Below are 116528 nucleotides of genomic sequence, written 5' to 3' on the forward strand. Positions count from 1 at the left end.
TTTAAAAATATATTTTTTAAATTCCGATTTATGCATGGCGTGGATTTCCAAGGCGTGGATTTATAAAAAAAAATTTCAAGGCGTGGATTTATAAAAAAATATTTTTTTTCCAAGGCGTGGATTTATTAAAAAATATTTTTTCCAAGGCGTGGATTTATAAAAAATATTTTTTTTTTCCAAGGCGTGGATTTATAAAAAATATTTTTTTTCCAAGGCGTGGATTTATAAAAAATATTTTTTTTCCAAGGCGTGGATTTATAAAAAAATATTTTTTTCAAGGCGTGGATTTATAAAAAACATTTTTTCCAATTTTTTCAAGGCGTGGATGTATAAAAAATATTTTTTCCAATTTTTTCAAGGCGTGGATGTATAAAAAATATTTTTTCCAATTTTTTCAAGACATGGATTTATAAAAAATATTTTTTCCAATTTTTTTCAAGGCGTGGATTTATAAAAAATATTTTTTTCTAATTTTTTTCAAGGCGTGGATTTATAAAAAATATTTTTTTCCAATTTTTTTCAAGGCGTGGATTTATAAAAAATATTTTTTCCAATTTGTTCAAGGCGAGGATTTATAAAAAATATTTTTTTCCAATTTTTCAAGGCGTGGATTTATAAAAATTATTTTTTTCCAATTTTTTTCAAGTCGTGGATTTATAAAAAAAATATTTTTCCAAGGCGTGGATTTATAAAAAAAATATTTTTTCCAAGGCGTGGATTTACAAAAAAATATTTTTTTCCAAGGCGTGGATTTATAAAAAATATTTTTTTCCAAGCCGTCGATTTATAAAAAAAAAATTTTCCAAGGCGTGGATTTATAAAAAAAATATTTTTTCCAAGGCGTGGATTTATAAAAAAATATTTTTTCCAATTTTTTTCAAGGCGTGGATTTATAAAAAAAATATGTTTTTATAAAAAAGATTTATAAAAACATATGTTTTCAAGGACCTGCCAAGGCGTGGATTTATAAAAGAATATTTTTTCAATGTCCTGCCCAGGCGTGCATTTATAAAAGAATATTTTTTCCAAGGCGTGGATTTATAAAAAAAAATTTTTTCCAAGGCTTGGATTTATAAAAAAATATTTTTTCCATGGCATGGATTTATAAAAAAATATTTTCTCCAAGGAGTGGATTTATAAAAAAATAGTTCTTTTTCAAGGCGTTGATTTATAAAAAAATATTTTTTCCAAGGCGTGGATTTAAAAAAAAAATATTTTTTCCGAGGCGTGGATTTATAAAAACTATTTTTTCTAAGGCGTAAATTTATAAAAAATATTTTTTCCAAGGCCTGGATTTATAAAAAAATATTTTTTCTAAGGCGTAAATTTATAAAAAATATTTTTTCCAAGGCGTGGATTGATAAAAAAAATATTTTTCCCAAAAAAAAAAAAATATTTTTTCCAAGGCGTGGATTTATAAAAAAAATATTTTTTCCCAAAAAAAAAAAAAAAAAAATATTTTTTCCAAGGCGTGGATTTATAAAAAAAATATTTTTTCCAAAAAAAAAAAAAAAAAATATTTTTTCCAAGGCGTGGATTTATAAAAAAAATATTTTTTCCCAAAAAAAAAAAAAAAAAATATTTTTTCCAAGGCGTGGATTTATAAGAAAATATTTTTTTCCAAAAAAAAAAATATTTTTTCCAAGGCGTGGATTTATAAAAAAAATATTTTTTCCCAAAAAAAAAAATATTTTTTCCAAGGCGTGGATAGAAAATATTTTTTTCCAAAAAAAAAAAAATATTTTTTCCAAGGCGTGGATAGAAAATATTTTTTTCCAAAAAAAAAAAAATATTTTTTCCAAGGCGTGGATTTATAAGAAAATATTTTTTTCAAAAAAAAAATATTTTTTCCAAGGCCTTTGATAGGGTCCCGAAAAAATGTTAATCAAAAATCCACACCACGGATAGGTTTGAGAAATTTTTTCAAATTTTTTTAACATTTTCAAAATGATATCTTAACACCAACATTTATTTTCCTCTATTTAATGCTCAAGACCATCTTCAAATCTAATCGGAATAGAAAGATCATTTTCTGAATCCCCTAATTAGGTCAGACAACTAAAACCTAGCCTATAATTTTCTTTGATGATCTGTTCAACTGATTGCGTCCCATTGATCGTTAAATTTAAATAAATTCGCTGTTGAGTTTTTTTTTGGGACAGTGCTGCAGAGGTGAAACAATAGCCAGAACTAATTAAAAATTGATTTCCCCACAGAAGGGCAATAAACATTTTTTGAAATTGATCTCTAGTTTAGGAATTTTTCGAAATATTTTCAATACCAACACGAATCCATCCTTAAAATCATATTAAATATTTGTTTCGAAACTCAACTGTACAACAACACCAACAAAGAAGAAGAAGAAGATCAGAATGAGATGGAGGAGGTGGAGGTGAAGGCTTTTTAGAAGTTCCAACCATAACTGAAATTCTTGACAATGATGATGATAGCATTAATGGCCATGGAAGCTAGGCTCAGGATGGTTGGATGGCTGGGTTCTTTGGACATTTTGTTGTTGTTGTTGTCAGGTTCTGACAACTGATATACGCGTCTAGATTTTATTCTTAGCAAATTGGTAAATATTGTAGCGAGTCGTGGCATTAAAAAGGTTTCTTCGGTTTTATTTTTTTTTGTTTTTTTTTAATTTTAACAGCAGGATAGCTGCCTATTGTCCACAGAAAGAAGAATAACTCCCTCATTCGCCAAAGAATAAAAGGCTATGGCGATCATGACTAACATGACCACCAATTTTGATTAGTCTTTGGTGATTTTTTTATTATTCGGTTGTATTTTTTCTCCATCTTCTGTTCTGGTTTGTGACCGTTGAACAGTCAATGATTGTGGCGGCGAGGTGGTTTTTGTTATTATTGTCTAGTTAGAGTTATTCTACAAAACAACAACAGCAGTTACATACACACACATATGTGTCCAAACGACTTCTTTCCTGCGCACAGCGACTTAGCCATCCAGCCATTGGCAACCATCGAATGATAAATCACTGAATACCACCACCACCACCACAATTAAATAATAGCCCCTAGATGATGGTGGCGATGGCCCGTTGATGATGCGACTGCCATTGCCCGTCCGGTTATAGCTGTCGATGATGCTGATGGCAGTTGATGCCTACAATAAACCGTAATTACTTCTTTTAAGCTTCAATTCCAATTTGAAGAAAATAAAAATAGAAACGAAAGAAGAGAAAGATTTTAAAGTCCAGATTATTATTTGGTTAACGAAAAAACAACAACAACAACGAAAATAAATAAATTTCAGTACATCATGTCAATATACCCAATTTTTGTGTATAGCTCACGGCTCCACTCAGCACTCATAAAGAACACGTTAGAAGCTCTTGAACTAATTACACCATCAAGATACACGCTTCCAATTATTTGGGGAGGATGTAATTCTTTTAATGCGTACCAATGACCTAGCTAATTATCAGCTAATCAGTGAGAGAGAAACTCAGTCACAAAACACAAAAAAAAACAAAAAATATTTTCGGAAATTACTTTTCCTAAAAACATATTATTTTGGGAATTTTGAAGTTTTTAAAAACCCAAGTTTCAAGGCCTTCTCCAAGGCGTGGAATAGTTTTTTTCAGGTTAATATCGAAGGCGTATTATTTTTTTCAAGAGCTCTAATATGCGTGGATTTGTATACCCTACACAACTATGTTGTCAGGGTATTATAGCTTTGTGCAGCCCCAAGAGTTTGTAAAGCCGCGAAATATTGATCCTAGACCCACCTTTAAGTATACCGATCGTCATATCTTGACTAGCTGTGTCGATCTAGACATGTGCGTCCGTCCGTCTGTCCATTATAATTTGTAAACACGATACAGGCCACAATTATGGACCAATCTTCCCGAAAGATTGGTCCATATGGGGCCCTGGCCAATGAAGATCCCTATTGTTTTTGGTAAAGATCGGTTAATATTTAGGGGATGAAATGGACCAAAAACTTTATATGTGATTTTCTGGTCGCTCCAGAGGCCGCAGTTATGGTCCGAACATCGTGAAATTTTACACGGAGAAGGGAATCGGGCCAAGGAATAAGCATGCCTGTTTTGATAAAGATCGGTCAATATTTAGAGGGTCAAAGATACCCTAACTTTTGTGTGAAAAATTACAAAATTTGTATTCTATAGCATATATATTTACTCCTGAAGGATATAGACCCGAGGAGTTGATAGCATATCCAAGAGGAGTGGTTGGCCTTTAAATTGATACCAAGTACAGTTATATATCTACTCGGATCTGGGAGTAACACTCAAATATTTACAGGTGCTTACGTATTCAGATATTATTTAGTAAACTGGAGGGCGGAAATATAGAGCTGATTGCTTTGATAAGTTCAATGAGGTTCCACTTATGGTCAAGGACAACGCCTATAATTTTCGGTGATGATCAGATAATTATTTAGGGATGAAGTGGACCGAAAACTTATTTTCTTGTGTTTTTTCGAGTCGATCTGTAGGCCACAATTGAAAGCCGAACATCACAACACAACCAATGGTGAAGGGAATATGGACAAGTAATTAGAAGGGCTGTACTGAATATTAGTAATATTTGTTGACCTCTAGTTGGTAAAGAGGGTCAAAAAATATTGCGAAATATCGCGAAATATTGCCCAAGCTCAGAATATAGAACCACACAAAGTAAGATTTTAGTGGAAGTTGTGTAGGGTATCATATGGTCGGCCTCGTCCGACTATACTGCTCCGCTCACTGGACGTGGATTTTTAAATAATTTTTTAATGGCTCTAATAGGCGTGGATTTTTAAATAATATTTTTTCAAGACCTTATACAAGACGTGGATTTTTATACCCTTCACCTCAGTGTGGTACAAGGTATTATGTCTTTGTGCATATGTTTGTAACATGCGTAAGGAATCGTTATAGACCCATGGTTCCTTTTGAGAATATGCGCAGAATCACATTCTAAGTCGATTTATACATGTCCGTCCGTCCGTCTGTCTGTCTTTCCATGTAAAATTGTAAACAAAGTACAGGTCGCATTTATGATCCGATTTGGATGAAATTTGGCACAAGTCACTTATTTGACCCAAAGACGAACCCTATTGAAATTGGGAAAAATCGGTTCAGATTTAGATATAGCTCCCATATATATTTTTGTTCGATTTAATGTAAACGTTCCCTATATATCCTTCGATTTGCACAAAATTTGGTACAGCCTAATGATTTAGGTCTCGAATGATGTGTCTTAAGTTTCCTGAAAATCGTTTCAGATTTAGATATAGCTCCCATATATATTTTCGTCCGATTTTAGGTAAATAGTCCACTAAAGTCCCTATATATCTTTCGATTTGCACGAAATTTGGCACAGCGTAATGAATTAGGTCTAGAATGATGTGTGCTAAGTTTCGTGAAAATCGGTTCAGATTTAGATATAGCTCCCATATATATATATCCGTCCGATTTCAGGTAAATAGTCCACTAAAGTCCCTATATATCTTCCGATTAACACAAAATTTAGCACAGCATAATGAATTAGGTCTGAAATGATGTGTCTTAAGTTTCCTGAAAATCGTTTCAGATTTAGATATAGCTCCCATATATATATTTTTGTTCAATTTTATATAAATAGCTCCCATATATATTTTCCTCCGTTTTAATGTAAACTGAGCTTCTGTTAGGATTCATCTGTTGAATATACCCAAAGTGGTGAAGGTTATCATATAGTCGGCCCGTCCGACTTTAATACTTTCCTTACTGGTTTTTTTACTATTTTTAAGGGCCTGTAAAGAAGTTATAAAATATTTTTTAGGAGTTTTATAAATTAAAATTTTCAACGCTCTGCTGTTTGGGAATTTTTATACCCTACACAACTATGTTGTCAGGGTATTATAGCTTTGTGCAGCCCCAAATGTTTGTAACGCCGCGAAATATTGGTCCTAGACCCACCTTTAAGTATACCGATCGTCATACCTCGACTAGCTGAGTCGATCTAGACATGTGTGTCCGTCCGTCCGTCCGTCTGTCCATTATAATTTGTAAACACGATACAGGCCACAGTTATGGACCAATCTTCACGAAATTTTGCATGTAGGATGGGTTCTGGCCAATGAAGACCCCTATTGTTTTTGGAAAAGATCGGTTAATATTTAGGGGATGAAATGGACCAAATACTAAATTTTTGTCGGTTTTTCTGGTCGCTCCAGAGGCCGCAATTATGGCCCAAACATGGAGAAGGGGATCGGGCCAGAGAATAAGCATGCATGTTTTGATAAAGATCGGTCAATATTTAGCGGGTCAAATGAACCCTGACTTTTGTGTGAAAAATGACAAAATTTGTATTCTATGGCATATCGGGTTTTCTGGTCGCTCCAGAGGCCGCAATTATTATGTTTTGATACAGATCGGTCAATATTTAGCGGGTCAAATGGACCCTGACTTTTGTGTGAAAAATGACAAAATTTGTATTCTATGGCATATATATTTACTCCTGGAGGATGTAGACCCTAGGAGTTAATAGCATATCCAAGAGGAGTGGTTGGCCTTTAAATTGATACCAAATATAGTGATGTATCTACTCAGATGTGGGAGTTACAGTCAAATATTTACAGGTGCTTACGTATTCAGATATTATTTAGGAACCCATTACCACATTAGAGGGAGAAATATCGCGCTGATGGCTTTGAAATTGTTCATGAAGTTCCAGTTATGGTCAAGAACAACGCCTATAATTTTCGGTGATGATCAGATTAAAATTTTGGGATGAAATGGACGGAGAACATAATTTTTTGTGTGTTTTCGAGTAGAGTATAATCCGAAAATCATAACACAACCCACCGTGAAGGTAGTCTGGACAAGTAATTAGAAGGACTGTACTGAATATTCGAAAAAAGTAAGGAAGAGGTGTTGTTAACCTCTAATCGGACAAGAGGGGGCAAATATCACGAAATATTACTCAGACTCGGAATAAACATCCTCAGCAAGTTAGAGTTCGTGGTAGTTGTGTAGGGTATCGTATGGTCGGCCCCGTCCGATTATACTGCTCCGCTCACTGGTTTTAATAATATTTTTCTAAGATCTCTGATAGGTGTTGATTTTTTTTTTAAATTTTAAATTTTTTTTAATTTTTTTTAAATTTAATTTTTCATCGTGCTTTGAAAGTTGTGGTTAGAAAATAATTTTTTTTTTCTAAGCCTTCTGATGATTGCTGATTTTCGAATAATATTTTTCACAAGGCTTTACCTTAGTCCCAAATTTGTTATAAATATTTTTTCAAGATGCTACCATATTCCTAAATTTGCAACTCAGATATTATAGTAAAAAACATATGTTTTCTTTTCTGAAAATCTCTCTCTCTATCATCCCCTCACCATTTCCTTACAATAACAATTTGCTTACTTTACAAAACTATTATCACTAATCATGTCAGGCTTCTTCCTTCGGATCATTAATTTTTCCAGCCAAATGAAGGCCGATAATAATAATAATATGTTAAGGTGTTGGCACTTTTCCCATGGATTTTCCACACCTTCCTCAGACGGATGAATGGAATGCAATGTGGGGATATGTAACAAATTAATTTCAATCACCCTGGAAAGGAAATGGATAACCTGTTGAGTCTTGGCAAGTCATTACGATATCGAGAGACAATAAAATGCATGAAATCCTCCAGAGACTCTTCGGTGTGCGGTATTGAATGAAAAAAAATCATTATCATCTTGAATGACAACAACAACGACAGCGAAAAAAATACGGAGATTATAACTAGAAGAACATGTGAAAAATCTACAAAAATCATAAATTAAGAATTATTAATAACAATAACAACAACAGCAATAACAAAGCAGTAGAAATAATAACAACATCATGTCCGGGGAGTTTTGTTGTCTCACTGCGTGAAAAAGTTCAATGGACTCATACGAACCAATCGATCGATCGCTACAACATCCCGTAGAAATCCCATCAAATGAACTGAACTGAAATTGTATATCAATCATTATAATTAGTATGCTGACGAAGAAGAGGGGGCGGAGGAGGGTATCAGCGAGGGTATCGGTGACGAGGTAAACAATTACTAGACACAAAAATCCATGAATAGATGGATGGATGGATCGATGGACATGATTTTGATTTGAAGATCAAAATGCTTGTACGCTTCAAGCCTACCTGCTGGGCAGGGAGAGAGAGAAAGAAAAACAAAAAACACAATTCATTCACCATCATCAACACCACCACCAGACCAGCAGAAGCAGCAATCAGCCAGCCCGTCATCATTTGACCCCTCTTCTTTGACTTCAAATCGCTTGGAGTTTTGTGGCATTCCAGCCAATAATAATAAATAATAATTCGTTAAGTTAATCAACACCTTAAGGTTTGAAAATCCATTAGGGCCAATAATTGACAGGCAACTAGACAGCCAGCCAGCCCGCCAGCTCAATGCATATGAGGGGGAAATATTATAATTATGGTCAAGCGTAGAATGTTGTTGTGTTCGATGGGTGGGCAGAAGAGGGGGTGGTCGAGGTGAATGCTTTCTTCCAACATCATTACAAAAAAAATAACAAACAGCTGTGTCCATCATAGACAAAACAAGGGGGAGTTCGAAATGTTAAAGACTCAACAATACGGGACACGGGAGGCATTAACCAGGCGTTGATGGTCGCTCTAAACGGCTAACGGAATATTAATAATGGTTAAGATTGATTAAAACAAGATGACCAATTTGTTAGACATGGGAGTTGCATTCATAATGCGCCGGAGGAGCTGGTCGAAAATTAACCATAAAATTGTGATAACCATCATTATTCAAATTAGTTGGGGGTGAGGGACATTTACCTACAATCAATACAATTTGATTTGAAATATTCAAATCACATTTAATGGTTAATGAACCGGAACACGATTTATTTGTTAAAGAAAAATGTCTGAGGGAGCGAGATTATGCTGGTCGAAATTTGTAACAGCACGTTTTTAATTTTTCTTCGACTATTGGAAGGGAAATGATGGGGGTGGAGGAAAATGAAGGTTAATAATGAAAGGTCAATACGTCTAACAATGTCGATGTCCGAGAATAGCTGGTACAACTCATGGTTCATTCGACGGCAATATTCACCGTCAACGCAGATCGACCCATAGATCTTTCGGAGAAATTTTCTCTCAAACACTCCAAGAGCTGCCTCATCTGTTTGCGTAAGTACCCATCACGGGTAGTATCAGCGTCTTGTAGAGTGTGAGTTTGGTCAGGCGGGAGGTGGCCTTGCTTTTAAGTTGTTTGCTCAGACCATAATAGCATCGGTTGGCCATCACTATACTTCTCCGAATTTCAAAACTAATGTCATTCGTTTTATTTATGGCGGCGGTACCAAGGTATATAAAATCTTTGACTACCTCGAAGCTGTAGTTCTCAAGTTCCACAGTTGGTCCGAGCCTACTGGACGTCTTGCGCGTTGATACCATCAGCTTGGTCCTCTCATCGTTCACTGCCAGACCCACTTTGGCAGACTACTTCTCAATTTCAGTTCAAAGGTGGCTGTTACCGCTCTCAATGTTCGACCCATTATGTCGATGTCATCGGCATAGGCGAGTAACATGTGTTGCTTGGTGTACAGAGTGTCATTTCTGTTCACTTTTGCCTCTCGTATGACCTTTTCCAGCAGGATGTTAAAAAGGTCATACGACAAACTATCACCTTGCCTGAATCCTCGTTCTGTATTAAATGACTCTGAGAGATCCTTTCCCACTTTAACTGCTGATCTTGTGCCTGTTAAAGTTATCCTGCATTGCCGAATTAATTTTGTAGGAATGCCAAACGCTGACATGGCTTTATACACCTCAGAACGGATGCGACTTTATTGTCGACGAATAGGTGGAATGTGTCGATATGTTTTTCGTGGGGTTTTTTCCAGGATTTGGCGCAGATTGAAAATCTGGTCAATGGTGGATTTGCCAGGTCTGAAGCCACATTGGTATGGTCCAATAATGTCATTGACCATTGGCTTTAGTCGTTTACACAGTACGCTGGATAGCACTTTATATGCGATGGGAAGGAGACTTATTCCTCTATAGTTGGCACATATCGTCTTGTCTCCTTTTTTGTGCACGGGACACAGGATGCTGAGGTTTCAATCATTGGACATGCATTCTTCTAGCCAAATTGTACTAATCATCTGGTGAATGCTCCTTACCAGCATCTGACCACCAGTCTTGAATAGTTCGGCTGGTAACCCATCGGCACCTTCTGCTTTATTATTCTTCAGCCAATTGATTGATATTCTGACTTCATCTTGGCTAGGTGGTATACATTCTATACCGTCATCTATTATTGGTTCTGGTGTATCCACTTAACTGCTACTTTTTGATACCAGAAGTTTTTCAAAATGCTCCTTCCATATCCTAAGCACGCTGAATGTATCTGTCACCAGGTTTCCTTCCTTATCTCTACAGGAGGATGTGACTGCACCAAAGCCTTCGGTTTGGTTTTTTACCCGTTGGTAGAATTTTCGGACTTCATTCTGACTTCTGTACATCTCGATTTGCTCGCGCTGACGTTTTTCTTGCTCTTTCTTCTTTTTTCTGAAAATACGTTTCTCCTCTCTTCTTTTCTCCCGATAGTTCTCCATCGCATTACGATAGTTTTTCATCGCATTACTGTCCGCAGAGTTGCCCTATACCCTGCGATTTTCATATCAGTAGCATTACGACACTCGTGTAAGGCAATAATATCGGCTTTGTACTTCTTAAGTACATCCGCTAACGCGAACACTGAGCCTGTTCTGTACAACGTGCGTACATTCCAAGTGCAGATTCGCAGATCGTGGTTCTTTATACGTTTGCGGGGGTCGTCAATATTAGGGGGGTTTGGTTTTCTTTTTCTTTGCTTTTTCATAGTAGATTGGGTTTTCCGAGAGTGGGCAAATAACCCGACGCCTCAACCCATTTTTTTATAGTTCTTATGGGTGAATTTGCGGCACATATAAGCTCACTATTTCATCGGGTGATAGAAATAGCTTCCCAGGTGGCACCGCGGTGAGGTCAGTGTCCACAATTGACATGAAAGAGGGACCAAGATAAGCCTGGACTTCGCCATGATAAAGCCAGTTAGAGCCCTTGCTTGGTATCTATCATCCCCTACGCCACCCATGTATATTTTAATATTAATTCAAAATTCCCGCGTATGATAGGATCTGGAAAAATTTACATTAATTGTCATTAAGAGTTCTCAGTTGATAGCAGATTCAACCATAATGTTGTTCGGCAACATTTAGTGTTTACCCTGTGTAGAATGTTGCTGTAAGTTTAGGTTGAGGGACATTCCATAGCAACAATGTTTACCATATAGCGACATCTATTGCCTTAGAGCTACATTCCCCTACATGTAAGTCTTTGCTAGAAACCTACTGTAATATTACTGCTCATTGACAGATGGCGCCCTGCAAAATTTCAATTTATATTTTCTATAAAACGGCACCCGAACAACTATATGACGACATTGTGGTCATTTATAAAGTAATTCCTCGGGCTTCTATAAGAAGTCCTTCAGTTCTGTTTAGGGGCAAGAGGATCTACATAGAAAAGCTAATGGCTTGCGAGGCTTATAAAGACGTGTTATGGGGGCTGTAGAGTTTATTTAGATGAACTGTTTGCAACGATGTCTTTATGGACTAGCTGAGTGCCAAAGATTCTTTGTAGACAAACCCATAGTAAGGATGTATTTAGAGATGTTTACAAATTTAGATTTTTTGTTCTCTCAAAGAAAAATCTTCTGGTCTTCTATTAGGGAATCCTTTGGTTTTCTAATAAAAAATGTAATAAGTAGACCTCGAATTATTGCCAGAAAAATGGTCTGCTAAAAATTCTACAGAAATATTTTTTGGTCGTATATAACAAGTTTTTCTGGTCCTCTATATGAGGAGCTTCTAGTCTTTTTTATGAAGATCTTCTGGTCTTCTATAGAAAGATTCCATTGTGTTCTGAAGGAAGAACTTCAACTTTTCTATAGGACTTCAATTTCATCTGGACTTCAATAGGGACACCATCTGGACATCAATAGGAACAACTTTAGGCTTTCAAAAAACAAAAGAGTTTTTGGTGTCCTATAAGAAGACCTTCTGGTCTTCTACAAGAGTACTTTCTGGTCTTCAAGAGGAATACCTTCTTGTCTAATATTGTAGACCTCCATGACATCAATAAGAAGACCTCCTGGTCTTTTATAACCAGTAAAGAAAGTAGTAAAGTCGGACGGTGCCGATTATATGATACCCTTCACCACTATGGGTATATTAAACAGATGCATTCTAACAGACTTCGCATTTTTGAATGACTATTAACCTATATAGGACTTACATCGACATTTGAACCGATTTAAACAAAACTTAGCACACGTTAGACTACTCCATTTTCGGTTCGTTGTGCAACATTTTTTAAAATCACAATTTTCTTAAAATCGGACGAAACTATATGTGGGAGTTATATCTAAATCTGAACCGATTCCAACAAAACTTGACACTCGGTAGGTTATAATACCTTCAGTACGTTGTACTTTGGACGAAAATATATATGGGAGCTATATCTAGATTTTCACAAAACTTATCACACATAATTCTAGGCCCTATTCAGTACGCTGTGCCAAATTTCGTGCAATTGAAAGATATATAGGGACTTTGGTGCACCATTTACCTTAAATCGGGCGAAAATATATATATGGGAGCTATATCCAAATTTGAACCGATTTTCAACAAATTATACACACATCATTCTAGACTCAATTCAGTATGCTATGCCAAATTTCGGGCAAATCGGAAGATATATAGGGACTTTGGTGCACCATTTACCGAAAATCGGAAGAAAATATATATGGGAGCTATATCTAAATCTGAACCGATTTTCACGAAATTTAACACATATCTTTCTAGGCTTAATTCAGTACGCTGTGCCAAATTTCGTGCAAATCGAAAGATATATAGGGACTTTGGTACACGATTTACTAAAAATCGGACGAAAATATATATGGGAGCTTTATCTAAATCTGAACCGATTTTTACGAAATTTAACACACATCTTTCTGGACTTAATTTAATACGCTATGCCAAAATTTGTGGAAATCAAAACATAAATAGGGACTTTGGTGCACCATTTACCTAAAATCGGACGAAAAATATATGGGAGCTATATCAAAATCTGAACCGATTTTTACGAAATTTAACACACATCTTTCTAGACTTAATTCAGTATGTTATGCTAAATTTCGGGCAAATCGGAAGATATATAGGGTCTTTGGTGCACCTTTTACCGAAAATCGGAAGAAAATATATATGGGAGCTATATCTAAATCTGAACCGATTTTCACGAAATTTAACACACATTGTTCTAGACTTAATTCAGTACGCTGTGCCAAATTTCTTGCAAATCGAAGGATATATAGGGATTTTTGTGCACCATTTACATAAAATCGGACGAAAATATATATGAGAGCTATATCAAAATCTGAACCGATTTTCACGAAATTTAACACACATATTTCTAGATTTAATTCAGTACGCTGTGCCAAATTTCATGCAAATCGAAGGATATATAGGGACTTTGGTGTACCATTTACCTAAAATCGGCCGAAAATATATACGGGAGCTATATCTAAATCTGAACCGATTTTTACGAAATTTAACACACATCTTTCTAGACCTAATTAAGTATGTTATGCTAAATTTCGTGCAAATCGAAGGATTTATAGGGACTTTGGTGCACCATTTACATGAAATCGGACGAAAATATATATTGGAGCTATATCTAAATCTAAATCAATTTTTCCTAATTTCAATAGGGTTCGTCCTTGGGCCAAATAAATGAGCTGTGCCAAATTTCATCCAATTCGAATCAAAAATGCGACCTGTACTTTGTTTACAATTTAACATGGACAGACAGACGGATGGGCGGACGGACATACATAAATCGACTTAAAAAGTGATTCTATGCATATTCTCAAAAGGAACCCTGTGTCTATCTCGTTTCCTTTTGCCTGTTACAAACATATGCACAAAGACATAATACACTGTAGCACAGTGTGGTGAAGGGTATAAAAAAGACATTCTGGTCTTCTATTGGAAGGTCTTCTAATCCCCTATGTGAAGATCTATAAGAAGACATTCTGGTCTTCTATTGGAAGGTCTTCTAATCCCCTATGTGAAGATCTATAAGAAGACATTCTGGTCTTCTATAAGAAGACATTTTGGTCTTCTATATGAAGATCTTCTGGTCTTCTAATTGAAGACTTGATATGAAGACCTCCTAGTCTTCTAAATGAAGACTTCCTCGTTTCTTATAGGAAGACCTTCTAGTCTTATATAAGAAGATCTCCTGGACTTTTTTATGGTGTTCTATGTGAAGCCGGATTCAGATTCTATAAAAAATGTTAATAACATATTGTGAATCATTCACAATAATTATTTGTAAAAGCAAAAAAAGCTGTGCGGGATTTCTATTTTTAGATTAATGTGTATGTGTATGTAGGTTTCTAATCTAAATTCCAATAATCCACTGACAATGTCAAAATGAATAATCTCTTGCGAAACGTAATAACTGTCATTTTGTTATTCAATATATGTAATATAGTTTACATATGCCAGTCGTTAACAATTGAAGAGATAAACCTGATATTTACGCAGCAACTTCGAAATATGAAAGTGGGAGTGACATCCATTCATTCCCTTTTTATTTCTAGGGGGAGTGAATTTTTGCAACTCCTCCTGACTCATATGGCTTTCACTCTCACTTTGACGTTGAAAAACAATAAACATTCCAATATAAAATTTCCGGCTCTTTATAATCTCTCAATGCGTTCACCTAAACAATCCGCACCTGTTGGAAGGGAATGTTATTTTTAAAAGACAGCAGAACACTTAAATAAATAACGAATTCGTGTGTAAGGAGTTTTTATTATTATGGAATATATATGTCACCATGTCGTATGCAAAATTAAAGCGTGGAAAAAACGTAACGTAATCGATTTATTTGTCATCTTAACATTCATTCACCAGGAGATTGGTAGGGTTATTTTTTTAATATAAAAATTCTTAACGCCACGCATTGTTCGCACACTTCACTTTTTTGCTTGAAAAACTAAAGATTTACAAAGAGAGAGATTTTTTGAACATGTCTCCCATGAGTCTCTTACACTCGGTTATCCTTATTTTCATTGGCATCCTTTGGATTCAATCACAAGTTTATGGTAGACCGCAACTTGAACATGGTTCTCCCTTGGCACCTGGTGGTGTAAGTAGACAAATTTCCTATTTATTTAAATAAATATTTTTTTCATTTATTTTATTTTTTAATATATTTTATTTTTTAATTTATTATATTTTTTTAATATTATTTTTTATTTAATTTCAGAGGTTCCCCTTTACCGTAAACATGGCCATACCACCACGAGATCCCAGATTGCCACGTATTGTTAGACCCAAAATCATACCAATTCATGAGGATAATGGCGAGATGCCCAGGGGCAAATAACTTGGAATTAATTTGAAAAAAAAAATAAGAAAGAAATAAATTATTTATTAAATTTATATATAAAATACAATTTATTTATTTATTATTTATTTATTTATTTTTTTTTTTTTGAATAAAAAAAATATAATATTAACAATTTTTTACAAGAAAACTAGTAAGGAAAGTAGCAAAGTCGGACGGGGCCGACTATATGATACCCTTCACCACTTTGGGTATATTCGACAGATGAATCCTAACAGACGTCGCATTTTTAAAGGACCAGTAAAATGAAATTGGATCCATAAACATGTCATTCTGCAACCGGCACTAAATTTTTCATTTGGTCAGATATAGAAGCTATATCTAAATCTGAACACATCATTCTAGACCTAATTCATTACGCTGTTCCAAATTTCTTGCAAACCGAAAGATATTAAGAGACATTGGTACACCATTTACCTTAAATCGGACGAAAATATATATGGGAGCTATATCTAAATCTGAACCGATTTTCACGAAATTTTACACACATTATTCTAGACTGAATTCAGAACGCTATACCAAATTTCGAAAGATATATAGGGACTTTGGTGCGAGCTATATATAAATCTGAACCGATTTTTACAAAACTTAGCACACGTATTTCTAGACTTAATTCAATAAACTATGCCAAAATTCCTGCAAATCGAATGATTCTTAGGGACTTTGGTGCACCATTTAACTAAGACCGGGCGAAACTATATATGGGAGCTATATCTAAATCTGATCCGATTTTCACGAAACTTAGCAGACATCATTCTAGACTTAATTCATTACGCTGTGCCAAATTTCGTGCAAATATCTAAATCTGTGCTATATCTAAATCTGAACCGATTTTTCCCAATTTCAATAGGGTTCGTTCTTGGGCCAAATAAGTGACCTATGCCAAATTTCATCCAAATCGGATCATAAATGCTACCTGTACTTTGTTCACAAAAATACATGGACGGACAGACGGACGGACAGACATGTATAAATCGACTTCAAAAGTGATTCTATGCATATTCTCAAAAGGAACCATGTGTCTATCTCGTTTCCTGTACCACAGTGTGGTGAACGGTATAAAACTAGATCAATTTATAGAAGACTATTTTATATCAGACCAGAATATATCAGAGTGACTTAATGACTTCTTATAGTATTATAAAATACCTTGGGTTTTTTTGTAGAAGATCGGAAAGTCTCCCATAAAAGGTGACATTTATTCAGTAGACCAGAGTATCTTCTCTATAAAGCCAGAATAACCATTCTTATAGAAAACCAGACGGTATTCTCACAGAAGACCAGAAAGTAACCTCATAGAAGAGCAGAGAACGAATTTTCATATAGAATATAGAAGAAGACCAGAAGATCTTCTTAATAAACACCTGCAGCTTTTCCTATAGGAGAACATAATGCCTTCTTAAAGAAGAACCGAAGGTCTTTCTATTAAATACCTGTAGGTTTTCTTACAGACGACTAGAGTGTCTTCTTATGGGAACCCGAACATTTTCATACAAAGGACATATGGTCTTCCAACAGAAAACCATAATATATTCTCATAGAATATTAGGCCAGTAGGTCTTCTTTTATAGAAAACTAGAATGTCTTCTTATGGATGACCAGAGCGTCTTCCTATATATATGACCAATTAGTCTTCTTATTGGTCATATATATATGAAGACCCTCTGGTATTATTATGGAAGACGCGGAAGCCTTCTCAGAAGATTTTTCGGAAATCTTCCGACCCGACCAGAAAATCTTCATTTAGAAGATCTGAAGTTTTTTATGGCATGCCAGAAGACCTTCTTATAGAAAGCAGAAGGAGTCTTCTTACAGAAGACCTGAAGGTTATCCTTTTGAACACCACATGACATTCTTCTAGAAGTCCACAAAGTTTTCCTATAGGAGAACATATAGAAGAAGACCAGAAGATCTTTTAAAAAACATCTGCAGGGTTTTCTATAGGAGAACGTAATGCATTCTTAAAGAAAGACAGAAGACCTTCCTATTAAATATCAGTAGGTTTTCAGACGACTAGAATGTCTTCTTATGGAAACCCGAACATTTTCATACAAAAGATATGAGGCCTTCCTACAGAAGACCAGAATATATTCTCACAGAATATTAGGCCAGTAGGTCTTCTTTTATAAAAGACTAGAATGTCTTCTTATGGATGACCAGAGCGTCTTCCTATATATATATGACCAATTAGTCTTCTTATAATCTGGTCTTCTATAGTTAGTCTAATATAATTCCAAAAGGTATTATTATGGAAGACGCGAAAGCCTTCTCAGAGGATTTTTCGGAAATCTTCTGACCAGACCAGAAAATCTTCATTTAGAAGACCAGAAGTGTTTTTATGGTATGCCAGAAGATCCTCTTATAGAAAACCAGAAAGAGTCTTCTTACAGATCACCTGAAGGTTATCCTATTGAATACCAGATGGTATTCTTCTAAAAGTCCACAAAGTCTGATTACAGATACCAGGAACTTTATATACCCTCTTTCAAAGACCAGAGGTTATTTCATATATGACCATTAGGAGTAAAATACCTTCTTCTGGAGAAGGTCTTTATACAAAGTGACAGAAGGACTTCTTATAGTATTATAAAAACTCTAGCAGGTTTACCTATAGGAGAACATAATGCCTTCTTAAAGAATAACAGAAAAATTACTAGAATGTCTTCTTATGGGAACCCGAAATTTTCATACAAAAGACATAAGGTCTGCCTACAGCAAACCAGAATATATTCTCACAGTATATTAGGCAAGTAGCTCTTTTTTATAGTAGACTAAAAGCTCTTCTTATGTATGACCAGAGGGTCTTCATATATATATGACTAATTAGTCTTCTTATAGGAGACCAGAAGTTAGTCGAATATAATTTCAAAAGGTATTATTATGCAAGACGCGGAAAGCCTTCTCAGAGGTTTTTTCGGAAATCTTCTGATCCGATCAAAAAATCTTCATTTAGAAGACCAGAAAAAAATTTTTGAGAGGCCAGAAGAAGCTCTTATAGAAAACCAGAAGGAGCCTTCTTACAGAAGACCTGAAGGTCATTCTGTTGAATACAAGATGGCATTCCAGTCCACAAAGTCTTCTTACGGATACCAGGAACTCTATATGCCCTATTTTGAAGACCAGAGGGTAAGACAAGTCGATCTTCATATAGAGGAGGTCTTCTTATAGAAAAGCATAATGTCTTCCTATCGAATTCCATAAAAACATTTTATCGAATACAAGAAAGTCTACATTCCTCTAGACTTTAAAAATTTTTCAAGAAATACTCAAAATTAGTGATTTTTTTTAATAAGAAGGTGTCGATTTTTCTAAATATCGATTTTTTTATACCCTCCACCATAGTATGGAGGGTATATTCATTTTGTCATTCCGTTTGTAACTCATCGAAATATTCGTTTCCGACCCTATAAAGTATACATATTCTTGATCAGGGTAAAATTGTAAGACGATCTAGCCATGTCCGTCCGTCTATTGTAATCACGCTATCTTCTGAAGGTATTGAGATAGGGTGCTAAAATTTTGCATAGGTTTGTCTTATGACTGCAGGCAGATCAAGTTCGAAGATGGGATATATCGGCATAGCTCCCATATAACTGTACCCCCCAATTTTCGGTATTTTGGGGTTCTTGAGCACGTTTTTCAACAGAATACGATGAAAATTGGTACATTGAGTTCTTATTGGGTATAAATATAGGTCCATTTTTTCGGATAGCCCCCATATAAGGGTACCCCCTATTTTCGATATTTTGAGGTTTTTGATCGCGTTTTTGAACCGAATTCGCTGCAATTTGGTAAATTGGATTCTTATTGGGTACCAAATATCTCCACTAAAAATTATAAATATAACTCCATTTTTTCTGGTAGCTCCCATATAAGGGTACCCCCAAATTTCGGTATTTTGAGGTTCTAGATCGCGTTTTTGAACCGAATTCACTGAATTCACTGGTATTTTGTAGTCGTACATGGTAACAAATCACCCTACCAAAAATTATTATTATTCATCCCCTTTTAGGGGTAGTCCCCATATAACCCCCTTTTTTATACCCTCCACCATATTATGGAGGGTATATTAATTTTTGTTTCCGTTTGTAACTCATCGAAATAATCATTTCCGACCCTATAAACTATATATATTCTTGATCGGCGTAAAATTCTATGACGATATAGCCATGTCCGCCTTTCCGTCTGATTGTTTTAATCACTCTAGCCCTAAAACGAATTGAGATAGATTATTGGGTACCAAATATCTCCACTAAAAATTATAAATATAAGTCCACTTTTTCTGGTAGCCCCATATATAAGGATACCCCCATATTTCGGTATTTTTAGGTTCTTGAGCGCGTCTCCCTACCAAAAATCAATAATATTCACCCTCTTTTAGGGGTAGTCCTCATATAACCCCCTTTTTTATATTAAAATAGTTATCTGATTTGTTCCGCGTTTTGGGCTGGGTTCTTAGACTCTGTTGTAATTATTTCACCTGCGGAAATATAGTCCACATTTAGGCCTAGCCCCCATATAATGATACCTACCGATTTTCGGTATTTTTAATATTTAGCGTTAAAAAAATGTATTCTGATGCAACAATTTTAATTTCGAAATAGAGATATATCTGTTCTCAATTAGGCCGAAATAAAACCTGTGTATATTGGTGATGGCCTTATATAACTGTGACCTTTTAATTGTAGTATTTTGTAGATGTTCCACCCCTACCATGCGTCGTCAATATCGGACCACTTTCAGGGGTTTTTAGGAAAAATATCCATTAAAAATTACTGAAATTTGTATGTGGTGTACATTGAATTTTCGGTATAGGTCCACTTTTGGGTATGTACCCTATATTTTCGATGATAGTATCTGTTAGTATACCTATGGTGGAGGGTATCCAAAGTTCGGCTCGGCCGAACATAACGCTTTTTTCACTTTTTCAATAAAATGAAGTAATCAATCTTTCCATAAAATATTAAATTATTTTTCGTATATCGAAAACATGAAAGTTGTCAGCTATCCCATTTCCAAAATTTAGCGGAAATTTATGTTTCCTTTAGGGAAACAAAATCAATAATTTATTTTTATTAAATATTGACGTCAACATAATGTTAGGCAGCTTGCTACCGAATTTAATACCTCACGGATTTTTTTTTCTGCAACAAAAATACTTGAGGTTGAGATTTTATTTGGAATCTTTTGTGGTTGGGGATACTATTTCAATATTTTTTTTTTTTTTTTTTTTTGGGGGGGTTTGCCTCAAAATATAGTCTGCAAATTTTTTGCCAACAAAATTATGAATCACCCACAAAAATCGTATGAACTTGAAATCTATTTTGGGGAGTGCAATATGGTAACCACAATTAAACAAATATATAAATTTAAAATTGTATTTTTATGAAATGTTTCAATATTTAAAAATGAGGTAAAATAAAAAAAAACATCATAGCCACAATCTAGATGGTTAATTTATTTCAAAATATTTATATTTAATTGTTTATGTTTTATTTGTTATGCAGTGTTTTTTCAAGGTCATTGGAATTGAGATAGGTTCTTCATACTTTTTATAAAAAGGTTAAAAAGGGGTAGATCCATGACTTATGGAGGCCTGGAAAAATATTCTTTAAAAAATCGACGCCTTATGGAGGCGTGGAAAAAATATTCTTTAAAAAATCCACGCCTTATGGAGGCCTGGAAAAAATATTCTTTAAAAAATCCACGCCTTATGGAGGCCTGGAAAAAATATTCTTTAAAAAATCCACGCCTTATGGAGGCCTGGAAAAAATATTCTTTAAAAAATCCTCGGCCTTAGGGTAGCTTGGAAAAAATATTCTTTAAAAAATCCACGCCTTTGGGTGGAAAAATATTCTTTAAAAAATCCTCGGCCTTAGGGTAGCTTGGAAAAAATATTCTTTAAAAAATCCTCGGCCTTAGGGTAGCTTGGAAAAAATATTCTTTAAAAAATCCACGCCTTAAGGAGGCCTGGAAAAATATTCTTTAAAAAATCCACGCCTTAAGAAGGCGTGGGGAAGCCTGGAAAAAATATTCTTTAAAAAATCCACGCCTTATGGAGGCCTGGAAAAAATATTCTTTAAAAAATCGAAGTATTCTAAATAAAATCTTAACTCAAATCGAAACACTGTGCAGCGCCTTTAGATCTAAGACCGATTGTCTATCGAATGTCTAGGTTTTCGAATCCAGAATTGATAGAAATCTTGTCAGTTGTATTCCAGACTTCAGACGAAGCGATTCATTTGTAGTGAAGCTGGAAAAAATAGAGGATATATAAAATATAAAAAAACTGCTGATACGAAACAAATATTCAACGAAATTTGGATTATCGCAATTAATTCCCACACTAGTTTTTTGTTCAAATATTTATTTCAAAACAAACTATTATCAATTTCAATTTTTTTTTCAGTAAATAAATATTTCGGTAAATTATTTTCAAATCTGTTTTTCTAATCGCCAAACAAAAAAACTTTTAATTTGATTTTTCTTATCATAGGTCAGAGCTGTGATGATGACAGCCCCCGCTGCTGCTACTGCACGCCTCTGCAGCATTTTGACACTTTGTCTTTTTTTGATATTGTTCGGAGTGACAGCTGCTAATCCCATTACAGGAGGAAGTCATGAAAATCCCGCTGTTGTAGAATTTATTATTTTACACAACAATGATATGCATGCCCGCTTCGAACAGACCAGTGCCAATAGTGAAAAATGTACCGAGGAATTGGCCAAGGCCATGAGGTGTTATGGCGGATTTGCTCGGGTGGCAAATGTGTGAGTATTTCTGAGCAGCCCTAAGTCGTGGATTTTTTAAAGAATATTTTTTCCGAGTAGACCAAGGCTTGGATTTTTTTAAAGAATATTTTTTTCGAGTAGACCAAGGCGTGGATTTTTTAAAGAATATTTTTTTCCGAGTAGACCAAGGCGTGGATTTTTTAAAGAATATTTTTTTCCGAGTAGACCAAGGCGTGGATTTTTTAAAGAATATTTTTTTCCGAGTAGACCAAGGCGTGGATTTTTTAAAGAATATTTTTTTCCGAGTAGACCAAGGCGTGGATTTTTTAAAGAATATTTTTTGCCGAGTAGACCAAGGCGTGGATTTTTTAAAGAATATTTTTTTCCGAGTAGACCAAGGCGTGGATTTTTTAAAGAATATTTTTTTCCGAGTAGACCAAGGCGTGGATTTTTTAAAGAATATTTTTTTCTAGTAGACCAAGGCGTGGATTTTTTAAAGAATATTTTTTTCCGAGTAGACCAAGGCGTGGATTTTTTAAAGAATATTTTTTTCCGAGTAGACCAAGGCGTGGATTTTTTCCATAAGAAGTTGCCTTTTCGTCTGTGAGGAGTTCCGTTAGGTTCTAAGAGAATATTTCTAACCTCTATTGCGAATATTTCTATGAGGAGATGCGTTAGGTCCTAGGAGAATATTTCTGACTCTCAATTCAATTCAACTCTTCCTCTTTTCTTTCAGTGTACGCAAACACCGTGACGAGGCCAAACAAACCGGAGTCCCTGTACTCTTCATGAATGCCGGAGATACTTCGACGGGTACACCCTGGTTTTATTTATTCAGAGATGATATTGCCACGGCTTTCCTTAATATTTTGCAACCAGATGTCGCTGTAAGTCACCTCCAAAATCCGATTCTCTCAAACTACTTACCCCATCGCTTCTTTACAGTCCCTAGGTAATCATGAATTTGATTCCGGTATTGCTGGAGCCATACCCTTTCTCAACAAGGTAGAATTTCCAATTGTCACCGCCAATTTGGACCTCTCCGCAGTACCCGAATTGCGTGAGACAAAAAATCTCCACAACTCTACAATTTTGGAGGTAAATGGTACGAAAATAGGTGTCATTGGTTATCTGACTCCCGACACCATAAAATTGACAAATTGTAAGCAGAAATTGTTAACCGATGAAATTGAGGCGATAAAGTAAGTTCGGAAAATTAGAGAAGAAAAGAGAAGTTTCATAAGCTTTGGAATTTTTTTGCAGCCGAGAATCTGAGAATTTAAGGAAACAAGGTGTCAACATAATTGTGGCCTTGGGCCATTCCGGCTATGACAAGGATTTGGAAATTGCCGCCCGGTGCCCTGATGTAGATCTGGTGATTGGTGGCCATACCAACACCTTTTTGTATAATGGCGAACAGCCGGATTTGGAAAGCATTGATGGACCCTATCCGACTGTGGTGAAACAGGAAAGTGGTAAAGCTGTGCCAGTGGTGCAGGCCTATGCCTATACCAAATATATGGGGAAGTTATATGTGAAGGTAAGGGATCTTCTCATAATTATCTCTTCACTTCTTTAAATTGACAAAAAATCCGGATCCATTTCCAGTTTGACCACGATGGCAACCTTTTGGATTTCCATGGCTCTCCAATTTTGTTGAATTCCCAAATACCTCAGGAGGAAGATGTCCTGCAATTATTGGAGGTTTACCGTCCCAAAGTCAAGGAGTTGGAAGATGATACCGTCGGCCATACCAAAGTCTATTTGGAGGGCAGTCGGAAAGTTTGCCGCTATCAGGAATGTAATTTGGGCAATTTGATTACCGATGCCATGGTTTATGCCCGAATACTGGAAGATTTGGGAGGAGCGTATTGGACCGATGCGGCCATTGCATTTATGCAGGGTGGAAGTGAGTATCAAAATAATAGGAAGGAAAAGGGGTAGATCACTAATTTTTCTAAAAAAAATATCAGATCCCTGGGAAGAAAATTCCTGATGTCTGATTTTCTAAGAAAAGATCTTGGGGGAAATCTTTGATCTTATTGGAGAATATTTTTAGTATTCTTGGAGTAGATTTATAATATTTTAGGATAAGATCTCTGATTTTCTAGAAGAAGATCTCTGATTTTCTAGAAGAAGATCTCTGATTTTCTAGGAGAAGATATCTGATCTTCAGGGCAAAGATTTCAGATCTTCTTGGAGAAAATCCCTTATCTTCTAGGAGAAGATCTCTGATCTTCTAGGAGAAGATCTCTGATCTTCATAGAGAAGATCTCTTATCTTCTTGGAGAAGACCTCCGATCTTCTTGGAGAACATCTCTGATCTTCTTGGAGAAAATCTCGGATCTTCTTGGAGAAGATCTCTGATCTTCTTGGAGAAGATCTCGGATCTTCTTGGAGAAAATCTCGGATCTTCTTGCAGAAGATCGCTGATCTTCTTGGAGAAAATCTCTGATCTTCTTGGAGAAGATCTCTGATCTTCTGGGAGAAGATCACTGATTTTCTAGGAGAAGATCTCTGATCTTCTATGAGAAGATCTCTGATCTTCTAGTAATAGATATATGATCTTCAGGGCAAAGATCTCAGATCTTCTAGGAGAAGATCTCTGATCTTCTAGGAGAAGATATCTGATCTTCCAGGCGAAGATCTCTGATTTTCTTGGAGAAAATCCCTGATCTTCTTGGAGAAAATCACTGATCTTCTATGAGAAGATCTCTGATCTTCTTGGAGAAGATCTCGGATCATCGTGAGAAGATCTCGGATCTTCGTGGAGAAAATCTCGGATCTTCTTGTAGAAGATCGCTGATCTTCTTGGAGAAGATCTTGGAGAAAATACATGATCTTCTAGGAGAAGATCTCTGATCTTCTTGTAGATAATCTCTGGTCTTCTTCTTGGAGAAAATACTTGATCTTCTAGGAGAAGATCTCTGATCTTCCATGAGAATATCTCTGATCTTTCAGGAGAAGATATCTGATCTTCTAGGAGAAGATCTCTGATCTTCTTGGAGAAGATCTCTGATCTTCTTGCAGAAGATCTCTGATTTTCTAGGAGAAGATATCTGATCTTCTAAGAGAAAATCTCTGATCTTCTAGGAGAAAATCTCTGATCTTCTAGGAGAAGATCTCTGATCTTCTAGGAGAAGATATCTGATCTTCAGGGCAAAGATTTCAGATCTTCAGGGCAAAGATTTCAGATCTTCTTGGATAAAATCCATTATCTTCTAGGAGAAGATCTCTGATCTTCTTGGAGAAGATCTCGGATCTTCTAGGAGAAAATCTCTGATCTTCTTGGAGAAGATCTCTGATCTTCTTGTAGAAGATCTCTGATCTTCTTGGAGAAGTTTTCTGATATTCTACTAGAAGATCTCTGATCTTTTAGGAGACAATCTCTGACCTTCTAGGAGAAAATCTCTGATCTTCTAGAAGAAAATCTCTGATTTTCTTGGAAAAGATCTTTGATATTCTACTAGAAAATTGTGATCCTTTAGGATATGACCTCTGACCTTCATGAAGAAGATCTGTGATCTTCTAGGAGATGATCTCTGATTTTTCAGAAGAGATCTTTGATCCGCTAGGTGACGATATCTGATCTTCTTGGCGAAAATCATTAATTTTCTTGGAGAAGATCTCTGATCTTTTTGGAGAAAATCGTTATCTTCTTGGAAATGATATCTGATATTTGTAGGAGAAGATCTGTGATCCTCTAGAAGAAGGTTTTTGATCTTCCTGGTGAATATCCATCTTGAGGAGGCCTTTGATAGTAAATAAGGATGTCTTTTCAAAGTCTGGTCTATTCTAGGAGATGATCCTATATATTCTGATCTTCTAGAATATATTCCTATGATCCCTGATCGAAAAATTCTTGACATGCGAGCAGAAGATTCTTGGGCTTCTAGATAATATTCTAGGAGAAAAATCGTTAATCCTCTAGGCAAAGATTTCTAATCTTAAATATGCCTTATCATCGGGAAAACATCCTGAAGCTTCTCTGAGACAATATCTGATAATTTTTAGAATAGTTTCTGAAATTATTTTCTTTGATAATCTTAAAAATTCTGTTGTTTTTTTCCAGGCATTCGTAGTTCAATCGAAAAGCGATCTGATGGCTCAATATTAGCCATCGATGTGGCCAGTGTGCTGCCATTTAAAAACGACTTGTATGTCAGCCAAATAACTGGTCGTAGCCTCTTAGCTGTACTCGAACACTCCGCCTCTATGATTGAAACGGAATCCAAGGGAGGTTTTCTACAAATGTCCGGTATACACACCACCTATGATTATAATAACCCCGTAGGAAGTCGTGTCGTTACAGCGGAGATCCTTTGTGCCAATTGTAATGTACCCACCTTTGAACCACTGGAGGAGGGCAGACTTTATAATGTAATTGTACCATCGTATTTGGCAAATGGTGGTGATGGTTATACATTTGTTGAGGAAAATGGTCCAAAGCCACAGCGAATGCAGGTCAAAGATGCCGCTGCTCTCAGTCAATATTTAAAGAAACATGAATTTGTCTTTCCCATGGTGGAGGATCGTATTACTATTATTCAGAAATCGATGGAGAATGGTAATGGCTATGCGAAAAAGAAGAGATTTATTTAATTATATCATTTAGAAGAAATTCTTATTAATAAAATAGTCTACTCGGAAAAATAATTTTTAATAAATCCACGCCTTGGTCTACTTAAAAAAAAATCCTTTAAAAATTCACTCCTTGGTCTACTCAGAAAAAATATTCTTTAAAAAATCCACACCTCTCAGCTAAAGAGCACAGAGGTGTGTTGAGGTCCTAAGAGTCAGTATGGTAGTTTTAAAGTCCATGAGTTTTCTGTAGAAGTGTTGAACACCAGGTCATCTTCTTAGATGAGCTGAAACAAGGCATTTCAATATAAAAATGTTGGGCGCCAGGGAGTCGATACAAACTGACTCTGCACGGCCATCGATGAATACCATACCAATACCATCAATTTCTAATTTTGCCACTTCGGTATGATATACCTCCAATAACTCCAATACATCGGGTTCTCTGGGTATTTCCGAATTGAAAAGAATGGGTGTGCCATCGAATTTAATTAAATTACCATTCTTGTTGAACTGCAAAGGGAAGAAAATCATTAAATCGCCATTTCTTCCTCTTTGCAAGATCTTACCTTTACATGTAATTTGCTCAAGTATTTGGTATAGGCATAGGCCTACACCACTGGTACCTGTTTGCCACTCATCTGATTCACCAATGTGGGATAGGGTCCATCAATATTTTCAATATCTGGCTGTTCGGAATTATATAAAAATGTATTGGTATGACCACCAATGACAAGATCCACCTCAGGACATTTGGCAGCAATTTCCTGATCTTTTTCATAGCCTGAATGACCAACAGCGATGATTATGTTGATACCCTGAGCCTGTAGGTTCTCAACTTCGCGGCTGAAAATAAATATAATGCGTAAATAATTTAAGGCATAATAAAGTCGTCTTCAAATTCTGCTTACAAATAGCCCCTACTTCGAACTATCAAGTCTTTATAGAGAACCTAGAATTGTCTCCCCATAAAGATCAACTCAATTAGCAGTGCATTGATCAACCGCTCGTGTAAAAGCCTCCCTAATGTCTAGGGAGTCAATATAATATATTAATGTATCTAGAATTAATTCTCCCTGGAGTCTAACTGGTCTATATTAAGATACTGGAAAAAAATCTTTGAAAACTCCATAGACCCTGAATGAACTATGTAAATGGCGCCCAACTGATTGTCTGGCCTTCAAAAATTGTAAATATGAAGTATTATATTTTCAAGATTTATAATTGTGTCTTCTTTGAAATGAACTCTCAGCTGATCGTCTAACTGGCGCCCAAATTATTCTCCAAAGAATTTTTGGCGCGCAACTCGTCGTTACGCACTACCGGACTTTCAACTTAAACAGATTGCCAGGATTTGGACACACATTTAGAGGCTCTTCATTATTTAATTTGTCTAAATATAATCTCCCCGAATCTGAGCTGTAGGACATCAGTTCAAATCGTCCCCGAACTGCAAATCATCCATAAAAAAAAACTTCCTGGACTCTATTCCATCTCTATAGACTTCCAGGCCTTTCATAGAGGAACTGAGGTTTAGAGAGTCTTTTATAAAAGTCCACAAAATCATTGTAGACCAAATAAAGACCGAAGAGATTTTCACAAGCGAGCTAAAATCAGAGAGAGTCTCAGGAACTATTTCACAGATTTTAGCATTATCTGAGGCTGAAGAGTGATCGGAAGGATTCTCAAAGGTGATGTATGATTCATTAAGCAGTTCGAATAGAAAGTCTTTCATAGTCGAGACAACTATGAGAATGGAAGAGGCCTTCACAATGTATTTAGAAAGAGAACAGAAGTCAGGGTCTTGATGGTCTAAATGGCGCCCAAATTATTCTCTAAGGAATTTCTGGCGTCCAACTCGTCCGCCCGCCCAACTAGGCTTTCAAATTATCTAAACAGATTGCCATGATTTCAACACACATTTATGGGCTCTACATTATTTAATGTGTCTAAATATATTCTCTGACTCTGAGCTGTAGGACATCAGTTCAAATCGTCCCTGGACTGCAAATTATCCATAAAAAAAACGTAAAAGTCCGCAAAACCGTTGTAGACCAAATAAAAAACCGGAGAGATTTGCACAAGGGAGGTAAAGTCAGAGAGACCCTCAGGAACTATTTCATAGATTATAGCATTATCTGGGGCTGAAGAGTGATCGGAAGGACTCTCAAAGTTGAGCTATGATTTCTTGAGCAGTTCGGTCAGAAAGTCTTTCATAGTCTAGTCAATTATGAGAATGGAAGAGACCTTCACAATGTTTTTAGCAAGAGAACAGAAGTCAGGGTGTTGATGGTCTAAATGGCGCCCAAATTATTCTCTAATGAATTTCTGGAGCCCAACTCGTCGGCACGCCCAACTAGGCTTTCAAATTATCTAAACAGATTGCCAGAATTTCAACGCACATTTATGGGCTCTACATTATTTAATTTGTTTAAATATAATCTCTGACTATGAACTGTAGGACATCAGTTCTGTTCATGTGCGTGCTCTGCAAATCATACATGAATGCTTTCTGGACTCTATTCCATCCCTATAGACTTCCAGGGCTTTCATAGAGGAACTGAGGTGTAGAGAGTCTTTTATAAAAGTCAGCAAAACCTTTGTAGACCAAATAAAGACCGGAGAGATTTTCACAAAGAAGCTAAAGTCAGAGAAAGCCTCAGGAACTATTTCATAGATTTTAGCATTATCAGAGGCTGAAGAGTGATCGGAAGGATTCGCAAAGGTGAGGTATGATTGCTTGAGAAGTTCGGTCAGAAAGTCTTTCATAGTCGAGGCAACTATGAGGATGGAAGAGGCCTTCACAATGTTTTTAGTAAGAGAACAGATGTCAGGGTGTTGATCATGGATTCTATCAAAAAAGAGCTGAAGTTCAGGTATTCGTTTATAGATTTCTCAAATCGAGTTGGTCTATCATAGACGAGTTAAATTTTCTCACAATTTCTTCGAACTCTTCGTATAAACATGCTCCTATTTCTTCTTAAACCAGTTCTCTAGAAGAAGAAATAGAAGCATGTTTATACGAAGAGTTTGAGAAAATTGTGCGAAAATTTAACCATTTAAATTTAACCATTTAACCATGATCCACACTTTGACTTCTGTTCTCTTGCTAAATACATTGTGAAGGCCTCTTCCATTCTCATAGTTGTCTAGACTTTCTGTCCGAACTGCTCATAAACCACAACTACTTACTTGATTGCTTCGATTTCATCGGTGAATATGTTCTCCTTTGTCATTGTCAGATCAAAAAAATCGGGTGTAATAAAACCAATCACGCCAACCTTCACACTGTTCACATCCAATACAGTGGAATTTTGTAAGGTTTTAGTTTTTCTTAGTTCCGGAGTGGCGGAGAGATCCAAATTGGCTGCAACAATGGGGAAGTCTACTTTTTCCAAGAAAGGCACCATAGTCCAGGTATACCAGTGTTAAATTCATGATTATCCAAGGACTAAAAACAGGGTGAAAATATATTTTGTTCAGAGTTCAGATAAACTTGGTGAAAAATAGAGGGAGGAAAGTGGAGCAGGAACTTACCGCAGCATCGGTTAATAATTTATTGAGAAAAGCCGTTGCAATGTCATCTTTAAAGCGGAAATATCAAATTGTACCCGCCGAAGTATAACCGGCATTCAAATAGACGACAGGCATACCACCTTCCTGGGCCTCCTTGCGGTATTTGCGAACTCTGGAATGAAAAGGTTTGAGGAAAAAATATGGGACTCATTATTAAAAGGTAATTAGATGGGGAAGAGGCATGAGATGCCCTAGGGGTAACAAAGGATAAGGGCAGAGTATCTATGTTCTGTCCTCTAAAAATTAATGCTGACAAATATTTTCTTTCTTTTGAAATTATAGTTTAGCGTTCGCTGGGAAGGCATTGTGGATGTCGGAACATAATTGATATTTCTGGTTTTTAGGTACTCCTATGGGCAGGCTTTAGAGGCTTTCAGTTAGTCTCTTCTTGCTAATTTTTTCTTCTTGTTGTTTTCATTGAGATTCGCACAGTTCAGTCTCAACTGGATATTATTCAGAGCCACCTTCTAGATGACTTTGCAATACCTCTTGTTAGTGCCGGAAACCATAGAGGAAGGATTGAATTTGATTATTTTCTACTTACAAATGTGCCACCCTGACAAAGCCACCATAACATTTATCCTCCTTTGCCAATTGCTCCGTACATTTGCCACTCTTGGCATTTGTCTGCTCAAATCACGAATACCTATCATTACTGTGTAAAATAATAAATTCGGTAGTCACTTCGGCAGGTGTGTTGGTGGGAAAAGCATCCAGTCTGCCGAACAGTAGGCAAACTAGAATTAAACCGAATCCTGTTAATGTTTTCAATTTTTTTTCTTTTCGAAAGTGTTGTGCTGTATTGTCACTTCCACTTCCAGATTCACTATGATGACAGCTATGTATGGTTCAGTTCTTAAATATGTCTGAGGTGTGTGTAGGAATTAGAAAAGTTTCCAAATGCCGTCAAACAAAATATTGAAAGAAAAACAACAGTTGTTTCAAAATTTTATTCGATTTTTTGTTAGCCTTTTCGACAGGTGCGTTGGTGGGAAAAGCATCCAGCCAGCCGAACAGTAGGCAAATTCGAATTAAACTCAGTCCTGGTTAAATTTTTTTATTTCTTTTAATTTCGAAAATTTTGTGATGTATCTTCACTTCCACTTCCAGATTGACTTTGAGGTTTGCTATGCTGCCGTCGGGTTCTTAAACATGACTGGGATGTGTGTAGGAATTAGAAATTTTTTCAAATGCTGCCAAACAAAATATTGAAAAAAAAAAAACAACAGTTGTTTCAAATTTTATTCGATTGTTTGTCGCCCTCATTAGATTTTTGATAAGACAGATTTTTTTTTGGTTTTGGCTAGTAAATATTTGTTGAGATTATTTTAGGCTTAGAAAATAGGGTAGTGATTATAATAAATAATAAAAAAAAATACAATTACTGAAATTCACACCTTGGGACCATGGAAGTGGCTATAGAAATGTTTTAAAAGTCCACGCCTTAGGATCATCGATTCATGCCTTAGGATAAAAAGAGCCACGATCATGAATTTCAAAGAAAAAGCCTTTGAACCGTCAACTATTTTAACAGATAATAAAAAAATATTGCAAAATATTAGGACCATGGAAGTGGCTATAAAAATTATTTAAAAATTCACAACTTAGGATCATCGATTCAACCTTTAGGACTAAAATAGCCTTTGAGCCATGTAAAATAATAACAGATAATCAAAATATTGAAATTCACACCTTAGGACCATGGAAGTGGCTATAAAAATCGGTTAAAAATCCCCGGCTTAGGATCATCGACTCACACCTTAGTATATAAATAGCCACGATTATGAATTTCAAACTAATAGCCTTTGAGCCATCAAAGATGCCTGCATTTTAACTCTGTTGTTTTGGGAGACCAAAGTCTTGGAATATGCGTTTTGTCCTCTTAGGAAATCTATTTCTTTGCTTGTAACTGAAGGCTTTGTCTCCTACTCACTAGCTGATGATGTTTGAATTGTTCCCATGGGGAGACAATTTCAGCCAACAGCTTATTGAGGATTTCTCCCTTACTCCTTAGCTTTATTTTGAATTGTTTCCATGGCATAGCAATTTCAGTAACCAGCTTCTTAGGGACTTCGTTGGTGAATTAATAGGATCTAGAGTTTGGCTTTTTTGCATCAGCGGATCCAGGGTATTATTATTATTAATTCCATCTTTGAAGTTCTTCACTTAACTTGCCGAATTCAATGTTACCTTTAATAACCTCATAACAGAGCTCGTCTGTGTAGTGCTTCCTGGCCACTTTTGAACAAGATTGCGGTTCCTAACAAAGAATTTGCTGGAATCTTCCTCTTCCTTATTATTTGATTATTCCTATTATGATTCCCGGTCACCGACAATTTCATGACTAACCTCGTCATCTTTGTTGCTCTCTTTTAATGGATTCTCGAATTGGGAATGCAGCTGCGTACGTAGTTATGTACTGTACAAACTGTCCGGCAATATTATTCTTTTACTTACGGTTCCCTACAATTAATTGCTGGCATCTTCCTCCTCCTTATTATCGGTTTATTCCTATTATGATTCCCAGTTACGGACAATTTCATGACTAACCCCGTCATCTTTGTTGCCATCTTTCAATGAATTCTCGAATCCGGATCTATTGACTTTGGGAAATTTTCCGAAAAAAATATTCTTTTACTTGCGGTTCCTTACAATTGCTGATTGCTGGCACCTTCCTCTTCCTTATTATCGGATTATTCCTATTATAATTCCCAGTTACAGACAATTTCATGACTGAGCTCGTCATCTTTGTTGCTATTTTTCAATGGATTCTCGAAACCGGCTCTATTCGTGTTTATGTACTGTACAAACTTTCTGAAAATATTACAATTGAATGCTGTAATCTTCCTCTTCCTTATTATCTGATTATTCCTATTAGGATTCCCAGCTAGGGAAAATTCCATGACTGAGCTCGCCATTTATGTTGCTCTCTTTCAATGGATTCTCGAAATCGACTCTATTGACTTTGGAGTGCAGTGGCTTTCGTATTTATGTACTGTACACACTTTCCGAAAAAATTATTCTTTTACTTGCAGTTCCTTACAATTGAATGCTGTCATCTTCCTCTTCCCTATTATCTGATTATTCCTATTAGGATTCAAAGCTATGGAAAATTCCATGACTGAGCTCGCCATCTATGTTGCTCTCTTTCAATGAATTTTCCGAACAGCCTGTATTGACTTGGGAATGTAGCGGTTTTCGTATTTATGTACTGTATAAACTTTCTGAAAAAATATTTCTTTACTTGTCGTTCCTTAAAATTGATTTGCTGACATCTCCCTCTTCCTTATTATCGGATTATTCCTATTATGATTCCCAGTTACAGACAATTTCATGACTAACCTCGTCATCTTTGTTGCTCTCTTTCAATGTATTCTCGAAACCGGATCCATTGACTTGGGAATGCATCGGCTTTCGTATTTATGTACTGTACAAACTTCATGTTCATCTTCCTTATTATCTGATTATTTCTTTTAGGATTCCCAGTTACGGACAATTTCATAAGTAACCTCCTCGTCTTTGTTGCTCTCTTTCAATGGATTCTCGAATCCGGCTCTATTGATTTGGGTATGCAGCGGCTTTCATAACGTATTTATGTACTGTATAAAGTTTCCGAAAAAATATTATTTTACTTGCAGTTCCTTACAATTAATTTGCTGGCAGCTTCCTCTTCCTTTTTATCTGACTATTCCTATTAGGATTCCCAGCTAGGGAAAATTCCATGACTGAGCTTGTCATTTTTCTTGTTCTCTTTCAATGAATTCTCGAAACCGGCTCTATTGACTTGGGAATGTAGCGGCTTTCATAACGCATTTATGTACTGTACAAACTTTCTGAAAATATTATTCTTACTACTTACTTGATTGCTTTAAATTCATCCGGGAATATGTCCTCCTTTGTAATTGTAAGATCCAAAGTATCGGATGTAATGTAACCAATGACGCCAATCTTCACAAATTTGAAATGAAAACCTGCAGAATTTTGTAAACGTTTGATATACCTCAGTTTTGGGGTACTGTACACAAGTTCTAAATTGGGCGCCACAATTTGGGAAATCTACCTTATCCAAGGCAGGCAGCAGCCCGGTTACATCCGATTCAAATTTATGATGTCCCAAGGACATAAATAAAATAAAACTATAGGAAATCAATTCTATTGAGAGTTAAGAAAAAAATTGAGAGAGAAGGAGAGAGTGCAAGACAGGGAATATGTATTGGTAATAATTCATTGACAAAGACCATAGCAATATCACCTTTAAATATCACCGGCAATACCAAGCTAGGTATTGGAGAGATACAATTTGGGCACCACAATTGAGAAATCGAGAAAGCCAACACCTCGGGAACACCGAAAATATATTCATGATTACCGAAGAACTAGAAAAATAAAAAAATTATGAAATAAATTCTGTTGAGAGATAAGGCAAAACTCGGAGAGAGAACGAAAGAGTGCAAGGAAGGGAGAATTTCTATCAATTTATTGAGAAAGGCCATTGCAATATCACCTTTAAAATAGAAATACCAAGCTGCATTCACCCGAAGTTTATTCCTATTAGGATTCCTAGACTTTACGTAAAGGTATTGGAGAGGTACACGTTGGGCGCCACAATTGAGAAATCGAGAAAGGAAGCACCCCGGTAACACGGAATCAAATTCATGATTACCAAAGGACTAGAAAAACACAAATTTATGAAATAAGTTATTTTGAGAGATAGTAAAAATCGGAGAGAGAAAGAGAGAATGAAAGGAAGGAAGACTTTTTGCCACAGCATCGGGTATAAATTTATTGAGAAAGACAGTTGCACATCATATTATTCCTATTAGGATTCCAAGACTCTACGGTAAATTTTGAGACTGTGTTCGGCATCTTGGTATTCGAATCAGTTGGTTTACCCTGATTCGCGTGACTGTCTCTATTGAATAACGCGGTTTGCGTATTGCATTTATGTACTGTACAAATATTCTGAAGATGTTCACCAAAGCCGTTGACAGCCTCTTCAGACTTCTAAATTACCCTTTACAGTCAATAAAAAAATAAGATGAAGATGTCCGATAATCTATTAAGTTTTTAAATTCTAAATAGAATCTCCTTGAAATGGTCATCTTTGCGTGTTGTTTACGGTCTGCGGTTCAAGAGCGCGTGTCGATCTGTTTCTTTACATCTATGATTACTACAACACGTGCAAATTGTTTATATGACACAGACAAGCCAAAGTCTATGTGGAGATAAAGAACTTCAGGAAGTATTTCCGCTCGTCGCATGAAGCAGGCTCAAAAAACAAACATGTTTTTCAATGCCGAGCTGAAGTCTAAGATGACGTCAATAGAGGCTTGGTGGAATTTTTCCATTTTACATGTTCATAGGCCTACTAGCTTTTATCATGTCTACACATATTTCGGACTTTTCAGCTCCTCTACATTGGCACGCCGCAATTCATTTATTCAATGCGGACACCTACAACTCAGTCTTTTGTTATTGTCCTACTGGCGCCCAATTGAAATGCCTATTGTATTTGGATTGACGCGGCCAAACTCCAGACTCCAGTTCATATACGAAAGTTTCTTTCGACGTCAGCTTGGCTATAAAATATTGTTTAGACTCGGCGTTGAAAAACATGTTTGTCTTGATGCTGCGACTATAATCGAGCGGAAATACTTCCTGAGCTGCATTATCTCTACATAGCCTTTGGCTTCTCTGTGTCATATAAACATCTGCCCGAATTGTATCAATCATAAACGTCAAAACAGATCAAACACGCGCTCTTGAGCCAGTGATCGTGAACGATGATCATTTCAAGAAAATTATATTAAAAAAAAAAAAATAGATTATCGGACATCTTCGTTACTTTCGAAATATGAGTACATAGACACTAATAATTCATTTGTTTTTTTTAATTAACTGTAAATGGCCATTTGAATGGCAAGATATTCGATGAAGATAAAATACTAAGCTGTCAACGGCTTTGGAGAACACCTTCAGAATGTTTGTACAGTACATAAATGCGATACGCAAAATGCGCCATTCCCAATTCAATAGAGGAGACACGCTAATTCTAGGAATCCTAATAGGAATAACCTTCGGGTGAATGCAGCTTGGTATTTCCGTTTTAAAGGTGATATTGCAATGGTCTTTCTCAATAAATTATTACCCGATGCTGCAGTATCCTCTCAATCACTCTTCCATACAATACATACTCCCTTTCTTTCACTCTCTCCTTCTCTCTCTCAAATTTTATCTTAACTCTCAATAGAATTTGTTTCATATAGTTGTTTTATATATGTCCTTGGGACATCATGAATTTGATTCGGGTGTACCCAAGCTACTGCCTTTCTTGGTTAAGTTAGATTTTCCAAATTGTGACGCCCAATTTGGAAATTGTGTACAGTACCCCAAAACTAAGGCATATCAAACGTTTACACAACTCTGCAGGTTTTTATGTGAAAGGTGCAAAGGTTGGCGTAATTGGCGACATTACATCCGATACTTTGGATCTTACGATGACAAAGGAGGACATATTCAGTGATGAAAATGAAGCAATCAAGTAAGTAAACGAATAATATTTTCAGAAAGTGTGTACAGTACATAAATACGTTATGAAAGCCGCAGCATTCCGAAGTTAATGGAGCCGGTTTCGAGAATCTATTGAAAGAGAGCAACAAAGATGACAAGCTCAGTCATGGAATTTTCTGTAACTGGGAATCCTAATAGAAATACTCAGATAGTAAGGAAGAGGAAGCATTCAATTGTAAGGAATAAAGTAAAAGAATAATATTTTCAAAAAGTTTGTACAGTTCAAAAATGCGTTATGGAAAACGCTGCATTCCCAACTCAATAGAGACTGTTCGGAAAATTCATTGAAAAAGAGCAACATAGATGACGAGCTTAGTCATGGAATTTTCCCTAGCTGGAAATCCTAATAGAAAAATCTCAGATAATAAGGAAGAGGAAGACGACAGCAATCAATTGTAAAGATGCGCAAGTAAAATAATAGTATTGTCTGACAGTTTATACAGTACATAAATACGAAAGCCGCTGCATTCCCAAGTCAATAGAGCCGGTTTCGAGAATCCATTGAAAAAAAACCAACAAAGATGACGAGATTAGTCATGAAATTGTCCGTAACTGGAAATCATAATAGGAATAATTGAATTCGGCAAGTTAAGTGAGGAACTTCAATTATGGTCTTAATAATAATACCCTTGATCCACTGATGCAAGAAAGCCAAGCTATAGATCCTCGTGATTCGTTAACGAAGTCATAAAGAAGCTGGTAGCTGAAAGAGAGCAACATAGTTGACGAGGTTAGTCAAGAAATTTTCCGTAACTGGGAATCATAATAGGAATAATCCGATAATAAGGAAGAGGAAGATGCCAGCAATCAATTGTAAGGAACCGCAAGTAAAAGAATAATATTTTCAGAAAGTTTGTACAGTACATAAATACGAAAGCCGCTGCATTCCCACTTCGAGAATCTATTGAAAGATATCAACAAAGATGACGAGGTTAGTCATAAAATTGTCTGTAACTGGGAATCATAATAGGAATAATCCGATAATAAGAAGAGGAAGATGCCAGCAATCAAGTGTAAGGAACCGCAATCTTGATCAAAAGTGACCAGGAAGCACTACAGAGACGAGCTCTGCTATGTAGTAGTTTAAGGGGCTTAAGTCTAGTTTAGGAGCTTCTCTCGGATCGCTTTAAAATTTTTACCGTAAGTAGTCCTTGTTGAGCTGATTACTGTGATATATATTTTATGTGGGGGAAATGCATATTTCCCGAGATATGGACCTTGAAAGTTCGGAGCATATCTTGATCTTGAAGATGGGTATCATTTTATAACGCTTATAACGAGTACTTTCCCAAAAAAAAGCATAAACATAGCATGCAGGGCATGAATTCTCGTGTTTCCAATTTAAGTAGCCAACCTTTTCAAGATCAATCCTTTTTCAGTAGCAATTTCAAAATCAAATTTAGGGTTTTCTGAGTAGCCGGGCTTCGACCGGGTCTTAAGACTATCACCTATAGACAGGCGCATACATGGCTACGCACTTCAACTCCTTTTTTACGAGCAATTTCAATCCGATCCGAGTGGAGCCCCTATACTAGACTTGTTCCAGTTTAAGGTAACATTGAAATCGGAAACTTAAAGAAAGAGCTCTAAAGACTGAATGCATCATTACACTGTGGATCAGCTGCTGCAAGAATGATAACCTACAGATCCTATTGATTCGTCATCGAAGTCCCTAAGAAGCTGGTAGCTAAATTTGTCTCCTCATGGCAGACAAATTCAAACTAAAGCTAAGTAGTAAGGGAGAATTTCCTCAGGGAGAAATCCTCAAGAAGCTGTTGGCTGAAATTGTCTCCCCCATGGGAACAATTCAAACATCAGCTAGTGAGTAGGAGACAAAGCCTTCGGTTACAAGCAAAGAAATAGATTTCCTAAGAGGACAAAACGCATATTCCAAGTCTTTGGTCTCCCCAAAAACAACAGACTTAAAAATGAGACATCTTTGATGGCTCAAAGGCTTGCAGTTCGAAATTTATGATCGTGACTATTTATATACTAAGGTGTGAATCGATGATCCTAAGGCGTGGATTTTTAAAACATGTTTATAGGCAATTCCATGGTCCTAAGGTGTGAATTTCAATATTATTATTATTATCTGTTATAATTTTTAATGGCTCAAAGGTTTGCATTTTGAAATTCATAATTGTTCCCCTCGGGTACAATTCAAATTTAAATTCTGTTTGAGCGCGGCTGGGATTTGAACCCTGGTTCCCATGGCATCTGTTGATTGTTGTCCGGCGCCTTAGCGTTCAAAGCCAGTTGAGCGTGCCGACGAGTTGGAAATTCCTTAGAGAATAATTTGGGCGCCATTTAGACCATCAACACCCTGACGTCTGTTCCCTTGCTAAAAACATTGTGAAGTTCTCTCCCATCCTCAAAGCTTCTAGACTATGAAAGACTTTCCGTCTGAACTGCTCAAGAAATCACCTTTGCTCACCTTTGAGAGCCTTCCCATCACTCTTCAGCCTCAGATAATGCTACAGTCTATGAAATAATTCCTGAGGGTCTCCCTGGCATTAGTTCGCCTGTGATAATATATCCGGTCTTTATTTGATGTACAACGGTTATGCGGACTTAAATAAGACTCTCTAAACCTCAGTTCCTCTATGAACACCCTGGAAGTCTATAGAGATGGAACAGAGTCCAGGAAGTTTTTTATGTATGATTTACAGTCCATCGACGATTTTAACCGAAGTCCTACAGCTCAGATTCAGGAAGATTATATTTAGACAAATTAAATAATGTTGAGCCTATAAATGTGAGTTGAAATCCAGGCATTATGTTTAGATAAGTTGAAAGTCCGGTAGTGCGTAACGACGAGTCCGGCGCCTTAGCGTTCAAAGCCACCTCCTTATCATCCTAAGGTTGCACAATATGCAGTTGTATACTATTGAAGAAAAAATATTGTAGTCTGTATGGAAACAAAAAAGTCCGTCACTACAAGAAAAATCTGCTCTGAAAAGGAATGTTCTGGTGTGATGCCAAATGTCCGAACACGGTTGAATTTAATTCGTAGATGCAATTTTGCAACAATATTCGACATAAATACAACTTATCAAGTAACGACATTTGTAAGCCACATTGCTCAATATGCCTGATGAGCCGCTTAACCAATATGGGGTTTTCATTAATGATTGGGCAGAGGGAGTTCACGACAGAAGTCATAATCCAGGTCTTTGGTCTCCAAAACAATAACAGACTTAAAAATGAGACATTTTTGATGGCTCAAAGGCTTGTAGTTTGAAATTCATGATTGTGGCTCTTTTTATGCTAAGGCGGGAGTCGATGATCCTAAGGCGTGGATTTTTAAAACATGTTTATAGTCACTTCCATGGTCCTAAGGTGTGAATTTTGAATAATTCTTTTATTATTATCTATTTTAATCACTCCCCTATTGCCTATTTCCTTAGCATACACAAATCTCAAAAACTAGATTACTAGACAATTACCCAAAATAAAAAAAAAAATCTGTCTTATCAAAAATTTAATGAGGGCAACAAACAGAGGTTAAGTTACACTAACAAAAAATCGAAAAAAAAATTTTGAAACAACTGTTGTTGATATTTTTAATATTTTGTTTGGCGGCATTCGGAAACGTTTCTAATTCCTACACACATCTCAGACATATTTAAGAACCGAATCATACATAGCTGTCATCATAGTGAATCTGGAAGTGGAAGTGGCAATACAGCACAACACTTTCGAAATTTAAAAAAAAATGAAAACCTTAACAGGATTCGGTTTAATTCTAGTTTGCCTAGTGTTCGGCAGGCTGGATGCTTTTCCCACCAACCAACCGGCCGAAGTTGCTAGTGAATTTATTATTTTACACAATAATGATATGCATTCGCGTTTTGAACAGACAGATGCCAAGAGTGGCAAATGTGCGGAGCAATTGGCAAAGGAGGATAAATGTTATGGTGGCTTTGCCAGGGTGGCACATTTGTAAGTAGAAAACAATCAAATTCAATCCTTCCTCTATGTTTTCAGGCACTAACAGGAGGTATTACGAAGACATCTAGAAGGTGACTCTGAATAATATCCTGTTGGGACTAAACTGTGCGAGTCTCAATGAAAACGACAAGAAGAAATAATTACCTAACGCAAGCCTAACTGGTAGCCTCTAAAGCCTGCCCATAGGAGTACCTAAAACCCAGAAACATCTATTATGTTCCGACATCCACAATGCCTGCCTAGCGAACACTAAAATATAATTTCAAAAAGAAAAAATATTTGCCAGCATTATTTTTTAGAGGACAGAACATAGCTACTCTGCCCTTATGTTTCACCATTACCATTAAGGCAGCTCATACCTCTTCCCCCATCTATTAACCTTTTAATAATGAGTCCCATAATTTTTCCTCAAACCCTTTCATTCCAGAGTTCGCAAATACCGCAAGGAGGCAGAGGAAGGTGGTATGCCTGTCGTCTATTTGAATGCCGGTGATACTTCGGCGGGTACAATTTGGTATTTCCGCTTTAAAGATGACATTGCAACGGCTTTTCTCAATAAATTATTACCCGATGCAGCGGTAAGTTTTCCTCCCTCACTCTCTCTTTCTCCAATTTTATCTGAACTCTCAACTAAATGTATTTCCACCTTGTTTTTAGTCCTTGGGTAATCATGAATTTAATACTGGTATACCTGGGCTGGTGCCTTTCTTGGAAAAGGTGGATTTCCCCATTGTTGCAGCTAATTTGGATCTCTCCGCCACCCCGGAACTAAGAAAAACCAAACATTTACAAAATTCCACAGTATTGGATGTGAACGGTGTGAAGGTTGGCGTTATTGGTTATATTACACCCGATACCTTTGAACTGACAATGACAAAGGAGAACATATTCACCGATGAAATCGAAGCCATCAAGTAAGTAGTTGTGGTTTATGTGGCTTTATAAGAAGAAATAGAAGCATGTTTATACGAAGACTTCGAGGAAATTGTGCGAAAATTTAACCTGACTATGATCGACCTCGAACTCAATTTGTGAATTCTATGAACAATTCCCTAAAGCGTAGGTTTTTTTTTTTTTTGAAAAAATCCATGATGAGCACCCTGACTTCTGTTCTCTTGCTAAATACATTGTGAAGGGTTCTACCATCCTCAGATCATCTAGATTATGAAAGACTTTCTATTCGAACTGCTCAAGAAATCTTAGTTCGCTTCTGGGAGACCCTCTGGTCACTCTTTAGCCTCAGACAATGGCATGAACTAATTCTTGAGGGTCTCTTTGACTTTGGCTCGCCTGTGAAAATCCCTTCGGTCTTTATTTGGTCTACAACGGTTAAACGGTCTATAGTAAATGACTCCCTAATCCTCAGTTCCTCTATGAAAGGCCTGGAAACCTATAGATATGGAATAGAGTCCAGAACTGATGTACTACAGCTCAGAGTCAGAGATTATATTTAGACAAATCTGTTTAGATAATTTGAAAGCCCAGTTGGGCGTGCCGACGAGTTGAGCGCCAGAAATTCCTTAGAGAATAATTTGGGCGCCATTTAGATCATCAACACACTGAATTCTGTTCCCTTGCTAAATACATTGTGAAGGCCTCTTCCATCCTAATAGTTGTCTAGACTATGAAATGACTTTCAGTCTGCCCAAGGAATCATAGCTCAACTTTGAGAGTCCTTCCGATCACTCTTCAGACTCAGAAAATGCTACAATCTATGAAATAGTTCCTGAAGCTCTCTCTGACTTTAGCTCCCTTGTGAAAATCTCACCGATCTTTATTTGGTCTACAACGGTTTTGCGGACTTTTATAAAAGACTCTCTAAACCTCAGTTCCTCTATGAAAGGCCTGGAAACCTATAGAGATGGAATAGAGTCCATAAATGTCTGTTGAAATCCTGGCAATCTGTTTAGATAATTTTAAAGCCCAGTTGGGCGTACCGACGAGTTGGGCTCCGGAAATTCCTTAGAGAATAATTCGGGCGCCATTTAGACCATCAACACCCTGACTTCTGTTCTCTTGCTAAATACATTGTAAAGGCCTCTTCCATTCTCATAGTTGTCTAGACTATGAAAGATTTTCTGACCGAACTGCTTTGAGATTCCTTCCGATCACTTTAGCCAGCCTGTGAAAATCTCTCCAGTCTTTATTTGGCCTACAAAGGTTATGCGGACTTTTATAAAAGACTCTCTAAACCTCAGTTTCTCTATAAAAGCCCTGGAAGTCTATAGAGATAGAATAGAGTCCAGGAAGTATTTTTATGTATGATTTACAGTCCATCGACGATTTTAACCGATATCCTACAGCTCAGATTCAAGGGGATTATATTTGTACAAATTAAATAATGAAGAGCTTCTAAATGTGTGTCGAAATCCTGGCACTCTGTTTAGATAAGTTGAAAGTCCGGTAGTGCGTAACGACGAGTTGGGCGCCAAACAATTCTTTAAAGAATAATTTGGGCGCCAGTTAGACGATCAGCTGAGAGTCCATTTCAAAGAAGACACAAGTATAAATCTTGAAAATATAATACTTCATATTTACAATTTTTGAAGGCCAGACAATCAGTTGGGCGCCATTTACGTAGTCCACTTAGGGTCTATGGAGTTTTCAAAGTCTATTTTCCAGTATCTTAATCGAGATCAGTTAGACCCCAAGGAGAATTAATACTAGATACATGAATATAATATTGACTTCCCTGAGCATCAGGGAGGCTTTCACACGAGCGGTTGATCAAGGCACTGCTAATTGGGTTGATCTTTATGGGGACATAATTCTAGGTTCTCTATAAATTCTTGATAGTTCGAAGTAGGGACTCTTTGCAAGCAGAATTTGGAGACGACTTTATTATGCCTTAAATTATTTACCATATATTTTCCATTTTAGCCGCGAAGCTGAGAACCTTAAGGCCCAGGGCATCAACATTATCATCGCTGTGGGCCATTCGGGCTATGAAAAAGATCAGGAAATTGCTGCCAAATGCCCCGAGGTGGATCTTGTCATTGGTGGCCATACCAATACATTTTTGTATAATTCCGAACAGCCAGATATTGAAAATATTGATGGACCCTATCCCACATTGGTGAATCAGACCAGTGGCAAACAGGTGCCAGTGGTGCAGGCCTATGCCTATACCAAATACTTAGGGAAATTGCATGTACAGGTAAGAGGAACCCTATAAAAACCCATGGAAAAGGGATTTCAAGATTTTTCCTCCTTTTTTGCAGTTCGACAAGGATGGTAATTTAATTAAATTTGATGGCACTCCGATTCTTCTCAATGCTGAAATACCCAGAGAAACCGATGTCTTGGAATTATTGGAAGTCTATCGCCCCGAAGTGGCAAAATTGGAAAATGATGTTGTGGGCCACACGATGGTATTCATCGATGGTCGTGCCGAGGTATGCCATTTCCGGGAATGTAATTTGGGCAACTTGGTCACCGATGCCATGGTCCATGCTCGCGTTTTGGAAGATTTGGGCGGTACTTATTGGACAGATGCCGCAGTGGCCTTTGTTCAGGCCGGAGGCATGCGTGATGGCATTGAACCCCGTTCCGATGGTACAATCACCGCCAAAGATGTCAGCAATGTGTTGCGTCACAACAACGATTTGTATGTCTCGAAGATTAGTGGCAAAACCCTACTCGCAGCCTTGGAACACTCTGCCTCGATGGTTGAGAAAAAGGAACCCACTGGATTTTTACACATGTCCGGAGTCCATGTCACCTATGATTACAATAATCCTGTTGGTAGCCGAGTTGTTACCGCTGATATCCGTTGTGCTGCCTGTGCCACTCCCATCTATGAACCGCTGGATGAGAAGAAATTCTATAATGTGATTATATCGCGTTACCTCCTCAATGAAGGTGATGGTTATAAATTCTTTGAAGATAATCCTGGTCAGGCGCAACATATGAAGAGTAAGGAGGTTGATGTTTTATCGATATATCTCAAGGGTCATGATTTCATTTATCCCGGTGTTGAGGATAGAATTACAATTATTCAAAAAATTGCCGAGTGAAGAAAAAATGTAGAGATGTAAGACGAAGTGTTTGCAAATTTTTAAAAGAATAAAGATGCAGATAAGAAGTTGTAGTTGTTTCATTGGTTTAAGGGTCGTCCAGGTAAGGTCTCAGGACCTTAGTTGTTGCACATGTACTGCTTGGATGACAGCCTATCACTATGGACGCCATGGCACTCAACTCGCAATGAGCCTTCTGTTCGATTGGTTTATTTCTTTTTGCTTTTCTGCATATAGTCCCTGCCTATGGGTTCGTGTATATAGTTTTACTGGCGCCCAACACTTCCACATTGGCTTCTGGTACCTCGAAAAAAATATTCTTTAAAAAATCCACGCCTTATGGTAGCTCGAAAAAAATATTCTTTAAAAAATCCACGCCTTATGGTAGCTCGAAAAAAATATTCTTTAAAAAATCCACGCCTTATGGTAGCTCGAAAAAAATATTCTTTAAAAAATCCACGCCTTATGGTAGCTCGAAAAAAATATTCTTTAAAAAATCCACGCCTTATGGTAGCTCGAAAAAAATATTCTTTAAAAAATCCACGCCCTATGGTAGCTCGAAAAAAATATTCTTTAAAAAATCCACGCCTTATGGTGGGTCAGAGGTATATTATCCCCATGACAAAGTCTTAGAGGCCGGGATTTAAAATTAATTTTTCTAGCCTTAGAGGCGTGGATTTTTAAATAAATTTCCTAGCCTCAGTGGAGGTCCAAAGGCGTGGATTTTTTAAATTAATTTTCTAACTTCATTCGAGGTCCAAAAGGCGTGGATTTTTTAAATTAATTTTCTAACTTCATTCGAGGTCCAAAAGGCGTGGATTTTTTAAATGAACTTTTCTAGCCTCAGTGGAGGTCCAAAAGGCGTGGATTTTTTAAATTAATTTTCTAGCCTCAGTGGAGGTCCAAAAGGCGTGGATTTTTTAAATTAATTTTCTAGTGGAGGTGGAGGTCCAAAAGGCGTGGATTTTTTAAATTAATTTTCTAGTGGAGGTCTAAGGGCCTTTAGCCTCAGTGGAGGTCCAAAAGGCGTGGAGTTTTTAAATTAATTTTCTAGTGGAGATGGAGGTCCAAAAGGCGTGGATTTTTTAAATTAATTTTCTAGTGGAGGTCTAAAGGCGTGGATTTTTTAAATTAATTTTCTAGTGGAGGTGGAGGTCTAAAGGCGTGGATTTTTTAAATTAAATTTCTAGCCTCAGTGGAGGTCCAAAAGGCGTGGATTTTTTAAATTAATTTTCTAGCCTCAGTGGAGGTCCAAAATTGTCCATTCTAACCACTACCCACTGTTCCTCCCATTTCAAAACAACCTCAGCAATTAAGACAATTGCCCAAAAATCTCCCTTATCAGAATTCAATTAGGCTGACGAACTAAGGTTAAGGTTTTCAAAACAAACAAAAAAATCGAATAAAATTTTGAAACCATTGTTGCTATTTTCAATATTTTTTGTTTAGCCCCCCCATTTGTATATTTTTCTAAATAACAGATATCAGTCAGATTTAAGAAATCGAACGCTACGTACCTGCTTCGAACGTAAAAATATTGTACAGATTCAATTTTCAAAATCAAAATGAAAACCATCCATATATTACCCGGATTGGGTGTCATTCTAATTTGCTTACTGTTCGGCAGGCTGGATGCTTTTCCCACCAAAGCACCCGCCGAAGTGGCTACCGAATTCATCGTTTTACACAATAATGATATGCATTCGCGTTTCGAGCAGACAGATGCCAAGAGTGGAAAATGTTCGGAGCAATTGGCGAAGGAGAATAAATGTTATGGTGGCTTTCCCAGGGTGGCACATTTGTAAGTATAACAATCCACCTTCAAGATTTCAGGCACTGACAAGAGGTATTGCGAAGCCATCTAGAAGGTGTCTCTGAATAATATCCTGTTGAGACTGAACGAGGCTCAATGAAAACGACAAGAAAAAATAACCTAACGAACCCAAGTGAGATCCTCTACCGGTTACCCAAAGAAGTGCTAGAGAAACCAACAACATAAATTCCGCTTAGGCGTCCTCAGGAATTTCCTACCTAAAAAAGTGCATACAAACTACCAAAAGATTTCTTACAGACCCTGAGAGGAGAATTATAAAAAAAATATTTTTCAGCAATAATTTTTTTAGAGAACTGAACAGGCCCTCTCTGTCTTCGTCGTATTTCCATTAGGGCATCCCATCCCTCTTCCCAATCTAATAACCTTTTAATAATGAGTCCTATTTTTTTCCTCTAACCTCTTCATTTCAGAGTTCGCAAATACCGCAAGGAAGCCCAGGAAGGTGGCACGCCTGTCGTCTATTTGAATGCCGGTGATACTTCGGCGGGCACAGCTTGGTATTTCCGCTTTAAAGATGGCATAGCAACGGCTTTTCTCAATAAATTATTACCCGATGCTGCGGTAAGTTGTTGTTAGTTGTTTCCTCCCATACTCTTTCCTCCAAGTTTATTTGAACTCTCATCTAATTGAATTTTCACCCTGTATTTAGTCCTTGGGTAATCATGAATTTGATTCGGGTTTACCAGGACTGCTGCCCTTCTTGGATAAGGTCGATTTCCCCATTGTAGCGGCCAATTTGGATCTCTCCAGCACTCCGCAACTGAGACATAGCAAACATTTACAAAACTCCACAGTATTGGATGTGAACGGTGTGAAGGTTGGCGTCATTGGTTATATTACACCCGATACTTTGGATCTGACCATGACAAAGGAGGACATATTCACCGATGAAATCGAAGCAATCAAGTAAGTTGTTGTGGTTTATGTGATCCTATTAGAAGAAATAGGAGCATGTTTATATGAAGACTTCGAGGAAATTTGGGCGAAAATTTAAGCCGTCTATGATAGACCAACTCGATTTGTGAATTCTGTGAACAATTCCCTAAAGCGTCGGTTTTTTTCGAAAAAATCCATGATCAACACCCTGACTTCTGTTCTCTACACTGTGAAGGCCTCTTCCATCCTCATAGTTGTCTAGACTATAAAGGACTTTCTGTCCGAACTGCTTCATAGTTCACCTTTGAGAGACCCTCTGACTTTAGCTCCCTTGTGAAAATCTCTCCGGTCTTTATTTGGTCTACAAAGGTTTTGCGGACTTTTATAAAAGACTCTAAACCTCAGTTCCTCTATGAAAGGCCTGGAAACCTATAGAGATGGGATAGAGCCCATAAATGTCTGTTGAAATCCTGGCAATCTGTTTAGATAATTTGAAAGCCCAGTTGGGCGTGCCGACGAGTTGAGCGCCAGAAATTCCTTAGAGAATAATTTGGGCGCCATTTAGACCATCAACACCCTGACTTCTGTTCTCTTGCTAAATACATTGTGAAGGTCTCTTCCATCCTAATAGTTGTCTAGACTATGAAAGACTTTCTGTCCGAACTGCCCAAGAGAGTCCTTCCGATCACTCATCAGCCTAAGATAATGCTACAATCTAAGAAATAGTTCCTAAGAATCTCTCTGGCTTTAGTTCGCCTGTGAAAACCTCTCCGGTCTTTATTTGGTCTACAACGGTTATGCGGACTTAAATAAGACTCTCAAAACCTCATTTCCTCTATGAAAGCCCTGGAAGTCAATAGAGAAGGAATAAAGTCCAAAAAGTTTTTTTATGGATGATTTGTAGTCCGGGGACGATTTGAACTGATGTCCTACAGCTCAGATTCAAGGGGATTATATTTATACAAATTAAATAATGGAGAGCCTATAATATGAGTTGAAATCCTGACAATCTGTTTAGATTAATTGAAAGTCTGGTAGTCCGAACTGCTCAAGAAATCATTGCTCACCTTTGAGAGTCCTTGCTAAAAACATTGTGAAGGCCTCTTCCATCCTCATAGTTGTCTAGACTATGAACGATTTTCTGACCGAACAGCTCAAGAAATCATTGCTCACCTTTGAGAGCCTTCCGATCACTCTTCAGCCTCAGGTAATGCTACAATATATGAAAATCTCTCTCGGCGTTTAGCTCAACACAAACGGCTATGCGGATTTTTATGAAAGCCCTAAAAGTTCTTCAGTGAAAGCCCTGAAAGCGTATAGAGATAGTTTTGTATCTATGATTTACAGTTCAGGGTCGCTTTGAACTGATGTCCTACAGTTCAGGTTCAGGTTCAGGAAGATTATATTTAGACAAATTAAATAATGGAGAGCCTATAAATGTGTGTCGAAATCCTGACAATCTGTTTAGCTAAATTGAAAGTCTGGTAGTGCGTAACGACAAGTTGGGCGCCAAACAATTCTTTAGAGAATAATTTGGGCGCCAGTTAGACGATCAGCCGAGAGTCCATTTCAAAGAAGACACAAGTATAAATCTTGAAAATATTATGCTTCATATTTAAAATTTTGAAGGCTAGACATTCAGTTGGGCGCCATTTACGTAGTTCATTCAGGATCTATGAAATGTTCAAGGATTATTTTCTAGTATCCTCATATAGACCAGTTAGACTCCAGGGAGAATTAATTCTGGATACATAAATATTATACTGACTCCCTAGACATTACAGAGGCTTTTACACGAGCGGTTGATCAAGGCACTGCTAATTGAGTTGATCTTTATGGGGACACAATTCTAGGTTCTCTATAAAGTCTTGATAGTTCGAGGTAGGGACTTTTTGCAGGCTGAATTTGGAGACGTCTCTCTAACGCCCTAAATTATTTATAAATTATATTTGAATTACAGTCGCGAAGCTGAAAACCTCAAGGCCCAGGGCATCAACATAATAATCGCTGTGGGTCATTCGGGTTATGAAAAAGATCAGGAAATTGCTGCCAAATGTCCTGAGGTGGATATTGTCATTGGTGGTCATACCAATACATTTTTATACAACTCCGAACAACCAGATATTGAAAGTATTGATGGACCCTATCCCACATTGGTGAATCAGACAAGTGGCAAACAGGTGCCAGTGGTGCAGGCCTATGCCTATACCAAATACTTGGGGAAATTGCATGTACAGGTAAGAGGAACCCTACAAAAGCCCATGGAAAGGGGATTTAATGATTTTCTCCCTTTGCAGTTCGACAAGGACGGTAATTTAATTAAATTTGATGGCACACCCATACTTCTGAATTCCGAAATACCCAGAGAACCCGATGTTGTGGAGTTATTGGAGGTGTATCGTCCCGAGGTAACCAAATTGGAAAATGATGTTGTGGGCCATACCAAGGTATTCATTGATGGTCGTGCCGAGATATGTCATTATCGGGAATGTAATTTGGGCAACTTGGTCACAGATGCCATGATCCACGCTCGCGTTTTGGAAGATTTGGGTGGAACTTTTTGGACAGATGCTGCTGTGGCTTTTGTGCAAGGGGGAGGTAAGGATTTTTCTTATAAAAAATTAAGGATCAGGATTTTTCTTATAAAAGTTAGTTTTTTTAATTCCGATTTTTATTTTGTAGGCATGCGCAATGGCATTGAACCCCGTTCCGACGGCACAATCACCGCCCAAGATATCAGCAGCGTATTGTCGCACAACAATGATTTGTATGTCTCGAAAATTAGTGGCAAAACCCTGCTCGCCGCCTTGGAACACTCCGCCTCAATGATTGATCGCAAAGAACCAAATGGATTTTTACAAATGTCCGGCATCCATGTCACCTATGATTATAATAATCCGATAGGTAGCCGTGTTGTTACCGCTGATGTTCGTTGTGCTGCCTGTGCCACTCCCACCTATGAACCGCTCGATGAGAATAAATTCTATAATGTGATTGTATCACATTTCCTGCTACATCAGGGTGATGGTTATAAATTCATTGATGATAATTCGGGTCATGAACCGCAGCGTATGAAAAATAAGGAAGTTGATGTTTTAACGGTATATCTGCGAAAGCATGATTTCATTTATCCCGGTCTGGAGGATAGAATAACAATTCTTCCAAGAATGGCGGATGGTGATAGGAGAAAGAAGAATATTGAGGTCGAGTAATGAGATTTTGTTTTTGCGTTTTTGGAGGAATAAAATTTGAGTAAGGAGTTTTTTTGTTGTTGTTGTTGTTTTATTGGTCAAGAGGTTCTTAAGGGCCTAGTTGTTACATATCTGCTAACTGGGAGTCTTTGGATTTTATCACGACTATGTGGAAGCCATGGCGCCCAACTCATTTAAATGAACATTCTATGCTTCGGCTTACCAGTAGAGACTTCTTTCCTTCAGGTTTTGCGGTATATTCTCTCGGAATTCTTCGAGGGTTCCAACTTTTACATATTGAGTTCTCCAACTTCAGCTACGAAGACTCTCAGCGCTTCAGTACTCCCACAAGCTATTCAACATGGCCTTAGCTGATCCACACATTTACTCTCTGGGGTTCGTTGGGTTTCAGCAAACGATTACAGGCCGCATGGCGCCCAACTCATATAAATAAACTTTCAGCATGTCTGTATACTGTACTTTCTAGCCTTAGACATCATGTGTCTATGTGGAACCCATGGCGCCCAACTGATCTAAATGAACCTGATATTATTTGGCGTAGCAGTAGAGATTCCCTTCCTTCAGGTTTTTTGTATATTCTCCCGGAATTCGTGTCGCTGCGGTCCATTTCTTCTATATTGAGTTCTCTTTAGCTACATAGACTCAGAGCTTCAGTACTCACACATATACTCTCTAGTATTCATACGGCTTCAACAATCGATTATAGACGGCTTGGCGCCCAACTTGAATAAATGAACTTTCAGCTGGTCAATATAAATCCTTAGATACCATGGCCAGTATATCTACATTGATTTTTCCGCTTCCAGCACCTCTAGCAGTATTTCCAGAGTTTCAGTTCTTTCACTTACAATTCAGCAGATCTTAGCTGGTTCTCACGTAATCCTGGAACTTAATAACATAATTATAGCCCATGGGTTTCAATAATCGATTGTAGGCCGCCTGGCGCCCAACTCGTATAACCGAACTTTCAGCAGGTCAATATATACTGAATTTTCTAGCCTTAGATTCCATGGCGCCCAACATATCGACATTGACTTTTCCGCATCCAACACCTTTAGCAATATATCTAGAGCTTCAGTACTTTCACTTACAATACAGCAGATATTAGCGGCTCCTCACATTATCCTTAGACTTAATGGCATCATTATATCCCTTGACCTTCAACAATCGATTATAGGCCACCCGGCGCCCAGCTCGTATAGATGTACTTTCACCAGTTCTATATACTGTACTTAAGATTTCATGGCGCCCAAAATATACTCATCGACGTTTCCGCTTTCAATATCTCTAGAAGTATTCCTAGAGATCTTAGCTACTCCTCACACAATCATTGACCCGTCCGGCGCCGAATTCCTTCCTTCCGTTTTTTTCATCAATGAATTCCTTCAGCTGATCTCCATATATTACCTGTACTTCAGTTCCTATTTACAGTCTCTCTGGTGCCCATATCATCCACTCCGACTTCTCCGATTTCAGAGTTTCTAGTAAGATGCCCGAAGCTTCAACTTTCGCTTACAATCTGAAAGAAAAGGCTCAGGCACCGTCCAACCTGCTCCTATTTACAGTCTCTCTGACGCCCATTACTTCCAAACTGACCTCTCCGATTTTAAAGCTTCTGGTAAGATGCCCGGGCCTTCAACTTTCACATACAATCTGGGAAGACTCCAGCTCCTGTAATTTGTAGGCACTTTGAACTTCATTATAAACAACCTGGCGCCCGACTCAAACCTCTATGTTATTGCTTATCTCCGGGTTTGCTATAGAAACATCCTGACTCAATTTTAGTATCCATATTGACTTACTAGCAAATGACTGATCGTACACTATGTAACGAACTCATTGTCGTCCATATCGTTCGTAAGTACCCAGAATGGCGCCCAATTAGACCATAAAATGTTTTAGTGTCCATCACACAGCTAATTCTTTTAAGATAGAGCTGGTTAACTGTCTGACGCCCAATTCACTCCTCACATAATTATTGCACTTAATAACATCATTGTAGCCCGTTCGGCACCAAACTCCTTGAAATAAGCATTCTGGTGCCCATAACTTCCACACGGACTTCTTTGATTTCCAAGCTTCTAGTAAGATGCCCAGGGCTTCAACTTTCACATACAATCTAGGAGGACTTTAGCTACTGTCAGTTGCATAAACTTTGGGTTAGATGGCGCCCAACTGGCAAATCCAAAGACATCCAGACGCATTGACCAACTAATTGTCCTCCATATGATTCGTAAGTACCAAATGGCGCCCAATTAGAATATAGGTTTTTTGGCGTCCAGCTCACAGATAATCCTTTTAAAATAGAACAGGTTGACTGTTTGGGGACCAATTCGCTCCTCATATAATCCATGGACTTGATAACATCCAAAATGCCGGGGGCTTAATCTTTCACATCACTCTTAGAGGACTTCAGCTTCAGTCAGACACTTTGGGCTCAGTCAGACCAACTCATTGTCCTCCATATCGTTCGTAAGTACCCATAATGGCGCCCAATTAGACTATATGACTTGTTGGCGTCCAGCTTATAGATAACTCGTTTCAAGATAGAACAGGTTGGCTGTTTGGCGCCCAATTCGATCCTCACATAATCATTGGACTTAATAACATAATCATAACCGGTTCGGCGCCCGACCCCTTGAAATAAGCATTCTGTACTTCCGTATTGTATTACAGACTTTCTTCAGCTCTTCTACATAAATTACCTGAACTTCAGTTCCTGTTTACAGTCTCCCTGGCGGCCAAACTTCCACACTGACTTCTGCGAAGCTTAAACTTTCACATCAATCTTGGAGGACTTCAGCTTCTGTCAGTTTGCAGACACATTTGACTCAGGTGGCGCCCAACCGGAAAATATATTATCGCGGATCTGATTTGCAATGACGCAAATCAGATCCGCGCATATTATCGCAATTTTATTATCCATATTGGCTCATTAATAAATCGGATCGTCTTTATATTGTCCTCCATATCCAATTTGTAAGAACCCATAATGGCGCCCAATTAGACTATAAGACTTTTTGGGGTCCAACTCACAAATAACACAACTAAATTATTTAACATAGAGCAGATTAACTTTTGAGATAGAGTAGGTTGACTTTTTGGTGCCCAATTCGTCTGTGGCATAATAAACACCCTGGCGCCCTTATATGACCAACTCACTGCCCTCCATATCGTTGGTAAGTACCAAATGGAGCCCAATTAGAATATAAGACATTTTGGCGCTCAATTCGCCTGTTGCAGACACTTTGGGCTCAAGTGGTCTTCATAATAAATACCCTGGCTCCCAAATGGAAAATATATCGTTATGTGACCAACTCATTACCATCCATATCATTTGGCGCCCAATTAGACTAGAAGACTTTTTGACGTCCAGCTCAAAGATAACACAGATAACTTTTTTAAGATGGAGCAGGCTGACTTTTTTCCACCCAATTCGTTTGCTGCAGACACATTGGGCTCAGGTGGTCTTCATTATAACCACCCTGGGAAATATATACATATCGTTCACCTCCAGGTTTGCTGTAAAAACGTCCTGATCCATATTGATTCACTCCATATATGACCAACTCATTGCCATCCGTATTGGTTGTAAGTACCAAATGGCGCCCAATTAGACTAGCTCACAGATAACTCTTTTAAGGTTGCTGGCATTTTGAGCTCAGGTGGTCTTCATAATAAACACTCTGGCGCCCAACAGACATCCAGCTCAGAGATAATTCTTTTAAGATAGAGTAGGTTGACCTTTTGCGTCTAATTCGTCTGTTTCAGGTCATTGAGCTCAGGTGGTCTTCATAAAAACACTCTGGCGCCCAACTTGCAAATATTAATATATTTTCTGTCCTCCTGGTTTGCTGTAATGATATCTGATGCAATTTTGTTATCCATATTGACTCGCTATATGACCAACTAATTGTCCTCCATATCGTTCGTAATGGCGCCAAGTAGACTGTAAGACTCTTTGCCGCCCAACTCAACAGGTTACTTGTTTAAAATAGTGAAAGTTGGTTGTTTGCCGCCCAGTTTACAGCCTTTAGCTCTACAGATGCCATAATTTTCCTTGCAGCTCAGCTTCCACCTCCCGAAAATTTCTAGAGATTCCTTGACCCCTGATACTCCCTTGATTTCTTTTTTGCAATAAAAAATACCCTGGCGCCCAATTCAACCGTACAGAATTCCTCCCTGGGGATTCCCCGCCCCTTTAGCTCCCATATATAAACTCTCTGAACTTTCAGGTTGTCTCTTCATCTGCCTAACCTCCCTAGCCTTTCATATGGTCCGAATAAACGTACAAGTATTTAACCTGCTTTGAAAATCTACCATGCACCAACATTTTTCTTCGAGTGTCTTATCTATCTCCAGATGTCTCCACATCTATATAAGTGAGAACTTGCCATCATTTTTTATTGTGTCATTGTGTTGTTGTTTTGTTGTTGTTGCTTTTCTTATTATTCTGAATAAAAACACTTGTTAATTGTAACAAAAAACACGACTTTTCGCATGCCGGACAGTTAGTTATCTTCAGATCTGCCTTATTTATCATCCAGTCGAGGGGCGCATAACTGTGTCAAGTAAGGCCATCCAACTGAGAGAATCAAAAGCAAAAACTGCTCTGGTTTTTTTGTTGCTCTCTGTGAGGAAAAAAACAACAGATCGGCTTGGTACTTCCTCACCCACACCAAGCTAAGGCGAGGTGTAAAGAGACCGATAAATATCTCGCTCTCTAAATGGAATTGTTGTAGTTCATTTGCATTAATTTTTTCTACTTCTTCTGTTGTTGTTGTTGGCGTTCTTCTTCCAGTTTGGTCTATTTTTGTTATTGAAGCGATGTCAAACGACAACGACGCCGAACGATCTTCCCTGTGCAGTGAGTAGTGCAAATGCGTCTTGAAAGCCAGACAACGTGACATTTGAAAAAAAGCGAAATGTACACAAACAATAACAGCAACAACAACAACAGCAATAAAATAAAAACAATAGTTGTAACAACAAAAAACAACAACAACAGCAACAAAGAGACTTCAATGCAATGAAAATTTGCTTCAATGACAAGACCAGCATTCCGAACAAACACATATTGTTGTCGCAATACGCCTACTATCCCGCATAGGCTTTTTCGTCTCTGACCTATAACTGAGATACCAAACCACTTAGAGTTTTTGATTTTTTTTTTTTGATAATTTTTTGAGAGTTGTTTTTTTATTTTTTTCTGATAAAAATGTGCAACGCAATCGATGCCGTTAGTGGGGAAATTGGTTCCATTGTTATGGTCATTACTTATCTAACGGAATTCGAAGAAATAAAAGATACATCGAGAGTGTCTTTAGGGCAAATTGTAAAGTTTTTTTTTTAATATCGTCGTCGAGGAGTTTGATAACAACACTTTAAAACAACAACAATAGCAAACAAAATAATTATTATAAAAAAACAAGAGTGGAACTTTAAATAAACACCAAATTGCTTTAAACAAATTGCTATTAATGCGGTTACAGCCAAAGGTCAGTGAGTGAAGACATTACACACACACGGAGTGAAGGGCAGGGGTTCGAAGAAAACATAGAGAAGAAGTATTTCTGGAGATGGGTTCCAAAAAATAAATATTAGACGAGCTAACACACACACACATGGGATCATTTCAGCACTTTGGGCTCAGATGGCGCCCAACTGGCAAATATATTATGGTGTGCTGTAAAAACATCCTGACGCAATCTTATTATCCATTATCAAAGTTTTTCGGATCATCCCTATATGACCAACTCGCTCGTAAATACCAAATGGCGCCCAATTAGACAATAAGACTTGTTGGTGTGCAGTTCAGAGCTAACTCATTTTCAGATAGAACAGGTTGACTTTTTGGCGTCCAATTAGCTTTAAATGACCAGGGAGTCTATAGCTAAGAACTATATTACCTGAACTTCAGTTCCTGTTTACTTACAGTCGCATTTCAGCATTTCAGGAGCATTTCAGCACTTTGGGCTCAGGTGGCGCCCAACTGACAAATATATTATGTTGTGCTGTAAATACAGCCTGACACAATCTTATTATCCATTATCAAAGTTTTTCGGATCGTCCCTATGTGACCAACTCACTGTCCTCCATATCGTTCGTAAATACCAAATGGCGCCCAATTGGTTCAGAGATAACTCATTTTCAGATAGAACAGTTTGACTGTTTGGCGCCCAATTCGCTTTAAATGACCAGGGAGTCTATAGTTAAGAACTATATTACCTGAACTGCAGTTCCTGTTTACTTACAGTCTCTCTGGTGCTTCTAGTAAGATTTCCAGAGTTTCAAGTTTTACAAAAATATAGGAGGATTTCAACACTTTGGGTTCAGGTGGCGCCCAACTGGCAAATATATTATTGATAACCTCCTGGTGTGCTGTAAAGACATCCTGATGCAATTTTATTATCCATTATCGAAATTTTTCGAATCATCCCTAAATGACCAACTCATTGTTCTCCATTGTCGTTCGTAAATACCAAATGGCGCCCAATTAGACTATACGACTTGTTGGTGTGCAGTTCACAGATAACTCATTTTCAGATAGAACAGGTTGACTGTTTGACGCCCGATTTGCTTTAAATGACCAGGGAGCCTACATCAAAGAACTATATTACCTGAACTGCAGTTCCTGTTTACAGTCTCTCTGGTGCTTCTAGTATGATTTCCAGAGTTTCAAGTTTTACAAAAATATGGGAGGATTTCAGCACTTTGGGTTCAGGTGGCGCCCAACATGCAAATATATTATCGCTAACCTCCTGGTGTGCTGTAAAGACATCCTCACACAATGTTATTATCCATTATCAAAGTCCTTCCCTATATCACCAACTCATTGTCCTCCATATCGTTCTCAGATACCAAATGGCGCCCAATTAAACTATAAGACACCAACAAGTGTCCAGTTCACTGATAACCTGTTCAGATAGAACAGTGTGAGTGTTTGGCGCCCAATTCGCTCCTCACACAATCCTTGGACATAGCATAACATCATTATAACCCTTCCGTGTTGCATTACAGACTTCCTTCAGCTGTTCTGCATATTACCTGAACTTCAATTCCTGTTTACAGTCTCTCTGCAGCCTATAACTTCCACACTGACTTCTCCGAATCCAGAGCTTGTAGTAATACATTTCAGAGCTTCAACTTCCACTTACAACATGGAAGGACTTATGCTTCTGTCAGTTGCATATAATCTGGGTGAAGGACAAAACTGTCTATATTGATGAAATAAAAACCCAAGAAGTCAATATAGACGAACTGAAGAGACAGGGAATCTAAAGAAGCGAACTGTAAATGGAATATTTAAATACGAAATGCAGGGCCAATAATTTTCTAGACATGATAAAAGACCGGACGTATTAAAAGGGGATTACGTTTGTATGGTGGACTCACGCGCCATGAATTCTAAATAGGCGAACGTATCCGAGTTACCAAGGATAAAATAGACTAGTTGGGCCCCAGGAAGTCTAGGAGTTAACGACCTGAGAACCTATGTGGCTGCCATCTAACGTTGAATAGATGCATCGCCTTCGTCTCGTAATTTTAGTAAGTCTAGAAGTTCCTCCTGTAAATCCTCTTGGCAGCACAGAACTTCTTACTCAATTCTCCTAAGTTATATGGCCCCAGCCAGATCCTAAGTTAGCCACAGTAATTTTTTGATGCAGTAATTTTCCCCCTGGATGCCATCTAGCGTTGAATAGATGCATTGCCTCCGCCCCGTAATTTTAGTATGTCTAGCCGTTCCGCCTGTGAATTCTCTTGTAAGCACAGAGCAGAATCTCTCAGAGAATCTTCATAGAGAAAAATGTCGTTCGGAAGCCTACACTAGCTTTATATAACCGAACCGTATGCTTGGTACTTTATATGTGGGAAGACCTCCAGCTCTCCTATAGGAAGAAAATGACCTCCAGCTTTCCTATAGGAAGAAAATTACATGCAACTCTCCTATATCAAGAAGAATACCTCCAGCTCTCCTATAGGAATTGTTGGCCGCCAGGAGTTACAGAAAAGAATTTTAAATTCAAAAAGTTGGACCCCACTGAATTCATACATACGAATTCCACTGAATTCATACATAGTTTCTAGTTGGGCGCCAGGAAGTTTAGGAGTTAATGGCCCGATAACATGATTCTTGAATTATGTTTTTATTCTAGTCCTAAGTTATGTGGCTGTCATCTGGTTTTGCCTAGAAGCAACGCACCCGCCCTGTAATTTTAGTAAGACTAGCCGTTTCTCCTGTAAGCCTTACTCGATTTTTCCTTGCATTAATTCCAGCTAAATCCCCAGTTTTGTAGCTACCATCTGGCGTTGCCTAGAATCACCGCCTCCTTGAATTTTGATGCAGTTGTTTTCCTCTGGCTGTCATTTTAATAAGTCTAGCAGTTCCTTACTCGATTTTTCCTTGTATTAATTCCAGCTAAATCCTAGGTTATGTGGCTGCCATCTAGCGTTGCATAGAAGCAGAGTCTTCTTGAATTTTATGCAGTAATTTTCCTCTAGGTGGCACAATTTCACATTTTGTGTCATCCTTTGGTGTTGGTGTGGATGTCAAGTTCTGTACTGACGTGTCTGTCGAGTTTGGTTTTTAGAATGCCAGGGATCTTCGAAAGTATTTAATCCGCAGAGAGATTGTAAGTCACTTTTTACAAATATTCAAAAACTACTGCGGCTGCCATCTAGCGTTGCCTAGAAGCAGCGCCTCCTTGAAAACCCAGAATGTCGTTGTAGAGAGTGTAAATATTCCAGGACCACTGTGATTTTTTCTCCGCTAATTTCGAGCTCTGACTCATCGGTTTGTAGTCTGGCACACTATACTCTGCACTACACAAACTACACCAACTCATATATATGGTGGAGACTACCGCATTAATTTCCCTTCTTAAAAAACTGTTGGGCGCCAGGGTGTTTTGAATTTATTTTCTTTGTCAAGAAAAACTATTGGGCGCCACTGAGTTTTGTGTCCTTGGGAGTCTATATGAATGAACCAAAAATTCAAGCTGTCTGTACAGATGGAAACTGACCCAGGGTGAATATAACGATGAATTGAAGACTACCGATAATTATGCACCACTTGGAAATTCCCGAAGGTCCTAGTTGGGCGCCATATATTTTAAAGAGATAGACTCCTTATAAATTTCAGTTTGAGTCGCATTATTATATCCATTCTTATTCATCCTGACCTTCAGTTTGATAATATAGACTCCCAGGCTCGCAATGTATCTACACAAATTCACTGACAGCTATATTCTATATTTGGGATCCTTCGAGATCAAATCGTTCACACGAACTCGTCTATATGGATCACCCAATTCATTTTAGTGGGACTATATAGACTGCCGTCTAGCGTTGGCTAGAAGTAGCGCCACCTTGAAGACCACTAGAATCACTGTGATTTTTTTTCCTCCGCTAAGATCCGAACCCTGGCCCATCGATTTGTAGTCTGACACACTATACACTGCACTACACAACCCACACCAACTCTTCTCTACGCTGCAGACTTCTGAATTTATTTCCCTTGTTAAAAAAACTGTTGGGCGCCAGGGAGTTTTGAATGTATTTCCCTTATGGAAAAACTTTTTGGCGCCACTGAGTTTTGTGTCCTTGGGAGTCTACATAAATGAACCAAAAATTCAAAGTATCTATGCAGATGAACATTGGCCCAGGCAGACTATAACCATGACTTGAAGACCAGTGACAATTATGCACCATTTGGAAATTCCCGAAGGCCCTAGTTGGGCGCCATATATTTTAAAGAGATATATTACTTATAAATTAGAGTTTGAGTCGCATTATTATATCCATTCTTATTCATCCTGACCTTCAGTTTGATAATATAGACTCCCAGGCTCGCAATGGATCTGCACAAACTCACTGACAGCTATATTCTATATTTGGGATCCTTGGAGATCAAATTGTTCACACGAACTCGTCTATATGGATTGTCCAATTCATGTTAGTGGGACTATATAGACTGCCGTCTAGCGTTGCAGCGCTACCTTGAAGACCTAGATTGTAATCGTAGAGAGTGTAAGTATTTCAGAACCACTGTAATTTTTTCCTCCGCTAAGATCCGAACCCTGGCCCATCGTTTTGTAGTCTGGCACTCAATCCACTGCACTACACAACCCACACCAACTTCTATATACGCTGCAGACTACTGAATATATTTTCCTCGTTAAAAAAGAAAAAACTGTTGGGCGCCAGGGAGTTTTGAATTTATTTCCTTTGTCAAGGAAAACTATTGGGCCCCACTGAGCTTTGTGTCCATGGAAGTCTACATAAATGAACCAAAAATTCAAGCTGTGTGTGCATATGAACACTGGCCCAGGGCGAATATAACGATGAATTGAAGACTACCGATAATTATGCACCACTTGGAAATTCCCGAAGGTCCTAGTTGGGCGCCATATATTTTAAAGAGATAGACTCCTTATAAATTTCAGTTTGAGCCGCATTATTATATCCATTCTTATTCAACCTGGCCTTCAGTTTGATAATATAGACTCCCAGGCTCGCAATGGATCTGCACAAACTCACTGACAGCTATATTCTATATTTGGGATCCTTGGAGATCAAATCGTTCACGCGAACTCGTCTCTATGGATCACCCAATTCATGTTAGTGGGACTATATAGACTGTCATCTAGCGTTGCCTAGAAGCAGCGCCATCTTGAAGACCACTAGAACCACTGTAATTTTTTTTCCTCCGCTCAGATTCGAACCCTGAGCCATCGCATTGTAGTGTGGCACACTATCCACTGCACTGCACTACACAACCCACACCAACTCCTCTCTACGCTGCAGAGTACTACATTTATTTCCCATGTGTAAAAAAAAACTGTTGGGCGCCAGGGAGTTTTGAATTTATTTCCCTTGTGAAAAAAAAACTATTGGGCGCCACTGCGCTTTGTGTCCTTGGAAGTCTACATAAATGAACCAAAAATTCAAGATGTCTGTGCAGATGAACATTGGCCCAGGGAGACTATAACCATGACTTGAAGACCAGTGACAACGTCAACGTCACTGGTGGATACCACTTGGGAATTCCCGAAGCCCCTAGTTGGGCGCCATTTATGTTAAAGATATATACTCCTTATAAATTTCAGTTTGAGTCGCATTATCATATCCATTCTTATTCACTAGCCCCTGGCTGTGTATACAACTACCAAAATGTAGCGAAATCAACACACACACGCACATACATACACACACTCACACATACTTCACAGTTCATTCATCCATTCATTCCGATACTCACTTTACTCTACTCAACTCACTATTTTGCTCGTCGGTTTCTGTTGTTGTTGTTGTTGCTGCTGCTGCTGTTGTTGTTGTTTTTGTTTACGAATGCCGATGTATGGATGGATGTTGTTGATCTGACTAAATTGGTTTGTTTGGTCGATCGGTTGGCTGGCTGTTTTGGTTGGTGGCTGAGTTCCTGGCCCGCTAAAACGTTTTCCGTCAGTTTGATTTGAGACATCGAACGCGTGCTATATATCGTTTAGAAAAATTGAAAGTTTGAAGTAACGTAACGAGAAAACGGCGGAAAATAAAACACGACGGACACCTTTTTCTTTCGAGGGTATTGTGAATGAAAATTATTTTCTTTTTTTTCAAATTTTTTTTTACAACACCACGATCATCATTAAAATAAAAAAAAAAAACAAATTCGGTAGACTAAGAAAATCGTGCCCGTGGCCACATCTTGTGTCTGGTTTATTTCCTTCGTTAATTAGCGGCTAATTTGTGCAAAAGTGCAATTTTTTTCATTGCGTCTATTTTGATGTTTTGTGTAAAATTTAACACTTAAAAAAAAATTATTCGAAAAAAGAAAAGAACAACAAGCGAAAATAAATAAAAAAATATATATAAAGAAAGTGCATAGAAGGAGAGAAAAAAATAAATAAACATTGACAAAAACAGTGTTCTCAGCATGGGAAGGGTTTTGAAAAATGGATCTACAAGTGAATCTAAATTTTCGATTTGAAGTTGCATGTTATTGCCAAAAAAAAATAATTCCCCTTTTAATTTTATTCTAAAGTCACATGTCACATGCAACAATAGCTACAACAAACAAATATAATAAATAATTTAATCGCCTTTCCAACAACAACAACAAAAATACAAAAAATTATATATAATCTGATATTAACGAACTGACATGCTATTATCGGATTTTATTGCTGATTTATAAGGTTTTTTTTTGTGTTTTAATTTTCAAATTTCATTGAACGTTTTTTTTTTTTATTTCGGCTAACAAAACGTGTTACTGGTGTTGCGGGGTGGTAGGAAGGGGGTAAAAATCGTGTTGACTTATCAAAATTAAATTGAAACTTAATTTGATAAAGATTATATATCGGGGTATTATTTATATATATGGCAATGAGAACAGATATTAAAAAATAATGTATAAGGTTGGAGATTTATAAGTGGTGTCAAGGAGAATCAGTTTTTGGAACGAGTTGAAATCGAAATAGTCCATATACACATGTCGAATCCAGGATTATTTTATGATTGATCTAAAATCCACGAATTCTCGAATGCAGGGACTGAAGCCTATCTACAGCAAAGATAACCCAACAAGCCTAAATTGATCAAGAAGTTTATAGAATTGCATTACAAAAACAAATCAAAATAAATATCCCGAAGCCCATGGAGTCTATATACACGGACAGACTGAAGGCGACCTTAGAAAGTATACATAAACATCAACACCCAAGTCCCACAGAAATTAAAAACAAGTGTAAAAGCGTTAAGTTCGGCCGGGCCGAACTTTGGATATCCTCCACCATAGATATACTGACAGGTACTTGAAATAAAAATATAGGGAACATACCAAAAAGTGTACCTATACCGACATTTGTACAAACCGATTATGGTCCTAATTATTGGTCCTAGACCCCATGTATCTTTGGAGCAAATTTGTTTGAAAAAAATTTTGATTTCATCTCAACATTGCCCATCTTATTATTTCATCCAATATTAGTTCAAGTTCGAACATGGGGAATATCGGTCCACTCCTTCTGCTACCTCTCACGTAGGGGCTGGGCCTAAATGCTGGTTACAGTTCATATACATATATGAATATAACTAAGTTAATTATCGAAACTTATGTTCTAGTTTTTTTCGTATCTTCCGCAGATGAAATGATTACAACCTTAGAACCGAAACCAAACACGGAACAAATCATATAACTATTTATATATTAAAATAGGGTTATATTCTCCCAAAAAAGGGGGAGAACATTAAAAATTTTTGATAGGGAGTTTTGTTACCATATACAACTACAAAATACCAAATTCCAACGCATTCGGTAGAAAAATGCGCTCAAGAACCCCAAAACACCGAAAATTTGGGGTACCCTTCTATGGGGGCTATCCGAAAAAATGGACCTATATTTATAATTTTTTGTGGAGAGATTTGGCACCTAATAATAAATCAATATACTAAATTACAGCCAATTCGGTGGAAAAATACGATCAAAACCCCCAAAATACTGAAAATTATGAGGTACCGTTATATGGGAGCTACCACAAAAAGTGGACCTATATTTATAATTTTTTGTAGGGACATTAAGTACCCAATAAGAACTCAATGTACCAAATTTCAGCGAATTCGGTTAAAAAACCCGCTCAAGAACCCCAAAATACCGAAAATTGGGAGGTACTGTTATATGGAAGCTATGCCTAAATGTGGACCGATATATCCCATCTTCGAACTTGACCTGCCTGCAGACAAAAGACAAACCTATGCAAAATTTCAGCTCCCTATCTCAATTCCTTCAGAAGATAGCGGGATTACAACAGACGGACGGACGGACAAGGCTAGATCGTCTTAGAATTTTACCCTGATCAAGAATATATATACTGTATAGGGTCGGAAATGTATATTTCGGTGAGCTACAAACGGAATGACAAAATTAATATACCCTCCATTCTTCCCTCCATTTTATTGACGACCTGATTTTCAATTTTTATCTTAAAATTACGAAGTCTAGAAAATTTCAAATAGATCTGAAAAACAGATAGACGAACTGTGATTTATAAACATAAAATGTGAACTATGTAATCAAAATAATTGATCTAATGTCCAAGGAGTTTCTTATAAAATAGCCGAAACCCAGAATTATTACTGAAATCAATTGTTGTTCAAAACTTCACAGGACATAACGGGCCATAAAGACTAGAAGGTCTCTTATGTCCTGTGAGAGGCCATCCATCTATGGACTCTTTGGCCTCCAACCCTTTGCTATGGACACATTGGCGACCAGCTGGATAGTAAAGACCCTCCATCTCTCGCTTTGCTAAATTGACTTAACATGGCGCCCAATAAATCTATTGTCTCCTGTTCTCAGGTCAAAAGTATCAGACGATAAAATTTTATCCTTCATGTTTTTTTTTTTTTTTTTTTGCTCCGGACATTAAGGTTTCAATAGATTTCTGGACATCTATCCGCCAATGCAGATTCTAGTGCCTCAATTTCTTCTCCCACGGTCGGTAATAACCGCTCAATCTTTTTAAGTTATTTTATATTGATTTAATGGCGCCCAAAAGTATCAGACGATAAAAAAAAACTTTCTTTTAGCTCCGAACATAAAAGTTTCAATAGATTTCTGGACATCTATCCGCCAATATAGATTCTAGTGCCTCAATTTCTTCTCCCACGGTCGGTTATAACCGCTCAATATTTATAAGTTATTTTATATTGATTTAATGGCGCCCAACATGTCGGTATCGTCGTGCAATAATTGTATATTTTACACACAATTTTACTTGTTGTCTCCTTTTCTCAAGTCAAAAGTATCAGCCTATGAACAAACTTTCTTTTGGCTCCGGACATAAAGGTTTCAATAGGTTTCTGGACATCTATCCTATAAGGAACATTTCAAGTGTACCCATAAGGAACAAGAATTTATCACCTGCCTATCAAATTTTGTAGATTATGATTGTCTACATAGAATTCCTGGCGCCTAACCCGTATATACAACTTATTTATATGTACTGCCTAACATTCTGTTTTCCGTTTTAAATTATGGCACCAAACAGTTCGATATTGATTCGCAACACTTTAGATTCTCCATATTAGCTAATAAGCGCCGAATAGCCTCTCCTGTGGTGCTCACATTCATTTAAGAACCACTTAGCGACCAAATCATGTACATTAATGGCATCCAACACATCAATATCGACACTTGGCCCTGCAGAGCCCTCTTATTGACTACTATACGGTCAAAACGTATATATTCATCACTCTCAAACTCAAAACATCATAAAAAAATCGTGTATACTGGTTGGCTCTGCACTCCCTGGCACCCAAGTCGTTTATATCGAATTATGTTTACCAATCTCGTCTATGTGGATAGCCAATCCATACTTTAAGATCTCCATCTTAAATTAATGGCGCCCAACAGATCTTATTAGACTTCATGGGGTCGAACTTGCCTGAATGGATGGACTTGCTATCATGTGGTTTATATTTTCTCCGTTGTCTTTAAATTTTCTATAAAATCATACTGGCGCCCAATCGATATATATATTTAAAGTTTCTAAGATATATTTCATATATAGTAAGCCTCTGGCGATCAAGTCGAATAAATTAGGTCTTAATTACACTCAGCAGGCTCATACAATCTAAATGATGCCAAGCATGTCCGTATGGATGGCTAGCAGATTACTTATAATGGAGCAATTCATTAATTTTGACTCCTTGGTCTTTAAGGTCCCCTACATATGTACGCCGGGCTTTTTCTCGAATTATCCTGGAATACAGATAGTCCTTTAGCTTCCCATATACTTTCTTAATTTGTTTATTTGCTCAGTTAAACTCCATGAAGCTTCAGCATCTTTATATAGACACTCTGGCACTTCAACTCTTCTGTATAGTTTTTCCGCAGATTTATACGGACTTCTAGATTTTCACTTGAGCAATGATTCCATTTTACGTTCAACCCTATTCAGCCCTTTTACCTCGTATATGTAAAACCCATGGCCCTTTAACTATTGTGTGTATTAACTCCCTGTGTTTTAAATTATCTTTATATATCCTCCGTTCCTTTATCTGTTCCATATAAATTTTTTGACACTTCAGGTTGTCTTTATATCCTCAGCTAATCTATAAAACATCCCTGGATTCTTAAATCTTTATAATATATATATATAAACAATATCCTTAAACAGGTTTACATCGATTATCTGGCATTTTGGCTCTTCTATATAGATGCAGTAGCTCATATCCCGTCTATATAGCGCATCTGACCTGCAACTCATAAATATAAATCGTAGACCTTCCAATCATATATGAAACCTCATAGGCTTTTCGCTGGTTTCTTAATGCTCATCCATGCAGATTCACTTTATTGACTAACTGGCGCCCAACACCAGCCTTCATGGCAACAAACTCGTCCATATCGATTCCCATCTCTCAAAATACACAATATTGACTCCTAGATGCTCATCTCTATATGCATCCATAGTTTATATTTGCTTCCTGGGCTCCAGCATTATCTAAAACAATTCTCTAGCACTCAGTTCGTTTACTCAGATTTTTCGTTAGCCTATTTTGAGTTAAAAGCCTGCACATATCCAATCTAAAGATATGTAGCTCTTCAGAACCCTATGCCCAATTAAACGATCTTCACTACAGTATTTTCGTTTCCTCATACAGGCATTGTTTCTATTATCCAGATCCACTGAAATTCCGCTTATCCAAATATGTCCATGTCCTCAAATTTATGGACACTTCCCTCCGGACTCTCCCTAAAATTCTGATTAGGTTTTTTTTCTTTTTGCAAAAAAATGTCAATTTTGCATTCCGAAAATATGTTCCACATCTGTTAACAATAATGTGTCACTAAGTCTAAAATTAAAAACATATGCAAAATATACACATGCATACCTACCAATGATATGTCATCATCAATGGTGACATTTTAAAAGCCATAACATGACATTTATTGAGGCTTGTCATATTAGCAGCTTATTTCTTCTTTCAAGTATTTGCGAAAAAAAAAACTATTTGATGAAACATGGAAAATAAGTGGGGGGTTTGAGAATTTCTCTAACACAAAACATGTGTTAATATATCGATAATTTATGTGTTTATCAATATTTTTGATGAAAGAAATAATTGAGATTAAATAGTTATGCTAATCCTTGAGATAAAGCATTGAAATTGCTAGGCAATTTATTCACATGGGAAACTAAACACATTGCGAACAGCTGTTTGGTATTAACAGCTGATCACTTCAAAAAGCAATAGCTGTCAACATTGTTTACATTGCACGAGGGAGATTAACTGCTCGCATCAAACAGCTGTTTACATTAATACATGTCAATTAGAGATGTCAATGTTATGTTTGTAATAATTGAAGGAGTTTAAAAGGTTGTGTTTTTTTTTCAATTACTACCTATTTCAAATATATAGAAGAGGATTTCTGAAAAATATATATTTTTTTGATTATCCATAGATTGGCATGGGTTTATTTGGAAACAGCATTTTACATAGATGTCAACATTGGCAACTTATTCACATGGTAAACTAAAAACATGATAAACAGCTGTTTTATAGTGACAGCTGATCACTTCAAAAAGCAATAGATGTCAACATTGTTTACATTGCACAGCAGTTTAGATTAACACATGTCAAATAGAAATGTCAATATTATTTTTGTAATAATTGAAGGGTTTTCCAAAGTTGTGACTATTTTTTTAACCACTACAGTCCACTAATGTCAACATTGTTTACATTGCAGGAGAGATTAACTCCTCTCTCTTTAAAGAACTGTTATTATACCCTCCAGCATAGTATGGAGGGTATATTAATTTTGTCATTCCGTTTGTAACACATCGAAATATTCATTTCCGACCCTATAAAGTATATATATTATTGATTAGGGTAAAATTCTAAGACGATCTAGCCATGTCCGTCCGTCCGTCTGTTGTAATCACGCTATCTTCTGAAGGAATTGAGATAGGGTGCTGAAATTTTGCATAAAGTTGTCTTTTGTCTGCAGGCAGGTCAAGTTCGAAGATGGGATATATCGGTCCACGTTTAGGCATAGCTCCCATATAAGGGTACCCCACAATTTTCGGTATTTTGAGGTTCTTGAGCGTGTTTTTCAAACGAATTCGCTGAAATTTGGTACTTTGAGTTGTTATTGGGTAACAAATCTCCCTACTTAAAATTATAAATATAGGTAAATTTTTTCTGGTACCCCCCAATATAACGGTACCCCTCAATTTTCGGTATTTTGGGGGGTTTGAGCGCGTTTTTCAAACGAATTCGCTGAAATTTGCTACATTAGGTTCCTATTGGGTACTGAATGTCTCCACAAAAAAAAAATTATTAATATAGGTCAACTTTTTTTGGTAGTCCCCATACAACGCTACCTCCTAATTTTCAGTATTTTGGTTGTTTTGATCGTATTTTTAGCTGTAATTTAGTATTTTGAGTTCTTAATAGGTACCAAATCTCACCACCAAAAATTATGAATATAGGTCTTTTTTTTTCAGATAGCCCCCATATAAGGGTACCCCCAAATTTTCGGTATTTTGGGGTTCTTGAGAGCGTTTTTCAACCGAATTTGCTGCAATTTGGTATTTTGTAGTCGTATATGGTAACAAATCTCCCTACCAAAAATTATTAATATTCGCCCCCTTTTTTGGGGTTGTCCCCATATAACCCCTTTTTATACCCTTCACCACACTGTGGTACAGGGTATTATGTCTTTGTGCATATGTTTGTAACAGGCAAAAGGAAACGAGATAGACCCATGGTTACTTTTGAGAATATGCATAGAATCACTTTCTAAGTCGATTTATGCATGTCCGTCCGTCTGTCTGTCTGTCTGTCCATGTTAAATTGTAAACAAAGTACAGGTCGCATTTATGATCCGAATTGGATGAAATTTGGCATAGGTCACTTATTCGGCCAAAGGACGAACCCAGTTGAAATTGGGAAAAATCGGTTCAGATTTAGATATAGCTCCCATATATATATTTAACCGATTTAATGTAAACGGTCCCTATATATCTTTCGATTTGCACGAAATTTGGTACAGCCTAATCATTTAGGTCTAGAATGATGCCTGCAAAATTTCGTGAAAATCGGTCCAGATTTAGATATAGCTCCCTTATATAGTTTCGCCCGATTTCATGTAAATGGTGCCCCAAAGTCCCTATATATCCTTCGATTTGCACAAAATTTGGCATAACGTACTGAATTAAGCCTAGAGAGATGTCTGCCAAGTTTCAAGAAAATCGGTCCAGATTTAGATATAGCTCCCATATATAGTTTCGTCCGATTTCTTGTAAATGGTGCCCCAAAGTCCCTATATATCTTTTGATTTGCACGAAATTCTGCATAACGTACTGAATTAAGCCTAGAGTGATGTCTGCCAAGTTTCGAGAAAATCGGCCCCGATTTAGATATAGCTCCCATATATAGTTTCGTCCGATTTCATGTAAATGGTGCCCCAAAGTCCCAATATATCTTTCGATTTGCACGAAATTTGGCATAACGTACTGAATTAGGTCCAGAATGATGTGTGTTAAATTTACTGAAAATCGGTTCAGGTTTAGATATAGCTCCCATACATATTTTCGTCCGATTTTAGGTAAATCTTGCACCAAAGTCCCTATATATCGTTAGATTTGCACGAAATTTGGCATAGCGTACGGAATTAAGTCTAGAACGATGTGTGTAAAATTTCGTGAAAATCGGTTCAGATTTAGATATAGCTCCCATATATATTTTCGTCCGATTTTAGGTAAATAGTGCATCAATGTCCCTATATATCCTTCGATTTGCACGAAATTTGGGATAGCGTACTGAATTATGTCTCGAACGATGTGTGTTAAATTTCGTGAAAATAGGTTCAGATTTAGATATAGCTCCCATATATATTTTCGTCCGATTTTATGTAAATGGTGCAACAATGTCCCTATATATCCTTCGATTTGCACGAAATTTCGCATAGCATACTGAACTAAGTCTAGAACGATGTGTGTTAAATTTCGTGAAAATCGGTTCAGATTTAGATATAGCTCCCATATATATTTTCGTCCGATTTTGGATTTATAAGTAAATTTGGATTTATAAGTAAATAAAGAACTCAAAATGTGGCCGAATGCAAAAACCATACTGAAATAAGTGTAACCTATATTTCGATATTTCGCTTTAAATTTATTTACATTATTTTGTCCCATCGTAAGAAGCAACTCTATACCTGACCAAAATTTAGTATAGGTTGCAGAATGACATGTTTAATTTCATGTTAATGGTTCTTCAATAATGCGACGTCTGTTAGGATTCATCTGTTTAATATACCCACAGTGGTGAAGGGTATCATATAGTCGGCCCCGTCCGACTTTACTACTTTCCTTACTGGTTTATATTAAAATAATTATCTGATTTGTTCCGTCTTTTGAGTTTGGTTCTAAGGCTCTTTTGTAATCATTTCACCTGCGGAGGATAGCGAGATACAAAATTATAACGTAAGGTTCGATAATGAACTATAGCCGCATTTAGACCTAGCCCCTGTGTGGAGGTTCCAGAAGGAGTGGACCGATATTCCCTATCTTTGAATTTGAACAAAGTTTGGAAGAAATAATAAGATGGGCAAAGGTTGGATAAAATCTAACTTTTCTGAAACGGATTTGGTCCAAAGAAACATGGGGTCTAGAACCAATATTTCGATGAGGCACATTTTCACCGTGTTAAATTGTATGCGCCTTCATTAGCCATAAGGCTTTAAACATTCTGAAATTTGTATTATGCTTTACATAATCCCTTTTTTAGAAATGTCGGTATAGGTCCACTTTTTGGTATGTTCCCTATATTTTCATTTTCAATACCTATCAGTACCTATCTATCCTATACCTATCGGCCCTTAACGTTTTTTCACTTGTTTTTTTTTACTTACACTTGTCACCAATTGATGGCAATATTGGTTTTCATTATTCTTGAAGGTCATCTCGACAATTATTCCTGTCAACGAGATATACAAGCCCCGCTAATCACATGTGTCTTATTTTCTATAATACCCATTCGAAATCCCCCCTTCTTTCAAAATACAATATATTGATGTTATAAAATGACTTTTCAAACGAAATGTCTATTATTTCACAAAAAAACAAGAGAGAGAGAGCGAGAGAGAGAAATGTACACCTGATAAAGTTTCATTTACCTTAATCTAATCGCTATAATGTGTAAACACTCTATTTAAAACGGCTATATAAAGACACATTATCTGCAAAACACGCACACACACTCATCCACACCCAGATAAATTCCCAACAATGTATCCCGATGGAAATCAACAATTGAAGTGACGATAAAAAAATCTCTGAAAAAAAGAGTTATCGCCATTATTGACAGCCGATAGTTGTCGTTGAGATTGGATTGGTAGTTTTTTTTGGTTAATGGTAATAACCAGTTGCCACAATTGGTCATTATCTTGGCATTTCGGGGTTGGGAAAGAGTTGAATTAAATATATAATATTGTATTAATTATAAGCATAATGATTTACAACGGTCGAACGTAGTTAAACGATGTGTTATCATGTAAACGAAATGTGGCGCCCAACGAATTCAGTAACTTTTTTAAAGAAGGTATTTTTTTTTTCGAACACAAAATATGGGTGAAATTAATTTTTTTTTAATATTTTTATACTCTCCACCATAGTATGGAGGGTATATTTTGTTTTTCTGTTTGTAACTCATCGAAATAGTCATTTCCGACCCTATAAAGTATATATATTCTTGATTAGCGTCCGTCTGTCTGTCCATCTACTCTAGCGTCTAAACGAATTGAGATAGATCGCAAAAATTTTGCATAGAATTTGTCTGCAGGCAGGTCAGGTTCGAAGATGGGCTTTATCGGTCCACGTTTAGGCATAGCTCCCATAAAGGGTACCCGCAAAATTTCGGTATTTTAGGGTTCTTGAGCGCGGTTTTCAAACGAATTCGCTGAAATTTGGTACATTGGGTTCTTATTGGGTACCAAGTGTCCTCACTAAAAATTATAAATATAGGTTCATATTTTGGGATAGCCCCCATATAAGGGTACCTCCCAATTTTGCGGTATTTTAGGGTTCTTGAGCGCGTTTTTCAACCGAATTCGCTGAAATTTGGTACATTTGGGTTCTTATTGGGTACCAAGTGTCCTCACTAAAAATTATAAATATAGGTTCATATTTTGGGATAGCCCCCATATAAGGGTACCTCCCAATTTTCGGTATTTTAGGGTTCTTGAGTGCATTTTTCAACCGAATTCGCTGAAATTTGGTACATTGGGTTCTTATTGGGCACCAAGTGTCCCCACTAAAAATTATAAATATAGATCCATTTTTTCTGGTAGCATCCATTTAAGGGTACCTCCCAATTTTCGGTATTTTGGGGTTCTTCAGAGCGGTTTTCAAACGAATTCGCTGAAATTTGCTACATTGGGTTCTTATGGGGTACTAAGTGTTCTCAATAAAAATTATAAATATATGTCCATTTTTTCTGGTAGCCCCCATATAAGGGTACCCCAAATTTTGCGGTATTTTGGGGGGATTTGATCGCATTTTTCGACCGAATTCGCTGAAATTCGGTACTTTGAGTTCTTATTGGGTAGCAAATCTCTATACTAAAAATTATAAATATTGGTCAATTTTTTTCGGCTCGTCCCCATATAAGGGTACCCCCCAATTTTCCGTATTTTAGGGTTCTTGAGCGCGGTTTTCAACCGAATTCGCTGAAATTTGGTACATTGGGTTCTTATTGGGTACTAAGTATCCTCAATAAAAATTATAAATACAGGTCCACTTTTTCTGGTAGCCCCCATATAAGAATACCTCCCAATTTCCAGTTGTTGAGGGGTTTTGACCGGATTTTTTCACCGAATTGGCTGTAATTTAGTAATTTGAGTTCTTATTGGGTAGCAAATCTCTCCACAAAAAATTATAAATATAGGTCATTTTTTTCGGATAGTCCCCATATAAGGGTACCAGCAATTTTCGATATTTTGAGGTTCTTGAGCGCGTTTTTCAACCGAATTCGCTGAAATTTGGTATTTTGTAATCATATATGGTAAGAAATCTCCCCACCAAAAATTTTTAATATTCACCGCTTTTTAGGGGTAGTCCCCATATAACCCCCTTTTTATACCTTTCACCACACTGTGGTACAGGGTATTATGTTTTGCTGCATATGTTTGTAACAGGCAAAAATAATCGAGATAGAGCCACGATTCCTTTTGAGAATATGCATAGAATCACTTTCTGAGTCGATTTATGCATGTCCGTCTGTCAGTCCGTCCGTCCGTCTGCCCGTCCGTCTGTCTGTCCATGTTAAATTGTAAACAAAGTACAGGTCGAAGTTTTGATTCAAATTGGATGAAATTTGGCATAGCTCATTTATTTGGCCCAAGGACGAACCCTATTGAAATTGGGAAAAATCGGTTCAGTTTTAGATATAGGTCCCATATATATATATATATATATGCTCGACCGATTTAAGGTAAATTGTGTACCAAAGTCCCTATATATCATTCGATTTGCACGAAATTTGACACAACGTAATGAATTAAGTCTAGAATGATGTGTGCAAAGTTTCGTGAAAGTCGGTTCAGATTTAGATATAGCTCCCATATATATTTTCATCCGATTTAAGGTAATTGGTACATCAAAGACTCTATATATTTCTCGATTTGCACGAAATTTGGCATAGCATACTGAATTAAGTCTAGAATGATGTGTGCTAAGTTTCGTGAAAATCGGTTCAGATTTCGATATAGCTCCCATATATATCTTCGTCCGATTTAGGTAAATGGTGTATCAAAGTCCGTATATATCTTTCGATTTGCACGAAATTTGGCATAGCGTACTGAATTAAGTCTAGAATGATGTGTGCTAAGTTTCGTGAAAATCGGTTCAGATTTAGATATAGCTCCCATATATATTTTCATCCGATTTAAGGTAAATGGTGTACCAAAGTCCGTATATATTTTTCGATTTGCACGAAATTTGGCATAGCGTAATGATTTAGGTCTAGAATGATTTGTGCAAATATATATATATATACATATATATATATATATATATATATCTATATATATTTTCATCCGATTTTACACGAAATTGACACAAATTTTACACAACGAACTAAAGTTTTGAAATGTGGAATGTTTTGTAATCGGTTCAGATTTCGATAGAGCTTCTATATATATTTTCACCCGATTTTAGGTAATTTTCTCCCATTGTAAGAAGCAACCCTATATCTGAACAAATAGTATAGTATATGTTGCAGAATTCGACGTCTGTTGGCATTCATCTGTTAAATATATCCAAAGTGGTGAAGGTGAAGGTATCATATAGTCGGCCCCGCCAGACTTTACTACTTTCCTTACTGGTTTTATATGGCAAATATTTTTAGTGTGGACCAAATGGCGCCCAACAAGAGGTGTGGATTTACTAAAAATAAATCTATTTTTTTTTTGCGGACACTACCGATATGAAAATTTTTTATGACTACGTCTTTGGATAGCAAATGGCGCCCAACAAGTAGCGTAGATTTTTAAAAAAAAAAATTATTTTTTATTTACTTAATGAGCTATAAAGGTTTAACGTAGTTAATCGATGCACTATCATGTGAACCAAATGTGGCGCCCAACGAAATCTATACCTTAAATAATGAATTTTTTTTAACACTAAATATGATCGAAATGTTTTTTAAATATTTTTTTATGATCCAAATGGCGCCCAATTAGAAGCTTTCTTATATAATTTTTTTTTATTTATTTATTATTATTTTTCGTTGACTTTGGACACTGTGGTTTGAATTATGACCCATCAGGGGGGTTTCCTCCCTCCGCAATTAAATCTATCACATGTAATTGTTTATAACAATAATTGCTCATGTAAAATTAAAATTAAAACTATGTTATAAATAATTCTAGATTTGTTTAATAATAATACAAAAATTCCATTCTACCTTTTTGTATGACGAATTCTGCTCGGTGTCGGCAGCAGCAACAGTGACAATAATAAATGATTGCTATTTTGAAATTAATTAACAATTGTAATTTTGTCACACAGAAAAAAAAACTTAAACTAATAATTTATTGTGATTTATATGATTGGGATTAGGTAAACAATAAATCGGGAAGGTGGGGAAAAGGGAAATTTCCCTATGGAATAGATCAAAAAGCAACGATTGGAAATAGAATACCAATAGCTATTAAAAACAATCAATCAGATGTCAATAAAGACGTATAGCTGAAGGGAATTGGGTTATAATGTTAAGAAAGGGTCTGTCGGAATATTAAAACTTCTATACACAAAAAAACATGATTCCTGTATTATATGAATAATGTTCAAAAAGTGTTCCCAATGTACAGGGTTCTGAATTTTATGAATACTATTCATAAAACTTTAAATACTCGAAAAAAAAATAGTTGGACCTCTTCTGATCTCTATATAATCCATGTAGTTTTCCTGTCTTTACATCACATCTGTATAGGCTACCCTGGCGCCCAAATGTGCAATAAAGAATAGCCTGCCCTATACTCTTCATTTCATTTATAAAGGCTCCTTGGCGTCCACATGAGCAACGAAGAATAGTTGGCTCTCTATCTCATCAGCATAGGCTCACCTTGCGCTCAAATGTACAGTGAGGAATAGTAGAGTAGGCGCTCAAATGCGCAATGGCGCCCAATAGTTGACCTTATACTGGTTTCTGTAAAATCCATATAGCCTTGTGGGCTCTTCATAGAATTGTTTTAGTCTACCTGGCGCCCAAAGTCTGCAATGAAGAATAGCTGGCCTCAAACCCCTCATCTCATCATGTAGCCTTCCTGTCGCTTCATCTGAACAATGTACACTAGCTGAGGTTATACTCTTCATTTCATATTAAAAATCTACCTGACACTCAAATGAGCAACGAAAATTAGTTGGACCAGAATAGGTCCATGTATACTCCATGTAGCCTGGCTCTCCATCACATCTTTATAGGCTTCCCTGGCGCCCAAATGTGCAATAATTAATAGCCTTATACGCATCATCTGAAATTTAAAGGCTGACGCCCAAATGAGCAACGCAGAATAGTTCGCCTTATACTGGTGCTATTAGAATGGTTGTCCTCTGTAGACTTTCTGGCTATTCATATCAGCAATAGCTATTCTTATAATCTGTAAAGACTCCCTGGCGCCCAAATGAGCAACGAAAACTAGTTGGCATTATTCTGATCCATGTATACTCTATGTAGACTTCCTGGTTCTACATCACATCTTTATTGGCTTCCCTGGCGCCCAAATGCGCGATAAGGAATAGCCTGCCTTATACACTTCATCTCATTTATAAAGACTCCTTGGCGCCCAAATGAGCAACGAAAAATAGTTGGCTATCCATCTCATCAGCATAGGCTCACCTGGCGCCCAAATGTCAGTGAGGAATAGTTGGCCCCATTTCTGGTATCTGTAAAATCCACGAAACCTTCCTGGCCTACCATGTAGTTTTTCTAACTTTCCATCTCATCTGTGTAGGCTCGTCTATATGAATAATGTTCAAAAAGTTTTACCAATGTCAGGATTTCTGAATTTTATGAATAAAATTCATAAAACTTTAAATACTCGTTTCTTGTCAGAGAGAGAGAGAGAGGGAGAGAGAGAGGGAGAGAGAGAGCGAAAACAAAAACTTTGTAGTTGTGTTTGATGGTGATGGCGGGTTTTCTATGGCACAGAAACTATTTGTCGTTTTGATTTTATATTTTCTTCTTTGTTTTTTCTTTTCCCATTTAAAAAAATACCAACTTAATCCCGACATAGATATAATGTATATAATTTTTCTATTTTATCATCTCATCTTATTCCTTATTAGTTTTGTTTATATGAGGCTATAAATTCATAAAGTTTATGCACATATCTCAAATTGCCAGTGTCAGAATCTTGCCAGAGTCATCTCAGATTCACACTAGCAATTATCTGTGGCATTTTAATGTAAATATACAGAGTGAATTACAATTGCAAAAGGTAAACAAGTGTGTGTGTGTATGTGTGTGACATATTACACCAAAAACAAAAATATAAAACAAAAATAATAACAATAATTGTTTAAATAATTAAACGGAGTTAAAAACCACAACAAAAATACACTTCGGTCTTTTTGAATGAAAAAAATGGATTTAAGTTTTAAGTCTGCACCGAATATCATTATAAAATTCCGAATACGGTATTTAAATATTTAATAGGTCCCAACATATAAGGATTGGCTATGTGCAAAAAATACTATATAGCTCCAGTTGAGATTCTATAAATACCTACCTACTCTCCATCACGTCTTTAAAGGTTCACTGGCACCCAAAATATGCAAATGGCGCCCAATTGTTGGCTTTATACTGATTTCTGTAAACTCCATATAGCTTTGCGAGCTATTCGTATAATTGTTTTAGTCTCCCTGATGCCCACAATTTGCAATGAAAAATAGCTGGTCTTATACCCTTCATATCATCTTGTAGCCTTCCTGTCGCTTCATCTCTTTTTCAGTTGAGCCATGAAGACTAGCTGGCCTTATACTCTTCATTTCATATTTAAAAGCTACCTGGGCGCCCAAATGAGAAACGGAAAGTAGTTGGCCCTATTCTGGGTCTGTGAAATTCATATTCTGGTCTCTGTAAAATCCTTGTAGCCTTCCTGGCATTGCACAGGATCGCCATCTCTTTTTCAGATGTGCAATGCAGACTAGCTGGTCTTATAGTCTTCTTTTCATATTTACAGACTACCTGGCACCCAAATGAGAAACGGAAAGTAGTTGACCCTATTCAGGTCTCTGTAAAATCCATATAGCCTTTCTGGCACTACATCAAATCTTTATTGGATCGCCTAGCGCTGAAATCTTCATCTCGTATTTAAAGGCTCGTTGGCGCCCAAATGTAAAATCGAACAATAGTTGGTCAAATTCTTATCTGTGTATACCCCATGTAGCCTTCCTGGCTCCCCATCAAATCTTTATAGGCTTTCTTGGCGCCCAAATGTGCAATAAGGAATAGCTTCTGGCTCTTCATATCAGCAATAGCTACCCTTATACTCTGTAAAGACTCCCTGGCGGCCAAATGAGCAACTAAAACTAGTTGGCTCCATTCTGGACCCTGTATACTCCATGTAGCTTCCCTGTCCTATCACACAACTTTATAGGCTTCCCTGTAAAGGCCAAAAGACCTCTGACCTCTGTAAAATTCATGTAGGCATTCTGGCTCTTCATATCAGCAATAGCTACCCTTATACTCTGTAAAGACTCCCTGGCGCCCAAATATACTCCATGTAGCCTTCCTGGTTCTCCATCAAATCTTTATGTGCTTTTTTTGCGCCCAAATGTGCAATAAGGTCATAATCGTCATCTCATATATAAAGGCTCCTTGGCGCCAAAAAAAAGCAACAAAGAATAGGTTGCTCTCCATCTCATCAGCATAGGCTCACCTTGAGCCCAAATGTGTAAAATCCACGAAGCCTTCCTGGGCAGCCATGTAGTTTTTCTGACTCCCCATCTTATCTGCATAGGGTCACCTTGCGTCCAAATGTGGTTGAGGAATAGTTAACTCTATTCTGGTATCTGTAAAATAGTAGTTTCATGTAGTTTTCCTGTCTACCCATCTCATCTGTATAGACTCACCTGTGCAGTGAGCAACGAAGAATAATGGGTCTTCCACTGCTCTCTGTAGACTCTATGCAGTCTTCCTGACTCTTTATCTCAGCTTTATAGCTTCACATGGCGCCCAAATGTGCAATGAGGAATAATTGGCCTTATACTCTTCATACCATCTTAATAGGCTCACCAGGCGCCAAAATATGCATCGATGAATAATTGACACTGGTCTCAGAAAAAATCATGTATTTTTCTGGCTCTCCATCTCAACTGTATAGGCTCATCAGGCCCCCAAACGTGCAATGAGGAATAGCTAGGCATAAACCCTTCATCTCAAATTTAAGAGGATCCTTGGCTCCCAAATGAGCAACGATGAATAGTTGGCGGTATACTGCTCTCTGTAAAATTCATGTAGTTTTTTTCTGGTTCTCTATATCATCAGTATAGGGTCACCTGGCGCCCAAATATGCAGTGAGGACTAGTTAGACCCATTCTGGTATCCGTAAAATCCATGAAGCCATTCTGACTCTTTGGCGCCCAAATGATCAACGAAGAATAGTTGGCTTTTCACTAGTCTCTGTAAACTCTGTGTAGCCTTCCTGGCGTTCCATCTCAACTCTAAAGTCTCCCAGGCGCCCAAATGTTGAATAACAATATAGCTGGCCTCATAATCGTCATTTCATCTTTAAAGTCACACCTGGTACCCAAATGTTCATTGAATAATAGTTGACTTTACACTGGTCTCTGAAAAAAGTCATGTAGTTTTTCTGGCTCTCCATCAAATCTTCATAGGCTTCCATGGCGCCCAAATGAGCAATAAAGAATATCTTGCCTTATATTCTTCATCTCAAATTATCTACGGAGAATAATTGGCCTTATACTGGTCTCCGTAAACTCCATGTAGTTTTCCTGGTTCTCCATATATCATCTGTTTGGGTCATCTGGCGCCCATATGTGCAATGAGGAATATTTAGTTTTATTGTGGTATCTGTAAAATCCATGAAACAATTCTGGCTCTTATTAGCGCCAGGTCTTCCACTAGTATTTGTAAACACTATGCAGCCTTCCTGACACTTCATCTCATCTTCATAGAGTCATATGGCGCCCAAATGTTAAATGAGAAATAGCTGGCATTATACTCTCATACCATCCTTATAGGCTGAGCTGGAGGCCAAATGAGCAACGAAGAATAATTGACCTTATACTGCTCTCTGAAAAATTCCTGTAGCCTTCCTGGCGCTTCATATCATATCTATAGGATCCCCATGGCGCCCAAATGTTTTCATTTCATATTTGAAGGCTCCCAAATGATAAACAATAAAACTAGATGCCCCTATTCTAGTCTCTAGTGAAGTGTAGTCTCTAGTCTAGTCTCTGTAGTTTTCCTGACTACCCATTTCATCTGTATGGTGTCACCTGGCGCCCAAATGTGCAGTGAGGAATAGTTGGCCCTATTCTGATACCTGTCAAATCCATGAAACCTTCATGGCTCTTTGGCGCTCAAATGAACTGGTCTCTGTCCATCCCATCTATATAGGCTCGCCTGGCTACCAAATGTACAATGAAGAATATTTGGTCTTCTACTGGTCTAGTTTAAATGTGCAATGAGAAATAGCTGGCCTAACACTAGTCTTTTTTAACCCCATGTAGTATTTCAGGTTCTCTGGCGCCCAAATGTCTCAATGAGGATTATCTTGCCTTATTATCTTAATTTTTTCTTCATAGGCTCATATTGCGCCCAAATGAGCTAGGAGGAATATTAACTCTGAAACTCCATGTCGCATTCCTGGCTCTTCGTCTCATCTTTATAGGCTCATATGGCGCCCAAATGTGAAATAAACAATATGTGATCTAACATATATCTGTAAACTCCGTGAAGCCGGATAGGCTATTTATATCATCTTTAAGGGCTCTCTGGCGCCTAAATTGATTACAACTTTACCATTAGGGATACGATGTCGAGCGCAAAATGTCGATTTTTAGACTTTTCGGTTTTTGGCTTTTGAACATGATGCAATTTTAAGGTGATGTATCAAAACAAAGGTTTTTGTTTTTGTCTCGATTATCTGTCAAATGTTCCCTTATAACATTTCAAATGGTTGGCAACACTGCACTTCGAATTCAGTAGAAACCCACCCACTTTGACAGTTAATTGAGACATCATTTGCGCTAAATGGACTACCTATATATTGTGACATAGCTTTTGAACAAAAACTAAGAAGTGGAATTTTCGATATTTCGATGTTGCTAAACCTGTTCGAAATCGTTTTTCGAGTTACTTATTCCTATTTAACATGGCGCCCAAATGTTCAATGCAGAATAACTGGCCTTATACTCTCAGTCTCTGTAAACTCTCTGGGCCTTAACTATTGTACGTGCATCCCCTAACCTTTAGCACCTTTATATAGACTCCCTGGCCCCCTAGTTCATTTAGGAAGAATTAGAAAGAAGTTTTTATCTTTACGAGGAATCCTGTATGGCAAATTACAGTCACTTCTGTAGAACAACTTCTGTGTAACGAAAAATGGGTTTTTGGTGAGAAGTTTTTTTCAGAACCTGTAAAATCAAATTGAAAACCGGTGAGCGGAGCCGTATAGTCGGATGGGGCCGACCATACGATACCCTACACAACTACCACAGAGTTTTAACATTCTGCGGATGTTTTCTCCGAGCCTGGGCAATAATTCGTGATATTTGCACCTTCTTGCCCGAGTAGAGGTCAACAGCACCTCTTCCTTACACTGACATATTTTCCGAATATTCCCATTATTCAGTACAGCCCTTCTAATTACTAGTCCCTATTCCCTTCATTGTGGGTTTTATGGTGATGCTCGGCTTATAATTGTGGCCTATAAATCGACTCGAAAAAATACACAAAAATTACGTTTTCGATCCCCTTAACCGTTGTCCTTGACCATAACTGGAATCTCATGGAAAATTTCAAAGCGATCAGCTCTATATTTCCTCCTTCTAGTGCGGTAATACGTTACTAATTAATGCCTGAATACGTAAGCACCTGTAAATATTTAAGTGTAACTTTCATATCCGAGTACATACGACAATATAAGTGGTATCAATTTAAAGGTCAATCACCACACATATTAGATATACTATCAACTTCTCGGGTCTATGTCCTTGAGGACTGAATATATATATCCCATAGAATACAAATTTTGTCATTTTTCACACAAAAGTCAGGATCCATTTGACCGGCTAAATATTGACCGATCTTTATTAAAACAGGCATGCTTTTTCTGTGACCCAATCGCCTTCTCCATGTAAAAATTTGCGATGTTTGGGCCATCATTACGATGTTTGGGCGACCAGAAAATCAGACAAAAATAAAGTTTTTGGTCAATTTGATCCCCTAATATTAACCGATCTTTACCAAAATAATAGGGGTCTTCATTGGCCAGAACCCATCATACATGCAAAATTTGGTGAAGATCGGTCCAGTATCGTGTTTACAAATTATAATGGACAGACGGACACACATGTCTAGACCGACTCAGCTAGTCGAGATATGCTCTTGGGGCTGCATAAAGCTATAATACCCTGACAACATAGTTGTGTAGGGTATAACTAGATGGCCCTATTCTAGTCTCTGTTAATAACGTTTTCCTGGCACTCCTGGCGTCCAAGTGTGCAATGAGGAATAGTTGGTCATATTCTGGTCTCTGTAAACTCCAGGTAGTTTTCGTGGTGCTTTATATCATTTTTATAGGCACATCTGGCGCCCGAATGTGCAATGAGGACTAGCTGGTCTTATACTAGTCTTTATTAAACCCATGTAGTATATAAGGCTCTTCATATCATCTTTATAAACTACATGAAGCTTTCTTGCTCTCCATCTCATCTATATGACGTCCAAATGAGCAACAATGAATGAACCTTATTCTCTGTAAACTCCATATAGCCTTTTAGCTCTTCAAACAATCTTTATAGGCTCCCTGGCGCCCAAATGTGCCAATGAGGATTATCTTGCATTGTTATCTTTATCTCATCTTCATAGGCTCATATGGCGCCCAAATGAGCTACGAGGAATATTAATTTTGAAATTCTTTGTCGCATTCCTGGTACTTCACCTAATCTTTATATGCTCATATGGCGCCAAAATGTGCAATATCTCTGAAAACTCCATGAAGCCATGTAGGCTCTTTATCTCATTTTAAGGGCTCTCTGGAGTCCAAATAAGCAACGGAGAATAGTTGGCCTTGTACTCTTCATTACAACTTTAACGTGGCGCCCAAATGTGCAATGAACCATATCTGGCCTTTTACTCGTCTCTGTAAACTCTCTGGGCCTTAACTTTTGTGCGTGCATCCCCAAACCTTCAGTACCATTAAATAGACTCCCTGACCTTCCAGTTCATTCAGGATCTTTGGAAAGAAATTTTTATCTTTGCTAGGAATTTGAAATGGCAAATTACAGTCACTTCGGTATAAAATCTTCTGTGTAACGAAAATGGGATTTTGGTGAGAAGGTTTTACAGAACCTGTAAAATCAAATTGAAAATCATGCCCTAAATGTCGAATAATAGGAAGCTACCCAAAAACATGGAACAATATTGATAAATTTTAAGAAGGGAGATTTCGGAAAAAACCCAATTCGGTTGAAAAACCTGTCACCAAAATAGAGAATAACAGGGATGCAGCCTCCATCTATGGAGTATACCAAGCCAATATTGAAAATTTTTGGTTCAGGAAATTATGACGCCAATTAAAATTAATTAATATTTTTATCCTTGGAGGCCAATTATCGAAGTTTGGCAATCAAATATCGTCATATTGGCAATGGTGATTATTTTTTGTTAGGAAAATTTTCAATCCAGTAAAGACTTGACGATTGATAATGAATTTTATGGGTATTTAATTTTGAGAGCCTTGTATTTATTTTTATTTTTTATAAATTTTATAAAAATTCCTAAAAATATTTCAGAGTGTATTCTACCCCGTAAACCATAACAGAATTTGAACGGGTGTTCAAAAAATAATTACTTTCATGATTTATGCCATTTTTTTTTCTTTCGGTCTTGTCAAATTATTTATTGAGTGATTAAAATTGGTTGTTAAATGTTTTTTTTTTTCATTGTTGTACAAGCAATTATTCAAACATCATTATGCAATAATTTATAAATTTTCAAAATGCTGACGTTATTTGTGAGCAACAACAATAACAGCACTTGCCGCCAAAATTCGTTGTTGCCATTTTTGGAAACTCAATCTGGAATCGATCAGTCGTCGGCACACACACTCAGTATTTTGTTGCTGCATTTTATGGCAGCAATGCGGCCAAGATGAAAGATTATGAATAAACTATTCATTCATTCTATTCAACATAACCTCACAATTTATTTTTTGAAAATTTCAAGCAACAAAAATTCCTTTATAATTATTATTATTTTTTTTTTTTGTAATGGTTTAACCCTGACAGGTGTGAAACATAACTACCTGAGCCTTTCACTTTGAGGGGAATTTCCCCTGGTTGGGATTCCCCCTTTAAAGGAAAACTAATAACAAATGTTCTTGAAATCCTAATACTACAACAAATATGTTCATTATTGTATGTGAAGAATTTTGAATTCAAAAAATTTCAAGATTTATCTCAATACTTGAAAATTGCTTGAAAAGGGTATTGGTGGTGGCATTATCCATTCAGCCATTCAACATATTTTGCTGATGCACTCATCGGCATTCTGTGTTAGGCGGTCAGCCAGACAGTCAGATCAGTCATCATCGACATATTTGGTGTTACTTTCCAAAAAAAAATTAAATAATTTCAATTTTCAAAACAATTTTTGCTGTGAAGTGTGTTTGTGCGCTCATTTAATTATGAGATAATTTTCAATCAAAAAATATTTAATATTTTCAAGGGATAATTAAAATATTATCAATTATCTCAGATAATACGAAAAAGGAATTAAAAAAATATATATATATATATATATATATACATATATATATAAAGTCATAATCAATTATCTCCGATAATATTTAAAAACAAAGGCATTTCAAAACGTTATTTCAAAATCCACAATTGAATATTAATAACAATAAAAACAAGCGAAAAAGCGGTAAGTTCAGCCGGGCCGAACTCCACCATAGTTATATTGACAGGTACTATAAATGAAAATATATGGAACATACCAAAAAGTGGACCTATACCGACATTTCTAAAAACGGATTATGTAAACCATAATAAAAATTTTAGAAATTTTTAAAGGATAATTTAACCCTCAGCCTTATGGCTAATGAGGGTGTATACACTTTAACACGATGAAAATGTGCCTCATCGAAATATTGGTTCTAGTCGCCATGTTTCTTTGGACCAAATCCCTTTTTAGAAAATTTAAATTTCATCCGAACTTTGCCCATCTTATTATTTCTTCCAAGCTTAGTTCAAATTCGAAGATGAGGAATATCGGTCCACTCCTTCTGGAACCTTCAATCAGGGGCTAGGTCTAAATGCGGCTATAGTTCATTACCGAACCTTACGTTATAATTTCGTATCTCGCTATCCTCCGCAGTTGAAATGATGACAAAAGGGTCTTAGAACCAAACTCAAAACGCGCAACAAATCAGATAACTATTTTAATATAAACCAGTAAGGAAAGTAGTAAAGTCGGACGGGGCCGACTATATGATACCCTTCACCACTATGGATATATTAAACAGGACTATTAACATGAAATATATATGGGAGCTATATAGACCGATTTTCTCGAAACTTGGCAGACATCACTCTAGGCTCAATTCAGTACGTTATGCCAAATTTCGTGCAAATCGAAAGATATATAGGGACTTTGGGGCACCATTTACATGAAATCGGACGAAACTATATATGATTTTCACGAAACTTAGCGAATTGCCAAATTTCGTGCAAATCGAAAGATATATAAGTACTTTGTGGCACCATTTACATGAAATCGGACGAAACTATATATGGAAGCTATATCTAAATCTGGACCGATTTTCTCGAAACTAGGCAGACATCACTCTAGGCTTAATTCAGTACGATATGCCAAATTTCGTGCAAATCGAAAGATATATAGGGACTTTGGGGCACCATTTACATGAAATCGGACGAAACTATATATGGGAGCTATATCTAAATCTGAACCGATTTTCTCAAAACTTGGCAGACATCACTCTAGGCTCAATTCAATACGTTATGCCAAATTTCGTGCAAATGGAAAGATATATAGGGACTTTGGGGCACCATTTACATGAAATCGAACGAAACTATATATGGGAGCTATATCTAAATCTGGACCGATTTTCATGAAACTTGGCAGACATCATTCTAGACCTAAATGATTAGGCTGTACCAAATTTCGTGCAAATCGAAAGATATATAGGGACCATTTACATTAAATCGGTTAAATATATATATGGGAGCTATATCTAAATCTGAACCGATTTTTCCCAATTTCAATAGGATTCGTCCTTATGCCGAATAAGTGACCTATGCCAAATTTCATCCAATTCAGATCATAAATGCGACCTGTACTTTGTTTACAATTTAACATGGACAGACAGACGGACAGACGGACGGACGGACATGCATAAATCGACTTAAAAAGTGATTCTATGCATATTCTCAAAAGGAACCATGTGTCTATCTCGTTTCCTTTTGCCTGTTACAAACATATGCACAAAGACATAATACCCTGTACCACAGTGTGGCGAAGGGTATAAAAAGGGGGTTATATGGGGACTACCCCAAAAAGGGGGCGAATATTAATAATTTTTGGTAGGGAGATTTGTTACCATATACGACTACAAAATACCAAATTGCAGCAAATTCGGTTGAAAAACGCGCTCAAGAACCCCAAAATACCGAAAATTGGGGGTGGGGGCTATCCGAAAAAATTGACCTATATTCATAATTTTTTGTGGGAAGATTTGGTACCTATTAAGGACTCAATGTACCAAATTTCAGCGTATTCGGTAGAAAAACGCGCTCAAGAACCCCAAAATACCAAAAATATCTGAATAAAATGGACCTATATTCATAATTTTTTGTGGGAAGATTTGGAACCTATTAAGAACTCAATGTACCAAATTTCAGCGTATTCGGTTGAAAAATGCGCTCAAGAACCCCAAAATACCGAAAAATGGGGGGGTACCCTTATATGGGAGATATCCGCAAAAATTAGCCTATATTTATAATTTTGTGTGGATAGATTTGGTACCTATTAAGAACTCGAAATACTAAATTACAGTCAATTCGGTGGAAAAATACGATCAAAACCCCCCAAAATACTGAAAATTTGGAGGTACCTTTATATGGGGACTACCAGAAAAAGTGGACCTATATTTATAATTTTTTGTAGGGACATTAAGTACCCAATAAGAACTCAATGTACCAAATTTCAGCGAATTCGGTTGAAAAACGCGCTCAAGAACCCCAAAATACATTGGGGGGTACCCTTATATGGGAGTTATGCCTAAACGTGGACCGATATATCCCATCTTCGAAATTGAGCTGCCTGCAGACAAAATTTCACCACCCTATCTCAATTCCTTCGGAAGATAGCGTGATAACAACAGACGGACAGACGGACGGACATGGCTAGATCGTCTTAGAATTTTACCCTGATCAAGAATATATATATTTTATAGGGTCGGAAATGAATATTTCGATGAGTTACAAACGGAAAAAACGGAAAATTAATATACCATCCATACTATGGTGGAGGGTATAAAAAAATAAAATGTAAAAACTCACAATCAATTATCTCAGATAATACTTAAAAAAAACAAAGACATTTCAAAACGTTATTTCAAAATCCACAATTGAATATTAATAACAATAATAAAAAACAAAAGAAAGGGTTTTGAAACAAAATTAGGTGGGTGATGATGTCAAAAATTTTATTGCCAATAACAAAAAAAAAAACTCATAAATAAATTATTAAAAATATTAATCTATCGTATCGAATAGACTTGTTTTTAATTATGCCCGAAAAAAATCTATTATGAAAATAAAGCAACTACGTCAAAAGAAGTGAAACGAAACCGTATACATCACTAACACTAACCGGTTTTTGTTTATGAAGATAAAAAAATTATTAATTTTTTTTTTTTTTTTTTTTTTTGTATTATTATTTTATGTATCTAATTTAAGACAATCTTGGAACAATGAAACTTTAGAAAACAAGTTTTAGCTAAATTTGAAATCTCTGCACAACAATGGACACTAGAGTGGGTAGTAGAAATTGAAAAGATAATTTCATAGTCATAGATAATTTTTCTAGAGAAACTGAAGATAATTTACAGCAGGCATACAGTGATATATTTCATTTATCTGCACCATAAACTGAGGGTAGATAATGTACATTATCTTCAAATGTTCTTAGATAAAAATATGGCACAGATACTTTATAAAAACATCTTAGATAACTTATCTATGTAATCTTTTTGACATATATAACATATCTATGTAACTTTTTTTCCTTAGATAATTTATCTATGTAATCTTTTTGACTTAAATAACTTATCTGTGGTATCTTTTTGATTTAGATTGCATATCTATGTTATGCTTTTTACATAGATAAATTATCTATCTAAACTTTTCGTCTGATATAACTTATTTGTCTTATCTTTTAGATTTAGATAATTTTTTATGTTATCTTTATCACTTTGATAATTTATCTTTGTTATCTTTATGACATTGATAATTTATCTTTGTTATCTTTATGATTTAGATAATTTATATTTGTAATATTTTGACTTAGATAAGGTATCTATACCATTTTTATGACTTAGATAATTTATCTATGCCTTTTGGACATAGATTTTTGTTAAATTTCCTTTTTAGGCTTAGATAACTTATCTATGTCTTATTTAACACTTAGATAACTTATCTATGTTTTCTTTTTGACTTAGATAATTTACATATGCTATCTTTATTACTTAGATAATTTATCTTTGTTATGTTTATGACTTCATTTATCATTTATCTTTGTTGTCATTATGACTTAGATAATTTATATTTGTAATCTTTTTGACTTAAATAAGTTATCTATACTATCGTTATGACTTACATAATTTATCTATGCCATTTTGTGATTTAGATAACTTATCTATGTAATCTTTTTGACATAGATAATTTATCTATGTAATCTTTTTATCATATATACTTTTTCTATTTCATTTTTAGGCTTAGATAACTTATCTTTGTCATAATTTTTCACTTAGATAACTTATCTATGTTATCTTTTGACATAGATAATTAATCCTTGTTATCTTTATGACTTAGATAATTTATCTTTGTAATTTTTTTGACTTAAATAAGTTATCTATACTATCCTTATTTTTTTAATAATTTATCTATGCCATTTTGTGACTTAGATAACTTATCTATGTAACCTTTTTGGCAAAAATCACGTATCTTTTTGACATAGATATTTTTTCTATTTCATTTTTAGGCTTAGATAACTTATTTTTTTTTTAATTTATGTCATATTTTAACTTAGATAACTTATCTATGTTATCTTTTTCTTTTAGATAACATATCTATGTTATCTTTTGGACTTAGATAATTTATCTCTGTTATCTTCATGATTTAGATAACTTATCTTTGTAATCTTTTTGACATAGATATTTTTTTCTGTTTCCTTTTTAGGCTTAGATAACTTATCTATGTCATATTTTTCACTTAGATAACTTTTCTATGTTATCTTTTTGACATAGATAACTTATCTTTGTTGTATTTTTGACTTATATAATTTGTCTATGCAATCTATTGACATAAGTAATTTATCTTTGTTATCTTTTTGACTTACATAACATATCTATATTATCTTTTTGACTTAGATAACTTATCTATGTTATATTTTTGACTTAGATAAATTATCTATACTATCTTTATGACTTAGATAACTTATCAATGTAATCTTTTTGACATAGATAACTTATCTATTTAATATTTTTGACTTAGATAATTTATCTATGTTATCTTTTTGGCGTAGATATTTTTTCTATTTAATTTTTAGGCTTAGATAAATTATTTATGTCATATTTTTCACTAACATAACTTATCTATGTTATTTTTTTATGTATGTTATTTTATCTATCTTTTTGACTTAGATAATTTATCTATGTTATCTTTTTCTCTTTTATAACTAAACTATCTTATCTTTCTGACATAGATAACATATGTATGTTATTTTTGGGCTCAAATAATTTATCTATTTTATCTAAATACCTTAGATAACTCATAAAAACAATCCCGTAATTTAGATAACCCAACGAAATTATCTAAATATTTTAAATAAAATATCTAAGCAATTGAAATTATCTAAATAGTTAACTAGTTAGTTAACTTATCTATGTCATCTACGTAACGTAGATAAGTTATCTATGACATCTGAATAACGTAGATAAATTATCTATGACATCTGCATAACGTAGATAAATTATCTACGTAATCTGTACAACATTGTTTAATTATCTACGCCATCTATATATATTTTTATGGTTATCTACTTCATCTTTTTAATAATTTTAGGTTATCTACGTCATCTACATTACAACTTATGGTTATCTAGACCATGAACATAACACAGATAAATTATCTACGTCATCTACATAACATAGATAACTTATCTATGGCATGTACCTACTATGATATGATTTATTTACGTCATATATAGGACAAAAATAAGTTATCTACGTCATCTTCATTACAAAAAGGTTTTATCTATGTCATCTGATTCCAAAATTTTGGCATAGATAATTTATGTGAATTATAAAGTGTTATCTATGTTATCTGATTCAAAAATTTTGGTAAAAATAATTTATCTTAATTCATCTACGACATAATCTACTTTATAAAAAATGTGACTTAGCTTTTTTTGCTTTTTATCCTCACATTCAGATCCAGTTTTGCATTTTTTCATTTTTTATAATTTTTTTTTTCATCTCCTCTCTCTCTCACCCCTCAGTTCTTCATCAACATCTCCTAATTAGTAGATGTTGAAAATGGCAGCGCTACGGCTCTCAATTTTGGCCATCGTTGGCTTAGCTCTCTTCTCCACCATTGATGCCAATCCCATCAAGAGGGCAGCCCCGGAGGGTGTTACCGAATTTATAATTTTGCACAACAACGATATGCATGCCCGTTTCGAACAGACCAGTGTGGACAGTGGCAAGTGTACCAAAGAAATGGCCAATACCAATAAGTGCTATGGTGGCTTCGCCCGAGTGGCCTATGAGTAGGTTTTCCCCAGATAAAATATCGAAAGATAAATTTTAAATATTTTTCTTTTAATTTTTCCAGAGTACGCAAATTCCGCGAGGAGGCCAAGAATGGTGGACCACCAGTATTGTACTTGAATGCCGGTGACACCTATACCGGAACGGCCTGGTTCTATGTCTTCAAGGATAACATTACCGCTGCCTTTTTGAACAAACTGCAGCCGGATGCCATTGTAGGTCAAATAGAGCCTCTTTAAAAGGGAATTGAGATAATTTTTCCTAATCTTTTCTCTTTTTCTAGTCCCTGGGTAACCATGAATTCGATGAAGATGTCAAGGGTTTGATACCCTTCTTGAATAAGGCCGAATTCCCCGTACTAACCACCAATTTGGATTTGTCCAACCAACCCGAATTGAGGGCAGCCAAAAATCTGAAAAACTCCACGGTATTGAATGTCAACGGCGTCAAAGTGGGTGTTATCGGCTATTTAACTCCCGAGACCCAAAATCTCACCAAGGCCAAGGATATCATATTTGTTGATGAAGTAGAAGCCATCAAGTAAGTAGTTTGGTAAGGTGTTCCAAAGAGGACGATTTAATTTTTATTTTTTTTTTATATAGCAACGAAGCAGCCCGCCTTAAGGCCGAGGGTATTAACATCATCATCGCTTTGGGCCACTCCGGCTATATGAGAGATCAGGAAATTGCTGCCCAATGTCCCGACGTGGATTTGGTCATCGGTGGCCACACCAATACCTTCTTGTACAATGGTGAACAACCCGATGCTGAACGTATTGATGGCCCTTATCCCACAGTGGTTAATCAAACCTCTGGCAAGCAGGTTCCAGTGGTGCAGGCCTATGCCTATACCAAATATTTGGGTAAACTACATGTTCAGGTATAAAATTTCTGAATTCCGCGAGAGGTCAGATGGGTTCGTAATGGAAAATGTTCTCCTTTCTTCCCTTCACAGTTCGACAAGGATGGCAATTTGCTGGAATTCGATGGCACACCCATTTTGCTGAACGCCGAAATACCCCGCGAAGATGATGTCCTGCAATTGTTGGAAACCTATCGTCCCGAAGTTGAAGCCTTGGAAAATGATATTGTTGGCCATACAAAAGTCCACTTGGAGGGTCGTTCGGAAATCTGCCGCTCAGAAGAATGTAACTTGGGTAATCTGGTTGCGGATTCCATGATCCATGCCCGTGTTTTGGATGATTTGGGTGGTGCTTATTGGACTGATGCTGCCGTGGCTTTTATTCAGGGTGGAGGTAGGTTTAAAATCACAATCTTCGGACACACCTTTTAATGTTATCTAAGTTATCTAAACTTGGCAAATTATCTAAATATCATAATAATTTATCTAAATGACTTAAATCAGTTATGTACGTTATCTAAATAGCTGAGATAAGTTATATACGTTATCTATAATATTTAGATAATTTATCTGAGTTATCTAAAATATTTAGATAATTTTTTCTCATTTAATCCTATAAATTTCACGCCTTATCTATGTTATCTAAATAATTTCGATAATTTATCTACACTATAAAACAACCTAGATAACTTATCTACGCTATCTAGAATATTTAAATAATTTATCTGAGTCATCAAAATAAATTGCATGACGTATCTACGTTATCTAAATACTAAAATAACTCAAATAAGGTAACCGACAATGTTGCCTTAGATTAGATAATTTATCTGAGTTTATTAAGATAGGTTATCTAAGTCAAAAAAGTAATCAAATAACAGATTTTTGTTATCTAAATAATTTAGATAACATATCTATGTTATCTGTTTGACTTAGATAACATATCTATGTTATCTGAGTAACGTAGATAATATATATCTATGTAATCTCTTTGATTTAGATAACTATTTATGTTATCTTTTTGACTTTTAAAACGTATTTATGTTATCTTTTTGAATTAGATAAATTATCTATACTATATCTATAAGATAAATAATTTATCTATGCCATTTTTTTGAAATATAGATAACTTATCTATGTAAATTTTTGACATAGATAACGTATCTATGTAATATTTTTGACATAGATAACTTATCTATGGAATCTTTATGAATTGGATAACTTATCTATGGAATCTTTATGAATTGGATAACTTATCTATGTTATCTTTTTGACTTATATATGTTTTATTTGTACTTAGATAACTTATCTATGTTATCTTTTGAACTTAGATAACTCATTTACGTAATATTTTTGGCGTAGATGACTTATTTATATTATCTTTTAAACTTAGATAATTTATTTATGTTATCTTTATGACATAGGTAATTTATCTATATTATCTTTATGACTTGGATAATTTATCTATACCATTTTTAATTTAAACCTATTATCTATGTTATGTTTTTGACTTAGATAACTTATCTATGATATCTTTTTGACATAGATAATTTATCTACGTTATTTTTTTGGCGTAGATAACTTATTTGTGTAATCTTTTAAACATAGATAATTTATTTATGTTATCTTTATGGCTTAGGTAATTTATCTGTATTATCTTTATGGCTTGGATAATTTATCTAGGCCATTTTTGGTTTAAACCATTTATCTATGTTATCTTCTTGACTTAGATAACTTATCTATGTTATCTTTTTGACTTAGATAACTTATCTATGTTATCTTTTGGATTTAGTTAACTCATTTACGTTATATTTTTGGCGTAGATAACTTATTTATGTTATCTTTTAAATATAGATAATTTATTTATGTTATCTATATGACTTAGATAATTTATCTATATTTTCTTTATGGCTTGGATAATTTATCTATGCCATTTTTGACTTAAACCATTTATCTATGTTATCTTTTTGACTTAGATAACTTATCTATGTTATCTTTTTGACATAGATAATTTATCTGTGTTATTTTTTGGCGTAGATAACTTATTTGTGTAATCTTTTAAACTTAGGTAATTTATTTATGTTATCTTTATGACTTAGATAATTTATCTATATTATCTTTAGGACTTTGATAATTTATCTATGCCATTTTCGATTTAAACCATGTATCTATGTTATCTTTTTGACTTAGATAACGTATCTATGTTATTTATTTGATTTAGATAACTTATCTATGTTATCTTTTGGATTTAGATAACTCATTTACGTTATATTTTTGACGTAGATAACTTATTTATGTTATCTTTAAAATATAGATAACTTATCTATGTAATCTTTATGACTTAGATAATTTATTGACGTTATCTTTATGACTTAGATAATTTATCTATATTTTCTTTATGGCTTGGATAATTTATCTATGCCATTTTTGACTTAAACCATTTATCTATATTATCTTTTTAACTTAGATAACTTATCTATGTTATCTTTTGGATTTAGATAACTACTTTACGTTATATTTTTGATGTAGATAACTTATGTTATAACTTTATGTTATCTTTATGACTTAGATAATTTATCTATATTTTCTTTATGGATTGGATAATTGATCTATGCCATTTTTGACTTAAACCATTTATCTATGTTATCTTTTTAACTTAGATAACTTATCTATCTACGTTATTTTTTGGCGTAGATAAGTTATTTGCGTGATATTTTAAACTTAGATAATTTATTTATGTTATCTTTATGACTTTTATCTTATATATCTTTATGGCTTAAAAATTTATCTATGCCATTTTTGACTTAAACCATTTATCTATGTTATCTTTTTGACTTAGATAACTTATCTATGTTATCTTTTTGGCATAAATAACTATGATAGCTTTTTGACATAGATAATTTATCTACGTTATTTTTTGGCGTAGATAAATTATTTGTGTGATCTTTTAAACTTAGATAATTTATTTATGTTATCTTTATGACTTAGGTAATTTATCTATAATATCTTTATGACTTAAATAATTTATCTATGTCATTTTTGGCTTAAACCATTTATCTATGTAATTTTTTTTTTTTTTACTTAGATAACTTATCTATGTTATCATTTTGACTTAGATAACTTATCTATGTTATCTTTTGGATTTAGATAATTGATTTACGTTATATTATTGAGGTAGATAACTTATTTATGTTATCTTTTAATCTTAGATTATTTATTTATGTTATCTTTATGACTTATATAAGTTATCTATGCCATTTTATGACAAAAAAATTAACTCTCCCCTTCTCTCTCTCCCCTCGTTCCAGGTATTCGCAACTCCATTGAAAAACGTTCTGATGGTTCCATCCTAGCTGCCGATGCCGTTGGTGTGCTGCCCTTCAACAATGACTTGTATGTGACGAAAATTTCCGGTAAAACTTTACTCGGTGCCCTCGAACATTCCGCCATTATGCATGAACGTGATTCAAGTGGTGGTTTCCTACAAATGTCCGGTGTTCATGTGACCTATGATTACAACATGAAGGCTGGCAGTCGTGTGGTCAGTGCCGAAGTCCGTTGTGCTGCCTGCAATGTACCCACTTATGAACCCTTGGATCAAACGAAAATGTACAATGTCATTGTCCCGTTCTTTCTTTTGGATGGTGGTGATGGTCATACCTTTGTTGAGGAAGGTGGTGCCGAACCCATACGCATGACCAAAAAGGATTCTGAGGCTTTAATGGATTATTTGAGACGTCATGATTTTGTCTATCCTCAGGTGGAGGAACGTATTACCATTATTCAAAAGGAGGAAGAGGATGGTGGTCAAGGTGGTGGTGGTAATGGCGGCGGTGGTGATGGAGCTTTTGCCGTTGTCAGTTCGGGACTGTTGATCGTGATGTCATTGCTATCACTGCGCTTGTTCAACTAGAGAGTACACCCGCGCGCTGTATTAGAATAGCCAAAGAAATGCAAAACTCAGGAAACAATTTTCAGTTGTATTTGTTATGTTCTGCAGTACAGATAATGTTGTATAAATATATATTTTTTAAATATTTCTTATTTTTAATTTGAAAACGTAAAATAAAATAAAGTTTTTGAAACATTTTATTAAAGTTGAGAGAAACGTTAATTTAATGGAGAAAGCTTTTCAATATATTTTTCTTTAAATTTTTTTGAATGTTTTATACACGTCCTATAATCTTTTTGGACTAAAAGCTTCGTATAATTATGGTAACTATATCATAATTATATCAAAGCTTTATCTGAATCCTAAAAGCTTTATCTAAGTCATCCAATCTCTTACTTAACCAAATAGCTGAAAAGCTTTATAAATGACATTTTAATAATAAAAAGCTTCCTCCGAGCTTTCTTTCAATTTGATTGGAATAAAATCTGCATATAATTATGGAAATTGCATCTTAATTACCTCAAAGCTTTATCTTAATCCAAAAAGCTTTATGCAAGTCATCCAAACAGTTAGAATTTTTTATAAAATATATATAGATTTCTGAAAGGCTGTATCCACCCTAACCAAATAGCTATAAAGCTTTTTCCACGGCATTTTAATAATCAAAAGCTTTATCTGAGCTATTTAAATGGAAAAAGCTTTATCCACGTTATCCACATAGTCTGTAAATGTTATCCATTCAACTTGAAATTTCGGCAAACTTTATCATATAAACCCTAAAGCGATTCTGAAGTCTTTAGCCACCGAAACCAAATAGCTTTAAAGCTTTATCAATGGAATTTCAACAATCAAAAGCTTTATCTGAGCTATTAAAATGATGAAAAAAGCTTTATCCACGTTATCCATTCTACTTGAAATTTCGGCAAACTTTATCATAACAACCTTAAAGCTTTATCCACGTTATCTCATTTACCCACAGAGCTTTATCCACATTATCTAAATTGTATAAAATTATTATCCAAGTTATCCGAAACGTTATATGAACCACCTAAAATCGTAAAATCACTTAATAATTTATCCCCTTGCCCACAGAGCTTTATCCTCTTTATCCAAATGCTGTAAAATAATTATCTGAGTTCTCCAAGTAATGCAAAGTCTTTATCCGCGTTATTCAAAAATCGTATCCATATCTCAACTGTATAAAATTATTATCCAGCTAATCCAGGTGATCAGAAAATATTATCCGTGTTATCCAAACGACATTGAAACTTTATCCACATTATCCGAATAATCTAAAAACCTTATTCGTGTTATCTAAAAATTTCTAAAAAATTATCTACCCGATCTAGAAGCTTTATCTACATTATCCGAACTATAAAAATATTTATCCACTCTATCCAAATGATCCAAATTTTTTATCCACATTAATAAAATATTTATCCACTTTATCCAATTGGCCCAAAATGTTTATCCACATTATCCAAACACAAAAAAAATGATTATCCAGATGCTCTAAAGTCATTATCCGCATTATCCCAATGCTCTAAAATCATTATCCGAGTTATCCAAATGACCTAAAGCCGTTATCCGGTTTATCCATTGGATCTAAATTCATTATCCGCATTATCCAAACACCAAAAATGTTATCCATCTTATGCAAATCAGCCTAAATCATTATCCGCGTTATCCAGATGATGTAAAATCTTTATCCGCATTATCCAAATGCTGTGAAATCGTTATCCACTATATCCCAATGACCTAAAATCGTTATCCACTTTATCTAAATGACGCAAAAAAGTTTATCCGCATTATCCGAACACTTTAAAATGTTTATCCGAGTTATCTACATAATCTAAATTCGTTATCCACGTTATCCAGATGCTCTAAAATCATTATCCGCGTTATCTAAATGCTCGAAAAACTTTATGCTCGGTTTGCAAATGACCTAAACCCATTATCCGCATTATCCAAATGCCCAAAAATGCTTATCCGTGCTATCCAGATGTTCTAAAATCATTATCCACGTTATCCAGATGATCTTAATTTTTTATCCGCATTATCCAAATGCTGTAAAATCGTTATCCACTAAATCTAAATGACCTAAAATTCTTATCCGGCTTATCCAAATGGCTTAGAAGGTTTTTCCGCGTTATCCAAACACTTAAAAATTATTATCCGAGTTATCCACATGCTCTAAAATCGTTATCCGCATTATCCAAATGCAATGAAATCGTTATCCACTATATCCAAATGACCTAAACCCGTTATCCGTTTTATCCAAATGGTCTAAAATCTTTATCCGCATTATCCAAACACCTAAAAAAATTTTATCCGTATTATGTTCCGAGTTATCCACATGCTCTAAAATCGTTATCCACATTATCCAAATACAATAAAATCGTTATCCACTATATCCAAATGACCTAAACCCGTTATCCGGTTTATCCAAATGATCTCAAAACATTATCCGCGTTATCCAAATGCTCTAAAATCTTTATCCACGTTATCCAGATGCTCTAAAATATATATCCCCGTTATCCAAACGCTGTAAAGTCGTTATCTACAGTAACCGAAAAACCTAAAATTCTTATCCGGTTTATCCAAATTGTCTAAAAAGTTTATCCGCGTTATCCAAACACTTAAAAATATCTAAATGCAATGAAACCGTTATCCACTATATCCAAATGACCAAAAACCATTATTCGGTTTATCCAAATGGTCTAAATTTGTATCCGCATTATCCAAACACCTAAAAATGGTTATCCGTATTATCCAGATGATCTAAAAACATTATCCGCGTTATCCAAATGCTCTAAAATCTTTATCCGCGTTATCCAAACGCTGTAAAACCATTATCCACAATATTCAAATGATATAAAATTCTTATCCGGTTAATCGAAATGACCTAAAAAATTTATCCGCGTTATCCAAACACTTAAAAATTATTATCCGAGTTATCTATGATCTAATATCTTTATCCACTTTATCCAAACACCTAAAAATGGTTATCCGCGTTATCCAAACGCTGTGAAATTGTTATTCACTATATCTAAATGACCTAAAATTCTTATCCGGTTCACCCAAATTGCCTAAAAAGTTTATCCGCGTTATCCAAATACTTAAAAATTATTATCCGAGTTATCCATATGATCTAAAATCTTTATCTGCATTATCCACTATATCCAAATGACCTAATCCCGTTATCCGGTTTATCCAAATGGTCTAAAATCTTTATCCGCATTATCCAAACACTTAAAAATTGTTATCCGTATTATCCAGATGATCTAAAACCCTTATCCGCTTTATCCAAATGCTCTAAATCTTTATCCGCGTTATCCAAATGCTCGAAAATTTATGTCCGCATTATCCAAACGCTGTAAAATCGTTATCCACTATATCCAAATGACCTAAAATTCTTATCCGGTTCACCCAAATTGCCTAAACAGTTTATACGAGTTATCCAAACACTTAAAAATTATTATCCGAGTTATCCATATGATCTAAAATCTTTATCCACATTATCCAAATGCAATGAAACCGTTGTCCACTATATCCAAATTACCAAAAACCATTATCCGGTTTATCCAAATGGTCTGAAATTTGTATCCGCATTATCCAAACACTTAAAAATGGTTATCCGTGGATATCCGCCATATCCAAAATGCTCCAAACGATTATCCACGTTACTAAGGTGATATAAAATTATTATCCGCATTATCCCAATGCTGGAAAATCGTTATCCGCTATATCCAACCTAAAACCGTTATCCAATTTATTCTAAAGGCCATAAATTTGTATCCGCAGTATTTATACGCCTAAAATGATTATCTGTATTATCCAGATGACCTCAATATATTATCCGCATAATCAAATGCCCCAAAATCTTTATCCGCGTTGTCCAGATGATCTAAAATCTTTGTCCGGATTATCCAAATACTGCGAAATCGTTATCCACAATATCCAAATGACCAAAACCCATTATCCGGCTTATCCGAATGGCCCAAAAATTATTATCCGTTAATATAAAATCATTATCCCCATCATCCGAATACTTCAAAATGAATAAATAATATTTTTTTTCGCGGTAACCAATAACTTCGAAATTTATCCGCTTTCTCAAAGTGCTCTAAAATCATTATCCACTTTCTCTAAATACTCCCAAATCTTTATCCGAGTTATCCGTCTACTCAAAAAATGTTATCCGCGTTATCCAAACAACCCTAAGCATTTATCCGTGTTATCCAAAAGACCCAAAATCTTTATCGATGTTATCCAAAAGAGGTAAACATTTGTCCGGGTCATATAAATGGTCTAAGATATGTATTTAAATTATCTATGCAGCCTGAACGCTTTATCTGCGTAATTTAAATGTTCTAAAATTGTTATCCGTTTTATCCAAACTCCCTGAATTATGTATCCGTATTATCCAGATACTCTAGAATAACTATACGCGTTATCCAAATTCTCTAAATTATTATCCGCGTTATCCAGAACTGAAAATATGTTTTCGATTTATCCAATTATCTAAAATACCTACTTAAGTCATCCAGATATTTCAAAATATTTATCCGCTTTTAGAAAATAATATAATTTTTTTATCCGCATTATACAAGTGCGCCTGAATATTTATCCACGTTTCTCAAATGCCTTAGAAAAGTATCTATGCGATCTAGAGCACTTATCCGCATTATCCGAATTTATCCACATTAGCCTGATCATCAATTTTTGGTGATTGGGCCATTTATCCGCGTTACTAAAAATATTCCAACAGCTTTAAAAACCCTTATCCAAATGTCCATGAATCGATCTACCATTTTGTCCGTTTTATCCATTAATAAAAATTAAAGTTCTTCTTAATTTTTTCACAGATTTTTTATTAAGTTTAACTTAAATAAAAAAAATTCTATACACAATACTTCGATTCCTCATTCTTTATCCGTTAAAAATTACTCCATAGTTCTCCACATTCTCCCATTTAAACAATTGGATAACTGCATTCGGTGGCAATGCCACAGAAATTCTTGCCACGTGGTAAACGGAAATAGCCCTCCTCACCCCAGGCCTTATCCCAGCTGTTCTTCACGATCCAATAATCCTGGCCATTTTCACTGCCATAACCAACAACAAGCACCGAATGATTCACCTCACCCTTGTTACACTCCTCATCCGAGTAAATACCACGTTTGTACAGCAACAAAGATTCCAAACCATTGACGGAACAGGCCACTGGACCCAATGTGGCAATGACCTTTTTCATTGTTTCTTCATCTTTTTCATCGATTTTGGCAAAACCATTAATTTCGGCACCCTTCAGATTTGGTTTATATTTGCAGGTATCCTTCTTATCCAAATAGGGATAGCCATCCGATTTGGCTACACCCTTTTGATTGGTAATAAATTCGAAGGCATATTCTTGGAAGCCACCATCACAACCGGCTAAACCCATATCCTCTTTGCCACAATCGATGAGATTTTGTTCGGAGAGATTGATCAGCTTGCCGGTTTTGCGGAAGTAATGACCCTCAATGGCACCGGTGGTGGCGAAAGACCAACAGGAACCACATTCACCCTGGAATTTGACGGGGGTGACGCCACCCTTTTCACGCCAGTCAAAGGAATCGGGAAGTTTGCTAGCGGCTGGGGGTTCGGCACGTTGGCGATGTCTGCTGGCGGCGGCTCTGTAAAAGAAAAGGAAACAAGAATTAATGAGACGAAAACAGAAGGCTAAACTGTGGACTTACTCTCCCTTGGCGGATTTGCGATTACCGGTAAGCTTCTTCAGGAACTCAGTGGGGGTAAAATCCGAAAAGGCATTAATACCCGTCTCGAAGGTTGATTTACCGGCAGCAAACAACTTATTGTTGGCATCCACAAAGCTTTTACGACTCTTGAAGATTTCCTCATGCAAGGCTTTCTCAGCAGCCGTGGCATAGGTGCGGCCAGTTTGTTTCTAAGTAATACAAAGCAAGATTATATTTAAATATACCCTCGAGATTCCATGTGGATCCATGTTTCCATTTTTTTTACTTACAGCAAAATCGGCAAAATCCTTGACATTATTCAGTATGGGTACATTTTTAAGGGCCGATCCAATTGAACTCACTCCCCGATTAATGGCATTACTGAAAGCTCCGCTGCCTCTGTTGAAGGCACCGCTGCCAAAACTACCAGCACCGCCTCCAAGGCCTCCCAAACCGCCAAATTGGCCATAGGCCAAGGCAAAGCACAATGGCAAGATGAAGAAAATCAATTTCATTGCTGGTTTTCTATTCGATTTTTTTCCTTTCCAGCTGTTTTGCATCGAACAAATAAAAAAGAGAAATTCCAAGATATTTGGACCAATTAATATTTAAATTCAATTTTTAATCCACGGCGCCACCACCTCCCCCAGTTGTCTTTTTGTTTTTTAATCAACTGATTAAGAAATTATAAACACCGCTCCGAAAACCGCAACCAACTAACCTTTCGTCTGTTATCACCGCTAATATTTTGAGGCGATCTTGAACAGCATCTTTTATAGATTCGTTAATTGTCGTTTCGTGTTTATTAATTAGCTTGCTTTGATTTGTGGCCAACAACTAACTAACCGGCTACTGTTTTTGCCATATTATTTGTGTTTTTTTTCACCCAACTCTTTGTTGAATTTCTCCTCCTCCGCAGCGGCGAGCCAACTTAGTCACCCTACAGCTAGCACGCACGGGGGGAGGAACCTCAACAAATACAAAAAAACACACATTTCATCATAATGATATTCAAAATTGATCTTGCATATGGGGAGTGCCGGCAATATGTAGTGGTTATCTGGCGGGCACAGTGGATTGAAATTGAGAAACTTCGAGGCTCGAAGGACCAATATTAACAATGTCACCCTGTTTTTAAATTATTGACACCCTGTAAGACGAGGGAAGAGAAACGCTATGAGTGTGCTTCGGCTACTGATATGTAATATGCGAAGTAACCCAAACCTACTATAATAGAAGAGAAGTTGGTCATCTCTATATAGAAGTTCTGCTTCATTGAAAGTGGCTAAACTGCTCAGAGGCCTATAGTTGGCCCGAATTAACTTTTTGACATCTGTTTCGTGCAAAAGGCTATCTAACTAACTTATTATCTAAATTTGCCGCTCGGTCTAAGAACCTAAGAGCGCTGGTCATTAGAAAGTTATCTATTCGGATGGAGACGATGGAATCATACGCTATTCTATTAGCAGGCAGTTACCAGTTTCCATCTACCCTTTGCACTGGCCTTTAGTCCAAGCAGGACCTAAGAAATCACCTTTTTCCAAATGTACAGCCTCTCCATTTGATGGGAAGTGATCTCAAACCAAACAGGGAAGACGAATCCAATTAGTGGCCTTATTACTTGCTTGTAGATAACTAGCCTGACTTTAACGGAAAGTCCACCAGTTGCTGGTAGCACCAAAATACGCCTTTGACTTTCCTGAGAAGGTAGTCAATGTGCCTTACAAACTCAAATATACCATTTATGATAACTGCCAGATATTTAATCTGGTCGAAGTGTATTATTGTTTGTCCTCCAATAGCAAGATTAGGTTCATACTGCCAGCGGTATAAATATTTCTTCTTGCTTTTCATGGTCATTGCCTAACATTTATCGACATTTAGATGCATTTTCCAAGTTTGGATGTATTTGGAGAGTTGGTCCAAATATTTATTCAGTCTTTCATTAGTATTCCCAGCATGGGCTCCCGCAGAAGCAACAAATATATAGTATGAGTATGCCAGAATTAATTGGCCTTCGGGCGCATACGATACATCACTAATACAAATGTTGAAGAGAACGGGTGCAAGGAAAGACCCTTGTGGAACACAGACATTGACGGCCCTTTTCTAACGAAAGGTTCTCTTCGAACTTCATCTTAAACTCAAATTTACCATTTAACATATTTAATCTGGTCGAAGTTTATTTTTTTGCCCTCCAATAGCAAGAATAGGTTCATACTGCCTGGCGCTACGGTATAAATATTTCTTCTTGCCTTTGAAGGTTATCGCCTAACATTTATCGACATTTAGATGCATTTTGGGAGAGTTGGTCCAAATATGCATTTAGTTTGTCATCAGTATTCCCTGTATTAGCTCCCGCTGCAGCCACAAATATATCGTCTGAGTATGCCAGAAGTAATTGCCATTCGGGCGCATACGGTACATCAATAATACAAATGTTGAAGAGAACGGGTCCAAGGAGAGACCCTTGTGGAACTCTGGCATTGACTGCCCTTTCTAACGAAAGGTTCTCTTCGAACTTCACCTTAAAGCTTCTGTCAGGTAGAAAACTAGACTAGTCTATTATTTAGAGCGCGAGTCGCTTATTCCCCTAAGGCCATCAGGGCAGGTGATGTCGAATGGCACTGTCTGAAGCCGAATTGGCTATCACATAGGATTGCTCTCTCTCTCTCTCTTCTAGTACATTTCTAATTTCAGAGAGTACAAAATATTCAGAAAGATTATCAAAGGCTGAAATTAAGCTAATTGGCCGGTAGCTATTGCATTTTGTAGGGTCCTTATAAGGTTTCAGGATGGTTATAGTTATTGCCCTTTTCCATGAAACTGAAATTTATGCAATAGTTGAAGATTGCAATGTGCTCCAATGTAGTACCTGTGGTCTTCCTTAACACAAAGTCAGGGATTCCGTCAGGTCCTGCGGATTTGCGATTTGATCTTCTCTTTAAACCTTCTCTAATGTTGGGAGCTTTTAGGAATTTGTGCAGTCGCCATATATTCTAATCGCATACATGAACTCCATCAGCAGTAAGATTAGCTGCAAATGAAACTAGCTTATTCATATTCTGATACTTATTTCATATTCTGATACTTCTCTCCTAGAAGTGTTGTCAAGCGAAGAATTATCATCAGCATCGGATTGCCCTTGCACATTATCCGCTAACATGTTCGGCTTTTTTTCTTGGCATGACTGTTGTGATCCCGTCATTATTGATAAGATCAGGGATTTTGGCATTGCGTTTACCCGATCGTCCACCTGAATTTGACTGAGATTTCCTATCCATTGGCTTGTTTCATTCTTCGCGTCTTAAATAATTCTATCGGCATTGCAAATTTCCGCCCTCTCAGGGTTTCTTGTACGGTAAAATCTACTCTGTAGAAGTTTATTTTGCCGGATAAGTGCCATGTGCGACTCAAATCATCCTAGCGCCCTATATCGAATAGCAATCAAACCGAAGCTGGTAGGTCAAGATTTTGACATTCGGAGTAAGTGCATTGTTTACCTCTAACTATAGTGCAAAAGGGAGAGTGGCAAAACAGGACAAATGGTAGGTTCCATGTGGTTAAGAAGTTCTTTTTTTCTTTTGGATCGTCTCATCAGCTGTTAAGTGAGAATTGAAGCAGAGGATTTGTGTGACCAGAACCACTTTAAGAAAAACGTTTTAACAATATTGATCGATTAAGCATCCATCATACAAGAGTCGCTGACAATTTTAAAATGCGGTCTCAACAGCTACCACTATTTTCAATGGCTAACAACCCATTGTTCATCAAGGTAAACATATAATAAACCATATCTGTGCTAAAACCTAACCTCCGCTGCTGCCACGTGGGAACTACATCCAAGCGCCTGCCTCCGCGGCGCCCAGGTGATATGCTTGTGATTTTTTACTAAACACCTTATACTGTAACTTACGGACTACAAACGAACCTGATAAACATTGGAAGTCAAATTTTGGATTTTTTAGACTTTCCCAAGGTTAGGTATTTAGACTTAGTTTCCTCGAAATTTGTGCAGTTCTTGTTAAACCCAACCCCAATAGAACGAGCTCTTTCTAGGCAGGCAGGGATTTTTTTCTTTTGTTCTGTGGTATGGGATATTTTCCCCCGATTCGTACTGGAATGCTGTCCCTTTCGATAAATCTAATATAAGAAAAATAAAATAATACACATTTTTTAGATTAAAATAACCTATACCTAATACTCTCTTGTAGACAAGACTATATAAACTGACGTCAAGCATTGACTGGACAGCCTAACCTGAGAATAAAGATAGTATTGGTGGCTATCGGTGCTAATCTCTGTTGTAAGGCCATCTGGTTCCCAATACTACATCGGTCAGCTGAAACTTAAATTTAGACATAATTTTTTTTGGATTTATTCATACCTCTTTCTTTTATATTAAAAAGTATTAATGTTTAGCGCATAGCGCCGAAATACAAATATAAATACATATGAATTGAAGTGAAAATATACATAATGGACACTTATTGATTTTGACATAATAATGTAGGTCTCCTTCCCCTACAGGGTCAAGGAAGGGGATAGTGAACAAAAGAGGTTGGTATGGGGCATGGCACAATGAATAGGTAGTTCATTTAGCGCAGCTGATGTCTTGATTAACTGTCAAAGTGGGTAGTATCTACTTGAATTCGATGTGTAGTGTTGCCAACCATTTGAAATATTATATGGAAAATTTTGACAGATAATCGAGACAAAAACAAAGGTTTTTGTTGGTATACATCACCTTATTATTGCATCATGGTATGGGGCAACTGAATTTTGAAACGTGGCTAAGGTGGAACAAAGTTCCTGAGGGTGGGTCATACTTCATCAAAACACCAGATGAAGTTCAAACAAAATCAAATTCCGACAGGTTTGTGAGGTGCACCACGTCATTAATATTTATTCCTTTTTTATAATTTCCCTCTTGGGTTCATTGAACATCCCCTCTCAATTTACTTTTCACAGTCTGGCATGTGTAATATATATATATATATTTTTTTTTTTTGAACCTGTCCTAAAGTTCAGTATGTCGCCAGAACCCCTCCACCATCCGGCGAGCTTAAGCCGAGCAGAACGCCATCATGCCAGCACGGCGACAACTGGATAGACACATTATTTCAAAGGTTTATTCCTTCATACGTGGACAGGACATAAGGCCCAATATACCTGACTAAAGAGTAGACTACTATTTTAGAACAATGTATTTTTTATCATTTTATTTAAAAAAAAAAATCTGCTTTGAAAAGGACTGTTCCTAGAATGAAGACAAATGTCGAACTTTGACAAATTTGCATATGCAAGTTTCGCATCAGGGCGGAATAAATACAAGTTATCAACGTACGACATTTGTAAAGCCACATAGCCCAATATGCCTGATGAGCCGCTTAACCAACGGCGAAACGCGTCGCATAATGGTGGGTACGTAGGTTCTTCTCCTGGCTATCCTTATCATTGCAAAACTTAGATCATCAAGCTCGACTCGAAAGAGTATAAATAACCACTTAAAAGTTATTTGTGTAAGCTAAGTAAATTTATGTTGCTAGTACCTAAGGAAAAATATTTGACAATAAAATCAGAATTGAAATGACTTTGAAGTTAAAGGTTGGCTGTTTTCTTCTCATCAGAATTTGTAGTACAACTGTTAAAATTTATTTTCCATAACTTAATTTCATCTACTTGATATTTCAGTCTTCAAAACACTGTGTACATTTCAAAAAAATAAACAAATTATCTACAGATATTAATGATGATTTTTTGTTTATATATTTGATTTGTAATGTTGTAACTGCCAGAATACAAAAAAACAACATCAACTAAGCAAAATAAATACTAATACAAATACTTCGATTAGAATCGAACTTGCTGTAGTCTTGATCTTGGCATTTGCAGTTAATGACCGAACCTGTTTTGGGGATTACAATCGCAATTTTCGATGTTATTGATTTTTGTTTTTAGAAAAACACCCACAAAAATTCTAATGAAATCGACAACAACAACGACAGCAAAAATAAACAAAACCGACAGACAGACAGATACAAAACTTAGCATTTCCTTAAAGAAAAAAACTAATATTAATAATGACAACTACGGCTATATGAAATATGGTTTAGTTTGAAAAATATTTTAGTTTAAACTAGAAAAGATCTTAGGTTTACTAGAAGTTTATGGGACGTGTCAGTAGATATTTCTTTTTTTCGATATAATTGAAATAGAATTTCTTAATAAAATTAGAATTTTTATTTCAATATTGCAAGCCATTCATTTAGATTATATATTGGAACTAGCAAAGTGCCCGCTACTTCGTATGCGGAAAGGGGATACAAAAAATATTTCATATGGAATCGTGAGTACTGTAAATTTTTTGTAATATAGTTTGCGATTTCGTACACTCTTCATACACAGAAGCGCTATTTTCCGAAATGTCTCTTAATTCCATTAAACAGATTAAAACCAGATTTGGTGTCATGCTGTACTTTTCGTACTCATATTCCAAACTATATCAAATCTACACTCCCACAGTAACCTAAGTTGCAACTTTCGGGATTTGATTCCAAATTATAGGATTCCCGCTCACACAAAACGAATTGTACCCTATTTAGTACCATTTAGTGCTTCTGGTATCCAAGCGTACGAAATTCCAATACTACCTTAATTCTGTGATTTGCATTCTAAATTTAAATTTTCCATATCTATCCATTCACTCTGATCTACACTTTACCAAATTTAGTACCATTTAGTACACGTAATGGCAAATTTTCAATCCTGCATTCCAACAGTAATATTAATTCAAAATTTCGGGATCTCAACCCTATACATTAGTACTTTTTGTTGCTATAATTAAGAATTTCTTAAACTACGTCAATCCCAAACACACCAAAAGTAATTTTCATTCCAAAATTCTGGAGTCCACATAAGTATTATGCTTCCATATCTTAATTCTATATTCTAAAAGCAACCATTATTCCAAATTTTAGGTGTCCAACTCTCTCCGTTCACCCAAATTTAAATTGTACCATATCTAGTGCCGTTTAGTACTTTTCGTACACACAAATACGAATTTCCAAAGATGTCTCTATAGCTCAATCTTCAGCAGTAATCAGAATTCAAAATTTCAGAGTTTAAGCTCATCCGTTTAAGCAAAATCCAAATTGTACTATATTTAGTACCATTTAGTACTTTTCGTACCAATAAGTACAAATTTCCAAAACTATCTCAATTCAGAATTGTAACAGTCATTTTAATTCCCAATTTCAAGACTCCAGCTCTATCTGTGAACCGAAATCCAACTTGCACTAAATTTAGTACCATTAAGTACTTTTCGTACACAAAGGTACGATTTTTCAAAGCTACCTCAATCCTGTATTCCAACAGTAGTCCTAATTTCGATTTTCAAGATTCCATCTATATACACTCAAATAAATACAAATAGTACCAAATTTAGTACCATTTAGTACTTTTTAAAAACATAAGTACGAAAATTTTAAACCCTTACCATACATCATCGTCGAATTTCCAAAAACCCTTTTGTACAGCTTTCTAACTTTCCATCAGTGACCCACATTCCAAATTTCAGAATTCTAGCTCTTCGCGTTCGCCTAATACAGAGGGTATCATATTTGGTACATTTTAGTACTTTTCGTACCCTTCTAGTTCGAATTTCCAAAAACCCAGCGTTATTTCACGCCTACACACCAACAACAACCCACACTCAAAATTTCAAGGTTCTAGCTTTTTGCCGTTTTGTCTGGCTGATGATCTGTCAGTCAGTCACTCACTCACTTAACACTAAGCTCTTTTATATATATATATATATATATTAAGCTTCGTATTTTATGATAAATCATCAATTGTTTGTCATTTCAATTGTAATTTCCTCGGATTATATCAATTCCAGATAAACCCTCATCGAAGTGAGACGTCAACAATGGTTCTGATGGAAAAAACGAATTAAAAGTAATATACATATCGGACTAATCCTGGAACCTTTTAAATGAAGTAGTAAACCTATCACATTGTGAACACCTTCCTGAAAAATGACCAGTAGCACAATAGGGTTTGAACTATCTTATACGTACACTAGCAAAGTACCCGCTACTTCGTATGCGGAAAGGGAATAAAAAAATATTTCATATGGAAATCGTGAATGCCGTATAATTAGTTGTACTATAGTTCTGAATTCCAAATCTGTTCCTACATTTCATATCAAGTTTATTACCATTAAGTACTCTTCATACACATAAGCACTATTTTCCGAAATCCACACTTTAGCAAAAACGTACAGGTTCCACATGTAATTCCATTTAAAACTTTTCGAACACATAATTATACATTTTCAAGACTACCTCTATACCGTCACCTCCACTAAATTTAGTACCAAAAACCATTTGGTCCTCCTTTCTAACTCTCTGTCAATGACCAACATTCTAAATTTTAGGTTTCCAGATCTCTCCGTTACCCAAATTCAAATTATTCCAAATTTAGTGAATTTTCTTCCACCATAGTCCAAATTGTTCCAAATTTAGTGATTTTCGTACTCATAAGTACAAATTTCCAAATGTACCTCAATCCTTCTTTCAAATAGTCCAAATTTAAGAATTTCAGCTCTGTGTGAAACCATTCCGCACTTTTCGTACCCATATACCAAACCAATCTCAATATTCCAAACCTGCTTTCAATCGTAAGTCCAAATTTAAGAATTTCAGCTCTATTTGTTCACTAAACTGTACCATATTTGGTACCATTCTGTACTTTTCCTACACTCCCAGAGTAACCTAAGTTGCAACATTCAGGAATCGCGTTCTACCCGTTCACCGAAGTCCAAATTGTACCAAATTTGTTGGTTGTCGTACCCAAAGTACAAATTTCCAAAAATACCTCAGTCATGCACTAAAATAACAACCTTAGGTCCACATTTAAAGATTCCAGCTTGTACCATTTATTACTTTTCGTAGACGTAAGTATGAGTTTCTAAAACTGCCTCAATTTCCCACTGAAACAGTAATTTTATTCATTAATTTCAGGATAACAGCAATATATCTTCACATAGACCCAAATTGTACCATATTTAGTACTTTTCGTACTCATGAGTTCGAATTTCCAACACTGTCTCAATCCTTTGCTATGAGAGTAATTTTATTTTCAAATCCATCCATCTCTATCCTTTCACTCAAATCTAAATTGTATTAACTTAGCACCATTTAGTACAGATGTTAACGTATTTTTAAAACTACATCATCCTACACTCCAACCTTATTTTTAAGTCCAAATATTAGGATTCGCGCTCACACAAAACGAATTGTACCATATTTAGTACCAATTAGGTCTTCTCGTATCCATAAGTACGAAATTCCAAATCTTCCTTAATCTTAAGTAGTACTATCTCTATCCGTTAACTCGAATCAAATTTGTACCAAATTTTTTTACCATTTTCCATAAGGAAGAATTTTAAAAAATTACCGACATATCTCAATTCTGCACTCAAACTGTAATATTAATTCAAAATTTCAGAATACAGCCCTATTCGTTCACACATTTGTAAGTTTTTCGGTACCATTTAGTACTTTTTGTTTCTATAATTAAACATTTCCTAAACTATGTCAATCCTACACTCCAACAGTAATTTTAATTAAAAAATTCGGGAGTCCAGCTCTATCCGTTCACATGTAATCAAGTTGTACCAAATATAGTACTATTTAGTAGTAGGTAGGTGATATGCTTCCATATCTCAATTCTATATTCAAACATCAACCATTAGTCCAAATTATTGGTTTCCAGCTCTCTCCGTTCACCCAAATCCATCTAGTGCCGTTTAGTACTTTCCGTACACATAAATACGAGTTTCCAAAGATGTCTCTATAGCTCAATCTTCAACAGAAATCTTAATTCCAAATTTCAGGGTTTCAGTTCTATCCTTTCAAGCAACATCCAAATTGTACTAAATTTAGTACCATATATACCTTTCGTACCAAAAAGTACGAATTTCATAATCTACCTCAGTCCTACACTCCAACAGTTATTTTAATTCCCAATTTGAAGACTTCAGCTCTATCTGTTCACTAAATCCAACTTCCACCAAATTTAGTACCAATTAAGTACTTTTCATACAAATAAGTACGATTTTTTAAAGCTAATTCCGATTATCAAGATTCCATCTCTACACACTTAACTGAAGGTAAATAGTACGGAATTTAGTACCATTTTACACTTTTTATACACATAAGTACGAATGTCTTAAACCATTTCCGTACATCAACACCACTTCCCAACATGTTTTCCATTTAAAATGTCAAGATTCCAGCTATATATGTTCAATATATATACAATAGGAAATAAATTCAGTAAAGTTTAGTACCTTTAGTACACTTATAGGTCGAATTTCCAAAAACCCTTTTGCACATCTTTCTAACTTTCCATCAGTGACCAACATTCCAAATTTCAGAATTCTAGCTCTTCCCGTTCGCTAATAAAAAGGGTACCATATTTGGTACATTTTAGTACTTTTCGTACCCTTCTACTTCCAACAAAACTTCCTGCATACCCCGATCCTACACCCCCATAATGATTCCAAATTCAAATTTAAATGTACTAAATTTAGTACACAGTAGTACGAATTTCCAATACTTCTTACTAAACCCACACCCCCACAGTTATCCTAAATCCAAGTTTCAGAATTCCAACTCTATCGGTTCATCCACAATTCAATTTGTACCAAATTTAGTACACTGTAGTACGAATTTCCAAAACTTCCTACTTAACCCAAACCTACACTCCACAGTGATCCTAATTCCAAGTTTCAGAATTCCAACGCTATCGGTTCACTCACAATCCAAATTGTACCAAATTTAGTACACAGTAGTATGAATTTCCAAAACCTCCAACTTACCCTAACCCTACAACCCCACAGTGACCCTAAATCCAAGTTTCAGTATTACAACTCTATCGGTTCACTCACAATTCAAATTGTACCAAATTTAGTACACAGTAGTACGAATTTCCAAAACCTCCAACTTACCCTAACCCTACAACCCCACAGTGACCCTAAATCCAAGTTTCAGGATTACAACTCTATCGGTTCACTCACAATTCAATTTGTACCAAATTTAGTACACTGCAGTACGAATTTCCAAAACTTCCTACAGACCCCAATCCTACACCCTCACAGTGATCCTAAATCCAAGTTTCAGGATTCCAACTCTATCGGTTCACCCTCAATTCAAATTGTACCAAATTTAGTACATAGTTGTACCAATTTCCAAAACTTCCTAAATATCCCAATCCTACACCCCCACAGTGATCCTAAATCCAAGTTTCAGGATTCCAACTCTATCGGTTCACCTACAGTTCAAATTGTACGATATTAAGTACACAGTAGTACGAATTTCGAAAACTTCTTACTTACCCCAAACATAGATGCAAATTTAAATGTACTAAATATAGTACACAGTAGTACGAATTTCCAAAACTTCTTACTTAACCCAAACCTACACCCCACAGTGATCCTACTCTATTGGTTCACTCACAATTCAAATTATACCAAATATAGTACACAGTAGTACGAATTTCCAAAACTTCCTACCTAACCCAAACCCACACCCCTTACAATTATCCTAAATCCAAGTTTCAGAATTCCAACTCTATCGGTTCACTCACAATTCAAATTGTACCAAATTTAGTACACAGTAGTACGAATTTCCAAAACCTCCAACTTACCCTAACCCTACAACCCCACAGTGACCCTAAATCCAAGTTTCAGGATTACAACTCTATCGGTTCACTCACAATTCAATTTGTACCAAATTTAGTACACTGCAGTACGAATTTCCAAAACTTCCTACAGACCCCAATCCTACACCCTCACAGTGATCCTAAATCCAAGTTTCAGGATTCCAACTCTATCGGTTCACCCTCAATTCAAATTGTACCAAATTTAGTACATAGTTATACCAATTTCCAAAACTTCCTAAATATCCCAATCCTACACCCCCACAGTGATCCTAAATCCAAGTTTCAGGATTCCAACTCTATCGGTTCACCTACAGTTCAAATTGTGCGATATTAAGTACACAGTAGTACGAATTTCGAAAACTTCTTACTTACCCCAAACATAGATGCTAAATCCAAGTTTCAGGATTACAACTCTTTCGGTTCACTCACAATTCAAATTGTACCAAATTTAGTACACAGTAGTACGAATTTCCAAAACGTCCCACTGAACCCAAACTTTCACCCCCAGAGTGATCCTAAATCCAAGATTTAGGATTCCAACTCTATCGGTTCACCCACAATTCAAATTGTACCAAATTTAGTACACATTAGCAAAAATTTTTAAAACTTCCTACATATCTCGATCTTACACCCCAACAGTCATCCTGACTACAAATTTCATGATTCTAGCTCTATTGGTTTGCATAAAATTCAAATTGTACCAAATTTAGTACCATTTAGTACCCATGAATAAAAATTACTGAAACTGGGTAAAAAATTCCAAAACTACGTACATTCCCAATCCTACACTCCGACGGTAATGTTAATTTCAAATTTCAGGATTCCAGCTCGATTTTTATCTCCAAATTAAATTTGTACCAAATATAGTATCATATAGTACTTTTCGTACACATGAGTACACGCTTCCAAAACCATCTCCTTAAATGGACTCTACATCTCATCCCTAATTCGCATTCCAAATTTCAAGTTTTTAGCTCTATCAATTCACATGGTACGAAATTGTACAAAATTAAGTACATTTTAGTACTTTTCGGATATTTATAGTTCGAATTTCCAAAAACCCGTTGATACATATATCCTACACTCAGCGACCACCAATCCAAATTTCAGAGTTCTAGCTCTACCGGTTCGTCAAATACAAATGGTATCACATTTAGTACTTTTCGTACCGTTCTAGTACGAATTTCCAAAAACGCTTTTGTACATCTTCCTAACATTACATCAGTGACCCACATTCCAAATTTCAGAATTCTAGCTCTTCCCGTTCGCCTAATACAAAGGGTACCATATTTGGTACATTTTAGTACTTTTCGTACCCTTCTAGTTCGAATTTCCAAAAACCCAGCCTTATCTCACGCCTACACACCAACACCAACCCACACTCAAAATTTCAAGCTTTTAGCTTTAGCCGTTTCGTCTGGGCGATGATTCCTGCTGTCGAAGGAAAACGTATAATTTTACAAAATACTTTGTTTTTCCAACCCGAAGTCTTCTTTACGACCAAATACTCTTTTAGAAATCCCAATGTCTCAATTTCCCAATTGCTAAGTCGTTTATTTTCTACTCTTGGTTTCATTTTTTAATGTTTCCAGTATTTATTTGGTACCAAATCTGGTACAATTTGGTTTTTGATGAACAGACAGCGCTGGAATTCTTACATTTTGACTTACGATTACTATTTGAAATAAGGATTGAGGTATATTTGGAAATTCGTACTAATGAGTACGAAAAGTACTAAATTTGGACTTTGGTGGAATTAAGATTACTGTTGGAGAGTAAGATAGAAGTAGTTTTAGAAATTCTTACTTATAAGTATGATGGTACTATATTTGAAACCATTTGGATTTGGTTGGATCTTGCGATTTGGAATTTAGGTTACTGTTGAAGTGTAGTATTTGGCTATAGAGATAACTATGGAAACTCGAATTGATTTGTACGAATAGTAAATAGAATAGCAAATTCACTAAATTTCGATTTCGGCAACGGAATCACATTATATGCATAGAACCACATTCTATGTCGATTCGTCTGTCTGTCCATGTTAAATTGTAAACAAAGTACAGTTCGCATTTATGATCCGAATTGGATGAAATTTGGCATACGTCACATATTTGGCCCAAGGACGAACCCTATTGAAATTGGGAAAAATCTGTTCAAATTTAGATATAGTTCCCATACCAATAGTTGGCATCTGTTTTATATAACTTCAAACAACTACAAAATTCTATAACTAAATATGAAAAATAACTTGAATAATCTTCAATGACACTGCAATCTATCTCTGTATAAAATTAAATCGAGCTAAGTCCATTTATTCATTTTGTCAATGAGGTTTGTCAACACTAGCTATAATTCATGTTTCTTAAGAAAAAAATAGTGGGCATGGCGATTTCAAAAGACTTGTAACTATATTAAAATTATATTTTTTCACAAGGATCTTCTTCATAATTGTAAAGAACATTGAGGAGAATACTTTAGAATTTAAATCATTAAAAAATATTTCTAATAATGATATTTTTATCGATGCCGACCTTAGGAACAAAACATTTTACGGATTTCCTATAGTCGGCATATGGGTGAATAATAAGCACCTTTTCGAGCATTTTGGCTCAAA

At 36.2% G+C, this 116528-nt stretch overlaps 5 protein-coding genes and 1 pseudogene across 5 annotated transcripts; 4 read left to right on the forward strand and 2 right to left on the reverse strand.

Moving 5' to 3' along the window:
* Positions 1–18559: 18559 nt before the first annotated feature.
* On the forward strand, positions 18560–26839 carry LOC133328428 (protein 5NUC-like). Its single transcript, XM_061536997.1, has 7 exons — positions 18560–18631; positions 22002–22276; positions 22974–23124; positions 23183–23439; positions 23501–23777; positions 23846–24146; positions 26310–26839. Exons 1-7 carry the CDS (start codon positions 18560–18562, stop codon positions 26837–26839), a joined length of 1863 nt encoding a protein of 620 aa, XP_061392981.1.
* A 257-nt stretch (positions 26840–27096) lies between these two features.
* LOC133328429 (protein 5NUC-like) lies at positions 27097–34272 on the reverse strand (annotated as a pseudogene).
* A 2399-nt stretch (positions 34273–36671) lies between these two features.
* On the forward strand, positions 36672–44931 carry LOC133328430 (protein 5NUC-like). The gene is made up of 7 exons (XM_061536998.1): positions 36672–36733; positions 36780–36935; positions 40733–40906; positions 41343–41493; positions 41573–41829; positions 43796–44072; positions 44137–44931. The coding sequence occupies exons 1-7, from the start codon at positions 36672–36674 to the stop codon at positions 44929–44931; spliced, it is 1872 nt and encodes a 623-aa protein (XP_061392982.1).
* Positions 44932–46496: 1565 nt separating this feature from the next.
* LOC133328431 (protein 5NUC-like) lies at positions 46497–50853 on the forward strand. Its single transcript, XM_061536999.1, has 6 exons — positions 46497–46732; positions 47176–47326; positions 47415–47671; positions 49602–49878; positions 49939–50239; positions 50324–50853. The coding sequence occupies exons 1-6, from the start codon at positions 46497–46499 to the stop codon at positions 50851–50853; spliced, it is 1752 nt and encodes a 583-aa protein (XP_061392983.1).
* A 40606-nt stretch (positions 50854–91459) lies between these two features.
* On the forward strand, positions 91460–96464 carry LOC133328433 (protein 5NUC-like). Its single transcript, XM_061537000.1, has 6 exons — positions 91460–91692; positions 91758–91908; positions 91977–92233; positions 92296–92572; positions 92648–92948; positions 95860–96464. The coding sequence occupies exons 1-6, from the start codon at positions 91460–91462 to the stop codon at positions 96462–96464; spliced, it is 1824 nt and encodes a 607-aa protein (XP_061392984.1).
* Positions 96465–101412: 4948 nt separating this feature from the next.
* On the reverse strand, positions 101413–102700 carry LOC133328434 (procathepsin L). Its single transcript, XM_061537001.1, has 3 exons — positions 102475–102700; positions 102185–102393; positions 101413–102121 (listed from the first exon to the last, which is right to left on the reverse strand). Exons 1-3 carry the CDS (start codon positions 102697–102699, stop codon positions 101419–101421), a joined length of 1137 nt encoding a protein of 378 aa, XP_061392985.1. The 5' UTR covers position 102700; the 3' UTR covers positions 101413–101418.
* Between the last annotated feature and the right edge of the window lie 13828 nt (positions 102701–116528).

Source organism: Musca vetustissima, unplaced genomic scaffold (genome assembly GCF_032173495.1).
Source record: "Musca vetustissima isolate MV318-11 ecotype Yass unplaced genomic scaffold, APGP_CSIRO_Mvet_v1 utg15531, whole genome shotgun sequence".
NCBI classification, from domain to species: Eukaryota; Metazoa; Arthropoda; class Insecta; order Diptera; family Muscidae; genus Musca; species Musca vetustissima.

Excerpts from the sequence above, each read along its gene's own strand:
- LOC133328428 (XM_061536997.1), top strand. The coding sequence starts at position 18,560 with ATGGCATTCCAGTCCACAAAGTCTTCTTACGGATACCAGGAACTCTAT. Across the intron at positions 23,440-23,500 it reads GATGAAATTGAGGCGATAAA|CCGAGAATCTGAGAATTTAA; the intron begins GTAAGTTCGGAA and ends ATTTTTTTGCAG. Across the intron at positions 23,778-23,845 it reads TGGGGAAGTTATATGTGAAG|TTTGACCACGATGGCAACCT; the intron begins GTAAGGGATCTT and ends ATCCATTTCCAG.
- LOC133328430 (XM_061536998.1), top strand. The coding sequence starts at position 36,672 with ATGTCCTTGGGACATCATGAATTTGATTCGGGTGTACCCAAGCTACTG. Across the intron at positions 36,734-36,779 it reads CTACTGCCTTTCTTGGTTAA|TACCCCAAAACTAAGGCATA; the intron begins GTTAGATTTTCC and ends AATTGTGTACAG. Across the intron at positions 41,494-41,572 it reads AATTATTACCCGATGCAGCG|TCCTTGGGTAATCATGAATT; the intron begins GTAAGTTTTCCT and ends CCTTGTTTTTAG.
- LOC133328431 (XM_061536999.1), top strand. The coding sequence starts at position 46,497 with ATGAAAACCATCCATATATTACCCGGATTGGGTGTCATTCTAATTTGC. Across the intron at positions 47,327-47,414 it reads AATTATTACCCGATGCTGCG|TCCTTGGGTAATCATGAATT; the intron begins GTAAGTTGTTGT and ends CCCTGTATTTAG. Across the intron at positions 49,879-49,938 it reads TGGGGAAATTGCATGTACAG|TTCGACAAGGACGGTAATTT; the intron begins GTAAGAGGAACC and ends CTCCCTTTGCAG.
- LOC133328433 (XM_061537000.1), top strand. The coding sequence starts at position 91,460 with ATGGCAGCGCTACGGCTCTCAATTTTGGCCATCGTTGGCTTAGCTCTC. Across the intron at positions 91,909-91,976 it reads AACTGCAGCCGGATGCCATT|TCCCTGGGTAACCATGAATT; the intron begins GTAGGTCAAATA and ends CTCTTTTTCTAG. Across the intron at positions 92,949-95,859 it reads GGCTTTTATTCAGGGTGGAG|GTATTCGCAACTCCATTGAA; the intron begins GTAGGTTTAAAA and ends CCCTCGTTCCAG.
- LOC133328434 (XM_061537001.1), bottom strand. The coding sequence starts at position 102,699 with ATGAAATTGATTTTCTTCATCTTGCCATTGTGCTTTGCCTTGGCCTAT. Across the intron at positions 102,394-102,474 it reads AGGATTTTGCCGATTTTGCT|AAACAAACTGGCCGCACCTA; the intron begins GTAAGTAAAAAA and ends TGTATTACTTAG. Across the intron at positions 102,122-102,184 it reads CGCAAATCCGCCAAGGGAGA|AGCCGCCGCCAGCAGACATC; the intron begins GTAAGTCCACAG and ends TTTCTTTTACAG.